This window comes from Pan troglodytes, chromosome 4 (assembly GCF_028858775.2).
Source record: "Pan troglodytes isolate AG18354 chromosome 4, NHGRI_mPanTro3-v2.0_pri, whole genome shotgun sequence".
Lineage (NCBI taxonomy): Eukaryota > Metazoa > Chordata > Mammalia > Primates > Hominidae > Pan > Pan troglodytes.
The window spans coordinates 144,120,648-144,243,298 of record NC_072402.2 but is presented as its reverse complement, the minus strand read 5'-3'; the positions used below and the strand labels follow the sequence as shown (position 1 = coordinate 144,243,298).

At 38.6% G+C, this 122,651-nt stretch overlaps 1 protein-coding gene across 11 annotated transcripts; it reads right to left on the bottom strand.

The window, feature by feature from the left end:
* Positions 1–970: 970 nt before the first annotated feature.
* On the bottom strand, positions 971–65,159 carry TCERG1 (transcription elongation regulator 1). 11 transcript variants are annotated; one of them, XR_680390.5, is made up of 24 exons: positions 65,039–65,151; positions 57,157–57,382; positions 55,105–55,257; positions 53,082–53,553; positions 48,642–48,884; positions 44,038–44,100; positions 42,701–42,901; positions 41,694–41,806; positions 40,865–40,953; positions 33,806–33,966; positions 32,548–32,604; positions 32,365–32,431; positions 31,262–31,312; positions 29,734–29,869; positions 28,838–28,927; positions 19,421–19,539; positions 13,810–13,960; positions 8,958–9,122; positions 8,491–8,673; positions 5,276–5,455; positions 4,527–4,610; positions 3,237–3,337; positions 2,315–2,408; positions 971–2,034 (listed from the first exon to the last, which is right to left on the bottom strand). XR_680390.5 is itself a non-coding variant. In XM_009449888.5 (23 exons), the coding sequence occupies exons 1-23, from the start codon at positions 65,095–65,097 to the stop codon at positions 1,833–1,835; spliced, it is 3,366 nt and encodes a 1,121-aa protein (XP_009448163.3). In that variant the 5' UTR covers positions 65,098–65,151; the 3' UTR covers positions 971–1,832. The 11 variants fall into 11 exon arrangements, 7 of the variants coding, with proteins under 7 accessions (XP_009448163.3, XP_518017.4, XP_009448164.3 ...); XR_010157356.1 differs by lacking the exon at positions 31,262–31,312; XR_008548096.2 differs by lacking the exon at positions 44,038–44,100.
* Positions 65,160–122,651: the final 57,492 nt, after the last annotated feature.

Sequence of the window (122,651 nt, the reverse complement as noted above, 5' to 3'; positions counted from 1 at the left end):
GGCCGAGGTGGGAGAATGGCTTGAGGCTAGGAGTTTGAGGCCAGCCTGGGCAACAGAGTGAAACCATTTCTAAAAAAATTTAAAAAAGAAAAAAAAAAAAAAGCCAGACATGGTAATGCATGCCTGCAGTCTCAGCTACTCAGAAGGATCACTGAAACCAGGAGTTCAAAGTTACAGTGAGCTATGATGGCACCACTGCACCCCAGCCTAGGAGACAGAGTAAGATCCTTTGTACGCATAAAAAGAAAAAAACATATCCTGTTTATCAACTTTACAGCTGAAGACCTTAGTCTGATCAATGCCAGGTTCCTACATACAGAGTTCACAAAATTTCCATGGCACTTAATAGATTTAAGCTATGAACTATATAACATGGATGTGAATGTGTGTGTCTGTGACTGTATACACACAACATACAAATACAGATCTGCTGGTATTCCTTCTTTCTAGGATTTGTTACAACCATAGTCGGTATGAGATAATGGAAAATAAATTATTCTGTTAACATATATATTTTCTTAAACATTTTATTTATGTGGCACTCTGAAACGAGCAACCTATGAAGGCATAAAATAAAAAGATTTTTTTTTTAACTCGGGAGGTAAAGCTAGATATATCAATTAGGAACTGATTCATGGTGTGATGTACACGACATGTTGAAAGAATGCCAAAAAGGCGCAAACCATCATACATTCATACAAAGGACAAAAACAAAAAAAAACCCCAGCATCTTCTTGCTATGAGGCAATAAGGCACTGCTAAGAGACTTGAGCACCAAAATGATTCTCTACAAATTCCTTCCTTTTTATACTGCAAATACTGCATTATTATATTCAAACCTTTAAAAACTAGGTAATACTTAAGATTTAGAGTCAACTTACTTTGTGTGAAATTCTATTTGCTGCTTCTTTTAAAACAGGTTAAAATAAGCTCTTAAAAATTAAGTAACAATAATCATATACAATACAGATATATAAAAAGGGTTGGTTTATTGTAGTTCAAATACATAAACTGAACATTCAAACATCTTAAAATTAAACTTTAGCAACAAAGTTTAACATTCAAACAGGAGTATAGTTTACAAGAAACACCCAGAAAGGTAATTTGTTGTCTAATCCAGAATATTGATAAAGATCACTTAATGGTGAATAAAATATGTTTAACCAGTGGTTCTATTCTGGCCAACATGTTAGTTATGACCGTGGTTCCATACCTGAGAAGAAATTACTACACAAATCTTCTCTTAGGCTAAACAACAAGACTTGGTCTATAATTCAGAGGGGATAATCAAAGCACGTAAGTGAACAAATAAAACTAATCTGATCTTTAGAGACAAAGGTAAAAGTATTGTCCATTATAATAATCGTAGCCTCTGGAAGATAAGAATTCAATTTTCAGTGTTTTCTCTTTTACCCGCTTTAAAAAAAAAAACAACAAAACAAACCCCAATTCGGGTTTTCTTGGAGTCTGTGGTATTTGCATCTGGCAAGTTCAAGCCACAAATGCTCTTACTTCTTGCATGTATTAACACTGCTAGGAAGAACGTCACCAAGTCACTGACTTCCACACCTCATAAAAGGATGAATTTTAGCTTCAAGATTTTAAGATTTACTAGAGACAGCCTATATTTGAGTATGTATGTCAGTCATGCCACACAAAGAAAAGCATAAATATTTCCAAAGTGTTCTGTTCAGAAACTGTTCACAAATGCTTCTCCTTCTGTTTGTCAGATGGTTTCGCAATAGGTTGACTAATGCACATATATGTAAAAACCTGAAAATTGGCTCATGCAAGCATTTTGAATAGATGCCCCTATGGAAGAGTATTTAGAATTATTTTGTTGATCGTCTCGTGGGCTCCGATGCTGTGGGAGGTGGGGGTGGACCCCGGCGATCCAGGTCATCAACATATGCCACAATCAGTTTACGCCTCTCCTCTGGCACACAGTCCAGTACTAGATACCGTTTGTCATTCTGTAAAATTTTTTCTACATCTTTCAGGTGCTGATCCGATTCTTGGATTAATTTTTTGGATCTGAAATAAGAAAAAGAAGTCCAAGAATTACTGACTGCTGTTCATAGGTCTTTCAGAAATGAGCTGGAAATGTCCACCTAGTTCCTAATTGTGTTTCCATTTTTTTTTTTTTTTTTTTTTTTAAGAAAAATTTCACGGCAGTGGTCACCTTTGTAAGTCGCCTCAGCAAAGACTCCAAGGAGTGAAAGGGCCTCAGAAGCTGAATTACCCTCCCACCCCTAGTGGTGGTCCCTCCAGATCAGGGCTGAGGGTGGGTGGGTAAATCTTGCCCGTGCTGTACCTGTTCTGTGGATGAACAGAGGACTTCAGTCTGCGGGGCTGCCAATCCCAGCATCTTTCACAAGCTTTCACTTTCACATCTTTCACTAAATTAACTATAAAAATGTAGAAAGAAGTCTTACTTCACATCTAATTTAAAAGCCCAAGCTGATGCAAAACATTAAGGATCCTGACCAAAAAATCCAAATGACAAAATATCTAAAAACCACACCCTCAGCACTATCTAGCCTCCCGTGCACATACCCTTTATTAAGATGTTTCAAATTTCTCTCTTAAAGAAGAAAAGCTGGAGCATGAAGCAAAAATGGTTTCCTGCATACTGACTGGTAAGCAATGCGAAATTGTTTTCCTGATGATAAATTGTTAGGGGCGAAGAACTGTTGGGTTTGCTACAGAGAAATCTTGTTTAGAGGCTCTGATTTCATAATTTACAATTTTTATTTAAATGTACCCAGCAAAATGCTTTCCTCTGAGGGAAAAAAAAAAAATGTTTATGCTGAGCTTAAATAGATGATTTCATGCTTTAGAATGATCTAACCACACTGAATAGTCTTCAGAGGAGGCAAAGATAACTGATAGTGAAAGATTATTTTAAAAGTCTCTTCACGAAATACAATTCTTATATAGTTGAGGGTATTCCTAAAAAAAGCGGTGAAGTAAAAAAAAAAAAAAAAGGTATGTATTCAAAACTGGATGGGTGGGTAACACAAAATAAGAATTGACATCTGGGCCCTTTCTTTAAAAAAAAAAAAAAAAGTATGGTAGATATGGGCTGTATTTGACTTTGGACAGAAGTTGGTATCTTCTTATCCCTAAAAATTAATAATGTCAACATGTGTGTGAATGCAAAGAATGCTCTGACCATTAGAGTAAAGACTAGTAAAGAGAATGACTGCCAATATGAAACATTTCATTGCACACACCTATATGTTATAAATTTGGTCTCTTTCAAAAGCGTCCTGAAGTCAGCTTTGGCTGTGATATATTTGTCTCTGATATATTCTTCAAATTCTCTTTGTTTTTTCTGTTAATAAAAAAAAAAAAAGTTAAGATTATGGAAATAAAACCCACTAATTCCAAAATAAACATCAATTATTTATTAAACAGTAATGTGTAAGTCACATAATAAAATTAAAAATTCAAAAGAAAAAGGCAACAGGGTACATTTTGTTCATATATAAAATTCATTAAATCACAATCTGCAAGGCTCATTTTTGCGGCAAATAGAAAGAATGAGGAATCATAAATTAGTAGTGGCTAAAACTTGAGAACTTGCTATGTGCTACACTGCTGAGCATTTTATGAGGATCATCTACTTCAATCTTTACAACAACCTCATGAGGTGGACACTTAAAAATAAGGATATTAAGGATTAAGTGTTCACTTCCTGCACACTGTATTTTTAACTTCAAGAACAAAAACAGTAATTTGTGGATACAGCAACTGTAGGTTAACACTCAATACTTAACTTACACAGTAATGAGCATTTAGCTTTCTGGCAAGCCAAAAGTAGTAAGATGAATAAACTCTTTGGACTTAAAAAAGACTTTATTATCAATTCTAAACAGTCAGAAAAGTTAGAAACTGAGACTGGGTCTACCCCTCTTTCCCAGTCATGCATATTTTATGGTCCAAACATCTACAATCCAATAGACTTTGAGGGGGAAGAATATTAGATTTATGAGTTTTTATAAAAGATGCCCAGACCTACAGAAACCAACCAGGAAAGCGGAATGATGTAAAAGAAAACAAATAAAAGGCCTAGGGATAAAACGGACTGTAGTAAACAACACTTTTCTTGACATCATTCACTGTTTCAGACCTTGAAGCATAAGAGAACTAGCGATCTCATTACAGGGCTCTGTTTGGCTTAAGAGTCAAGTGCTTTGATAGTTTGGTACCAATTGCCAGCCTAAATATGTCTGTCTAGTGGTACCTGACTAAAATAAAACTGCAGCTTCATTAAATTTCTAAGATCCTAAAATACAAGCTTCACCCCAAGTACTAAAATTTTAAACTTTCTATTGTGCTGTCTTGCTAATTTATCATGCAAGAAACAATACATAAACTTAAAATTCAGATTTACTTCTCATACACTTAAAAGTAATTCACTTAAAACAATCAACTTCATTTTGGTTAAGATAGTAGTTCTGTTAGGCCCCGATTTAAGTATTTATAGACCGACAGTAAATCTCGACACAAAATCCTCTTACCCTGTCACTGGAGGAGAACTTAATACACCGAGGATCTTCCTTAATGATTTTTTTTACTTCTTTCCACGTGGATGTTAAGGTAATCTTTGAAAAGACATGAATAAAAAACATAAATACAACTCACTTTTACTTAGGGAGTCAAACTGCAGCACATAGGTACATAATATTACACACTGACCTGCGATCTCTTGTAATGCCCAAGCGTAACTGGACTAGTTAGGGACAGGGAAGCAGCGTTAATGCAATTTCTTTTTGTTGGCTTGCCACAAGAGTTATTTTCATGGCCATACTTTCAAGGTGGCCTAAGACAATCACCTGCAAACCCTGTATTTACATGGGCAAACATCATAACTTCTGAAGAAACCATCACCAAAAAGAAAGCAGATAAAAAGGAACAAAACCTGGATAACAAAGCGTACAAACTGCCGAACAAGAGGCCATAGTACCAAATTGAAAATGGATCAAAAGAAGAAATTTGCTAAATCTATTATTAGGAGGGATCACTGACCACATGGCTAAGGACATTTTGAATTACTATGGGAGCAGTTATGAATGTGAAAACTGCAAAGAACAGGCATTTCTAAATAATTAAGAATACCATAATTTTTTAAAATCAGAGAATTGTCATAAGATGCATTCCAGTAATGAATCTAAAGACCATGACACTAAAAATCATATCAATGCTTTGCTTTAAGAAATTACTAACAAGATTCATCCAGATTAAAATGAGAAAAATAAGAGATTCTTACTGCAGAAGTTTCATCCAGAAGTTGCCTAAAGTGCTCTCTCTTTTTTTTGGTAAGTGCTTCAATGTGTTCATTAAAAAGCTTCTCTTTCTCCTCTCTTTCCAATAAGGATCCAGATTCCCAGCGGTGATCTTTTCGGAGGGTCCTACGAGTATCAGACCATGACACATCTGAAGAACGTACCTGAAGAGAAAAAATTATATATATATCACCAAAGAGACTTATCTGAATGTCTATTTGCACTTCCATGTCCACTGCAGCATTATTCACAATAGCCAAGACATGGAATCAACCTAAGCGTCTAGCAACAGATAAATGGATAAAGAAAATGTAATAAATATACACAGTGGAGTACCACTCAGCCTTAAAAAAAGAGGAAAATTCTATTCATTTATGGCATGGATAAACCTAGAGGACAATATAAGTGAAATAAGTCAAGCACAGAAACACAAATACTGCATAGTCTCACATTTGTGGAATCCAAAAAAGTTGAACTCATAGAAATAGAGAGTAGATGGTCACCAAAGTCTAGGGGGTAGGAGACAGGACAAGGGAGAGAATGAGGAGTTACTTGTCAAAGATAATGAAGTTTCAGAGACAGCAGAAATAAGTTTTGAGATCTACTGCACACCAGGGTTAACTAAAGTCAATAATGTATTCTATATTCAAAATAACTGAGAGTAAATTCCAAATGTCTCACCACAAAAAATTATAAGCAAACAAAGTGATGAATATGTTAAACAGCTTTGGTTTAATCATTCCATATTATCTACCTATATCAAAACAGCAACTGTACCCCGTAAGTATATACAATTATGGCTTCTCAAAACAATTTTTAAGAAGAAGACAGTATAACAGAAGGCATAACAGGTCTGGCTGGCTCACCAACCAGCAAAAAGATATGCTTCATTGGTGATAATGGCATTAAAAGTTAAGCCACACTACTGCCAACGTGAAGAAACATAGACTAAAATAACAGAAAGGTAAGAAAAGAAAAATACAAAAACATTTATTTAACCAACACTTACCAAGCATCTAAATACAAGTCAGATAAATACCGTGCTTTGCAATAAGATTACAAAATAAGACGCTATCCCTTCCTTCAAAGAGCTCACTTAAAAAAGAAGAAAAAAAAAGGATAAAAAGGCCAGGTGCGGTGGCTCATGTCTGTAATCCCAGCCCTTTGGGAGGTGGGTGGATCACCTGAGGTCAGGAGTTTGAGACCAGCCTGGCCAACATGGCGAAACCCCATTTCTACTAAAAATACAAAAATGAGCTGTGTGTGGTGGCGCATGCCTGTAGTCCCAGCTACTCAGGAGACTGAGGCAGGAGAATCACTTGAACCCAGGAGGCAAAGGTTGCAGTGAGCCAAGATCATGCCACTGCACTCCAGCTGGGTGACAGAGTGAGACTCCATCTCAAAAAAATAAAAAATAAAAAAACGAAAAGGATAAACATGTAAGCAAATAACTGCAAATACAGGTAATAAGTGCTGCAGAGTCGTATGCTGAGCACAAGGGTGGTCTAAGGAACAGTGAGATCGAATCTGCCTAGATAGGTCAGGAGTAGCCTCACAGAAGAGATACTTGAGCGTACCCCTGAAGAACGAGAAAGTCTGTCACTGCAACAGGAACACTTCCAAATCATATCAGGTAGAGAGACTGCCGTGAGCAATGGAAGGATGGTATGGTTCATTAAGCATGTTCAGCAAGGCTACAGTTCAAGGAGCAAATGAAGAAAGCAAAGGTGTTAAGGAAATATGAAGGTGGGAGGTAAGAAATGAACAATCTTTTATATTATGCTAAGGAGGCTAAATGTGACCTGTAGGAAACTGCTGGGAGTAAAGAGAACCTTCATCCCCTGCAAGTAACCAGGAGAGTGACAAAATTAGATTAGCTTTTTAGGAAGACTTCTGTGACTGCAATAGAACAGATAAATTTGAGGGAATGTTAGAGGTAGGGAGAGAAATTAGGAAACTACTGTAATTGTCCAGGGTGTAGGACAAGGTTTTCCAACCTGTGGCTCACAGGCCACATGCAACTCAGGATGGCTCTGAATGTACCCCAACACAAATTCATAAACTTTCTTAAAACATTATGAGATGTTTTTGTCCTTTTTTTTTTTTTTTTTTTTTTTTAGCTCATTGGCTATCAGTAGTGTTAATGTACATTTTTCTTTTTGAGACGGAGTCTCACTCTGTCGCCAGGCTGGAGTGCAGTGGCGCGATCTCAGCTCACTGCAGCCTCCACCTCCCAGGTACAAGTGATGCTCCTGCCTCAGCCTCCCAAGTAGCTGGGACTACAGGCACGCGCCACCACACCCGGCTAATTTTGTATTTTTATTAGAGACGGGGTTTCGCCATGTTGGCCAGCCTAGTCTTTAACTCCTGACCCCAAGTGATCTGCCCGCCTTGGCCTCCCAAAGTGCTGGGATTACAGGCATGAGCCACCGTGCCCAGCCATGTTAGTGAACTTTATGTGTGGCCCAAGACAATTCTCCTTCCAATGTGGCCCAGGGAAGCCAAAAGATTGGATACTGCTGGGTAGAGTAAGAAACAGATGCAAGGGCAGAAATCAGAAGTGACAAGAGTAGCAAGCTCCACTGAAAAAGAGAAAAGAAATAGCATAGGAGAGATATGACAAAGAGAAGCCACCCCCAACTCCAAAATATATTAGCAAGTAGGACAGTAGTCTAGGGTCATTCACTGTAGGGACAAAAAACCCTAGATACCTCAACAACTCTGAGGGGTAAGGGAGAAAGATTTTCAACAAAGTTTCAGGGTATCTCCTGCGGTCAGTTACACTTCCAGTCCTACAATCTCATACCATCTGCAAGTATAACTGATCATCACAATGATGGCCCTAAATCATCAACGAAAAGGTTAAATTGTGTTCAGCATGTTTTGTTTATCACTATGGCAGGTAAGTGTGTAATAGTTTACAATGACTTTCATCAAGAACAATAAATAATAAAGTTGTGAGACTAAATGATTATGACTTTCCATATATGCAAAATGCCTAACTTCTGAATTTGTTAAATAACTTGGGTTTTTTCCTATACTAACAGTACTAATACCAAGTATTCAATTTTTAAATGCTTTCTAATTTAGCAAATTATCTCCCTCAGAATTAAAGAACATTAAAATATTCATAACAGTAATATAATAAATTTCCAATATCCAGTACTTTAGAGAAAAAAAGTAAAAGATTAACGTATACCATGTCAGACAGAAGAGCTTTGAAATTCTGGATAGCTTCTTCTCGTTTGTGCTGCTCTCTCTCTCGATCTATTTCTTTCGTTTGTTCTGAACGGGCCTTTTGAACCTCCCTTTCTCGTTCTCGAAGGCTTGCCTCAATGCGGGCTTGCCTTTCAAGCTCCTTTTCTTTTTCTGAGTCTAAATTCTGTAAAAGCAAAAACTACATTATCCTTCTCACCAACTCCATCAAAATATGTTTTTGCAGAATAACTAGCTTGCCAAATAAAAAATTCCAAATCTAGTTTTTGCCCAGAATATACCTAAACACTGTGTACCTCTCATCTCCAAATCAACTAGACTCTCATGTTAAGAATACTAACAAGAAAAAATCCAAACCCCCAATAGAAAAATCCCCAACAACAACATATACCCTTAAACACAAGAATTGTATTATTCAATGAAAGCAATACAAGTAAACACAACAGTTACCTTGGCTATTTTTTCAATGTACTGTTTGAAAAGGTCTTCTCTCATTGATGAACTATCTACTGCTTTGTAACGTGGATCACTTTCTACTTTGTCTTTTACTTTGCTCCATCGAGACTGACTGTCCAAGTGATGATTAGATAATAGTTCAAAGAAATCCGATTTAATCTGTATTTTAAAACAGGTAGTGGGATGGGAGGGAAAATAATGTACCATGAGAAATTCATCATATCTTAAATATTTACAACTAGAAAAAAAGTTCACCTACCTTAAATATGAGAATAATAACTTTTAAAATATAGGCATTTAGAGTAGAATTACAGTAAAAGATCAGAAGTGTTCTTTTACTAGAAATGTAAACATCAACAAGCATATAGGCTTTCATCTAAATTTGCCAAATTCAAGATAAATAATATTTTATAAAGAAATTATTAAAATATAGAAAAAGGCTTTTTCAGATTGTTGATAACTTTAGATCTCAGAACTGCCATGTATTCATAGGGAATATAAATTTACATCGAGCTGCATTTCTTTTTAGCTAAGAGTCAGGCTTATGAAGCTGACAATACTTTAATATCAACAAGGTAAAAATGATTTATTTAAAAAACTAGATGGATAAAAATTTTGGCCATTGAAATTAATAGGATATTTAAAAATCACTGCAAGTCATTACAAACTTATACTGTCAAATGTCTAAAATCAAAATAGGGTAAAAATTTATATTTTGGTGAAAAAAAGGCAGCTGTACACCTTGATATGTGAGAAAGTTACAGAATTTCTATGTTCATAATTAATCATTACTAAAAAATTGCATTCAGATCTTCTACACTTTTTAGCATTAAACATGTATGTAATGTTTATACCATTATAAACTCAGAATGTTAAGTGTTTATCCAGTATTATACTCAACAACTGAAATACCAAGTTAAAAACATTCAAAGGTATTAAACATTAATCCTTCAGTATCAACATATACAACTACTTAAAACCCCTCTCCAAAACTGTATTTCTTATTTATTTAAATAGGTGAGGAAAGGAGTAAATGAGATAGTTATTTTTATGTATGTCTGAGGGCCTAATTGTTTTAAAATTTAATCCCATGTATACTACTTTGTACTCCTACCACAGAAGATATCCAAGGTAACCAAGGTCATTTCAACAAAGGATTCTGACCATATTAAGAACCCCTCCCTTCCAGTAGGAATTGAAAATGGTACCTTCCCACCTGATCAGGGGAATCAGGATTTAAAATGTGTATGCACAAAAATATATGAATCATTCCTTCTGCCTAGTCTAACACTATCATTTCCCCTTACAACTTCATTTCTCCTACTGGAGGATTAAAAGTGAGATTGAGGCCAGGGACGGTGGCTCATGCCTGTAATCCCAGCAGTTTGGGAGGCTGAGGTGGGTGGATCACCTGAGGTCACGATTTCGAGACCAGCCTGACCAACATGGTGAAACCCCGTTTCTACTAAAAATACAAAAAGTTAGCTGGGTGTGGTGGCAGGTGCCTGTAATCCCAGCTACTTGGGAGGCTGAAGCAGGAGAATCGCCTGAACCCAGGAGGCAGAGGTTGCAGTGAGCTGAGACTGCACCACTGCGCTCCAGCATGGGCAACAAGCAAAACTCCATCTCAAAAAAAAAAAAAAAAGTGAAGTTGATGTTCTTTCTGGAAAATACTTTTAAGGTTATAAGAAACAGAATATCTGCATCAGAAATGTTTCTAAAGACAACAGCTAATTGGCTGTGGATTTCTCCACTACTAAACTTGGCCTTTCACTTTGAACTAATAAGAAATACTCATAAACCCAGTATTTCCAGACAGTGATTAAGAAACCACCTGATGTAGTGATGTAACTTAAATTTTTCTGTTCATCTTGTCTACTTTGTATCTGACATGATGAACACCAAATTCCTAGACGCATTTGACAACTGGAAGGCAAAATTTACAAAATTTATGTTAAATAAAACATGCAAGTTATATCAAATAGGAATCTTTCTAAGCCACAGGAATTTGTATTAGCTTAAAACAATTTTCATATATTAGACACGAAACCTATAAAGTAAGGATTATCATATAGGTTTTTAAATGTGTGATGTATAAACAAGTGAACTTTAAATAAAATTAAACTTTAACTTCCTTTCATTGTGGATATTACCATGACAGGTTATAAATGGCTTACTAAGGCTATCAGTATGAGAACAATTGCCTGACAGGGGCATAAATGTCAAAAAAATGTCATTTACCATTAGCTGCAATTCAAGGCCTTATTATTCTCCCCATTCCTTACTATAACAAAAATAATTTATTCACAGGAAATTTAAAAGAGAGGGAAGAGAAAAATATGTCAATTTTGTAACAGTGTATTAACTCCAATTACATACAACCTCAAATGTGCTATTTCAAAAGGTAAAGTATTTGAACCACAATTTTATAAAAATTGGTTATAATAATATATTACAATAAAATAGCTTAAGAATAGTTACTTTGGCAAACAAAATAAGTAGACTTTTTTTTCTTTTTTTTTTTTTTTTTGAAAGAAGCCCGTCTGTTGTCCAGGCTGGAGTGCAGTGGAACCATCAAAACTCACTGCAGCCTTGACCGTTTGGGCTCAAGCGATCCTCCCACTTCAGATTCCAGAGTAACTGGAACTACAGAAGCACATCACTACAACCAGCTATTTTTTTGTTTTGTTGTAGAGATGGGGGTCTTGCTATATTGCCTAGGCTGGTCTCGAGCAATCTTCGTGCCTCAGCCTCCCAAAGTGCTGGGATTACAGGCATGAGCCACCACGCCTGGTCAATAAGTAGACTTTTACAGGCACTTTTTAATAAAATGGAAAACTAGTGGTAAAAACTACATGAAAATGATGCTCTTACTGTGAGAATGACTTTACCGTCAAAATGCTACTTAAGAAAAACAAGAATTTCACCAGAAGTCAATGTTCTTCACAGGTTTTCAAAATTAGTTTTAAAATTAGTTTTAAACCTTTAGTGTTCAGCTATTGATTCAACTATCACAATGCTACAACAACCAGCTGGAGAATTACAAGAACAAGGAAATAAACTCTAGTATCATGCTACTGGTACTGCTCTTGCTATCTAATTACACAGTTACAATGTGATTTTTTTTTTAAGTATACACAATATACTTAAGAACAGTATAAACAATACAGTGGAAGTCATGAAAGAAAAATGATAAAGCCCCTTAACCAAATGTGCTCAAAATGTGAATATAAAATCCACTATATTTAAACCCTTACTTTAAAGATTTCTGCTTTGATGGCCTAGTCACTCACTGATTTTGCATTCTTTAAATTGGCTGAGAAAGCTTCACTTTAGCAATTTCCTGCCTTTTTTTTTTTAATCTAGTAATGGTATAAAGCCAACCCTGTAATTTAAAGAATTACGATTTTTATAGCCAAAATAAAATAAAGCTGAATATATTAAATATTAGATTTATTTAATTTAGATGTCATATCTATTTATTTCTTTTTTAAAATTAACACATTCTGGGCACAATTCTCATCACTTCATAAGGAAAAAGACTAAAAAAATGTAAAGTACCGGAACTCGGGAGGCTAAAGTCACCACACAGAGATACCAATTCTTTCCTCACTAGGGAATCCCATAACACTTTGCGTGTCAGTGATTGACAGCTGTCACTGAACTGATTGACAGGCCGCACAGCACAAAACTGTAAAGTCTATCCACTTGTTATAAAACAGAATACATAAAATAGTTATAAAAAAAAGTGTTTAGAAAAAGAAAATCAGTCACAAATGCAAAGATAAATACATTTAATTTGTATAAAAGCAATCATACAAAATCAAACAATCACTTATTTACTTGGTTTTCTTAAATAGGTTATTCTAAAATCAAAAGTAGCAAATAATTCATTAACATGATTCTAATTCAACATATAAAATTATGTAGTAGAATTTGATTTTACACATTTCCTCTGAGAAGCATAATCATTTTTTAAGTAAACAGTGAAACAATTCTGGAAAACTCACTTGGAAGCCCAATAAATCGGATAATTAGGAGGTTTCAGATATTTCTGATAAAAGCTGTTTTAGCTAATACTGTTACTATTTTGAATGAAAGAGACTTCTTCCCAAGAGTAGCATTACTTTCAACAACATTTCTTAATAGAACTTATAATATTATAACTTCCTAGAATAAGAGGCAATTTTAAATGTCAAGAATGATTAGGCTCCAGAGGTTATTTTTCTACATTCACAAAGCATACCAGGACACTAAGGAGAGTGGCTGCATGTTTTGATGGTTCACACACCACTGGGGTCATCTCCCTACTAGTTTTCCTCCCCAGTGGTAAGCTCCTCTCCACTCCTGACACTGCTATCAAATGACATTTGGAATTCATTAATCTTTAATAGCTGACCTTTAATTCTGATAAGCAATAATTTATATGTAAGATATGTTTACTGAAAGAATAGAAAGTCACTAAAATGCTATCTTTTAGAGGGCAAAAAAGATAAAGAAGCTTTTTGAAATTCAAATATTACAACCTATAAAGAATCTTGAAATCTTAGAAGGTACAACTGAGCAGGCAGTCCTAACAACCTGTTCTGAGTTTACCAGGCATCTTAATATTAACACAATTTAAAGCAAAAGTATATAGTTTAGTGAAGCTACTAAAATAAGCATTATGTAAGTAAAGTGATAGAATACACACATACATAAATAATTATAAAAGTTAACTTAAAAGAACAGTCCATGTACGTCTTATTATTTATGCCAATGGATAAGGTTAGAAACATAACACCAGCATAGACCTTTCCCATTCACACTCCCATCAATCACACCACTGGAACTAAAACCATCTTACCTTCTCACCTCTGGTCTTCGAATCTTCTTTCTCTTTCTTCCTAGCAGCGGCCACAAACTCATTAAACAAGGCTTCTCGGTCTTTCATCTTTTCAATTGCTTTGAATCTTGAATCTTTAGCATGCTTGGCTGCAAATTCACTAAAAGTTGCTCTGTAACAAAATTACAAGTGTGCTAACTTTGGCAGTTACTTCTGCTTGTATAAAGGCATAGCAGAAGATACCATTTTTCCAACAAGAGTATATGACAAAGAGACACTGGGACTCAACATCTACCTAACAGTGAACAGTAAGTTTCAGAAAGGAGTAAAAAGAGGTAATGCGCAAAAATGTGGTTAAGGGATTTGTATGCTATCAGCATAGAATTAGGAGAATAAATATTATTATTAAAAAAAAAAGAAAGAGATCACAGAGTAAAGAATTTGCATGCCTCAAGAGACAAGAGCTCATCAATTTCCACTCTGCGATGAAGCTAAGTCCTTCCTCCGGCCATAATAGAAAAATTCTTATTGGATTAGCTCTCCATACACAACTATAAAACTGGACAAAAGTATATGAGGCAACCGATTTCAAGGAGTAGACAACAGAAAGAGTAAGACTGAAATGCCTGAAAGAAGGGAAATTTATGAGGTGCAGAGAGAGCTCAAGTCCAACTAGAGTACCATAGTCTTAATGAACTGGAGGAAGCAAAGATTAGAGCTTGAGGGAAGAGGAATCTACAAAGAGAGGGTACCCAAGAAAAATCTGACTTAGCGATTACCCATGAGTCCACAGCTAAGGCCAAGCTGTGTAACAGCAGGGAAAGATCACTCTATATATCAAGCTACTACAGGGTTAAGAGCATAGAAGAGATAACAGAGAGTCAGTAGTATTAAAGGGAGAATAGGATCAGGCCAACAAAGTCCACAAAAGATCCACAAGGAAAACAGAGCTGGAAGGCTAAAAGAAACATATTACACTTTCAGAGATTCACATTAACAAAACATAAAGTCAAGCCTAAAATTAAGGTGGCAACCAGTAAATGAACTGCCTACTAAAACAAAAATATCCACTTTTCATTGAAAGGTAACAGACACCAGAGTCTCTACATATTAGCCACAAAGTCCAATATTCAATCAAAAATCACTAAATATACAAAGAAACGTGATCCATAGAAAAAATTTTTTGAAGTCAATAGAAACCAAACCCAAGATGTCCAGATGTCGTTCTAAGTAGACAATAACTTTAAAACAACTATTACTAGCCAGGTGCAGTGGCTCATGCATGCAATCCCAGCACGTCAGGAGGGCAAGGTAGGAGGATCATTTGAGGCCAGGAGTTCGAGACAAGCCTAGGCAACACAGTGAGACTCCAGCCAGGCACGGTAGCTGACGCCTGTAATCCCAGCTACTTGAGAAGCTGAGGCAAAATAATCTTTTGAACCTGGGAGGCAAAGGCTGTAGAGCCGAGATCATGCCACTGCACTCCAGCCTGGACAACAGAGCAAGGCCTTGAATCAAAAAAACAAAAACAAAAAAACATAGTGTGGTGGCTCATGGCTGTAATCTCACCACTTTGGGAGGCCAAGGCAGGTGGATCAGTTGAGGTCAGGAGTTCCAAGACCAGCATGGCCAACAAAGTGAAACCCTGTCTCTATTAAAAACACAAAAAAAATTAGCTGGGAGTAGTGGCAGGCACCTGTAATCCCAGCTACTCAGGAGGCTGAGGCAGGAGAAAAAACCCAGGAGGCAGAGGTTCCAGTGAGCTGAGATCACGCCACTGCACTCCAGCCTGGGTGACAGAGCAAGATTCTGTCTCAAAAAAAAAAAAAAAAAAAAAAACAAAAACCATAGTGAGGCTCTGTCCCTACAAAAAATTTAAAAATTGGTTGGGCATGGTGGCACACACATATATTCTCAGCTACTCAGGATGACTGCTTAAGCCCAGGAGTCTGAGGCTGCAGTGAGCTGTGACTGAGCCACTGCACTCCAGCCTTAACAACTGAGCAAGACTCTGCCTCTTAAAAAAATAACTAAATAAACAAAACTGTTATTATTACACTGAAAGAATCAAAGAAAAACAGGTTCAAAGAATTGAAAACATGGTCTAAAAATGAATGAACAAATAAGGAGTTTTGGCAGAGATGCAGAAAATATTAAAAAGAACCTAAAACTAATGAAAAAAAATTAACTGGATAGGATTAACATGAGAGTTGACAATTGAATAAAGAGTCAATTATATGAAGTTAGATCACTAACAATTATCTAATCCAAAGAGGAGATAGAAAAAAGACTGAGGTAGGGGAAACAGTCTCAGGGACATGTAAGATAATATCAAACACTAATATATGTGTGATTAGAATCCCAAAAGAGAAAAGAATGAATTAGGGCAGAAAAATTACTAGCCAAAAACTTCCCAAATTTGATGGAAAACATCAATTTATAAATTCAAAAAGCTCAGCAAACTCCGAACAGGTTAAATAAAAGGATGAGGCTTATGAGGGCTAATGAGCCTAAGTTTTAAAAAAGAAGTTTCTCCATAAATAAAAGGCATTATAAAGCTTTCATATATTTGGTATATAGTTTAAATATTTGAAGCTTTAACCAGTGGCGCGATCTTGGCTCACTGCAACCTCCACCTCCAGGTTCAAGCAATTCTTCTGCCTCAGCCTCCCAAGTAGCTGGGACTACAGGCACCCACCACCACGCCTGGCTAATTTTTGTATTTTTAGTAGAGATGGAGTTTCACCATACTGGCCAGGCTGGTCTCAAACTCCTGACCTCGTGATCCACCTGCCTCGGCCCCCCAAAGTGCTGGGATTACAGGCGCGAGCCACTGCGCCCGGCCAAGAATTTACTCTTATAATTAACTATCCTATATTTAGCATGGTTTTAGAAGAAAAAAAATAAAGATTAGCCCATTTAAAAGCTATTTAGTTATTTAAATGCAAAAATAAAACATTCTCTTCTGTTAAAACAAAGATTATGTTATAGTTTTAATTATAAACAAAAAACTGGCCAGTTAATCTCAATTTAGAACTTAAAACATCAACTGAAGGTTAAGAGTATCACTCACAGCTAACATTTATTATTTTTAAGCTTTGCTGGCCAAGGCTAGATTCTAATAATCTTTTGTATGCAACCAATACTAATCAATATCCAACATTAATTCAACATTTTTAACAACGAATATATTGCAAACCTGGTTTGAACAACAGATACATAACAATAATAAAATGGCATGGTAAAATAAAAATGTATATTCCAGAAAAGGGATCATATGTAGTCCATTAAATGTTTTATTTTCATGATAAATTAAGCCCTTCAGTTTATAATTTTAAGATAGAAAAAGCAACTACAGGTTGGGCATCCCAAATTTGAAATCCAAATGCTCCAAAACCCAAAACTTACTTAGTGCCAACAAGACATTCAATTCAGATTTTTGAATTTGGGATGCTCAGGTAGTAAGTATAATACAAATATTCCAAAATTTTTTTTAAAAAATCTGAAATCCAAAAGACTTCTGGTCTCAAGCATTTGGGATAAGGGATAATAAACTTGCATTGTTATGATTAAAGCATAAACTATGATTAAAGAAAAAACCTTTTAAAAAGTGGAAAATCAACGTGTAAAGTGATAACTGATTTATTTTAGACTTATTTCTATTACTTATAGGTAAAATATCTGACACTTTTTATGAGAAAAGACAGAAGTGAACTTTTAGCATTAGATTCCCATGGAGATGTTTTCATATGACTTATTTCTTAACTGTGAAAAAACTACTTTAAAACAAACAGGATAAGAAATATTTTGGAAGGAAGTGGGTAATGGCTGGTGGTGGGTGACAGGGAGATAGTAGTGACCAGAAACTGACTGTGGGAGGTATGACTTAAATTTTCATTAAAAAGATAAACGACATACAAGAGACAGGCACAGTTCAGTAATTTCCCCCTTTCTTTCCCGTTGGAACAAACTCTGGTGCTCTATATTTACTAGCTCTACTAAAAGGTTCTGCAATATTTTTTCCCACTTTAAAAAAAAATTAGGCCAACAGACAACATTTTCTCATTTTAAAGTTTTTCCTCCTTGCATTCTTCTAGGACTAAAAATGGTCTTAATTTCTATGCCAGAGTTGGATGTATCAATATAACAATACAGGACAATGCCCTTAGTGCCTGATCGTTTCATTTTATGAAGTAACCTGCATAATACAGATCACTTCAACAATTCTACCTGCCTGAAAAGAACACCAGTAGAGTACTACGATATGGTAAGACTTAGTCATATCTACCAAGGGAAATCTCTTTGTAGTTTCAATTATTCACAGACCCATATGGAGTTTTAATAAATATATTCTGCTGAATGCTTTGGAAATAAGCTGCAGACATCTTAAGACTTCACTTAGAAATATTTCAACATGCAACTCCTGAGAGTAAAGCCTTTTTCCTCCATAACCACAATACCCAAGAAAATTACTAATTCTCTAACATCTAATATACAATTCTTACCAAGTGACCTCAACTGCCCCCCAAAATGTCTTTTATAACGCAGACTCAACTATTTTGACTCACGATCTCACTCTTTTGACTCAGAAAAAACTCAGGACTCCGTGGAAAGTCTGAACCTCTATTACCCCTGAAGAATATTAAATTCTTCATATCACAAATACTCTATTAGCTTTATTTTCTAAAACTTTTAATACCATATTTCAAATATAAAACTATATTAAACATTCTTCTTAAACAGCATCACTCTTTCCTACCTCCACAGACAAAATTAACTATTTATATAAGATGAACGTTTATAATAAGTGCCATTTAACCCAGAGACTCCATGATGCTACCCGACAGTTTTAGAATACTGAGGTATTCCTAGTAACCTAATACCACTACTCTTACATCTAAGTCATAAACAAGAGTAATTCCCCCTGCCTATACAATTCTGTGCAACACTGAAATCTAATTGAAATCCCTGCTTCACTGGGGCAAGCTACCTAATTTGCTTATCTCATATAAAACAGGTATCACGTAAGTACCTAAATCAAACTACCTGTTCTGAAGACTGAATATCTGTATGCATATATATAAAATTATATGCTTTCAGTCATGTTTACATGTAAATGTATAAATGCATACATATATGTTTTAAAGTGCAAATAAGCACATAAAATACCCAGTAACTGTTATTACTATAAAACTAGGCAAATAAATTTAAAATGTCTCATTTTCTTCAGCCCATTACATGTATTTAATACATATTATCAATCAATTGAAAATGTCAGACACGACCATTAACTAGACACTCAGAAAATTTTGAAATTGAAGTGGTAAAAGGTCCTTCACCACTTCAATTTAATCAAAATAATGTTCCTCCTCTGCAACTCATTATGTATAAAACTTTACAAAGATGGGGCACAGATTTTCTATCATATACTAGTTTCTAAAGAACTTATTCCCACAGGGAAGCACTTAAATCAAAGGTACCCTTCTCAGAGCACTTAGGATTCCTCTAAAGGAAACACAGTAAAAAATAAAGATTAGAAATTTTGGCAAAAACCGATAATCAAATAAGGAGCTTTTAGTGCCCAAATAGCCAAAAAATACACTTTGATATTTAAGAGAAACAAACCACATACCTTGGATTAAATTTTGCTTCTTCCATCATTTTTTTGAAATCTTCCTTGGCTTGCATTATTTTATTTTTCTTTTCCCTGCGTTCTTCCTCTGCCCTGGTCTTTACATACTGATCAAACACCTATTATAAAAATCAACAAATTTGACAAGTCAACCTTTCATATGGGTAATTTAACTACCAAATTATTGGACAATGTCTTTGTCCAAACTATACCAGGAAAAATATATTAACTGTAGATAATTATACACAGATAATCTATACCAAGTTTCACTTTAAAGCTTCACTGAAATATTACACAAGCACACAGCTCTCTACTTAGGCTTCAAGAACAAAAGAAAACAGCAAAAAGCCTCTTTAATTTTTTTCCCAATTATAAATACATGATTATTATAAACATTTCAAGAAATTTAGAAATGCGGAAGAGAAATCAGTCTTCCCAAATCCCTTTTAGAAAGAAATATCAATGGTATGGAATCTGTAGTATATTTTATTTCCGTGCTTCTCTTAAGACATAAGTATTTTCACTAAAATGTAATCATGCTTTACATCTATTCTGTATTTCCCCCACTTAATAATACAGTCAAGATAATGAACTGATCATCTATTTACCGCCTACTTCACACCCTATAAAATGACAGAAGAACTTCTTTTTTAAGTCATAACCCAACAATAAGGATTGAGAAAAAAAGAACCAGCAACTTGCAAAGCTGATGGGACAAGTGGAAAAGGATGTGACAGATATGAGAGCACTCAACATAACCTAGCAGTCAAGAAAAACAAAGAGGCAACTCAAGTTTTTTTTTCTGAAACCAGAATCTCCTCAAACAACTCAAGAACAGACAGCATCAGATACCTATGGAGGTGAGGATGGGGCATAGCTAAAATAAGTAGTATTTTAAGGATGAAAAGCTATTTAATAAGTTGTTAAATTGCCAGATGCCCCCACCAACTTAATGTTTCTGGGCACTGCCGCTTCTGAACGTAAAAGGCAAGTGACTATTCCAAAGCAAATAATTGGCAAACTATGGCCTACGGTTTGTTTTTATACAGCTCAAGGATAGTTTCTACATTTTTTAAAGGGTTGAGGGGAAAAACAGAAAGTTTCATGACACATGAAAACTAAATAAAATTCAAATGACAGTATTTCCATAAATAAAGCTTTAACTGAACAGCCATGCTTATACCCTTACGTATGTCTACAGGTACTTGACACTTAAAACAGCAGTTGCAAAGTTACAATAGAGACCATATGGCCCACAAAGCCTAAAATACAAATTATCTGACTCTTAAAAATTTGCTGACTGCCTGCTCTAGAAAGTAAAAGAGAGTGTCTTTGAACTAAGGGAATCTGAATTGGGAATAAGGCAAACCAAACTAAAAACATGGAGATTAACCAAACACATACCAAATACTAAGACACAGTTAGTTCTCTCAGATCCGAAGCAGAGAGATCTGTGCCCTCCAGCCAGGAGATTAGAAGTCTTTATTGGGAATCTGACCAGCCTAAAACAATGGCTCCAGGGGTTCTCAACAAACCAGCCTAACTCACCCTACAGCATGTTTCTCAACCTTGGCACAGTGATGTTTTGAGCAAGATGTATACCAGCATCCCTGGCCTCTATCCACTAGATCCCAGCAGCACTCACTTCAATGGTGACAAAAATGTCTCCTGGGGGCAAAACTACTCGTGGTTGAGAACCACCACTCTGCAGTATAGCCCCAAAGCACGAGGGCCCACCTAAATGCTAAGAATACCCAAACAGGACAGGCAGTGGCTCACACCTGTAATCCCAGCACTCTGGGAGGGCAAGGCAGGAGGATCATTTGAGCTCAGGAGTTCAAGACCAGCCTGGGCAACGTGGCAAAATCCCATCTCTACATGCAAGAAAAAAAAAAAAGCGTACCCAAACAGCATTTTAGTGCTTCACTTAAGTAGTCAGGGTCTACAAGACATCTAAGGAAAGTCTCCAACATGAAAAATAGAGCCCTAAAGAGAACAAACTTAGTGGAATCAGAAACTATACATAAAAATAAAAATATAAAAGAAAAAACTGTTCCTAAACAACCTCACAGAGCTAAGATAATGCACCCATAAGGCAAGAAAAACCTCAAAAAACATAAAAGAACTCTTAGAAATTAAAAGACACAATAAATTTTAAAAATTTAAATAGTTGGTTAATAAAGGCAAGGAAATTATCCAAAAAGTTAAATAAAAAGACAAAGGTAATTAACAGGAAAGAAAAAAAACTTGAAGGACCAATCCATGAAGGCAAATTCAAATTCTGTCCCAGAATGAAAAAACAGAGAAAACTGGAAACAACATTTTTAAAGTAACATAAGAGAATTTCCCGTAACTAAAAGAGCTGAGTTTCCACACTGAAAAGGTGAGCCAAGTGCCCAGCACAATAGACTCTTCCTCTAGGAAAAATACCACTATGGCATTTCAGAATACTAGGGACTAAGAGAGCTACATACTTATAGAGAAAGAAAAACAGATTCACATATAAAGGAATAGGAATGGCTTCAAAAACAACGAACACTAGAAGCAGAGCAATGCCTTTAGCTAGCCAAACAATTCCAAATAAGGGTACAATAAGGGTTTTTCCAAGTATGTTAGGCCTCAAATAAATTTTCCCTGCTCATTCTCTCAAGAAGCTACAAAAAGGAGAAGACTTACTATGTAGGGAACAGGTCTACGAACATCTTTATAACAAGTACAACAAAAGGTTCCAAAATACCTTCGACATCTTCCCAAGTCAATCCACATATGTCTACCAATCTTCATCCACTGGGGGTCTTGGAACATATCCTCCACAGATAAGGAGGGACTACCGTATCTATGATTACCTGACCAGTCCCCTGCTAGACATGTAAGTCATCTTCAATTTCCTCTAAGTATAGCATTGCAGAAAACCTTTTGAAAGTACTTGCATGCTGAGGAGAGGGAGAAAGTTGTTTCCAACTCCCTTCTCAGTATATACTTACTTATAAATAAAAGTATTAAATGATACCTAAAATTCAAGGGAATTTGTATTAACTTTCCTTTGAGAATCTAGAAAGAACGTCCTATTCCCTCTGCTGGGCTACCCCAGACCAAGGTTAGGAATCACTCTCTAAGATTAATATCTCATAGAAAATTAGGGGTTGTGTTATGCTTCCAAGTTGCTCCTAATTTGTGTCATGCTTCCCAATACGCTTGGCTTTATGTTCCCTATGTTAAGTGGTTATTTTCTGATAACTTCAACTCATGAACAAAATTTCATAATACAATGAAAATGAGTAAATTTTAAAAATAATTCTGTTAAGTTCACTTTTATAGGCATGAACAAAAATGTATATTAAGGGGCTATACCCTTTAAGCCTTCAAGGCAGCTCTGGAGTGCTTGGAATGTTCCCTTTTTTGGATCATGATATATTCATTTTGTGAAATTTCACTTACGATTTTATCTTTTCTATGTTTCAAAATACATTTACTAAGTCTCCATTATTTGATTCTCATATTTTTAATTTCACACTGATTCAATGACAAATTATTCAGTAACAGTGGCCTAGATGGTTGACAATTCCAAGTAATCATGTTGGTAACATATTACCATACTGTAATACTCTCAATATTAAAAAGCTCTGAATAACAAATGAGATATTAAAAAGTTTATTTTGGTGTTTTCTCTTAGAGTTCAAGGGCAGGGATTTTTTATAATTGACAAATAATAATTGTACATATTCATGGGGTTACTGTGTTTCAATACATGTGCAATCGAAATGTGTTTAAATACAAATCATGTAGTGATGAGATCAAGGTAATTAGCATATCAATCTCAAACATGTATCATTTGTGTTGAAAACGTTTAATATCCTCCTTCTGGCTATTCGAAACTACTTACTATTGTTAACCAGTCATCCTACAGGTCTGCACAACCCCAGGACTTAATCTTCCTATCCAGTTTTAATTATGTATCCTTTAACAAATCTCTTCCTATCCTCCCGAGTTCTCCCTACCCCTCTCAGCCTTCAGTAGCCTCTGTTCTACTTTTGACTTCTATGACATCAACTTTCTTTTGCTTCCACATGTGTGAAAACATAAGATGTTTATCTTTCTGTTCTTGGCTTATTTCACTTAAAATGACTTCCAGTTCCATGGATGTTGCTGCAAACGACAGGATTTCATTCTTTTTTATGGCTAACCACATTTTCTTTATCCAGTCATCTGTTGTTGGACACCTAGGTTGATTCTGTACCTTGGTTACTGTGAACAGTGCTACAGTAAACATTAGGGTACAGATATCTCTTCAATACAATCATGTCTTTTCCTTTCAATACATACCTGATAGGGGGATTGCTGGATCATATCGTTGTTCTGTTTTTAGTTTTTCGAGGAACCTCCATACTGTTTTCCATAGTGGATATACTAGTTTAAATTCTAACCAACAGTATATAAAGAGTTCCCTTTTCTGAGTATCCTTGCCAGTATTCGTTATTTCTTCCTCTTTTATGTAAGTCATCCTAACTGGAGTGAGACACCTCACTGCTGTTTTGATTTGCATTTCCCCAATGATTAGTGATGTTGAGCATTTTTTCATATATTTATTGGCCATTTGTATGTTTTGAGAAATGTCTGTTCAGATCATCTGCCCATTTGTTAGTAAGATTTGTTTTTTTCTGTTGAGATGACTGAGTTCCTTGTCCATTTTGGACATTTAATTCCCTGTCAAATAAGTAGTTAGCAAATATTTTCTCCCATTCTGTAGGATGTCTTCACTGTTGTTTCCCTTGCTATGGAGAATTGTTTTAATTTGATATAACCCCATTTGTTTATTCTTGCTTGTGCTTTTGAGGTCTTATTTGTAAAATCTTTTCCCAGTCAATGTCTGGAATTATTTCCTCTATGGTTTTTTTCTAGTAGTTTTATCATTTCAGGTCATACATTTAGGTCTTTGGTCTATTTTGAGCTGATTTTCAGATAGGCTAAAGGTGGGGTTCTAATTTCACTTCTTCTGCATATAGATTTCCAGTTTTCCCAGCATCATTTATTGAAGAGACTGTTCTTTCCACAGTGAGTGTTCTTGGCACCTTTGTCAAAATAAGTTGCCTATAGATACATGGATTAATTTCTGAGTTCCCTATTCTGTTCCTTTGGTCTATGTGTCTGTTTTTATGCCAGTACCATACTGTTTTAGTTACTACAGCTTTCTAGCATGTTTTGAAGTCTGGTACTACGGTACCTCCAGCTTTGTTCTTTTTGCTTAGGATTGCTTTGGCTATTTTAAGTCTTTTTTGGTTTCACAAAAATTTTAGGATTTTTTTTTTTTTTTTGAAACAGGGTCTTGTTCTGTTGCCTGGGCTGGAGTGCAGTAGCGGTCATAGCTCACTGTAACCTCAAACTCCTGGATCAAGTGATCCCCACACCTTAGTCTCCCAAGTAGCTTGGACTATAGGTGCATGACACCACACCTGGCTAGTTCTTGCATTTTTTTGTAGAGAGATCTCGCTATGACAGTCTCAAACTCCTGGCCTCAAGTGATCTCCTGCCTTGGTTTTCTAAAGTGGTGGGATTACAGGCGTGAGCCACCTTGCCTATCCAGATTTTTTTCTTCCAGTGACATTCTGTTTTGAATGTCACTCGTATTTTGATACAGATTGCACTGAATCTGTAGATTGCTTTGGAGAGTACTGCCACTTTAACAATATTAATTATTCTGATCCATGAGCTTGGGATGTCTTTCCCTTTGTATCCTGTTCAGTTTCTTTCATCAGTATCTTATAGTTTTCCTTATGGGGGTCTTTCACTTGTTTGGTTAAATTTAATTCTTAGTTATCTTATTTATTTGGCACTACTGTAAATGGGATTGCTTTCTTGATTTCTTTTTCAGCTAGTTCACTGTGTACAGAAACAATATTGTTTTGGATATTTAATATCCTGTAATTTTCCTGAATCAGTTTAGCAGTTCTTTTTTTTTTTGAGACAGAGTCTTGCTGTCCCAGGGTGGAGTGCGATGGCACAATCTCGGTTCACTGCAACCTCCACTTCCTGGATTCAAGCAATTCTTGTGCCTCAGCCACCTAAGTAGCTGGGATGAAAGGCATGCACCACCACGCCTGGCTAATTTTTGTATTTTTAGTAGAGATATTTTTAGTAGAGATGAGGTTTCGCCATGTTGGCCAGGCTGGTCTCGAACTCCTGACCTCATGTGATCCGCCTGCCTTGGCCTCATAAAGTGCTGGATTACAGGCATGAGCCACCACGCCCACCCTGAATTTATCAGTTCTAAGAGATTTTTAGTAGCGTCTTTAGGTTTTTCCATATGTAAGATCCTGTCATCTGCAAAAAGAAACAAGTTGACTTCTTCCTTTCCAGTCTGGATACCCTCTATTTCTTTCTCTTGCCTAATTGCTCTGGCTAAGACTTCCAGCACTATGTTGAGTAAGAGTGGTGAAAGTGGGTATCCTTGTCTTCTTCCAGTTCTTAGAGGAAAAGCTTTTAAAATGTTTATTTTGAAATAAGATAAGAGAGAACTTATTTTAAAGTGTTAATAGCATAACTACTGTCTGTGTCAGAACCTAGTAGCATCCTTTATGCAAACGGTCTAGTTTTTGTGGAAAATGTTATTCAATTAAAATTTGTCATAACAAATAAAACAAAAACATTTCAGACCCCTTAAGTAATCTTTATCAAAAGAAAATTCTAAGTTAAAATTTATGGTTACAATTATATAAAATACACCTTTTATAATGATACAGAATGTACATGAATCTACAAATAACCAGAAAAGGACAACTGAAATATAATTTTGTATTACAAGGCATTTCCAATGAAGTTATTAGTGTTTTCTAAATCAAAGCACAAACTGCAAATATGAAATTACAAAGTGCAAATGTGTAATGTGCAACCTAGCACCTTTCTGGTTGTTCATTTTATATTCCTATGCAAATAATAAAACCAAGTATTCAAAAAACGTGTTTATTTTTAAATGCCAAATGTTAACTACTACTTCTTCTCAGTTCTTACATTCTGATTGTTGAGAGAAGAATTCTATTTAAAAGCCATGAAAGGCCAGGCGTGGTGGCTCACGCCTGTAATCCCAGCACTTTGTGAGGCCAACGCAGGCGGATTACTTGAGGTCCGGTGTTCAAGACCAGCCTGGCCAACATGGTGAAACTCTGTCTCTACTAAAGACAGAAAAATTAGCCGGGCATGGTGGTGCATGCTTGTAATCCCAGCTACTTGGGAGGCTAAGGTGGGAGCATCACTTGAACTCTGAGAGGCAGAGGTTGCAGTAAGATGAGATGGCACCACTGCACTCTAGCCTGGGCAACAGAGCAAGACTCCATCTCTAAATAAATAAATGCATAAAATAAATAAATAAATAAATGGCATGAGAACTTTTAACTAGAGATTTTATTGAAAACAGAACACTAGAATAATATTTTCTCTTTTCAAACGTAATTCTATTAAGGAGATACCACCATCAGCTTATAGAATGCTTCAAAAATTGGGAAAGAACTATAGTTCTCAATATGTTACTTATAATTTCACTATAACACTCAGTACCAGGAGGAATACGTCATAAAAGTTTTAAAGCCTTCAGAGATATTTAGATTAGGCAATGTTCCAGGCACTACAAATAAAGCAATGAAGACAAAGTTTCTAGCCTCATACAATTTATATTTTGCAGGAGGAGGAGACAAATAATAAAAACATAATTTTATATAATTAGAGCCATGAGCACCATAAAGAAATTAGAAAAGGCAAAGAGACAATACTTAGATTGATTAGAAGGCACTGGGACAAGTACCTTAATGAAATGAAGTTGGCTGTACTAACACCTGGAGGAAAAACAGTCCAGGCAGAAGGAATAGCAAACACCAGAATGACTGGCTTGTTCAAGTAATATCAGGGCCAGTGTGGCTGTAATCAACAGACATTAAAAAAGATCATCAAGAGGTATACAGGGATAAGTCTATGTAGAATATTAGAGACCATGAAAAGAGCTTCAATTTTATCCTCAATGAAATGGAAAGCACTAAACAGTTTTAAGCAAGGGAACAGTGACTTAATTTAGTATCACTTAAACTTTAAAATTAGTCTGGCTGCTGTGTGGAAAAAGAACTTGACTAAAGAGGAACAAGAACAGATGGAATGAAGGAGATCAACAATAGGCTACACAGATGATAAGGGTTGTTTATGGTGGCTTGGATTAGGGTGTTAATGGGGGAAATGATTAATAAAAGGTGAGATTTTGAAAATTTTTTGAAGGTAGATTATAGATTTGCTGATAAGACTGTAAAGGGGCAGTGGGAAAAGTAAGGAATCAAGGCTAATTTATAAATTTTGATAGAGCCATAAACTGAAATGAGAATAAAAAACTCACACAGAGTTTTTTTGTTTTTTAGAAAAGATACAAAGCTTAAAATGAAGATGCAAATACATTAAGGAAGTTATGTCTTTCTATTCCAAGTACTAAGATACATATCTGGCACATTGTAAATTTTCTCTCTTCATTCAAGTCCATGATTAGACCTACATGCATAATGGTACACACCATGTGAAGAATTATTTCAATTGTTACATTAAAAATATCAAAGATGGGCACTACTGTTACCAAATGAAATCTTACAGCTTAACAGCACTATAGCAAGTGGTTCCACATACTCACCATTTTATGGAGATCAGTGTCAGGATAGTTCAGGTAATTCAGAAATTAAGTAAGTTGGAAGTGTGCAATGCTTTAGAAGAGGCAATCACGAAATGATATGTGTCACTGAATCATCATGGGAATAAAAAGCAACACTAATTCAACAGGGACCCTTAAGTATCCACTGTTTTTCTGAGTTTATGATGGAAACAGATATTTTAACAGATGCTACTTAGATGTGAACTTTGTATATGTAGTTGTGTATAAAGACACAAACCTATGTTCAAGTACTATCTACAGGACACACACACACATATATATGTACATACTGACACATAATGGTCAAGAAGGCTGTTCAGTATTCAATAATAAATCAGTGTTCAACGGTAGTCATATCTATTGGTTGGGATTACAGTGGCTTTTTTATCCTTTTTACTCATCTGTATTTTGCTATTTTTCTACTCTAAATTTGCATCATTGGCCCAAACAAGCAAATTAGTAAATGCATTTGAAATCAATTTTAAAACCATACTACACATAACCTAGGTATATGAGGCATAAGGACAAAATGTTTACAAGACAACAGCCATGCTCATAAGGGCAAAAATATCCAAGAATTTTGAAGTAGAAATGTCCACACAGACACATAGTATGTTCTAAGATGCAAGACTGTATTTTTGAAATGCTGTATCAGAAAAAAAAAGGGATGGTATTTTATTCCTTATAATTTAAAAACTATGTTGGCAAGAGATATACATTCTTAGTTAATGCCATTTTCCTTTTACCTGTTTTCTCTCTTTAGGATTGAGAAGTAAGTACCGGGGATCAAAAACTATCTTGTGCAACTCCTTCTCCCATGTTGAAAAAGCAGACACCTTTAAAATAAAAACGTATTGCCTCATAATTAAGTCTGCTCTAAAAATATAAAGGTCATAATTTTGCTTGAAATCTACAGGATATCTGTTTATAAAGGAGACATAAAACCATACTGAAGTTTCCATCACTAATAAATGACAAGCAGTGGGAGGCTAGCAATAGCAAATTTCCACACTAATTGGCTCTGAACATTCCTATATTATATAGAAATAACACACACTTAATTACTCATTAAAATAACTACTACTGTGTGACATTTTAAAAATCAGTACATCAGAAAAAGCCTTGAAGATTTATATTTTGATTTCTCATGCTTGCTGCAATCTTGTGAACAATGTTGTGATTTAAAATTGAACAATTTTACTTATTCAAATGAATCTGTGAATATAACCAAATAGTTGAAATCCCTTCTCAATTAAATTGCAAATAATATCACAAAGTATCAGTTCTCCTTTAACAAAAGCCATTCTCAAGATATTAAAGGAATAATCATATATACCTTACCTATCCCAAGCAGTCCGCCATTCTGTAATGTTAATACTCGTCTTATATTACTCACCACAATTTAATGACCCAATAAATGTTAAGTGTTATTTGTACTTAAAAGGACAGTAAAATGGCATTTAGTTAAATATGATAAGATTAGCCAAGAAAAAGGCTGTTGCAAAAAATGTACAGTAATTTTAAAAATCCCCTTATCCCCCCCCATAACATGAGCACTAACCTTAGATTTGACCTTTTAGCAAGACATATTTATATTACTTATACAAAACAGAAATATCTCCCCCAAAGATTGTTTTCTGACCCCTCTCTCTAGCAGCATGTCCTTGAACTGCTTCATTCGAGCCTCCAGAGGGACAATGGCCCTTTCTCGGGCAGCTTTAATTTCAGCTTCCATGGCAGCTTCTTTCTCTGAGTCAATGTCTTTATTATCGTCTCTCCTATAAAAAATAAAATATAAGACATCAACTGACAAAATATTAATTCTCAGATCTTATTAGAAATCTTAAAATCAAAGGAATTTTCAAGACTCACTACTGAGCAGCATATTTTTGGCAAAAACAAATTATATTGAGGGCTTCAAATGAACTCTAAGGGATAAATAACTTTCATAATAACAAAATTAAAATGGGCTTCTAATGATTTACAATGGCTACACTATTAGGAAAAAAATACACCTTTAATGTGCTGTCTCTCCCTGACACTGGTTAATAACATAAAAAGGGAGCAACCTTACTTAAAAAAAAAAAGTTTAACACTGCAGTAAACCCCTATGTGTCAGAATCAAACAGCACAGAATATAATTTTTTTAGTTCTTGAAATATAGAAAAAACAGTATTTTCCAAAATGTTTTACATTATAAACACATAAAATATTTTGTAAAATCTAATAAAAATTGGTATTAAGTGGTATAATGTTTTAGTAATCTCAAACATTCATTTTAAAAATAAAACTAAAATATCTGCAATCTTGGCCAAGTGAATATGTAAGATATATACCTTACCTACCTGACTTTTTATTACTCACTTTCTGGGTGATAAGTTGAGATTTAAGTTGAAGGACAGGTCCCAGAGAGCAACATGGGCCCAGGAGTAGTTAGGTGGAATTAGAACTGTTCATCAATGACTAAACTACTTCTTGTTCCTCCAAAAATGCACCTCAGGGGTAAGGGCAACCCTGTTTCTGTGTGGTACTCAAGTGAAATTGTAAACATGGAATCACGGCACCTCTCAAGTATATGCACTATGAAAAAGGCCCATTCACGTAAATAATCCAAAAAAGTATGTAATTCAATAATATCTGGGTGTATTTTAGCAGATCTTCCTTCTTAAATATGATCTGCTAAGTATATTTTAAAAATTGGTTCTTATTCCCTATACAAACTTAAGGGAATTAGGAAAACAAAACATGTGGAAATTCAAAAGCATGCTATACAGGAAACTGTAGGTAGCCCCAGAGATTTAAATGGAACTAAGGCTAACCCACAAACACAAGTGAGAGGTACTTAGCAACTTAGGCAATGAATCAAAAGAAATAGAAGACATAGTCCGTGACCTGCAGGAACTTAGCGAGATAGTCTGTGACCTAAGATATGCACAAAACAAACAGGTAAAAGCAATTTCCCAAACAATATACCCTCTTATAATAATAATTTTAAAACTATTTAAATAGTTAAAGAGTTAAAAGACATCCAAGAAATAACTAATAAAAACAAATAACCTTTATAGAACTATACTAAATGAAAATGTCACAATACAAACTATCACTATCTATCTCAATAAAGGAAATAAAAGAAAAACTAAGCCAGGAAAAACAGGCTTTTAGCTTTGTACCTAAATAGAGAAGCTCGGGCAATCCACATAAAGGACTTCTTTGACATTCTCCTGATAAAAGCAGTTAAAAACCTTACAGAGTTGTCTATAAGAACAAACAATTAAAAACAACCTAAAAGTTTAACATCGTAGGAACATCCAAAATTATGGTACATAAACAGAATGAATACAGTCATTTATAATAATTAACAAAACAAATGTCTTATTCTAGGTTTTTTTTTTTTAAAAAAAAGCACAAAATCAGTTAATCACAACTAATAAAAATTACATTTTGTCAAGAACTAAAAAGTCAATTGCAAAAATGAGAATAGCTATGTTACGCTGATAAATTATGAGTGATTCTTTCATATCTTTTATGTTGTTGCCAATAAAGAAATTTTTTTAAAAAGAACTACCCTTTATAGGGGTTGTCCTACTGATTTCTTTGCCATAATTTGGCTGCATTCAATCTGTCCTTTTCAGATAAGGACTACGATTAAACAGTTCCTGTTAATGTCTTCAAACTTTCCTTTTTGCTGCTAAATAATGGTCCCATTCCCCATACATGCATACCCTCTACCCCATCCTTCCCCCCACCATAACATTTACATTTTACCCAACTCTAGAGCACTGGCCAAGCTAATGCCTCTACTTCTTAGCAGTCTCTTTCTCGCAGAGCACTTCCTAAGCTTATGGGTTCTCTCCTCACCAAGGAGTAATGACCAGACTCAAGGACTAGGTAAGTCGTAAGATAACCATATAAAGAGGGAGAAGTCTGTGTCTGTTTTTATGAGATCTCTGGAATGGTATCCATTGGGGTCTAAATGAGGGAGGAAACTAACTTTTCATAAAATTGAGACCTAATAAATTTCCAAAAAGAATTAATTCCAAAAGTATCATTTGGCTTCATAATACATATATGAATACCCAAATATTCTACAAATCTAGCAAAAGAAGGGACACATTTTCCACAATGAAAAACAAAGCTATTACTATCAGGCCTAAGAGAGCAATCATGTCTCCTAACAACATTCACATTACCTGTCCCTTCCAATCACAAATTATTACCAAATCGACTTTTAAAAGATATAATCTACCTCAATCAAATTGTATGTATTACTTACTTCCGTTTTTTTGCTTTAACAGGCTCATCTTCATTAATTTCTTCCATTAATTCTTGTTCCTCTTTAACTATAAGACAAAATTTAATTAAAATATTTAGGCATGAATCCTTCTGCTAATCACTACCAGAACACTTGCTTTAATAGTATTAAAAAGAAGCTGCAATTTATGGTTAGTTCACTCACTTGCACTCATAGAGAATTGCCACTTTTGGATCGACAGCATTGTCGGAGTTGGGTGCCCTGGCAAAAACATTTCAAATATTGTTACAAAGTCATTTGCATATATTTCACAAACTTTTCTTTTTAAAAATTACTGTTTACATAATATATTCACCTCTTAATATTCATCCCTTTATAAAACATTAAACAAAGCATAATTCTACACTTCCTCTATTTATCCTCCCTTTACATTAAATTTAATTCATTTTGAAATGTTTCTTGCCCAAACCTTAAATTTACAAATATATAAAATAAAGCTTTCTTGATTCAGGATTTACAGTACCTTTTAACAATGCACGTTAATGTATTTATCAAATGAATGAATCAAATATTTTAAAACAAATTCACGAAAAACAAAAGAAAATCACATATTGTTTCAACATCATTCAATACCATAGTTATAAAGTATTATTATCATACCTATAAAACAAGTATTGCTGAAGGTGAGCCTAGTACCTTCAGCACTAGATAGGCAAAGCTGCACTGACTCAGAAATTACTTATAATTCAGCATATATATAATGCATGAAAATGTCTCAATGACTATAAATGATACACACTAGGATTTATTTCATTAGAAGCATTAAATAATTCATTTATCTTGCTTCTATACCACTTGCGGGCCACAGTTCTATAAAAACACAATCATATCAATACAAGGGCAAATTACCAATAAGAAATACACAACAAAAATTACGTACAAATATCTGTACTCAATATATTAGTATGCCCTCTGAATATGAGGTAGATTAAAAGATAATCTCTTAGTAAGGTTTAGGTGTCTAGTCTCAGGAATATAAGGAGCTTACCATCTAATTCGAAAGATTGAGACTTTGTATTTTTAAAAAATTTGTACTGTATTATTTCAAGAAATATATTACTAGTCACAAAACGTGCTAAAAGGCCCACTGAGGAGCATTTTAGTAGTACTGATAAGCACTAAGCAAGCAGCAACACTACCAACCATATCTTGGACTAACCGAAAATCTTGAGTAGGACAATAAATTAAAGACACACATATTTTACAAAGCACAATCTTATCCAAATTCTCTCCATATTTTTCATCTCTATTATTTCATTCAAACTAGGATAGCAGTCTATTTTTTTCGAATGCTTCTCATGTTCTTTGAAAAATAAAGGGTTTCTAAATGCCCTCCACATTTTCTATCAAAATATGAAAAGAATGTTAAAATCAGTGGATAAATTCCTAATTTAAAACTTACTTAGTTTCTTCAATTCCTCCATTCCTTTTTTATGAGGGGGCTCCTGAATAATTTTGTCAACATCTGCCCTGCCAATCAGATCATCAGGTCGGTCCCACATAGAAAGACGAGTGGTGGGATTATAAAAGAAGACCCGCTCATCACCAGTCCAAACGACACACCTAAGAATTGATGCAAAATATCATTCTCTTATGTTACAGAACATATTTTACAGCTAGGACTTCTTTCAGCCTGTTACAAATAGGGAGATGAGGGTACCGAAGAACGACATGTTCTTATTACCAAAGTTATTTACAGAGAACCAAACATGGTTTTTACAAGATAACTGAATGACTCAAGCAAAAATAACAGATCAACATATTAACTGAGAAAACCAAGAAATGCAAAGCAATTTGTGATCAGAGATTAAAATGCTTAGGCATTTGGTTTGGCACACTCAATTTGAGAGTACTAAATTTTAAACTATCAGAAAGAATGAGTTTAATGGCAACAATAATACTATTAAGCAGTTCTAAAGCTAAAGAACAGACACAGCATCCTAGCTACTATAGTTCTTAATATTTCTTAACAAACCAAAACTACATACTGAAATGCAACCTTCTATGAAGACTTTAAGATCTAATTATATCTAAAATATAAAGTAAAGGGAAGGCCCAGCACGGTGGCTCAGGCCTGTAATTCTAACACTTTGGGAGGCCAAAGCAGGAGGATCACTTGAGCTCAGGAGTTTGAGACCAGCCTGGGCAACATGGTGAAACGCCATCTCTACAAAAAATTTTAATTAAAAAAATTAGCTGGATGTGGTTGCATGAGCTTGTAGACCCAGCTACTCAGGGCTGAGGTGGGAGGATCACCTGAGCCCGGGAGGTCAAGCCTGCAGTAAGCTGTGATCGCACCACTGCATTCCAGCCTGAGCAATAAAGTGAGACCCAGTCTCAAAAAAAAAAAAAAAAGTAAAGTACCAATTGCACTAGGGCATCATACACTGCAGCCCACTACAACCCATTGGTCCTGTTAATTACAGTTAGAAAACTCAAAGGAAAAAAAAACCACAACTACATTCAGACTCTGTATAGTATAGTCTTAATGAATAAACAGAAAGCAATACGGAGGACAGCCAAAATTTAGAGAAACAACTGCAAGGGAGTAAATCTCCCATTTCACCCACCTCATAGCTCTGCCCTGAGGGTGATCCCTGGTTGCAGAGTGGCATGGTTGCAGTAGCATGGTAGCTAAAACCCCAACAGAAACTAAGTCTATATGACCTGATCATCAAATTAATCAACAGTTGTCAAGTCCAAGGTAACTTACAAGTTGAAATGATCAGACTAAGCCTCCTATGTTAAGATAGTAAAAAACTTTAAAGCAACAATAACTATACCTCCCTGAGATAAAGAAAAACACACTTAAAATAAATGAAAAGAGTTCAGTAATGAAATATAAACTACAAAAAAAAAAAACCAAAAGGAAAATTTAGAAATTAAAAATAACTGAAATTAAATTTCACTGGATTGGCTCAAGACAGAATGGAGACGCCAGGAAACAATCAGTGAATTAGAAGATGGATCAGCTGGGCATGGTGGCTCACGCCCATACTTCTCACGCCTGCACTTTGAGATGCTGAGGTGCGAGGATCACTTGAAGCCAGCAGTTTGAAACCTGCCTGGGCAACAAAGTGAGACCCTCCATCTCTACAAAAAATAAAAAATTTTAAATTATCCAGGCGTGATGGCATGCACCTGTAGTCCCACCTACCCAGGAGGCAGGAGGCTGGGGCAGTGAGCTATGATCATGCCACTGTACTCCAGCCTGGGTGACAGAGCAAGACCCTGTCACTTAAAAAATAAAAATAAAAAATCAATAATTAACTATCTCATCTGAAGAACAGAGGAGGTGGGGATGGACCCCCAAGTCCGAAAATTAATGAGGACCACGAAGCTCCAAACTGAGGGGGTTTGGAGTTGGTTACTAGCTTTTCATGTACAATACTCAAACAGAGAAACCACAACCCAGGAATATATTCTTGGAATACAGACTGTTTTTATAACTTTGAAACCAAGTTAAATATTTTCCATAATTATTTTTTTTAAATGAGCCTGTGTAACAGTCAGTGGAATAATTATATAGAAATTATACAGAAAACAACTATTCCAAGTGCCTTTAAAACACAGTAATTTGATTATACATTCCTAGAGCAACAACAAAAACTATCTTCAGTAATTATATTGTTAGTGATAGTTTTGGTATTGTTACTCAGTGACATGTCTGAGAAAAGCAAATGAGTAATTAGGTCACTATCATTGAGAAACAGTATTTTCAGCAAGAAATGAGATACTGAAGATAGATGATGAGGTTCAATAAAAATCTTCAGGTAGATCTAAATGGCAAGTAATGGTATCAACTCATGCTGTATCTTTGAATGTGTATATCTTCCAGCTGGGTCTGCCAAAGAAGTCTAAAAATAATGACTAATTCAGTTGCAAACTATCCACTTCCCACAAAAATGCCAAGGGCCCCCTGCAGAAATGGCTCAGTCTAGGTCTGAGACAGGAAATATACAAGATAAGCCTAGAACATCTTGTCGCAGCAGAAAGCAGGGAAGCTACAGAGGATTGTAACAAAAAAAAAAACCTAAAAAGTTAGCGCAAGAGGCTTCTCCTGACCAAAGATGAGACAATTTTAAACATCAATAAGGATAACAACTGCAATAGATTAAAAACATAGAAAATATATTTAAACCTATGAATAATACTCAAACCAACTCACTATTCTGAAAACTGCTAAGCCCTTCCCTTCCTATACAATTTGTACCTCTAAGTGACCAATGGTGATAAGGGGAAGTATCTCTCTATAAGCATCCCAGTTAATGAAAAGGGAATAAAAGAAATACATTACCACTACTTTCAACCCTTAATGCAGTTATGCCTAGTGTTCCATTATTGGAACGCTAAGCTTGTGGGATTTATATCCTACTGCTCAAGGTCATTGCCAAGGTCTGATTTTTCACAAAAAAAATTTGCAACCTTCGGCATAAATGGGTTAATGATTTAATCAATCTTGGCCAGAGTTTTTCAATCTTATACTGCTGACATATTGGGCTAGATAAGTAATTCTTGTTGGGAGCAGTCCCGTGCATAACAGGATGTTTAGAGCATCCCTGGCATCTATCTGCTAGACGCCACTAACACCCTCCAAGTTTTGACAACCAAAAATGTCTCCAGGCATTGCCAAACGTCCACTAGGGGCAAAATTACTCCTAGTTGAAAACATCTGATCTACGCAATAATCATCATCTCTTATGAACTAGGCTTGCCAAAAAGATTAAATCCGAATCTGATCACACTTCTAGACCTGCTTGCCTGTCTGTAGGAAATTCAGGAATGGAGGATCCTATTAGACAGTACCATGGGGACAAATTCAGACTTGGGAACACTATAGGAAAAACATTTATTTCTTCAATAACAAAAACAAGGAAAAGAAGTTAGAAGGGAACCTATAGATTACAAGACTTCAGAAACAAGCCAAATCATTGCAATGTGTGGATTGTATATAGATTAAATAAGTTGGAGCAGGAACAGGAAATGAAGCACAGATGTGGCAAAAGGAAGAAAAGGGAAAAACAAGATAAGAGAAAAAAAGAAGTAGACAGGCGTACCTCGGATATTGTGGGTTCAGCTCCAGACCAACGAAATACAGCAAATATTGCAATAAAGTAAATCTCAAAATTTTTGTATCCCACCATATACAAAAGTTATATTTACATCATGCTGTAGTCTATTTAGTGTGCAACATTATGTCCAAAAGAACCAATGTACATACTATAATTTAAAAATACTTTATTGCTAAAAAAATGCTATCATCTGAGCTTTCAGGGCATCATAATGTTTTTGCTGGTGGAGGGTCTTGCCTCAATCTCTTGATGGCTGAAGACTCATGAGGCTGGTGGTTGCTGATGACTGGGGTAGCTCTGGCAATTTCTTAAAATAAGACAAATATGAAGTTTTCTACATCAATTGACTCCCCCTTTCACAAAAGATTTCTCTGTAGCATGCAATGCTGTTTGATAGCATTTTACCTACAGTAGAGCTTCCTTAAAGTTTGGCATCAATCAAAATGGAAGCCCTGCTGCTGCTTTATCCACCAAGTTTATGTAATATTCTAAATCCCTTATTATTTCAACAATGTTCATGGCATCTTCACCAGTAGATTCTATCTCAAGAATTCACTTTCTTTGCTCATACATAAGACGCAACTCCTGACCCATTACAGTTTTCTCATAAAATTGCAGCAATTCTGGCTCATCTTCAGGCTCATTTCTAATACTAGTTCTCTTGCTATTTCCATCACATCTGCAGTGACTTCCTTCACTGAAGTCTTCAATTCCTCAAAATCATCCATGAGAGTTGGTATCAACTTCCTCCAAACTCCTGTTAATGTTAATATCTGGACCTCCTCCCATGAATCACCAGTGTTCTTAATGGCATCTACAATGGTGAATTGTTTACAGGTGACTTTGCCCAGATCCACCAGAGGAATCACAATCTACGGCAGCTATAGCCTGATGAAATCACAATCTATGGCAGCTATAGCCAGATCCACCAGAGGAATCACAATCTATGGCAGCTATAGCCTTATTACTTTCAGTAATAAGACCTGAAAGTCAAAATGACTCCTTGATCCATGGGCTGCAGATTGGATGTTGTTAGCGGCATGAAAACACCATTCATCTCCTTGTACATTTCCATCGCAGCTCTTGGGTGAAGAGGTGTTTTGTCAATGAACAGTAATATTTTGAGAAAAAAAAACAAACTTCTTTCTGAGCAGTAAGTCTCAACAGTGGGCTTAACTCAGTAAACCATGCTATCAACAGATATGCTGTTATCCAGGCTCTGCTGTTCCATTTATAAAGCACAAGCAGAGTAGATTTAACATCATTCTCAAGGGCCCTAGGATTTTCAAAATGGTAAATGAGCAGTGGCTTCAACTTAAAGTCACCAGAGAGATGGTGAGAGTCAGCCCATCCTTTGAAGCCAAGCAGTGACTTCTCTCTAGCTATCAAAGTCCTGGGATGGCATGTTCTCCCAATAGAAGGCTGTTTCGTCTACACTGAAAATCTCTTGTTTAGTGTAATTGCCCTCATCAATAACCTTAACTTGATCTTCTGGATAACTTGCTACAGCTTCTACATCAGCACGTGCTGCTTCCTCTTGCACTTATGTTATGGAGATGGCTTCTTACTTAAATCTCATGAACCAACCTCTGCTAGCTTCCAACTCTTTTCTGCAGCTTTCTCACCACTCTCAGCCTTCACAGAACTGAGGGCAAGTAGGGCATCTCTTGTGGATTAGGTTTTGGCTTAATGAAATGTTGTAGCTGGTTTGATCATCTATCCAGACCACTCAAACTTTCTCCATTATCAGGAATAAGGTTCTTATCATTCTTATGTTCACATGAATAGCACTTTTCATTTCCTTCTTTTGCATTCACAACTTGGCTATTTAGCCCAAAAGGCCTAGCTTTCAGCCTATCTCGGCTTTTGACATGCCTTCCTTACTAAGCTTAATCATGTTTAGTTTTTGACTTAAAGTGAGAGGTATGTAGCTGGGCATGGTGGCTCATGCCTGTAATCCCAGCACTTTGGGAGGCCAAGGTGGGCGGATCACGAGGTCAGGAGATCGAGACCATCCTGGCTAATACGGTGAAACCCCATCTCTACTAAAAATGCAAAAAATTAGCCAGGCGTGGTGGCGTGTAACTATAATCCCAGCTATTTGGGAAGCTGAGACAGGAGAATCGCTTGAACCCAGGAGGCGGAAGTTGCAGTGAACCAAGATCGCACCACTGCACTCCAGCCTGGGTGACAGAGCAAGACTCCGTCTCAAAACACACACACACATACACACACACACACACACACACACACACAAAGTGAGAGGTATGTGACTCTTCCTTTCACTTGAACACTTTGAGGGCATTATAGGGCTACTAATTGGCCTAATTTCAATATTGTTGTGTCTCAGGGAAAATGGACACCTGAGGAGAGGAAGAGAGATGGGGAACAGCCGGTCGGTGGAACAGTTAGATCACATACATTTATCAATTAGGTTCACCATCTTACATGGGTGTGGTTTGTGGCACCCCAAAACAATTACAACAGTAACATAAAAGATCACTGATCGCAGATCACTGTAACAGATATAAAAATAATGAAAAAGTTTGAAATATCCCAAGAATTACCAAAACGTAATACCGAGACACAAAATGAGCACATGCTGCTGAAGAAATGAAACCAAAAGGCATGTTAGATACAGGGTTGCCACAAAACTTTCAATTTTTAAAAACACAGCATCTATGAAGCACAAGATAGTGGAGCACTATAAAATGAGGTATGCCATACTTAGATTGAAAGACATAATTTTACACAATTCTATAAATTTAATCACATAGTGAGTAAACATGCAAAAACAAATTTAAAATATTTTAAACAAAAAGTAGATTCAGGATCTCACAGTGGTCATGTCTATAATTATGAAGAATACACATTAATGGAGAGTAGTACTAGGAAGACACTTGTAGTAATTGAACTTCAGTTTTGAATAACTCAAATACAACAAACAAAGGCCAAAATATTCAGTAGATAAAAACATATTTGACATACACTTTTTAAAGTACTTTTTCTTTCTACAAAATAAACCATGTAACAATCAAGTATGATTTTTAAAAATTACTACTTGAGGCCGGGCGTGGTGGCTCACACCTGTAATCCCAGCACTTTGGGAGGCCGAGGCGGGCGGATCACGAGGTCAAGAGATCGAGACCATCCTGGCCAACATGGTGAAACCCCGTCTCTACTAAAAATACAAAAATCAGCTGGGCATGGTGGCGTGTGCCTGTAGTCCCAGCTATTCGGGAAGCTAAGGCAGGAGAATCGCTTGAACTAGGGAGGTGGAGGTTGCAGTGAGCCCGGATCGTGCCACTGCACTGCAGCCCTGGTGACAGAGTGAGACTCCGTCTCAAAAAAAAAAAAAAAAAAAATTACTACTTGAGCCAAATACATACCATGGAGTACCAGGAATAGGAGCAGTAGCAACTGGCTTTGCCTTCTGGGCAGCCTTTTCTTCTTCAGTCATCTCCTCTTCTTTGGGCTCCTACAAGAAATGATATTACTCTAATTAGTATCACATTAACAATACCTGAATGTTCCATAAAAACATGAAGGTAAACAGCTCAAAGTGCAATCAACACAAAAATCTGCTGCTAGAATGAGAGGAGATTCTGAGTAGGAAGAAAGTTCTAAATCCTCATCCAACAGAAAGAGCTGAATTTCACAATAGCAGAACCCAGCAGCAGCAGCTTGTCCTGTCTTATAGACTCACTAACCATGTGCTTAGGAGCAGATATGGAGAACTACAGTACATACCTCTTCATTTAAGGTTGTTTCTTATTTCTGCTAGCTTTCCCACTACTGAAACACGACTACCACTGATCCTTCACTGAATAAAAAACTCTTTTAGTGCTATACATGGATCATGCTATGCAAGAACACAACAGCAGAAAGGACAGATAAAATATATCTAACATTCCCCAAGTAAGAAGTTACACTTATAATTTTAACAAATACCACTCAGTTTATAAGTCAGAAGGTTAGAGATCAGGTCCAAGCTCTGGTCCAAGGCCCTGTCTTTCTATGGATCTCAGTTTAGTACAAGAAGTAATTTAATGACACTTTCAAAGAAAAAACTGAATTAAGAACTTGCAAGAATCCTAAAATTTCAGAGATCAAATTTATAACAATTATTTTTAAATCTATCCAATAGATACTCAGATACAAGTAAGCTGTAGGAAACAATTAATGTGGCTCCCAGGTTAACGGGTCATGGCCCTTTACCTCCTTTATCTCCTTTATAGGCTCTTCTTTAGGATCCTCCTCCTCCGTCTCCATTGGCAGAGGCTCTTCAGAGGGTTCTTTAATTGGCTCTTTAATCTTCTCTTCTAACTTTTCTATGAAAAAAATTAAGATAATGTCACTCAAAGGTTTTGATGTAATTTTCTAAGAACTTTCAGAGAATAAGCAATTAAGATATTCCATTCCCAAGTATTAACCATGAAGATAAAATGTCCTTCCTTATAATATCTTTGATTTGAATCTTATGTAATGCACAACTTCAAATACCTTGCTATACCAATCAGGTAACTATCTGATTTGAAGATGACCTACTGACTTCGAAGGGACATTAAATCTTTCAGGTCATTCATATATCATTTGTAGCAATCATTCATTTTGCTAAAAGGGATAAGATACTAAGATACTTAGGAATAGAAAAGGGGGTTTGGTGAGCTGGGCACAATGACACATACCTATAATCCTCAGCTACCTGGGAAGCTGAGGCAGAAGGATTGCTTAAGCCCAGGAGTTCAAGACCAGCCTGGGCAACATAGTGAGGCTCTGTCTCAAATTTTAAAAACAACAATAATAATAGCAGCTTGTGATATAGAAAATTATGAATCTTCTACATCTAAGACCCTAAGGGCCTAAATTTTTTTCTTCAGAACACATATAAAAAACACATTCCTTCCTGATCTGTATTATCAATCTCAATGACGATTACAATAATTATGCAATATAATTAGAAAATTCCTAACAGTAAAAATATGTACATACATATGTACATATGTATAACCATTTCTCCAGATGGAAAAAAATGATGACAAACATGTAAGTAGAACTAGTTTTTAAAATAAATATTTATCAATTCAGTAAAAATAAACAATCCAACGACTGTGTAATTAGAAAATCCCTCAAATATGTTAAAAAGAAATTAACTCAGAATTTCAAATACCATTCTACTTATTACAGTTTATACTACTTTCCAAGTCATTAAAACCATTATATACCTTTTTCCTTTAGTTCTTGGGGTTTTTCCCAGGTTGATTCTAATGTTCTATTATTATAATAATATGTCTTCCCATCTGCTGTTTTATATTCAGTCCATTCAGAAACTGCTGTTGCTCCAGCTAAGGTAGCAGGTGAAGCTGCAATAGCAACCTGGGGATGTATCATGGGTACGATAGGAGGGGCCATTCCTGGCAATACACCTAAAAAAAGAATAATAAAAAATTAGATCCACAATCAAACCGCAATACAAAATAAAACTCTAAAATATGAGCTAAATCTTTCTATTAAATATTAATAAATGAATGGACCAGTTGGAACAAAACAAAAATCATATAAAAAGGTGACATAAAAATACCACTTAATTCTATTTCCCTGGATTTTTAGTTCTAATGCCTAAACTCAATTAGACACAGAAATTCAACCCTTAAAAACAGTCAGAAATTTGGATCTCACCTATGACAAAGTCTTAACATAATAAATATTTAAAAACATGGTATATTCTCTACTTATGAATAGAAATATATTTTTATAAAGATAATTTATCAAATTCTAATGAAGACAACAAACATATTTACTACAGATATTTCCTTAGGCAAAATTATTTTTAATTTTAAGGTAACTAAAAGGGTATGAATATTCTCAGTTTTATAGCAAATGACTGAGTTTATCGACTCTAAATGATTAACTCAAATATCCTTATACCCTTTGTTTACTCTTTTCCTAAGAGAAAGCAAAGCTCGTCTACTTTTTAGAAGACAAACCAAGATTTATATTTTTTACAAGACAGCTAAATAAGCTGGTAATATATAAATAAAATACTATTAAAATAAGGATATGTGAATCAAAACTGGAAAAAAAAAAGTCCTCAAATCCTATACTGAATTTTAAGTTTCAGGTAGTCATCTTACTTCAATAACTTTAAAATGTAAATGTATACTATACACATGTATTCACACACATATACTCACTAGCATGCAAGCATAATCACATCACTTTACACATGGAAATGTTTTTTTATTTAACTTAAAAACACACATCAAAAATAAAATTAAATGTTATGAATATGAGAATGAAGTTGTTTACACTTATTACATAAATTAAGATATAAAGTGATCTGACCTTATTTGTTTTTGTGAACCAAAGAAGCTAATACTACAGGCAATTGGGAAAATTAAGTGTTGGCCAAATATGACAACTGCATTTATACTGCTCATTAAAAAGAAAAATATAAAAATATCCACTCACTTGGGCAAAAAATAAATAAAAGGATAAACAACAACATTCACTACCATGCCAACTTACAGACAAAACAAACTAAGATGGTTTTAAAAATTACCGGTCTTGGTGGTAGCGACTGTCTTTACATACGGGCAGCTGACTATTTGCATCATTGCTACACCTGTAAAATGGATAAGCAAGCATACGTTGGAAAGCTGCCATTGTATGTCGGCTACCACTGGGATTCAGGGAAATAATTTACCACTACAATTTAGAATGCTATTTCCAATGAAAAAGACCAAGAATGGAGTAAAATTTCTTTCTGTTTGACATTTTGTGGGAAGTGCTGCCAAATCCAATGACACTAATTCTAAATGATACCATCAATTACCTTTTTATCAAACCAGCTCTGAACATATTGAAGGAGTCTTAAGAGTTTAAATTGAACAAAAGAAAGCCCCTTCATTACACATACATAACAAATTCTCATGTGGGACATTTTCCCACAGGACATCAAACCCATGCTGCTGTTGCTTAGATACCAGTAAAAGGCAGATGCAGCATGACACTGACAAGACACTTTCTCTATGCTGCCGCTAAGTTGAAACTACATGCAGGAGCTGAGGCATGGAGTACAACCATGCAGAAGTAAAAAAGGAATAAGCTAGGGGTGGTGAGGAGAGGAAGAAAGTAAGGTATGAGATGGATCCAAATATTCCACTGCAAATAATACTTTAAATAAAAGAAAGGCAAAGATGAAGAGGAAGGTAGCATTTCACTAATGCCAAAATATCCATGTTTAGTGCCTGCTCTATGGAACCCCATGGCCTTAGAACACTGTGGAAGCAGGCTAAAACATTAAGAAACATACAGCCCCTTTAATACCACTAATAAGTATTTGGGCTGATGGCTGCAGAAACTTCTATCATTTAAGCTGACTAAAGAAGTAGTACTTGTATTAAAGAATGAAAATTATGTACAGTTCTTAGAAGAATGAAGACTCATCATGATGCATTACAATGGTGATTTTTAAAAAGGGAATGAAAAGAAAAGCTGGAAAACTAAGACTGATTAACTGAGAAAATTAAAAACTTTTAGAGGAAAAGGGCAAAGTCTGAAGAAAAGTATGGGGGCAATAATTTTTACTTTTTTATTTTTTTCAGCTGAAAAAACTAAGCTTAGTTGGTACCCTATAAAAATTAAAAATAGTAACAATAAACTATTTTCCCCACTAAAGGACAGGAAAAAAATTTCTCCTACCTCTGAGACTAAAAGTAAAATTAAACTCCTGGGTTTGTATACAATTGAACTATGTTCACACACGCAAACGAAAATAGTGTCAATTATTGAAAAGTACCTTTATTTCTTAATTACTATTTTATATAAAGAATAAAGTAAACTTTCTATTAACTTTTAAAACTAAAATAAAAACACTGGATCATGAAAGCATGTTGAATAAAGTTATATGTATAATTTTATTTTCCCTAATGTTGAAAGAAAGCAATGGAAAAATTCATTTGGTTAAGGAAGTTACAGCATGGATTAAGTTTAATTAGTATAAATACTGCCATCTGCAGGAGCACTGAACCTACTAAACTCAGCACAGGAAATTCAATTCTTATGAACATATGAACTTTACTCTCAAAGACTGTTCTCCAAAACCATCTTCCAATAAATAATTTTAACTATACAACTTATGCAGAAGAAAATCAAATCTATTCATACATAGGCTTAACCACCATTATTAAAAATCAGTTGGGCTCGCAGAACTCTTCTATTTGACTATCAACATACAGACCATATAGAAAGGTCCTGTGTTTCTTCTCATGCTAAAAAGATACACTGAAGTTTCTCTCAAAGTGATTACATGCAGATTGTGAATACTCGCAAAATAAAAATCTAAATTTTTAACCTTTTTTTTTAGAGGGAGCTTTTGTTCCATTTTCCTACAACTCTGTCCTCAAATTATTATCTAAGAAATAAGAAAATTCCACTCAGCATTTTGGATGATTCCAATGTCACAGACAGTTAAGTTTCTTAAAATTCCAGATAAGATTTTATAGTTTTAGAAGTAGAACTCCTATAATCCTAGACCCATTTATCCAAACTCCACCGCCTACTCTTGTATTTTACCTAATTCTTCCACTCCTTCCCTTTATCTTGTTTGACCATCCGTTCCTCAATCATCCTCATGAGACCCATACAATACTATTTCAAAGAGAAATTAAGCCTCCAAGACAAATTACATACAAATCCTTCCCATTCACCTTATTGCTGAATTGAATTAAAAGGCAAAAACCAGGAGACACAAATCTCATTGTTTGTAAAACCAAAGATTTGGGGAAGAAAAAAACAAGTCTTCTTTGTCCTTGTTTTTTACTAAACACCTTGTAGGACTGAGTTAAAAGGGAAAATGAGAAAAGTGAACAAATATCAATACCAAAAAGTCTTAATAAACAAACTAATATTTGATGCTAATACATCTTTTTTTTTTTTGAGACAGAGTTTCGCTCTTGTTGTCCAGGCTGCAGTGCAATGGCGCGATCTCGGCTCACCGCAACCTCCACCTCCCAGGTTCAAGAAATTCTCCTGCCTCAGCCTCCCGAGTAGCTGGGCATGCACCACCACACCCGGCTAATTTTGTATTTTTAGTAGAGATGGGGTTTCTCCATGTTGAGGCTAGTCTCAAACTCCTGACCTCAGCTGATCCACCCACCTCGGCCTCCCAAAGTGCTGGGATTACAGGCGTAAGCCACCGTGCCCAGCCTAATATATCACTTTGTATGACACTCACTCTCTCCAAAGAAATCTTAGACTATCCAATTCAAGTTCTCTTCCAACTGACCCCCAAAATGTCACTAATGGCTGCTGTTTATTGAATGCCTTCTACTGCCAAACTTCACAGGTACTGCTTCATTTGGTGACTCAAATGGTCACCACCACCTGTCCAAATCTTTTTAATGATGGAGCAAGGATATGCTTGCTCCATATGACATCAAAATATGTCATCATATTTTGGGGAAAATATGACATCAAAATGAAGCTAGAGCCAGAGGGATTTTATTGTGAGAAACTTCTACTTTCTATAGAAATAAATTTTGCTATTGTGTACCTTTCATCCATTAGTCCTAATAAGAACCTCTAAAGAAAAGCAAAAGTTGTTCAAATGACAGCCTTTCAAAATACTTCAACAACATTATCATGCTACCTCTCAATCTTCCCTCTACAAAATGAGCAACCCCAACTCCTTCAGATCACTCAGAATCCACGATCTGGTCTTAATACTGTCCTTAACCCTAAAGCAGACCAAAATTACAAAAAGAGGTTGTGACAAATATCAGGCTATTCTCCATCTATGATTTAGTTTTCCCAGAAAAATTACACATAGAGAAAAGTATCCAGCTGCTTGTCTTAAATTTAATCTAGAAAAGGGATAATCCCTAATAGCAGGGAAAACATCTTTTGTTTTCTTTTTAAATGATTTGAATTTCTTAAACACCACATAATGGGCATTTAATTATCTAACACTACATCAACAATGTATACAAGGTTTTCCAAATTAAAAAAAAACCTGAAATTTTTGGTTTCTTTCTTGACAAGGTATATCTGAAGGTGCCCTTTTCAGAGCGGTCACAAAGAAAAAGACAACCAGTGCAATAGTGATAATTAAGATGTGTGCAAATCTAAGAAATAGCTGTATCACAACTGTATTCTTACACAGAAACGAGTATAAGAAAGTAGCAATAAGTGGATGGAATGTGAACTTGAGAGACAAGAGGCCTAAGTTCTATTCATCTTTGCTACAAACCAGCCCTGTGAACCTGACCTCTCTAAGGTACCAATACTTTCAACTATAACACAAGGAGAATGAACCATGGATCAAGGATTAAATGTGTTTGACAAAAACTAATGCATTCAAATTTGGAATGCCCAACCCTATCATTTTTAAACCCTATGGTAAGAATTCCACTCCACAATATTTCTTAATTCTTTCTCTAGTTTTAATGACTTCTCTTAAGACAATATAACACATTAATTCACCATAACAATTTAAACTTTTAAATGATGCACATTATGCTTTACTTCATAATTGTTATGAGGGAACCTTCTAGTTCCTGTTTTATATGAATTGTTTTATAGTTAAATCACTCACATTTTCTTCCCAGTATTAACATAGTTATTAAAAGCTTACTATCTGGATGTGGAGGGCACAGGCTCAAATCTCAACATCATCACTTATTAGCTATGTGACCTTGGGCAAGTAATTTAACCTGTCTGTGTACCTATCTCGTAACATGGGTTGTAAAAATTAAAGGAGTTAATGCATGTAACATGCTTACAACAGTGCACTGTATATAAATCATCCAACTTGTGTTAGCTATTGTGACGTGATTTCTCAACTTCATAAACTCAACCCTTCAAAAATATTGCATTTAGAACATTATTTACATGAAAAGATAATCATTTTTAACTCATTGAGGGCATTATCCAAAATAAGTGTAGCTTTAAATGTGGCTCTAATTTTAGGACATGTAAACAACAACAAAAAAAGGACATTTACCAAAACTTAAGAGAAAATATTGCAGTTAGCCATGAATCTTTCAAAAACGTTTCAAACAGGTGAGATTCAAGGCAAATTTCAAACGCAACAGACACATGAGAACAAACTAACTGACAATATGAAAACATAGCTGGAAAGACCATTATAATCTGTTGGTTTACCTGGAAGTGGAATTGGCATGCCAGGAAGGGGAACACGAAACGGAGGTACCATTACTGGTGGAAAAGCAGGTATTGCTGTTGTTGGCTGAGGTACTGAATGAGGAACAGCAGGAGGTAACGTCTGAGGGTGCGGCTGGGGAACGGTTTGCACAGGTGTGGCTGTAGGAGCAGGAGTTGAAACACTAACTGTAGGCGTGGCAACTGAAACAGCAGAACTTGGGGTCTGATCTTGTGTTGTGGGTGCTGATAAAAGATAAAACAAGAACATGTATCACTCCTTCATAAATCATTTTACTATATTCATTCATCATTCACACATTCAGTAATTTAAGTATTTAAGGGACCATTCTATGCACTGCAAGAAATTTGTCAAAAGGTCTCATCTTCAAGAAGCTTGAAAATAGTTAAATGAAATACAAAAATGAATACAAAGTAAAATGGGATAAACATATAGGAGTAAAAATCAAGACCCAAAGAACATTTCTAACTGTGAGAGGGTATAGAAAAGTTTATATTGGGATGCTGCGCCTTGAAAAATTAAGATTTCAACAAGAAAAAGAGCAGGAAGGGGGTAGAAGAAAAAAAAAACCAGTGAGAAAAGTATGAATAAGGCAAAGAGTAAAGAACCAAAAGGAATTGTTTAGAAAATTGAAGGCAAGCAATTAATGAGTGAAACAGTAGGCATACCAACAAAACTAGTGAGTTGTGTGGCTGGAAAGGTAGGCCAGAAGCAGAAATTAGAAACCCTTGAACAAAAGGCTAAGGAGTATGCCCTTAAATGGATAGGAAAAGGGCAGAACTTAGGTAAATATAGAGAAAATGATCTAGTAGAATACAAGACAAAATACATTAATGGTAGTTACCCTCTGTGTATGCCTCTTTCACATTTTACTATTAATATAATGTTTTGTTAGACTTTGAACTTTTTATAAGAATGCATTCACATTATTTATGTGATTTCATGAAGGTAAATGGGTATATAGCAAACTAAAGGTTCCTGTATGGAAGAGTAATAAACAGGTTTCATTTGATGAATTAACCTCACAGATGCATAGGAAGAAAATAACAGAAAAAGATAAGCAAATAACTAATGACTAACTGGATATGAATGAATGGAATCAAAAACAACTCAGGTTTATCTCATTATTTTAAAAAAATGAAATTTTTTTAAACTGAGGTTTCCATCGTGAGAGACCAGGAAAATGTGAAATTCAGGATCATTTGGGTTCTGCTAACACATTATTTTTAAATATCGAAAATAAAACATCCCATTCCTAGTAATTGCATTTAAAATCAAACTAAAAACTAAAATCCTTATTTCACACTTTTCAGTTTCAATTCTCACATGTTACAAAACAATTTTGTTATTTATTCATAACCCATCTAGTTCCAAAATAAAATTCATTTTGGTAATTCTTTGGTAACAAATACTTCATCTTTTTTTGATGTAAAGAAAAAAATGTCTACCTGTATTGGACTAAGAATGAATTTGTCAAATGAAATAAAATGAAAACAGTGCTTTCCCAATCTTTATGCCAACTTTGTTCTAAACAAAAGCACACTATTTAATACAAATCACGCAATAATCCAACTGACAACAAAATCTGTCAGTATCTTTTTCTAGCTTCTAATAATGAAAAACTCACTTAGGCTGGGAAGATGTGAGCAATTTCATACTTGTTAATGAGGGACTCACCTTGGCTAAATAGACAGCAGGGCCAAACAAGTATCTTCAGGGGCCCAGGAATGAATTGTTGGTCTAGCATAGACCTAGCCTTAGGGTACAGTATCATATTAATATAATTTTATAACAGTGTGAAAAATACAAAGTACATGCAACATTTGCCCAGTCCCATACATATACCATTTAGCATTTGTAATCTACTATAATGGCTGAAAATGTATCTGGTCATTGTTCTCAACTTCCCTGAGAAGTAGGATTTCTTCATCATTTTTCACAAACTTGCACAAAATGAGTTTATGCTCAACTGGGATTAAAATATATTCTTAATTTTTAGTCCCATTTACCCCACAGATCTATACTGTAGCTCAGAAAATTAAAATTTAAATATTATTATAGTATTCAGATAATTGCTAAAATTGTGATCCAAAGTACTATAGTACTTATAATAAATAAGGGCATCAAATTTCAAGTGGAAAAGAACACCAATGGAGATGACAAAAAATATTTACAACCCATTCCTCTTACTTTCCAGCACAGCATTTTCTGAATTTGATTAGCAGCCATGAGTCACGACAGGAAAAGAACAAAAGCAATAAAATAATGGGAAACTGGGAGAATGGTATCTAAGACTCCAGTGGGTAAATTCCTACTAACTTCATTTGCTAAAGTAGCTAGTGAAGCACTAGGCCTCAAAATATACTAACCCAGCCTCAGATCTTAACTAAAAAAGACAAGTGACTATATATAATAGATGGAGAAATATTAAGATTGCAGTAAGACAACACTTTATGATACTAAATCAAGTAAAATAAAAACACACACTGGAATACGTAGACAACATCAAAATTGATGTTTAAAAGCAGTAAAAAGAATATGATTTTGCTATTTTATAGTTCTGGGAATAAAGTCCTCCCAATCACTGAAGAGTAAAGCAAAACTGACAAACAGGACACAAGACAGCTATGAGCTTACTGACACACTACTCTGAAGACAGACATGGACTATATATAGTATGGTTAAATTATCTAGCTCATCACCTTTCCTAAAACAAAATGAAGCACTACTATTTCTCCTTTCTAAGAACGCAGGAAAGAAAATGTAAGCAACACAGAGCCTCCACATAAAACTACATTGCTTTTATTAATCCCCTTCTCCCATTACTGCCACAGGTCTCCCATAAAAACTGGTAGTCTCCTGCCTTGCCACAGAGGTTTGGGAAGCACTAAACCTATAAAAGGTAACAACCCTTAACAAACTAGCTAGTATGACTGTTATACTTTCATATCAAATTTCACCTTCGCTACAAAAGCAAACAGATTTGTAAAACACCATTCACATTTTCCTGTTCAGTACATTCCCCCGCTACAAAATGTCTAAAAACCATTAAGAGGATCTTTAAAGGCTATCCCCATATTATATGTACCTTACTTGACTGCTTCAGTTGCTTTTTATCAATAAAATAAATTCAAATTTGAAGCCAATGTGAATTAATTTCTCTCTTATACGTATTTCTTACACACTAATAATTCCCAAGTCCCTGAAGTAATCACAAAAAACCCCCACATTTTTTCTTTATTCTTATCAATTATCCTGGTAGTAAAATAATACAAATTATAATCACACTGTAGGGACAGCTGTGTATCTTCAGACAAGTGCCATTAACAAATAATCAAATAAAAAAATCATTATTTAAGTACTTTCGGGCTTAGTCTCAACCTGCAGAGTAAGGAGCAATATCCATATATTAATACAAAAAAAAAAAGAAAGAAACCCCCCAAAAAGAAAGCAATATTGTCACATTAATAACAATCTTTTAAGCAAATTAACAGCTGTCTCCCTCTCTTAATCTCTGAAATCTGCTATTAATCGACTCTCACCTTTTCAGAAAAGATCTACTCTTTGGGCCTCTGTGAGTTTACACCTGAAAATTCTCCTGCCTTTCTGACTGCTCCCTTCTATGGCAACTCCTCAATTCACCTACTCGCATCCCAGTCTAGAAACTATTCTAAAAGAGATTACTGAGAAGCTCCTAATAAACCTCCCTTATTTCATCACCACCCAAAAAACCAACACCAAAAAAAATCCTCCAAAATACTGCATTTATACAGGCCCCCAGTGCCTGTCTCACCTATTTGCCTAGTTCTTAAGACCCTTCAAAAAAAACACCCTCTCACCTCAGAAGTTTCCTAAAAACCCATAAACTACATTTATCATTTTCCTGACCTTTATTCATGTTGCTTCTCCTACCTGAAAATCCTTTCCTTACCTGTGAACCTGCTTAAACCCTACTCCGTTTCCTTCATGATAAATACCCATGTAGTCCACCCACTCATTTATCCACTTCTCAAATTCTTACATCTTTCTCACTGTATAGTTTTGCACACCAATATCTAATTGTTTAACACGTGTTATTCTCGCCTCCTCGATTAGGAATACTGGAAACTGTAAGGCAGGGACCAAGACTTACACTTATTTTGCAAACCCACAATGCCCGGCATTACTGTTGGCCAAGTGGAACAGCTAACTTTGCACTTTCTCAATTTAGCTTCATAAACCGCAACTGGGCAAATAATTTCTCCTGTTAATATAAATTCCTGTTTTCCTCTAACCCAAAAGTTTTAGTGTCAAAAATGTATTTTAAATAATTCTGGTATTAAAGGATAATACCAGAAACACTGGGATCAATATGAAATGTAGTCCCCTACTTGTTCATGTCTCTAGCCCCTATATAAAAACACATGCTGAGTGGTACTCACTTGATACTGTCTGCGCAACTGAAGTAGCAGTTGTTGTGGTAGAAGTGGTAGAGGAAGGGGTGGATGATGATGTTGAAGTGGATACTGCAGGTGCTGGGCTACTGGTCGTAGGGGTGGAAGCTCCAACTGCTTGTGCTTGCACTTGTGCCTGGACCTGGGCCTGGACCTGAGCCTGGGCCTGGGCCTGGGCCTGAGCTTGTGCCTGAGCCTGAGCCTGGGCCTGGGCCTGGGCCTGGGCCTGCGCCTGGGCCTGGGCCTGGGCCTGAGCCTGAGCCTGGGCCTGAGCTTGTGCCTGGGCCTGAGCCTGCGCCTGGGCCTGAGCCTGCGCCTGGGCCTGAGCCTGCGCCTGGGCCTGAGCCTGAACCTGTGCCTGGGCTGCAAGCATAGGTGTCAGTTCTGATTGCTGAATAACCTTAACTCCATCTGGCTTGGTCCATGCAGATTCACGTGTCCGAGCATTATAATAATAAACCTGCAGCGGAAGCAAAAATCAATGGTATCATAAAATCTGTCAATTATTATTAAAAACAAGAATGGAACCATATTTTATCTTTAAAGCTATTTAAAAATAACGTGGGGCCAGGCGTGGTGGCTCATGCCTGTAATCCCAGCACTTTGGGAGGCAGAGGCAGGTGGATCACTTGAGGTCAGGAGTTCGAGACCAGCCTGGCCAAAATGGTGAAACCCCATCTCTACTAAAAATATTTAAAAATTAGCCAGGTGTGGTGGCGGGCACCTGTAATCCCAGCTACTCGGGAGGCTGAGGCAAAAGAATCACTTGAACCCAGGAAGTGGAGGCTGCAGTGTGCCGAGATCGTACCACTGCACTCCAGCCTGGGCGACAGAGGGAGACTCCATCTCAAAAATAAAAAATAGCTGGGCACGGTGGCTCACACCTGTAATCCCAGCACTTTGGGAGGCTGAAGTGAGCAGATCACCTGAGGTCAGGAGTTTGAGACCAACCTGGCCAACATGGTAAAACCCCGTCTCTACTAAAAATACAAAAATTTAGCTAGACGTGATGGCAGGCGCCTGTAATCCCAGCTACTTGGGAGGCTGAGGAAGGAGAATCACTTGAACCCGGGAGGCGGAGGTTGCAGTGAACCAAAGATCACACCACTGCACTCCAGGCTGGGTGACAGCGCGAGACTCCATCTCAAAAACAAAAAAAAATAAAATAAAATAAAATAAAATAAAATAACTTAGGGCCAGGCACAGTGGCTCACGCCTGTAATCCCAGCACTATGGGAGGCCAAGGCGGGTGGGATTACCTGAGGTCAAGAGTTCGAGACCAGCCTGGCCAACATGGTGAAACCCTGTCTCTATTAAAAATACAAAAATTAGCTGGGCATGATGGCAGGTGCCTGTAACTCCAGCTACTCAGGAGGGTGAGGCAGGAGAACTGCTTGAACCCAGGAGGCAGAGGTTGCAGTGAACCAACATTGCACTACTGCTCTCCAGCCTGGGCGACAGGGTGAAACTTCCGTCTCAAAAAACAAAAACAAAACAACAAAAATAGGTAATTCCACCCCACAGCCCAATTTTCTATAATGAGCACAAAGGAAAACCCATGTTATGTTTTATGCAGAAATTCAACATAACAGACCTGAGACAGCTATCTGTAGAAAGCCCTGCTGACCCTTATCTGGAGTCCGAGAACTTGGATTTCAGGAGGGTTGACATTCCCTTACTGATAAGAATGGCTCGATGTGCCTAAACCAGCTATGCTGAACACCTGCTTTCCTTCTAGGAGCCTGGAATTTGGTATGTGCTAGGCAGATGGTACCAATGTGACCAGAAGCTTCCAGAATCACAGGTAAATGTGTGTTAGCACTCCAGGCAACCTTATATATCTGCTGCACAAAAACTGAATCCAGTCAGCTTCTCCTGAAGTCTTACCCCATTCCCTGCTCACCCAGGGCTCATTCTTAAATGACAGTATCACTGATCTCAATCTGCCAGAACTCTTTAAGTTTTACTCCTCTGTCAACAAATGACAACTTAAATATATTTTATTATTTACCTTCCCATCTGGAGTTTTATTTTCAACCCATATCTCCTCCGTAGGAGGTAGTGCTGGAGTACCAGGAGCAGTCACAGGAGGCATTCCTGGTGGAAACATCATACCCGGAGGAGGAGGCATGGAACTCATGGGAGGAGGCATGAAAGGTGGTCTCTGTTAATTCACAAAAACAGTAATGGTCACTTTAATTACTTTTCCTCCAAATTATTACTGAATTCTATTCAAAAGTCAAACACTGTAAGAGAAACTAGTTTTATAGTCTATTCAAACACATTCACCTGTCATAGAAGCAAAATGTCTGCAACAAAAATTACCAAACAAACTAGAAAGAAACACATCAAACTACTAATAGTGGTCAACTCTGGGTTATAACACTGTCAGTGAATTCTGCTTTCTTCTTTCTACATGATCTGATTTTCACACACAGGGCGCTGGATTACTTTTTTTAAAAAATTGATTTTTATATCCTGTTTTAATACCAGGCACATCACTGTCTCCACAGCTTCCTGAAGAATCCTTCAAGAAAAAGTTTTCACTGTGCATAAAAATGAGTTTCAAAATTAAAAATTTGACATTATGACATTATAAAAACATTCTGAGCAGGGATTTAAAAGATTTCCTCTATAAGCTGTAAGTAACATTAAAATTCAATTATCAAAAGCAGCTTAATCTGGATAATGGAACTCAAACTATGCTAATAGTGTGAAGCTGTACTTTATTTTCCTAAAAATGTCTTTCCCATACTCCAATCTTTGCTGGATTCAGTTGAGTATCTTTCAAGCGTCAGCACACCAGATCTAGGTTATATAAAATATCTATCCCAAACATGTTTCATGAGCCCTTGGCTGAAAATCACTTGGACTTAATATAAAGCCACACAATTATCCAAGACCAAGAAAGGCATGACATTAGAAAGTATCTCAGCACAACATTTGATGTATTTCAATGAGAGGGTTACATTAGTCCGTTACATTTTATAATACTCCAAAGTAGGTTTAACTCTTAAAGTCACAAATTAGAACAAATTCACGTTAAAGATTATACCAGAATAAGTTAAAAAAACTATTTCTTATTCTAACCTTGAAGCAAATATAAAACCATTTAACAGTGTGTTTAAAGGAAGGAGAGGCTATATGTTATTAGGAAGGCCATAAAATTATTAAGCCAAGTATTAAAACCTGCCTCTTCCATAACCACAACCCTATCTAAACAGAATTAACATCACTTAAATGGCACATCATTGTCTTCTTCCATTTTTAGTATAATTCATTCTTCACTGTCTAAGCTAATGGAAGGCAGATGATACCGCTATATTTATTTGGTTTCAGAATTATACAGACTAAACTAAGAAAACATAGATACATACTCAAAAAGAATACAATCCCAAAATGAGACATTTGAGAGTTGATACCTTCATGACCTCACTTCAGACAGTAAGTCTGGATCCACTGGAGAAGGATCTATGCCCCAAGTTAAAATACCATAAATGTTTTTATTTAAAGAAATCCCATAATAAATCGTTTTCAAAAAGAGTAAGATAACCCTATTTTCCCCCCCAGGGGAGAAAAAAAATTCAACTACGTGCTTATAAAATGTGTTTGCTGTCACTTTCCAGATTCTATCCTAGGCAACATTTCCAGGAAGAAGACTTACTCAGGAATATATACACATATATTTTTAGACTTGCTGGCAACATATATCATTGAAAATAAATTTTCTCCACTCAAAAATATCTTAAAATTTCAAACTTCATTTCCCATAAAGAAGATGCATTACTAAAGCCAATTCACAGAGCTAAAGGTAGGTAAAAACTATTGAATCCTGGTTTTATACACATACTTCTCTATCACCATCTAAAGTCCTATTCTGAATTTCCATAGTAATTACTGCTACCACTAATTCAGAAGAAACATATTAATATATGGATCTTCTCTTTAGCTCCCATTTTCCTATAAACTGAAACTATTTAAGGATGTAAGTTTTTAACTCAAAACCCATATATAATATTGATAATGATGCCAACAAAGAAATGGCAACCTCTACATTCTTTACCTGGAGGTGTGGAGGGCCCATAGGTGGAGGTATCCCTCCTGGAGGAGGCATTGGTGGCATATTAGGATCAAAAGGAGGACGTCCAAAGGGCGGCCGTGGTGGTGGAGGAGGGCCTCGCATCATACCAAAAGGTGGAGGAGGTCGCATCAGAGGTGGTGGGCCTCGCATCACTGCATTTGGTGGGGGAGCCGGACCTCGGAACCTCAAGGCCTGCTGTTGGGCCATCCTGCATGGGAAAGCAAGGAATAAATTTTTCTTTCTTAAAATTACAAAAATGTAGCTACTGATCTCTAATTACATCCATCAAATTTAAAAGGTTCTTAAGTCTAAGTGGAGTTGGAAAGTCATCATTTTGCAACCGTCATGATAAAAACTACATCAATGGGCCGGGTGCAGTGGCTCACACCTGTAATCCCAGCACTTTGGGAGGTGAAGGCAGGTGGATCACCTGAGGTCAGGAGTTTGAGACCAACCTCGCCAACATGGTGAAACCCCATCTCTACTAAAAATACAAAAATTAGCCAGGTATGGAGGCACACGCCTGTAATTCCTGCTATTGGGGAGGCTGAGGCAGGAGAATCACTTGAACCTGCAAGGCAGAGGTTGCAATGAGCCAAGATCAAGCCACTGCACTCCTGCCTGGGCGACACAGCAAGGCTCCATCTCAAAAAACAAACAAACAAAAAAAAAACTTACATCAATGGATGATCTAGTTTTGGATGAATGATCAATGGATGCCGAGTCTAGGCAAAAATTTAGACAAGAGGGTTATCTGATGGTCTTAAAGTATTTACCCACATGCTGCTTAAAGTTGCAAGAAAGGATGAAAAAAAAAAACACTCTACGTAATCTACGTAATAAGGAAATTAGGCAATACCTTGACCTGGTGATCAAAACTAATTATCATCTAAGAAGGACAGATAGATAATGTGTGACTGAGAGGGACAAGACATCACCTATTACGACCAAAAATGTATAACCTCAATCTAACAATGAGGAAAGTATCAGACAAACTCAGAATAAGGAAGTAATGTTCTTTCTCTTCTTTTTTTTTTTTTTTTTTTTTTTTTTGAGACCAAGTCTCACTCTGTTGCCAGGCTGGAGTACAGTGGCATGATCTCGGCTCACTGCAACCTCCGCCTCCTGGGTTCAACCAATTCTTCTCCCAGGTAGCTGGGACTACAGGCATGCACCACCATGCCCGGCTAATTTTTTTTTTTTTTTTTTTTTTTGTATTTGAGTAGAGATGGGGTTTCACCATGCTGGCAATGGTCTTGATCTCCTGACCTCACGATCTGCCCTCCTCGGCCTCCCAAAGTGCTAGGATTATAGGCATGAGCCACAGCGCCTGGCCGGAAGGAATGTTCTATTAAAAGGGGGATGTGTATTCTTCAGAAACGTCAATGTTATCCATAAAAGACAAAGAAATGTTGTGGAAATGCTCCAGATTAAAAAAGGTTAAGGAGTCATAACAACACAATTTTTTTTTTTTTTTTTTTTTTTTTAGAAACAGGGTTTCACCATGTTGGCAAGGCTGGTCTCGAACTCCTGACCTCAGGCGATCTGCACACCTCAGCTTCCCAAAGTACTGGGATTACATGCGTGAGCCACCACGCTCGGCCAATAACAACACAATTTTAACTCTAGATTGGATTCTGTACTAACAGGAGGAAATGCCATACAGGGCATTGCCAGATCAACTGACAACACTGGAATATGCACAACAGATTAAAGTATTATATCATTACAAATTTATGAAGTTGATAATTAGGCTGTAGTTAAGTAAAATAATATCTCTACTCTTAGAAAATACTGAAGTATTGAAGGGTAAAAAGCCATAGGTATACCTTACCCTCACAGTTCAGAATAACAAAGAGGATGCATGTGTGCACGCAAATAGTAAAGCAGAAGAGGTAAAATATTAACATTGAATAACACCCTAGCTTTATTTTTGCGACATTTTTTAAATTTGAAATTACTTCCAAAGTTTTTAAAGGGGGCAGGGGGGTCACTTAGCAGATCATTAGTAGTCTCTACCTAAAGGGAAAGCCTTTCCCTGTAGGGCACACTGCCCCACCACCCCTCACTCTCAACACCCTAATGTATTTTCTCCATAGCATTTAAGCAAATAAGTAATATCACATGAGATAGTATTACCTATCTCTTCCCCCAAGTGCTTTTGTAAAGAGAATTATTAACTCTTAAAAGTGCTTACTATGAGCCAGGCAGTGCTTGCTCTAAGCTCTTTTCAAAAATTAAGTCTTTCAATCATCAAAACAACCCAATGAGATGGATACTATTAATCTCAGTTTATAGATAAAGAACTAAAGCAAAGAAGTCACTTGTCCAAGGCCACACAACTGGTTCAGTACTAAAGCCAGGATTCAGGTGGCCCACGGTGGCTCGCGCCTGTAATCCCAGCACTTTGGTGGCCAAGGCAGGCAGATCATTTGAAGCCAGGAGTTCAGCATCAACCTGGCCAACATGGTGAAACCCCATCTCTACTAAAAATACAAAAAAATTAGCCAGGCATGGTGGTGCACGCCTGTAATCTCAGCTACTTGGGAGGCGGAGGCAGAAGAATTGCTTGAGCCTGGGAAGTGGAGGTTGCAGTGAGCCGAGATTGTGCCACTGCACTCCAGCCTGGGCAACAGAGCAAGACTCTGTCTCAATAATAAATAAATAAAGAAAATAAAGAGAGGATTCAAACACAGGCAAATGCTCCTTCAGAGTAGGAATTGTGTTCACTCTTGTATCCCTAGCACATAGATCTGTACATAGTAGGGCTCAATAAATATTAGTATTAGTATTTGTTGCAGGAACCACTGAATACCTAGGTGATACAGTACCCAAACTACCTTACAAGTAGGGTATGCAGGATCTTAAAAAAATTATTTTTACAATTCCACCCATTTACCGAGTACCTATCATGGTATTCCCAGTAGCTACTATACATCTACATTATACATAAAAAACCTACATTTCTGTCCTCGAGAGGAATTAACAATTATATTCTTTATATATTTGAAAATAATCATTCTTATAGTCTCTCGTTACCAGGCTCTTTCAACTTTCTGACATTTTTCAACCCTCTGCTTATAGATTACCCTTTGAACTTTCTCTAAATTTACCACATCATAGTTCAATTCTGACACACACCAAAAAAATCCTAATAAAGAATCAATTTAGGCCAGGAGCAGTGGCTCATGCCTGTAATCTCAGCACTTTGGGAGGCAGAGGTGGGCAGATCACTTGAAGCCAGGAGTTCGAGACCAGCCTGGCCAACATAGCAAAACCCTGTGTCTATTAAAAATACAAAAATTAGCCAAGCATGGTGGTGCACGCCTGTAGCCTCAGCTACTTGAGAGGTTGAGGCATGACAATCACTCAAACCCAGGAGGCAGAGGTTGCAGTGAGCCGATATTGCACCATCGCATTCCAGCCTGGGCAAGACAGCGAGACTCAAGTCTCAAAAAAATTAAAAAATTAAAAAAAAAAAAAACAATTTGCCTTCTGGACTTGTTTACAGTCCTGGTGTAATCCTTGTTATACCAGGACTGTAAACAAGTCCAGAACTACTACACCAAGTATATTTAATCAAATTTGCAAATGATCCTACAATCCAAAGGTTAGAAAATACGAGTTAAAAAGGAATATGGGCCGGACGCCCCCCGGTGGCTCATGCCTGTAATCCTAGCACTTTGGGAGGCCAAGGTGGTGGATCACCTGAGGTCAGAAATTCGAGACCATCCTGGCCAACATAGTGAAACCCCCACTCTACTAAAAATACAGAAATTAGCCGGGTGTGGTGGTGCTTGCCTGTAATCCCAGCTACTCAAGAGGCTGAGGCAGGAGAACAGCAGGAACCTGAGAGGTGGAGGCTGCAGTAAGCCAAGATCACACCACTGCACTTCAGCCTGGGAGACAGAGCAAGACATTGTCTTAAAAGAAAAAAAAAAAAAAAGGAATATGGATTGCATCAAAATAATCAGAAGGTCTTTTTCAAATTATATGCATCCCCAAAAGACAGAGGCCACTGTTACTGAAGGAATGTCCAACCTTTTAGGGCAAAAAAAAGTTAACCACCAAGGAAAGACACTCTTTCAGGCTTGAGTTAATAATGTACCCTACTCTTAGATTTTCTTTCCATCTGCCTCTCCTTTTTTCAAAAAGTCTACAGTATTCATTTCTGTACAATTTCATACTTCCTGGTTACAGCTTGAAGTTAAGCATTTAAGATCCAGAACCATAAAAAAGCCCTGTTAGGACTCCGTCTTCTGTTGTCAGGCTAGTTACATAATTTCTGAGCCTTGAGTTTCCTCAGATGTGAATGAGTAAGGAACAGAAAAGGTATCTGATATCTCTGTTCAATGAGATAATCTCGGTGAAACATTTAGGGTGGTAGCTGGTACACAGTAAACTACTTCAACTATCATTACTTTCATTCCCCCACAAAACCTAGCAGTGTTTATCTGTAAAAGGCATTTCATTATTAATTTGTTATGGTTTTCAAAAGTCTGCCACTAAAATGGTGACAAAATTCACATAATTTCCTTTTTTGAATAGCCTAAAGTTGCCATTTTCTGATGTTAATTATGCACAGAACATGGGCTGGGCTCTTTATATTATACTGCTTCATCACAACAACCTCACCAGAACCTGCAATGAGGATTAAACGAGCTAATAAAGTACTTGGAATAGTGCTTAGTATGTAAGTGCCATCTAAGTTATTAGCTATCATTACTGTTTCTGTAACATTAGGACAGTAATAGTACTGGTAAGTGTTAAATAATATTAATATTAGTAATGTTAGCTACTATTACTATAATTATTATATCAGGCCCTGTATAACCTGGCCCACATTAACCTTTCCACAAATTCTAGTCTTTTCCTTTAAATATTTCAAGTTTATTACTTTGAAGCCTCTGCACCTGTTCTCTTTGCCGAGCATGTTCTTCCCCAGATTTTCACATAACTAGCTCCTTCTCATTACTCAGCCTCTAGTTCAAATGTCACCTCAAACTGCTTTCCCACTTCTGGCCTCTACAGGCCCTCTCAGGATCATTATTCCTAATTTGAGTTTTCGATTATGATAAATGCTATGAAGAAATCTCCCATTTACTTCTGTATTATCTTTAGCCACTAGTATATAGTTCCCTTTAGTATACTGTTGCAACACATTAAAACACATTATTGTTTTAATAATGATAGTAAAGTTCCTATATACCAGCATGGTTATACAGACATTATCCATATTAACTCTTAATCCTCACTACAGCCCAATAAGGTAAGTTTGACACCATTTTTACAGAGGAAATGATAGCACAGAAAAATAATTTTCTTAAGGCAGCTAGTCAGTGATAACACCAGAATATTCTTATCCTCATTTTATAGATAAGGAAATTTAGATTGCAAGTATCTTAAGTATTGATAGGTAAACAAAGGCTCTAGGGAAAGGATCTATACAAATGACTCTGGAAGTTACTTTAATGGTATTTGGAACGTCTATAAATTTTCCATCTATTGTGATTTGCATTCCTACCACTTACAACCTTTCTGAAAAACAAAAGCCTACTTGCACGAATAGAAGGAACAAAAATATTTCACAAGAACATCATGGAAATACAAACATAAGGTATTTTTCTATAATAGAAGTTGTCTATCCAGATACGCAATCTCCTCAATGCTAAAGACAATACTTTAACTGGAGGGGCAAGAAATAAAAAGATGCTACCGATATATGGGGGCAAATTGTATAAACTATGATTGAGGGAACCTGAGGTTTAGTCCAGACCCTGCCAACTACCCAGTGACCTTGTGTAAGTCACTTCACACTTACAGGCAGATTTAATCATTTGATGTGGTTGATTTCATTTACAATTTAGATGGCTCTTACTTAAGCTGGAAGCTCCTGCAGGACAAACCTCTTTTTTCGGTCTGGTTCAGGGCACTATTGCCAGCACCTAGGTCAGCAACTGTCATGTAGCACACAATAAATGTCGGCCCAATAAGTGAAGTATCTTTAAATCTCCTATCTTCATTTATTTACAACATAACTACAGAACATCTCATTTGCCAGGCGGTTATGACAGACACACCATGAAGTACATTCAGGTTACAAATATAATGCAAAAATTAAGCCCCAACTTCTGCCATCAAAGAGGCCACATACACACCTAATTTCATGAGAAATGCTAAAATAAAGATCTGTACAGTATGCTCTGCAAGCAACTTCCAATCCAAGAGGCTACGTTATAAAATATTTGCAACAGGGCAAATTCATTTGCAAATTAAAGCCCTATTCAAATCAGTTGTGCAACAGTGTCTAGACTATTAATAAAGCCTAAACGGCTTTATTAATAAGGATTTTTTTTAAAGCTTTAGAAAGATACTTTCTAAAATGCAAAAGAATGTTCCCTAATAAATCCATCTGAAACTAGCTAAGTAACCTCCCTTTAAGATCGAAATCAGGAATAAACTTGGCATCGCTAATATTTAAAGATGCTGACAATTCACCTTGATCACTCCTTAATACTGTATACATATGGAGTTTAAAGGATTTCAGATTCATCTCTGAAATAAAACAAAATTTCATTTCTGCCAAAGTGGAGATTTGTGTGTGCGACCATACAGAATCTGAAAGGCATTTTCCTCTTCTAAAACCTTGAATAACAATACCCATTTCCTTACACAATTTCATCTTAAGTTCTAGACAGTATCAACCGAGTCTTCATAATCTACACTGCTCTTTTTCATTTTCAAACGTTGACAATAGCACAATTCAGAATGGGAGCTGAACATCTGAAATGCCATTTCTCCCATACAGAAAAAAAACAAAGTACCAAATACACATAAAGCATAATACCTCTTTTCCTCAAAAACCACTGACCAAAAGATTTCTCCAGGTCACTCTCATTTTACCAAATTTTAATTACAAACTCATAGGCACTGAGGTTCCAGGGGAAAAAAGGTCACTGCACTGTTCAAGGAAATGGCATGAGTAGTAGAAGAATAGAACGCCAATCGGGATTGCAGGCTCTGAAACCTGACTGCCTGAGTTCAAGCCACTTCCTGGAGCCACAAATCCGCCTATGCAATCTTATTCTACTGACTCAACCTCCACGAGGCTGTTATCTCACCTGTAAGATGGGCGAGTAACAACTGAAGACGCCTCTGGTCTGTGGCCTGCAAAATGTTAATAGCAACTACTCCAAAGGGTGGTTGTGAGGATTAAATGAGACAAACCAAAGTAAAGGGTTTACTGGCACAAGGTAAGTGCCTAATAAGGGGTTGCTACTGTTGTTGCTACTCACAACTACAGGATAATAAGGAATAAAGGGATGAAAAAAGGAAGAAAAGCCACAGAAGTTAAGAAAGGCAAGCAATGAGGGGGATGAAATGAAAGGGCAAACGTGGGGAGCCCAAAGAGCCGCGGAGGGCGTGGAGAAGGCTTAGCCAGAAGTGGCGAGGGGTACAGGGGAAGTAACTGCGGAGTGCAGAAACGTCGATGAGGAAAATCAGGCCCGCAGCGGAGCGCGGCCTGGAGACAGACTCAGGTCGGCCGAGACGGAGGCGACACGCGGCTGAGGCGGGGCCCAAAGGCGGGAGCACCGCGCCCGGCCAGAGGGCTGCAGGCCGCGAGAGGCGGCGAGACCCCAAGAAAGCACTAGGAAGCAGCCAGTGAACGCGCAGGAGGCCCTGGCCCAGCCCGGGCCCGGCTCTCATTCAAGCCACCTTCCCCTTCCCCCTTCTTAAACCCCATGCGGTCCCGGCCCGGGCCGCCCGGCTCCGCTACCCACCGTCCGCCCCGGATCTCCACATGGCAGGTCTAGCCTCTGGGGCTCTCGTGAGCAGAGATGTGAAGGAGGGCAGCGTCTCTTACCTGAGCTCCCCCGGGTTGAATCGTTCACTCTCGCCCCCGTCCCCGCCACGCTCCGCCATTACAGAGGGCCGTGTTCATCCACCCGCCGACCCGGCGTCTCCTATTGGCTAGAAAAATCGTCAATCCCCAATGAGAGAGGCGGAGACAGCAGAAGTCTGAGATGCGGTTGGTCAAACTTTCCATCAATCTTCGAAATGGGGGCGGTATGTTCTTTGCTATTGGGCAAGGCGCCCGCCGACTTTGAAAGCGGTATGAAGACAGCCAGTTGATTGGTGACTCGGGGGCTTTATGGGAAATGAGATTTTAGCAGTGAGGAGCCGCCGGCGCCCTCTCGCGGTAAGCAGAACTAAGTCCTCCCAAGTTCGGCTCAGCCTGCGGTAGCCACGTGTCTGTCGGCTTCCAGGAGAGCCAATTGTGGAGCCATATTGGCCAGTAGTAGCTGAGGCGGAGAGCATTTCCACTGGGCAAGCCAATCAAAATCGACCTGGGCCGCGCCTAAACCGATTGCACAGTTGGTGTGGAAAGCCGCTATTTCCTAGCTTTACAGTAGCAGGAGTCTTAAGTCACCACTCAGCTCTATATCCATGTTATTAAATAATATATTATTAATTACAAGAATACCTCCCAAATTATACTAAACCGTTGCAAGCCAATAGGTGTTATAAGTTGCTGCATTAAGAAAGGTAAATTGGCGAAGGCAAGCCTCTTTGCAATTTACAGCTTAACCACGTCTCCCTCGATCTCAAAATGTGCTTGTCTGAAATTAGCACACCCAGAATACCAGACAATTCTGAATATTTATTTAGTTTTTCTAATTAACAAAAAAAAAAAGTTTTGGATTTGGGGTTTCAAAGGCACAATGAAGATGAGCCCTTTTATTAAAGTCGTAAAAATATTAAAATAATACTAATAGATAAATTTTACTTGGACATAACCATGTAGCAAACCCGGATCTAAGTATGTCAGGTACGTTAACTCTTTTAAGATTCAAAAATTACTAGGAGGTGGGTAACATAGTCACTGTTTGTAGATGAGCTTGAGGCACAGAGAAGTTAAGTAACTTGCCCAAGGTCACACATTTACTAAATAGCAGAGCCTGGTCTTAACCCCAGTCAGCGTAGTAGCAAAGCAGCACTCTTAAATACTGTAAGCCTAAATAATTGGATCCACATAAAAACATGTGCACAAATGTTCACAGCAGCAATATTCATAATAGCCAAAAAGTATTGTAACAACCCAATGACCATCAGCTGATGAATGGTTAAGAAACATGGTATAGGCCGGGCGCGGTAGCTCAAGCCTGTAATCCCAGCACTTTGGGAGGCCGAGACGGGTGGATCACGAGGTCAGGAGATCAAGACCATCCTGGCTAACACGGTGAAACCCTGTCTCTACTAAAAAAAAATAGCCCGGCGTGGTGGCGGGCGCCTGTAGTCCCAGCTACTCAGGAGGCTGTGGCAGGAAAATGGCGTGAACCCCGGAAGCAGAGCTTGCAGTGAGCAGAGATCGCGCCACTGCACTCCAGCCTGGGCGACAGCGAGACTCCGTCTCAAAAAAAAAAAAAAGAAAAAGAAAAAAAGAAACATGGTATAACTGTGCAATGAAATATTGTTCAGACATAAAAAGCCACATACAAAACGGCCGCCTGTTGTATGATTCCATTTACATGAAATATGATGAAATTGCATTGCATTTCAGGCAAATACATACAGACAGAAAGTAGAACAGTGGTTTCCAGGAGGTAGAGGGGAATGAGGAATTGGAAGTGACTGCTGATGGATATGGAATGTCTTTTCGGATGATAAAAATGTTCTGGAATTGGCGCTGATGGTTGCACAACTTTGTGAATATACTAAAACCCATTGAATTCTATACTATTTATTTATTTATTTACTTATTTTGAGAGGGAGTGTCACTCTGTCACCCAGGCTGGAGTGCAGTGGCATGATATCAGCTCACTGCAACCTCCGCCTCCCAGGCTCAAGCGATCCTCACACTTCAGCCTCCCAAGTAGCTCCCACAGGCCTCCGCCACCACGTCCAGCTAATTTTTTATATTTTTGGTAAAGACGGGGTTTTGCCATGTTGGCCAGGCTGGTCTTGAACTCCTAAGCTGAAGTGATTTGCCCACCTTGGCCTCCCAAAGTGCTGGGATTACAGGTGTGAGCCACTGCATACAGCCAACTTGTATACTTTAAAAGGTGAATTTTACTGTATGTGAATTATATTTTAATTCAAAAACACCATTCTACACTGAATTCCAGTTAAATATTCAAAATCAATTAAATATGATAAATTGTGATAAAGGCTTCACACAGTTCTGAGCATGAATAATTGGAGGAGAGCATGGTGAAAATTTTGTTAAAGATGTGATATTTGAGGCTGGGTGTGGTGCCACAGGCCTGTAATCCCAGCACTTTGGGAGGCCAAGGCGGGAGGACTGCTTGAGTTCAGGAGTTTGAAACCAGCCTGAGCAAAATGGTGAGACCTCACCACTACAAAAAATCAAAAATATTAGCCAGGCATTGTGATGCATGACTGTGGTCCCAGCTACTTGACAGGCAGAGGTCGGAGGACCGCTTGAGCCCACTTGAGTCGAGGCTACTGTGAGCTGTAATTGCAGCACCGCACTCCAGCGTGGGATACAGAGTTAGACACTGTCTTAAAAAAGAAAAAAAAAAAGGTGTGGCATTTGAACAAACTATAGTTTGACTAAAAGTTGGGAGTTAGATCCCTTTTTCAACATCAGTGTGTATCCCCAAGTTCTGGTCAACTATTCTGAAAATAATACTGGTATAGATGGCTCATTACAAACTAATTCCTACTAAAAAAAGATTCAAAATGGAAAGCTTATAGAAAATAAGTCACTAGCATATATAAAAGATGAAAACAGGCCGGGCGCCGTGGCTCACGCCTGTAATTCCAGCACTTTGGGAGGCCGAGGCAGGTGGATCACCTGAGGATTTTGAGACCAGCATGGCCAACATGGCAAAACCCCGTCTCTACTAAAAAAATACAAAAATTAGCTAGGCATGGTGGCACGTGCCTGTAGTCCCAGCTACTTGGAAAGCTGAAGCAGGAGAATCGCTTAAACCTGGGAGGCAGAGGTTGCAGTGAGCCGAGATCTCGCCATTGCACTCCAGCCTGTGTGACAGAGTGAGACTTCATCTCAAATAAAAAATGAAAACAAATTGTCAGTCGAAGAAACTCCTTGCAGGTATTAAAAATTTTATTATCTGATAGTTTTTATTATGTTATTTATATCTAAATACACTTTAAGATATTTATATTATAGTATAATCTTTTAAATAGATTAAGTATATACATATGTATATCTATCACATGTAATGATAATCATGTGTATATATGTATATATTTCATTATTTCATTGCTATAGTGTATCCCCATAAAAATGTCCTTGAAATTCAGGTAGTTTGAGCTCAATAGTTATTTACAACATATTGCAAATTTCTGACTTGAACTATGTCTACACAGTTTTTCTAGAGTGAACCATTTTATTGAATCAAAATGAAAAAGGAATTGAAGAGATTCAGTGCATCTTTTAAGAGACCAAATGGACTTTCTGACAGTCAAAGCTTGATAACTATTAGGATACTGATAATGTACACAACTATATAGAACAGAATAGCAAATACCATCCTTGCTTAATTGGTAACCATTGAATTATTACCCCCCAAAATTAGCATATCAAGATGAAATGAAGAGACAATGTTGGTTTCAGACAAATTAATTCATCAGGGCTTAGGTCCTGCTGTGAAGACACTCATCAGAATTGGCTCTTGAGAACTGGTTCCAATGCAGAATCAGGCTTTAAAAAAATAACTGCCATTTTTGAGCACCTATCTTAAATCCGTAGGAGGTACATTACATACACTATTTCCAATCCTTTCAACAGCCCTGCAAGGTGGATGTATTGCCCCCAATTTACAAATGAGGAAACTGAGGCTCAGATAGATGATAGGACTGATGCAAGGCGACATTCAGATAGCTGAAAAGAGGGGAAGCCAGAATTCAAACACGTGTGTGTCTAACACCAAAGCCAGTTAGAGACCACTCAATCCTGTGTCTCACCCAAATCACCATGTATCATTTCTTCCTCTTCCCTCTAGACTGTAAATGCTTTAAAAAGACTGTTTTCCTGGCTGAAGCCCCCAGCTCCTAATAACACACTTATTAACCCATAAACTGTGCAGCTATGTTATTCCTAACTGGAAATACTGGTCTTTGAAATATTTAAAGAGATCTCAGAAATAGAGAATCCCAGGCTGGATGCACCTGCTAGCTCCCTCACAGGCAGTATGGATAGAGGTTGCTAATGAGCTTTGGGGTAAATTAGGTCAGGATTCTAGTCCTGGCTCTATCAACTACTGGCTGTACAATCTTGAGCAAGTCACTTCTCACAGCTTCAACCTTTTTATTTGGAAAACAAAGAGTTGCCCTGAGATTTCATAAGTGAACTATTTACCATGGCATAGGCAGCAACTAAAAATCATCAGTAAGTAATATTTGTTTACAGAGTTTCTCTAGGGCTGCTATCGTCTGGATTACTATGTTGAAATTCTTACCCACAAGGTGATTGTATTAGGATGCGAGGCCTTTGGGAGGTGACTAGGTCATGGGGGCAGAACCCTATGAATGTTACTAGAGCGCTTGTAAAAGAGGCCCAGGAGCAACCTCTCGCCCTTTTCTGCCACATGAGGTTAGAGTGAGAAGGTCGTCTGAGGAAGCTAGTTCTCACCTGACACCAAATCTGCTGGCACCTTGACCTTGGACTCTCCAGTCTCTAGAATGTGAGAAATAAATCTCTATTGTTTATGAACCACCCAGTCTATGGTATTTTGTTACAGCAGCCAGAATGGACTGAAAAACGGCATTTTGCTAGCCCGTGCTTTACCGACAAGGTCAAAATCAAGATAGGGTCCACCTTTTTGCATATATATGAGGACAGTGAGATAGCCAAGAAACTAGAACTAAATAAACAATATTACTCCATGAATAGGAAGTGTCATACTAAATCAACATACAGGATTATAGCAGAAAATAATAATAGTAGCTTACATTTCCTAAGCTTGTAGCATACTGAGCATTTTACATAAGCATCTCATTTAATAAGTAATATTTATCAGTCATTTCCTACATGCAAGGCACTGTTTTAAGCACTTTAAATGTATTAACACATTTGAAACTTTACAAAAACCCTATGAGGTAAGCATTGCTATTATTTCTATTTTACAGATAACAAAGGCACAGAGAGATTAAATAATGCATCCTGAGTCACACAGCTAAATGACACAATTGGAATTCAAGTCTAGGCCTCCAGGCTACAGAGTCCACATTCATAACCAATCTGCTCTACTGCCAATCGGCAATTAGACCATAAAGTGTCCCTGGGCTTCTTCCATTCTGTATGGATGTCTGAGGGCAGCAGGTAAAACTTCTCCAGATGACATCTCCATTGCATCTACCTTCAAACTGTCACTTCATCAGTTTGTAACTTACTTATGGAATTTAGAACAAGTTCTAACCTCTCATCCCCTAATCTCCTTTGGATCTAGGATGTAAGAAAACTCAGAAATCGTTGTTATATATTCAGCTATTAAATAGTATCAGCATATAGGCTGCTTGGATGGGGCTCAGAATTCCTGAACTGAAGTAAATAATTGCATCTTTGTGAATATATTGAGTCAGTAATATGCAAGTGTTAAGAATATCATTCTATTCACCCTCCCAATTCATACCTTTTTTTTTAATCTATAGAAGTCAAATGATCTATTCAATCATGGTGCAGAAATTTATTCTAGTCAAGAAAATGTTTGGGTTGCAAGGAAAAGAAGCCAAATTAGCATGAGTGAAATTAGTATTGGTGAGAAAACAGAACTAATCAATTCTGTGGACAAGAGGTTTAGTTGCCCTGACCTTTATAGGGGCTGGAAAGCTTTGAGGAGCTATAGAGTTTCCCACTCTCTTCCTTTCCTTCTCAGGGGCCACATGGCTCCTCCTCTCTGGTTATCTTGGCCTGTTTGCTCTAGTCTCCTCTTTCTGTAAACTCACTTTCTCCTCTCACTCATCCTATTCAATGCAGATGTAAAGGCAGCACCTGACTCACCTCACAGTCTAGTGTCCACACATCACTGCCAAATCTCTGGATATCTGTAGGTAAGAAGTCTTCCAAGAAGAAATCTAACTGGTCATTGGGTAGCCAGCGTATTAACTGGTGTTGATTTGTATGGCCATCCTTGTGCCAATTTTGTGTAATCAGAGTAAGGCCCAGAACAGTGTTGACCTTTTCAGAGTCTGAGTTGAGAAAGGCAATGCCATCTGTTTTCCATACCCAGCCCCAGATGATTCAGCGCTTCTCCCAGATTAGCTTCCACCCTTGCTCCCTCTATTCTCTTCTCTGCAAAACATCCAGTTAAGCTTCTAAAACAGCCTCTGCTTAAATCCTTTCCATGGCTTCTTATTTCCCAATAGGAAAAAGAACAGACTTTTGACATGGTCTTTGTAGCCCTATATCATGCCCATTGCTACAGCTTCATCTTTCCTCATTGCTTGTAAGTTCTAATCAAACTTGGTTTCTTTCCATTTTTCAAAGACACTCATGCTTCTTACCTTAAATACTTATCTCATGGGTTTTTCTCTCTGCCTATGATGTTCTTCTTGCCCTCTTTCACCCAAATAACTCTTTTCCTATCTGTATTAGTTACCTATTGCTGCATAACAAATTATCTCAAAACTTAGCAGTTTAAAGCAACAAAACATTACTTCACAGCTTCCACGGGTCAGGAATCCAGGCACAGTCTAAGTGCCTCTGGCTCAAGACCTCTCATGAGGTTGCTGTCAGATTGCCAGCCAAGATTGAAGACTCACCTGATGTTGAAGGATCTTCTTCCAAGTTCACTCACCTGGTTTTTAATGCATGTCAGTTCCTCATAGGTTGCTAGACAGAAGACATGCCACACATGGGCCTGTCCACAGAGCTGATCATAACATGACAGTGTCCTTCTCCCAGCACAAGCAATCTCAGGATGGAAGCCACAGACTTGTAACCTTTTGTAACCTCCAATATTTCAATAATATTGGGAGTGAAATTCCATCACTTCTGCCCATATCCATTCATTAGAAGCAAGGTGAGGCTGCGTGCGGTGGCTCACGCCTGTAATCCCAGCACTTTGGGAGGCCAAGGCGGGTGGATCACCTGAAGTAGGAGCAAGACCAGCCTGCCCAACACAGTGAAAACCGATCTCTACTAAAAATACAAAAATTAGCCAGGCGTGGTGGTGCACGCCTGTAGTCCCAGCAATGAGCCGGGATTGCACCACTGCACTCCAGAGTGAGACTCTGTCTCAATTAAAAAAAAAAAAGGGGAAGAAGAAACAAGTTGAAAAGTGTAGACCACACTCAAGGAGGGGCTGAATATCAGAAGGTGGGATCATTGGGGGCTGCCTTACCTATGACACTGTCTTTCAGGTGTAAGTTTATGAAACGTTTTATATATTTTATCTTATTTCTTTTCCTGCCAACTCCATTTATTGTAGTTAATGCTGAAGGGTTTTTTTGCTTTTTGTGTTTTTTGGGTTTTTTTTAGTTTAGTTTCATGTTTTTGTTTTTCTTTTTGTTTTTGTTTTTAGAGCCAGTGTTTCACATTGTTGCCCAGGCTGGTCTCAAACTCCTGGGCTCAAGAGATCCTCCCACCTTAGCCTCACAAAATGTTGGGATTACAAGCATGATCCTCCACGCCCAGCCCTGAAGTATTTTAAAGTAAATTATAGACATCATAATATTCCACCCCTAATGTTTGGAATGCATCTATTTTTTTTAACGCCCAGTTTTCTACATAGCAAAAATTATATTTTCACACCTAACATAATTAACAGTAATAGCAAATCCATATTCAAATTTCCTCACCTGTCCCCAAGATGTCCTTCCAGCTGGTTTGGCCAGATAAGTATCGAATTCAGAACCAAGCAGTACATCTGGTTGCTATGCCTCAAGCTTTTAATCTAGAACAGTTCCTTTTATCATGATATGGACTTGCTGAAGACCAGGCCTGTTTCCCCTCTGGATCTGTCTGATTGCTTCCTCTAACCCTTGTGTTTCCTATAAGCAGGAAGATAGATCTGAATATTTGACCAGATTTAAATTGAACATTTTTGTCAAGGGAACTTCATAGGTAATGCTGTATATTCCAATTTCAGTCACAACAGGAGACACGTCTGGTTGTCCCATCCTAAGTGATGCTAAGATTAACACTGAGTTAAAGGTGATGACAGCTCAGTCTTATTATAATCAGAATATTATCTGCATGATATTACTTTGGTTTCATACAAATGTTGGTACCCTGTCAGGAGGGTGACCCTATCACTTATAATCCAAACTGCCACATTTGAGACTAAAAGGGGCACTACTAATAATTACACTTGGACAATAGTCATAAACTAGGACCATCTCTGGCAAAATGGGATGAATGGTCAACGTACCTGTCAACCATTAACCTAACGATTTAATGATTTTATCCTTTCCTGAATCAATACTTTCCTTACGGGTGGCAAACTGATGATTTTCCAATTATATGTTACCTTCCGCATTTGCTCACTGACAGTCTTCCTTAAATTAGAGATTTCCTTTGACAACAGAGGCGATTTAGTTACCTGAAAATAGTTTCTGTTTCAAAAGTGAGTAAATGCTTAATTCTTTTTCTTTACTTACCAACTTTCAAAATAAAAAGATTGAGGCCAAGGCAGGCAGATCACCTGAGGCTGGGAATTCAAGACCAGCCTGACACACATGGTGAAACCCTGTCTCTACTAAAATTAAGATTAAAAAAGAAATTAATATCATCAGTGATAGTGTACATCCCTGACATGATGTGGTGAGAAGGCCGCTTCGCCTCTATGGTATTCTTCTCCAAGATCCACAACCTCAGTCTAAAGTTGTGGAAATATTAAACAAATCTGAATTGAGGGACGTTCTACACAATACCTGATCAATACTCTTCAAAAGTGTCAAGATCATGAAAGACAAAGAGTGAGAAACAGTCACAGTTTGAGGCAACAAAGGAGGCATGATGACTAAAATGTACAGTGGTGTCCTGGATCACATCCTGGCACAGAAAAGGGGCACTGGTGGGGAAAACTGAGGAAATCCAAATAAAGTTCATTGTTTAATTAATATTGTAAGGGCCAGGCACAGTGGCTTACACTGGTAATCACAGCACTTTGGGAGTCTGAGGTGGGAGGATTGCCTGAGCCCAGGAGTTCAAGACCAGCCTGGGCAACACAGTGAGACCCTATCTCTATTAAAATATATATTTATATATATAACCTTTGTGGTTTGATCAATGGACCATGATTATATAATATGTTAATGTTGCATGGTGGCTCATGCCTGTAATCCCAGCACTTTGGGAAGCCAAGACAGGGGGATCACTTGAGGTCGGGAGTTCAAGCCTGACCAACATGGTGAAACCCCATCTCTACTAAAAAAGTATAAAATTAGCCAGGCGTGGTGGTGCATGCCTCTAATCCCAGCTACTTGGGAGGCTGAGGCAGGAGAATCACTTCAACCCCGGAGACGGAGGTTGCAGTGAGCCAAGACTGTGCCATTGCACTCCAGCCTGGGCAACAAGAGTGAAACTCTGTTTCAAAAAATAAAAATGAAAATAAATGTTAACGTTAAGGGAAGCCGAATGTGGACTATGTCTGTACTAACTTTGCAACTCTTCTGTAAATCCAAAATTATTTCAAAATAAAAGGTTTATTTTATTTTTTTATTTTTGTTTTTTTGAGACAGGGTCATGCTGTGTTGCCCAGGCTGAAGTGCAGTGGTGCAATCACGGCTCATGGCAGCCTCAACCTCCTGGGCTCAAGCAAACCTTCCTCCTCAGCCTCCTGAGTAGCTGGGACCACAGGTGTGCACCACCACACCTAGCTAATTTTTGTATTTCTTGTACAGACAGGGTCTCACTATGTTGCCTAGGCTGGTCTTCAACTCCTGGGCTCAAACGATCTTCTCTCCTTGTCCTCCCAAAGTGCTGGGATTACAGGCATGAACCACTGTGCCCAGCCCAAAAGAAAAAGTTTTCTAAAATCCATTTTAAGTGTTCAGATAGCTAGTTCTCAAAGGTGCTAAGTACCTTTGAGAAAGGTGAAAACCATAGGTATACTATGATGCCTCAATTTGTCCATCTACAAAATAAGAGGATCAGACAAGATGCTCATCTAATGGTAAGTGCAAGCAGTACCCAGTGAGGCGTCCCCAGAAAAGACTCAGCTAGCTGTATGAGTGCCAAGAGAGCTCGCGAGGTACGCTTGACCTCGAGAAACACATGCAGTTAAGGATTGCACTCCTAGCCTTCCAATCCCCCCAAATAGTTTTTTTTTTGGGGGGCAAAATGAGCCTGGAGACAAAGTCAATAACACACACATTAAACTGAACACACAGCAGGGCATGGTGGCTCACACCTGTAATCCTAGCACTTTGGGAGGCCGAGGCAGGAGGATCCCTTGAGCCCAGGAGTTCGAGACAAGCCTGGACAACATAAGGAGACCTGGTCTCAAAAAAAAAATTATAAACTGAACACTTAAAAAAATTATCTTCATAAACCAGAATACCAACGTATTAATTTATGAAAAAAATTACAACTGTCAGGTGGACCAGCTGCTCCTGTCCTCCCTGTGGGCAAACATACATAGCAAGCAAAATAATCAGAAGGCAGTTCAATGAGATTAGAAGCAGAACAAGGGCAGAATGTTATTTAATTTTAATTTTTAATAGCTTTGGGCCATGAAGCCTGATAATTCATATTCCAAATAAAGATACACCTTCTACTTGGACCAACTGTGCCTGCCCTTGCATTGGGGAACTCTCTGTCCTATCCAAGAACCTCTTCCTTACACAGATAGCTTAGCCTACTTCTCCAGTGAGGAGGATTAAAAAAAAAAAAAAGGAGGTGTGTTCTTTTCTATTGTGGTTTATAGGAAACAAAGAGAGGGAATCGTTTTGATTATTAACACCATTGGCTGGTTCAGCCAACAGACAGCGAATGGTTAGTAAACTCATAAATTTGCAGATCCTTAAAGCAATTTCAGGGACCACCTGGAATCTGAGAGCCATAGATTAGAGTACCCTGCTTTAGGTTGACCATCTATGTTTGTTTCCACAATTTTTTCCCTATAAAATACCATATGATTACTTAGGTTTCCACTTATTAAACAATGATCATATTCTCTAAGATTACCCTAGTTTGTGTTTTTCCTAGAATAATTAACCACACATTTGCAATGTCTTCATTTACTAACATAGATGACTATATCTAAGTACATTGTGTATGCATTTTACTAGTTTAACTCTCAGAAACTTTGAATTTGTCCCATAATTATTAATGATACATATATAGTCTCCTTGCTCATTAACATAAAGAGTTAATCATATCCACTGTATAAAGCCAATCCTAGTTCTTTTACTGAACATGGCCAGGTCGGGGGCAGTGAGTGGGGATTCTCTCTTATCCTCTTGTATCAACAACAATTATCTCTTTTATGGTTCATTCCAATTATAAATTCTTACCATTAAAATTTTTCTGTTTCTCAAAGTTAAAAACAACAACAATAACAACAAAATCTCAGGAACATTAAATAGCAGCAGTAGTTAAGACTATTATGATGCAATTATTTCATATACTTTCATATACAATTTCCCCAAATTGAAAGTGTAACTTATCACCTTGAGAAGTTACAAAAGCAGTTGATTGCCAAAGTGAAAGGATCTTCGAGACAATCTTGTGCATCGTTTGTCTACAGATGAGGAAATAAAGACTGAGAGTTTAATTTTTAACTTTTTCATGGTCACACATCCCGTTAGTGGCAGAGACAGGACCAGAACCCAGGTCTTTACAATATTATGCTTCCCCAGTTAAATTTGACTGAAAGTGTTGTTTGTCTCTTATAATTTTCTAAACTCAACACCTGCAGTGTGTCATTAACCACACCAATCTCAGGACATGCGGTAGGGTAATAATTTTTTCATCGCTATAGCAATAACTCACTATTTTAGAAGTTATTTAAACTCTTCTTCATTACTCAAACATGTGAGATCAAGTGTTCCAATTTGGGGTGTAGAAGATAATCATCCATTCATTTGTCCATTTGGCAAACATTTAAGGAACACTTATTTTGTGCCCGTTACTATCATAGTTGCTAAAGACACAAGAGTCTTTATCCTTGAAGCACACAGTCTAGCAGAAGTAAACAAACAAACTAAATATTAGCCAAGACAAATGGCTAGTAATTACTAAGTGATTAGCACATGCAAGCACTTTACCTGGAATTTCTCATTTAATTCCCCATGACAATCTACATGTCACAGCTACTAACTAGCCCCACTTCACAGATGAGGTAATTGAGGCTTAGAAAGCTTATGCGAGTTGCCTAAACTCATACAACTTAGGTGGGGTAGTCTGGCAACCCCATACTACTGCATTTGCTCTGAATCTTTATGTCATACTCTTTGTAATTAGGCAGAAACACAGAAGCAGGGACTGTGTTTGGAGGGAGACTCCATTGTGAAGGTGGAAACTGAGGAAGTAAACAAGAACCAAGAAAGGATGCATCAGGGACAGCATTTTGGAAGTAATTTTAGGAACTTCCAAGGACGTCATCAAGACTAATGCACTAGTGTACAGGGGAGCAGCAGGAAATGGACCTAGAAAGGAGGATGGGAGTTATATTTTATTCTGCAGATGATATGAAGTTATTATTTAAGGGTTTCAAGTATGGGAGTGACGATTAGATTTGCTTCTTAGAGAGAACACTCTGACTATAGTGAGAATAATGAATTGGAGCAAGCTTGCAGCTGGGGAGACAGTAGAACATTGCTGCGATTAACCATGATGAGACGTTGACCGAAGGCAATGATAACAAAGATGGAGAAAAGGAGACAGATTCAGGAACTATTTAAAAGGTAGAACCAACAAAACTGGTTGATGGATTGGATTTGAGTAGGGAAGGCAGGGAGCTTTAGACAATCTTAAGATTTCTGACTTCAGCAGCCTGGGTTAATACATTAGGATAACTTAGCTACTTCATAGATCAAGTCTGTAGTTATTAATGGTGAAAACCATAATTACTTTTGCACCAATCAGGACATATTCTACATAGACTTATTCTGATTTTAGATTTTGGCTTATGCTGTATCATATCCAAACTCCCTTGCTGGTGAACTCTGTTATCACCAGATACTATGGGATTGTTAGAACAAAATAGAAAGTGGACGAATGTAGAAATTAAATGTTTATCCATAACCCAGTCACTTGCATCAGAACATCAAAACTTCATGAGCTTTGAATAAGTTCCCAGAACTGTCATGAAAGATCTCAAGTTCTTTAATGCAGAAGAACATGTTAAGCCAAAACAATCATACTTGACAGTAAATAATAAAGCAAGTAACTATTAGTAGAATACCTTATTAGTGAAATTGCACATTTGTTTATGCAAAATTATTATTCAATAATTTTCACTTGATCTTAGCCAAAAGGCCAAGAAGCATTTATTCAATAATTTTCATAACCTTTTTAATTTGTACCAGTCCTATAGTAGGAAATGGAAACACTGGCAATAAGAGCCAACTCCTGTTCTTAAGAATCTTAGGCTTGTAAAAAGTAAAGTAGAGGTTCCTCTTCAAAGACTTTCCTCCCTGTCTAATTAGAAATAAATAGTAACTTCTCTTAAAAAGCAAAATTTATCCTTCGCCCACTTTTTGATGGGGTTGTTTGTTTTTTTCTTGTAAATTTATTTGAGTTCATTGTAGATTCTGGATATTAGCCCTTTGTCAGATGAGTAGGTTGCAAAAATTTTCTCCCATTCTGTAGGTTGCCTGTTCACTCTGATGGTGGTTTCTTTTGCTGTGCAGAAGCTCTTTAGTTTGTTGTGGGGTGGGGGGAGGGGGGAGGGATAGCATTAGGAGATATACCTGATGCTAAATGACGAGTTAATGGGTGCAGCACACCAACATGGCACATGTATACATATGTAACAAACCTGCACGTTGCGCACATGTACCCTAAAACTCAAAGTATAATAATAATAATAAATTTATTCAAAAACCTGTGCTAACATTCTTAAGTATCTGCTAGCCATAATAAAAAAATCAATGTACTTTATGTTCTTAGTTCCCACAATTTAGCCTAAATATTTGCCGTGGCATGCTTATACTGGTCCAAGCGAGCGTTAGGTCATTGCCTGTTCCTCTTCCCTATTTAAAGGTATTTTTACCTTTCTCAGCATTCCACAAGTTACTTCCTCCTTCCTTTGTTCTCCTCTGCCTTTGCCTCTTTTAAAAAGTTCTAAGTTGCTAGCCACTCGGGACAAATATAGAATGTGAGGTCCCGTTCCAGCCAGTGGAAACCGGACACAGCAGTAGGGTAGACACGTCAGGTTGTAAATGACCCCGTCTCCTTTGCTCAGTGTACTCTCATGGCAAAACTGCTGGCGAGTGTACCCTTTCTGAAGAAAGTATAAAAATGGCCTTACTAAAAAAATTAAATTTATGTTTAAGTGCTATTTCTTTATGGTACCGGAAAACAAGCATTTCAAGCAAGCTCTAATGAGAGAGACTAAGAAGCAAAGGGAATTGCGGCACAGATGATAAGCATTCAAACAGCAGTTAGCTCAGATGCTGGGAGTCCCAGTAGAGGGTCAGGAGACCCAGCTTTGTGGGCAATGGTCCCCTCCTTCTCAAGGTCAGTCTGACTCCCCTAAGGAAGCATATAATGGTGTTAGGCACAGAAGGTGTAGGAGGGTATTTCAGGTGGCAGAAAAGCATAGAATGAAAGAACGTTTTGACTCACTCCAACGTTTTGTTCCAGGGGACATTTCGATGCTGCAGTACCAAGAAGTAAGTAATCAATATACAAGCACAGCTGCATTTTCTCAGTCACAGGCTGCCTGGGTGTGAATCCCCGATCTGCCTCTTACTAGCTGTATAATTTGAGACAATTTATTTCCAGTCTTTGTGCCTCGGTTTCCCCATCTTAAAATAGAAATGATAATTACATCTCTGCAAAGAGTTGTTGTGCAAATTTACAAAAACAACAGCAAAAACAAAAAACATAAAAAGTGGGCAAAGATCATGAACAGACACTTTTTTTTTTTTTTTTTTTTTTGGAGACAGAGTTTTGCTCTTGTTGCCCAGGCTGGAGTGCAATGGTGTGATCTCTGCTCACTGCAACCTCCACCTCCTGAGTTCAAGCGATTCTCCTGCCTCAGCCTCCTGAGTAGCTGGGATTACAAGCATGCACCACCATGCCTGGCTAATTTTGTTTTTTTTTTTTAGTAGAAACGGGGTTTCTCCATGTTGGTCAGGCTGGTCTCGAATTCCCAACCTCAGGTGATCTGCCTGCCTCGGCCTCCCAAAACGCTGGGATTACAGGCGTGAGCCACCATGCCCGGCCTATGAACAGACACTTTTTGAAAGAAGACATACATGCGGCCAACAATCATATGAAGAAAAGCTCAACATCACTGATCATTAAAGAAATGCAAATCAAAACCATAATGAGATACCATCTCACACCAGTCAGAATGGCTATTACTAAAAGGTGAAAACAAAACAAAACAAAACAAAACAAAAACAGATGCTGGCAAGGTTGTAGAGAAAAAGAAATGCTTACACACTGTTGATGAGGGTGTAAATTAGTTCAGCCATTGTGGAAGACAGTGTGGCGACTCCTCAAAGACCTAGAGACAGAAATATTATTCAACCAAGCAATCTCATTATTGGGTATACACCCAAAGGAATATAAAGCATTCTATTATAAAGATACATGCACACGTATGTTCACTGAAATACCATTCACAATAGCAAAGACATGGAATCCACCTAAATGCCCATTGATGATAGACTGGATAAAGAAAATGTGGTACATATATGCCATGGAATACTATGCAGCCATAAGAAAAGAAGGAGATGATGTCCTTTGTAGGGACATGGACAGAGCTGGAGGCCCTTATCCTTAGCAAACTAACACAGGAACAGAAAACCAAATACTGCATGTTCTCACAAGTGGGAGCTAAATGATGAGAACACATGGACACATAGAGGGGAACAACACACACTGGGGCTGTTCAGAAGGTAGAGAGTGGGAATAGGGAAAGGATCAGGAAAAATAATTAATGGGTACTAGGCTTAATACCTGGGTGATGAAATAATCTGAACAACAAACCCCCATGACACAAGTTTACCTATGTAACAAATCTGCACATGTATCCTGGACTTAAAATCGACGTTAAAAAAAAAGAGTTGTTGTGAAGATGAAATGAATATAAGCCCATTTAAGGTGTTTAGAACAGGGCTCATAAGAAGTACACAATAAATATTAGCTATTACCATTACCATAAATATAATTTTTACTCTTAAAATTTGATTTCCTCTTGCTATCTTTATCTGAGTCTTTGTCTCTGTTTTGCCTAGCTCTCTCTGTTGCCTAATGTTGTTCAGTGTTCTCATCCCATTGAATAAGAAATGAGTAAATAAACCATTAATCTGCTGTTCAATTTATAATGGATATTTCTGGCAAAAATAACCAACACAAATTAAAACTGAAAATGGCTATGACTGATTGTATGTGGTAAAAATGTGATATTGACTAAAAATGGTGCAAATCTTGAAATGCAGATCTGCAAAATTTGACCCAGGAAAATTGGATCTGGTAGAAATAAGTCACTGAAGAAACCTCACACAAATAATACCTAAAATTGGTACAATTTGATGCAGACAGAACTCTTGATGATTAAATTTTCACTCTAAAATTTACATAAAGAACTGCCAGACATAACTTTAGGGCAAGCACAGTGGTTCATGCCTGTAATCCCAGCACTTTGGGAGGCCGAGGTGGGTGAATCACTTGAGCCCAGGAGTTTCAGACCAGCCGGGACAACATGGTGAAACCCCATCGCTACAAAAAATACAAAAATTAGCCTGGCATGTGGCATGCGCCTGGGGTCCCAGCTATTTCTTGGGAGGCTGAGTTGGGAGGATCAATTAAGCCTAAGAGGTTGAGGCTGCAGTGAGTCGTGATCATGCCACTGTACTCCAGCATGGGCGACAGAGTGAGACCCTGTTTCAAAAAAAAAGAAAAGAAATCACTTTAAGAAACCAAAAAGAATTAATCCCCAAAATTAAAACAACGTTATGTAATATAAAAATTGATTCAAAAATATATTGGTGTTTATTATTTATTAAGACTGATTATTATGTTGAGTTTATTGGAATTTATTGGGGTTATTGGTGTTTGTTCCTGAAATTGCTCTCTCAATGAGCAGCAATAATTTTGCATAATTTTTATTCAATGTCAAAATGTCATTAGGATCCAAAGGATAGGGGTCAGGCTGGGATTATGGATCAAGATGTGTGTGTGTGCACATGTATGTGTGGTGTGTGTGGAAGAAAAGTTAAGAGCGAGCAAAAGGCAGAGTGGCCCCAGAAGCGGAGCAGCATGCAGGATATGCCCATACTATTAGGGGCCTCAGTTTATCCTGGTTGATGTGCCAGAGCCGAGCGGCATACAGGCTTCAGGATCATGCCAACCTGCATTTAAAAAGGTCACAGGCTATGTCACCCTGCAAAGGTCCCCACCTCCCTAGCCTCAGCCTCTTGATCTCAACATGAGAATCATAGTAGTACTCACCTCAACAGGTTATCAGGAGGACCACAAGAGCTGATGCCCTTGGCAGGTACCTGGCAGGCAATCAGCCTTCAGTATTGATATTGGCCACAATTATTTACTATTGTTTTACTTTTTAAGTGTGGATGTGCTCCCAGAAGAAGTTACTCACCTAGCTGCCTGTCAGCTAGATGTGTAACTTCTTCTGGATGGGGTCTTCATATCATGTTTCTTTGCCCGCAACCTGGTTTCCAGAATCCCAGCACAATGTCATCTTTATTATAGGATACCAGCGATTTTTAGCTGAATGTTGACTGGACATGAAAGAGAGAGAAAAAAAATAAAGGGAGAGAAAGAAAGAGGTTGGGGGGTCAGGGCTGTGAGACATATGGGGTGCATCAAAGGATTGCTAGACAGATGGTAAGCAGGGGAGCAGCTCAAGGCAGAGAGAACACCTGGGCTATGTACTAATTAGCTGACAGGTGGGTCAAGGATTGGAAAAAGTAGGAAACAGTATGTTGTTTATTCCCCAGAATCAGAGGCTGCCTGAGGCCAGGTTCACTAATGCCCCTACTCCTCCTCGCTAAGTTCTACAAGTTCAGAATACATTCCACTTCACCTTGAAGAAGCCCTGGCCACGGGACGGAAGCTTTGCTGACAGGTTTCATAACTGGGCCTTTCACTTAAGGTTCTGAGCCACTTTGGCCTCAGCCAGCACTGCACTTCCTCCAGTCATATCTTCCCCGAAACTAAAATACAGCTTGGAAAGACAGTCTGGTGCCCTCACCGTCGCTGTGGCTTCCTCAAGCCATGACACGCTCTTTTATGAGCCTGCAGGGCTGTAATTCTCATCACCTGACATTTATGGGAGGCTTCGTATTAGCAAACGGCTTTATGGCCATTTTTATGAGGGATGCCTCTCTGAACCCTGTCAGGTGTAATCACCCAGACTAAGCAGGAGGAGAGAGCATGGTGGACAGGCAAATGGCCCTGGCCCACTGGCCAGCAAAGAGCCAGGGATGGAGCCTGCAGGTGCCACTGCTCTTCAAACGTGTGTCATAGCTGATTTTCTTGTCCTCACAGCCTTGGCAGCTCTCTCCGTGTCACTGTCCTCCACATCCAACCCACCAGAGGGTCCTGAAGGTGAGACCACCAAAGCCACCTCATATCCATTCATTTCTGTCCATCTTCCCAGCTTGACTCCCACACAGCACCACCTGGCTCTGTCTCCTCCTCTTGCCCCGCTGCCCTACTGTCCATCATCCACACAGAAGACAAAATAATCCTCTAGATGATTTTTGTTTTGTTTTGAGATGGAGTCTCGCTCTGTCAGTCAGCTTGGAGTGCAGTGGTGCGATCTTGGCTCACTGCAACCTCCGCCTCCGAGGTGCAAGCAATCTTCGTGTTTCAGCCTCTGGATCAACTGAGACTACAGGTGCGTGGCACCATGCTCAGCTAGTTTTTGTATTTTTAGTAAAGACAGGGTTTCACCATGTTGTCCGGGCTGGTCTTGAACTCCTGACCCTAAGTGATCCACGCACCTCGGCCTCCCAAAATGCTGGGATTACAGGCGTTAGCCACTGCGCCCGGCTTCTCTAGATGTTAATATAGTTATTTAATGTATGCACTTTTTAAACTTTCTGATATTTCTGGGGAAAAAAAATCTTTATTGATACCCTGTAGCGAGTATGTACTATTAAAAAAAATGGTCCTTGAAAGACAAAAATAGCAAATGCTCAATAGCTTCCTCTTCTGAATAAAATGTATCCCAAACAAAATCCCAGCTCCTGGGCAAAATACTGGGACCCTCTGTGAACTGGTCCCTGCCCACTTCTCTGGCCTCTCCACACAGCCCTTTGCTCCTGCACTGAGTTCAAGGACCCAGGGAGCACTTTTCTGTCTCTGGAGTTTACACCCACTTCTCTCTCTGCATGAAAAGCTCTTGGCCTCTCCTGGCACAGCTGGCTTTGTCACAACCTTCCATTCTTAAATTGCCTGCCACCCCCCTGTACCCCGTCTCCCCCACCCACACATCTCCACATTAGCCTGTTAACGTTCAGAGCACTTTCAACAACCTTAAAATGTTTCCTGTTTGTTGACATACAAAATTGGTTTCCTTTGGCAGATTGTAAGTTTCATGAGCACAAACACCTGCTCTGTATTTTCTGCTACTGTACTCAATGCTTTGCACATCACCTGCACCAAGTATAAGCTGAGTAAATAGGTGTTGAAAAAGTAAATGAAAAAATGGAATGGTAATTGAAAAACCTCTCTCCTCTCAAACCACACGTTAGTCTTCATTTTCATCAGTAGAGGGCAGAAAAGACTTTGCATTATCTAACTTTTCTGGCGTTTCTGCCAGAAAACTTATTCTCCTTTGCCCAGTAGTAGACTCTGGTTGTCAGGAGTTTTAGGAAAATACTCAGCCTTACAAACTCTTCCCTCTCCTTATTTCTGGAGTTGTCTTCACTCTGAATTATTTACAGGTGTTTTTGTTTTTCTAAGATTTCAGGCTGACAATGTTCCTTAAGAAATGAAAGCACATGTATCTATTAAACCAAAAAAGAAACCCCAGTGGCCTGGAGCCTGTACCTGCCTGCCCGACGAATTACTGGGGGGAAAGATGCTTATATCATATCCTACAGCTGTTTAGGACTTAAGGCTCGGCAGCTCTCCCTTATGGTGTGTAGGAGGGGCAGGTACCAGAGAAGCAGCTGCTACTTGTGTTGTGAGCACTTGCAAGAGCAAGTTGTGCGTGGGTTTATGGTTCTGTCTTCTATTTGCATCTGTTTCTGCTTATTCCATCTTCTATTCTACACACTCCTACCTTCCACTCCCCAAGGCAAGAATTTCACCATTCCCTGCCTTTGTGCGCTCCCATGGTGGCTTCACCCAGAGTACACCCTGAACCTGGGTAATCAGAAGTAGAATCAGTGTCCACCCTGTTTTAGAATGGTATTTTCACTCACCTTCTGTCCAGCAAATATTTAAGAGTCCTCCTACATATTAGGCATGGGTTTGTGCTCTGTGAATACTGATGCTCCATTTGGTGGAAAGGCCCATTACAGGATCAAAAGGGGAGCATGATTTCTCAACCTCAGTACTATTGAGATTTTGGACAAAGTAATTTTCTGTCATAGAAGCATTCTAGGATGTTTAGCAACACCCCGGCCTCTACCCATTAGATGCAAGTAGCATCCACCCCCCAAGTTGTAATAACCAAAAATGCCTCCAGACATTGCCAAAAGTGGGGGTGGGGAGGAATTCCTACCCCCAACCTTGAGAACCAGTACTTTAAGGGGATCATAGTGGATGCCGTTGGGATATCTTTGTGGCCTTACATCAATGACCCCTTTCTCCTAATACGCCTCCTCCTTACCCACTATTTATCTGTTGTGACCTGAAGCCCATGGACTTGACAGATTGGACATCTGACCCAACTTAGGCTTCTCAGCTTCTCTCCTCTGGGAATTTGAAAGTAGGACCGAGGGACTGTCTACCACATGGGCTCTCAGCAGCGTCAAAACTTTAATGAGAATTCAGGAGATGTGGGTGGATGTATGATAATAACATTGGAGACCAGATGCAAAGATATTCGCTTATCTACTGCAGAGATAAGAATAAAATGCTCAGTAGAGAAACACAGAGACAAGAGTCAAAGAGAAGCCACCTGGTGCTAGCACTTTCTAAGGCCTGGCTACACTTCCTACAATTCTTGCCTTAGATAGTAAGACATTCCTGAACATTTTAAACTAATCCCTCTTTGATGCCAGGGCAGTATTTTGTTCTGTTACTGGCCAATAAGGAGTTCTGACTAGTCCATTCTATGTGGCCTGGAACTGAAATCTTAACCAGAAAACATCAGGGATCCAGACAGCTGGGGGAGCCGTTTCTAACCCTAAGGGCAGCTTCACTGACTCAGACCATGTGCTCTATTTCACTTTCCCTACCAAATGGCTTTCTCACCCTCTATCACTACAGGGATAGAGATGGTGTTTTCTCTTGTCTTAACCTTGGCTTGTACATGGCTCATGTCCTCAACTTCTTGTCCATTCACCATCAGCTGGACTGCTAACAGCACACACAAGTTGCGTTTCTAGGCTTAGTTTCCTGAGCGGGGGGAGTCTGGTTGGCTCCTGTGGCCAACACCGCTGGCTGCCCACTCAGCAACCACCCTTCTCATCAGGTTTGTTCAGGTGAACAACCTCAGGTGGTGAATACATCATTGGTTTGTAAGAGCGCTGAGACGTAAGGGAACTTTTGCGGGGCTGGGGGGGCGGATTATGGGAAAGAGTGTTATCCCTGATACAAGAGGGGGAGGCCTGAGAGGGAGCTGGCCCACCCACTTCCTGCCTGCTTTGGATGTCACATGAGGACATGATGCATGACGCGGTTGTACCTATCGTGCACCCATGAGGCAAAGCCAAGAGAACGACAGAGAAACTGACAGAAGAGGGCGTCAACATCCTTGAGCTGACAAACTGACCAGCCCTCGAGCCACTTACCTTCAGACTTCTTGTTACATGAGGTATCCTTAAGGTTTAAGCTACTTTGACTTGGTTGTCCTGTTACTTGAAGCCAAGAGGATCCTGACCGATATAGAATAGCTCGTCTTTTCAGGCCATGTGGCTTAGGTCCTAGGTCTCTAGTTGTGAATCTGTAGGTTGACTGCCTTGGGGCCAGGCATCCACCGGCAGTCCACATGTTTATGCTTCCCTAACTCCCAACCTTTTATTTTGAAAATGTTTAAACCTACAGAAAAGTTTAAAAAGAAAATACAATGAACTCTCAAATATCCTTCACCTGCAATCACCCATTGTTAACATTTCACTACTCTTGTTTATTGTACATAACTCCATATACATATATGGGTGTTTTTCATAGACAGATAGATGATAGTGGGGTTTGGGGGCTGAAAATTGGAAAGTACATTAAAAACTTTATGAAGCTTCACTCCAAAGTACTTTGGCATTTACCTCCAAAGAAACAAGGACATTCTCCTGTATAACCAAATTGTCAATCTAATAGATTCAACATTGAGGTATTATCTAATATTTTAAGTCTTATTAAATATATGTAGGTTTTCCCCCAGTACCACCCTTTGGAGCTTTACTTGTTTTGTTTTGTCTTAGTTTTGCCTTTGTTTTTGTTTTTATCCGGGATTCATCAAGAATCACATGCTGTTTTAGCTGTCACGTCCTATAGTCTATTTTAAAACAGTTCTCTTGAATTTGCGGGGGAATGGGGAGAGGGCCTTCAGGTCAGTTCTTTATCGAATGTCCCACAATTTGGATTATCTGGATATTTCTTCAGAATTAGATTTAGTTAAAGACTTTTAGCAAAAACTTCTACAGAAGTGATGTTGGGTCCTTCTCAGTGTTCATAACAAGAGGCATATGATATCACTGTGCCCTGTTATAGGTGATGCTAAATTTAATCCTCTGATTAAGGTGTTGCCTGCTAGAATTATTCACTGTAAAGGTATATTTCCCCACTTTATAATTAATAAGTAATCTCTGGGATGGTACATGGAGGATATGAAAATATCTTGTTCCTCCACAACTTTTACCATGTTCTAGCATTCATTAATAAACTTTGACTGAATCAATTATAATGTTGGTGATTGCAAAAATCACAATTTTTCTAATCCTATCATTTCTTCCACATTTACAAGCTGGCATTCTGCTGTTTAAGAAAATGCTCTCCTCTCATACTCACCTTTTAATGTTCTTGAGTATCACTGTCAACTAGGAACAATCATTACCATTGGTTTTCTTTTCAATTCTCAATTTGTCCCAAATTAGGCCAACGGGAGCCCCTTCCAGTTGGTCTCTGTGTCCTTCTGACATATGCCTGTTGGTTTTGAGTACTTCTTTACTTATTTCACGATTCTGTAGCAGAGGAGGTCCCAGGCTCATCTTGCACTTTCTTTGCTCCAGACATTGAATCAGCCATTTCTCCAAGGAGATTCAGTTTCTTTTAGTGGAAACCTTCAGTTCTTAGAAAAAAAAATGAGTAGGAAGAGTGCTTTTGCTATTGGAGTCTCATTGCCTCTAGGCCCTTTCAGTAGACAGAGCCAGAAAGTATATTTTATTTAAAATCATTAATTTATCTGAATCCCCCAACTCCAGTCCAATGCCAGCAGTTCTTCCTCTTGTCCTCCCAGTCCATATTTTTATCTTTTTCATTTTTTTGAGACAAGGTCTTGCTCTGTTGCCTGGGTTGGAGTCCCATGGCAATATCATAACTCACTGCAGTCTCAACCTCCCAGACTCCAGCAATCCTCCTGCCTCAGCCTCCCAAGTAGCTGGGACTACAGGTACATACCACCTTAACCAGCTAATTTTTTTTTTTTATAGATGGGGTCTTGCTTTGTTGCCCAGGCTGGTCTCGAACTCCTGGACTCAAGTGATCCCACCTTGACCTCCCAAAGGGCTGGGGTTACAGGTGTGAGCCACTGCGCCCAGCCCATATTTTTATCTCTGTTTTCTCAAAGGAAGAATGCTGGTTTTCATGAACATCACTATATTTACTCTTTTGCTCTCTTCTATAATACTCAATAATATTAGACTTACTACATCAACACCACTACCAACAACAAACCTAACAAAGTTCAAGATTACAGTTTTTAAAAAAGTCCTTAGAATGTAGCCCACTTAAAAGTAGAAGTCTGTTTAAAAGCCTTTAAACCTTGAAATAAGTTCGTTTGTTTCTTTTTAAATTCAACATTAGGGTTTTCCTATCCTTATTGATTTTATATATATATATATATCTTTTTGAGACAGAGTTTCACTCTTTCATCCAGGCTAGAGTGCAATGGTGTGATCTCTGCTCACTGCAACCTCCGCCCCCCGGGTTCAAGTGATTCTCCTGCCTCAGCCTCCCGAGTAGCTGGGATTACAGTCCAAGTCTGAAGATCTAAGAACTAGGGGAGCCAATTGTGAAAATCCCAGTCCGAGGGCAGAAGACAGATGTTCCAGCTCAAGCAGGCAGGCAGGAAGCAAAAAAGGGCCAAATTCCTTCTTTTAGACAGTCTTGGTCTGTCACTCAGGCTGGGGTGCAATGGCGCGATCTTGGCTCACTGCTACCTCCACCTCCTGGATTCAAGCGATTCTCCTGCCTCAGCCTCCTGAGTAGTTGGGGTTAGAGGCACCTGCTACCATGCCCAGCTAATTTTTTTTTTTTTTTTTTTTTTTTGCTTTTAGTAGAAATGGGGTTTCACCATGTTGGCCAGGTTGGTCTCATACTCCCGACCTTAGGTGATCTGCCAGCCTTGGCCTCCCACAGTGATGGGATTAGAGGCGTGAGCCATGGCGCTTAGCCTCCCTGTCTTTTTGTTCTAGTCAGGCCCTCAATGAATTGGATGATGCCTACCCACATTGGGGAGGGCCATCTATTTAACTGAGTCCATTGATTCAAATGTTAGTCTCACCCCAAAACACCCTTACAGAGACATTCACAGAAATGGTGTTTAATCTGGGTACCCCATGGCACGGTCAAGTTGACATAAAATTAACCATCACATACACACACATATATTGTTATTTAGCCTTTTTAAAAGCAAATATCTATGTATATTTCTTTGCACGTTACTTTTTTCACTTCATATTGTTTTATGTTATAAATATGCAAGCCTTTTATCGCACTAGTTTTTCATTATGTGATTTAGATTTCATTATGTCATTATGTGATATATTGTTCTCTCAATATATTTGGTATTTGGAAGGGTTTTGTTTTTAATGGTTACTTTTACATTTACGCTAAAATAACTTTAGTTCCCCCATCTTATTTTTATTACTATCTGTTGGTTCTCCAGCAATATAGAAATTAGTTAATTTCTTTTTTATTCTCTCATCCCTATCCATCAATATCTCATTTGAATAAACATCCTTTCATTATTATCTATTGGTTCTCCAGCCATATGAAAATTAGTTCATTTCTTGTTTACTCTCTCATCCCTACCCATCAATATCTCATTTGAATAAATACCCTTTTACCACATCAGTAACTATAAAACAATCAACAAGAATATTTTATTTTTTATCTCTCTCACCATTCTCTCCTTTTAATTATTGTACAGTATCTACTTTGCCTGGATGTTTGCTGTTTTTATAACCATCATAGTTTTATGGGTAAAAGTACATCTAACATTCACCCTTTGTTCTTATGCCAATATCTTTCCATTTTGGTTGTCTAAAAAAATCTTTCTTTAGTACATTCCTCAGGTAAGGTACATGGGAGCAGTATTCTCTGGTTCTTTTATGTACATAAAAACTTGCTGCATTTAGCTACCTATTAAATCTCTGGCTCATGTTTACTTTCCTTGAGTATGTTCAAGGAATGTTACTTCATTTCTTCTGGAATGATGTCTAATGACAATCTTATTTCCTTTCCTATGTCAGTGACTTGAGATTTTGACTAGTTGCCCAAATATTTTTTCCTTTTTCTATAAAGCCCAGAAGTTGTTTTAGGATATATCTTGACCTTGGTCATTCTAGATTGATTTTGCTAGGTACTCATGTCAGTCTCACTCTCTTTTTTTTTTTTTTTTTTTTTTTTGAGATGGGGTCTCTCTCTGTCACCCAGGTTGGAGTGCAGCAGCTCAATCTCAGCTCACTGCAGCCTCAACCTCCTCAGCTCAAGCGATCCTCCCACCTCAACCTCCCAAGTAGCTGGGACTACAGGCGTGTGCCATCAGGCTCAGATTTTTGTTTTTTGGGGTTTTTTTTGTATTTTTTGTAGAGATGGCATTTTGCCATGTTACCCAGGCTGGTCTCAAATTCCTGGGCTCAAGCAGTCCTCCCACCTCGGCCTCCCAAAGTGCTGGGATTATAGGTATGAGCCACAGCACCCAGCCTCCGTCTCTTTTTTATTTTAGGAAAGTTTTCTTGAGTGTTAGCTTTTTGAATTTAAATTACTTTTAAATTTCCATTTTTATTTTTTCTTTGTGACTTTTCTATCATACATATGTTGAATATTCTTTGCTTACTTTCTATATCGACCACTTCCTTTGGAATCCTTCATTTCTCTTTAATGTATTGAAACTTTTATTTTTACCTTCTATGTAAGGCATTATCTGTTGAATTTATTCACTGTTTTGTACCTTCTATTTTAGTTTCTATTTCTGAAATAATTCTAATTCTGAATTCTCCTACATCATTTCTAAGATTTTCTAATTCTGACTTGTATAGTTCTTTTCTACCTAATGTTATTTCGTTAGCCTTTTAGCACATTTTGAAATAGTAAGTTATACTTTTCAACAGTTTTAAAAGCATGTCTTTCTGATATGCTTTGTTATTCTGCCGTTTTTTCTTAGAACTTAGTGTTGATTTTGAACACAATCTTACATATATATAAGAATATATATATAATATATATGTTAAAAAATATATATAATTTTTTTTTTTTTTTTTGAGACAGGGACTCACTCTGTTGCCCAGGCGGAAATACAGTGGTGCAGTCATGGCTCACTGCAGCCTCAACCTCCCAGGCTCAAGTGATCCTCCCCTCTTGGCCTAAGTAGATGGGACTACAGTTGCATGCCACCACGCCCAGTTAATTTTTCTATTTTTTTGTACAGATGGGGTTTTGTCTTGTTGGCCAGGCTGGTCTCAAACTCCTGGCCTCAAGTGATCTGCCCGCCTCTGCCTCCCAAAGTGCTGGAATTACAGCCATGAGCCACTACACCCAGCCAAAAAATGTATTTTTATGGCCTTATGTATTTTGACATATGGTTCCTCTGCTCTTTTATCTAGGCCTTCTTTTCTCTTTATCTCTGTCACCCCATGCTTCCCCATTTGGATTCTGCTCTCAGAAGTCTACTCTGGGTGTGAGGCTTTCTTCTCTAATAGAGTTTTGTAATTATAAAGGTCCACAAAGCCAAGCTTCAGCACCTTTAGACCTTACCTTGGGCCCTATACACCCACATCTTCATTGGAGTGTGCAAAAACCCTTCCCAATTTCGGTAACTGTTCCCAAATTAGTCTAACTCTGCTTTTTAGTCAGTACCTACTACCAGTTTTAGAATTCTGGTCTCAGGTCTGTCAGAGGCCTCATTCCTCTCTCCTGCATAGACAATATGGATCTTTAGTTATTACTGGTGGTTTTTCTCCACCTGCTCATATTTTGGGGTTCATGAGAATATCTTGTTCATCTAGATTTTATTAAGATGTTGACATTGGGCCTTGGATTTTGCTATTAGAGTTGATCTGTTCTTTTTTATGGGGACAGGGGGTTGGGGATGATTTTAAAACCTTGCTGCCACTGCTCTCATCTTTTCATAATTTCCTCCATTGATTCATTTGCTCATTCATCTATTTAACAAATACTTTTGAGCCCTGAATTGGAACATCATATGCCTCTTCAGATTCTCTTGTCGCCATTAACTTTGAGAACCTAGTTGATTATTCTGCCTCAACTGCCACTGTAATTAACTGATTCCATTTATACCTGTATGATTCTACCATCTAGAGCTGATCATTCAATGTTTGCGGGGGTGGGTTTGAAGAATCCTCCTCTCAGCTATCTCCGTGCAGCCATACCAAATAGCTACATGCCCTGCATTTAACCTATAATTATGTAATATAATAACAGTGTACATATATAATAAAATTAGGTAGAAAAAACTATATAATATATAGTTATATAATAGTAATAATACAAGCTATAATTTATGACGAGCTATAATTAATCCCTTTTAGATATAGAGTTTAATGAGTTTTAACAAATATCTACAGTTGGCCTGGTGCAGTGGCTCATGCCTGTAATCTCAGCACTTTGGGAGGCTGAGGTGGGTGAATCACCTGAGGTCAGGAGTTCGAAACCAGCCTGGCCAACATGACAAAACCCCGTCTCTACTAAAAATACAAAAATTAGCTGGGTGTGGTGGCAGCTGCCTGTAATCCCAGCTACTCAGGAGGCTGAGGCACGAGAATCACTTGAACCCAGGAGGTGGAGGTTGCTGTGAGCCGAGATTGTGCCACTGTACTCCAGCCTGGGTGACAAAGTAAGACTCCATCTCAAAAAAAAAAAAAAAGTTGTCTACAGTTGTGTAACTACAATAAAGATGTAGAATATTTCTATCACTCCAAAAAGATCTCTAGTGCCATTTTATAGTCAATGGTCTCTTCCAACCCCAGCAATCACTGATCTGATTTCTGTCCCTTTAGCTTTCCCTTTTAGTGAATATCATATACATAGAATCATACGTGTAATCTTTTGTGTTAGACTTAGCATAATGCTGTTTTGATTCAGCCATGTTGTTGCACATATCAGCAGTTCGTTACATTTTATTGCTGAGTTACACTCCATTGTACAGATGTACCCCCGACTTCTTTATCAAATCATCTATTGATGGTCACATGGATTGTTCCCAGTTTTTAGTGATTATGAATAAAACTGTTTTAAATATTTGTGTACACATCTTTTTGCAGGCTATGCTTTCATTTTTCTTGGGTAAATAGCTAAGAATTTCATTGCTGGGTCATATGGTAACTTATGCTGGGTCATATGGGTTCTTTAACTTTATAAAGAACTTCCAAACTGTTTTCAAACGTGTCTGAATCATTTGCCGTTGACACCAACTATGTACAAGATTATTTTTCATTAATTATTAAAATTTGACAATACAACGCAAACTGATTCTCATTATTTTAAAAAGTCAAGCGATACACAAATGCAAAATTGTCTTTTCTCTTCTCCTCAACCCCTCTCCACTCCTTAAATGTGACTACTGTGATAAGTTTGGTGTTTATAAACATTCTTGCTTATATTGAAAAAAACTAGATGCTCTTTGAATTCACCCCCACCCTCCACCACCAAGTTCTAATACCTACTACAAAGCATAATATGGTGGCAAGACTACTGGCGTGGTATGTTGGCAAGACCTACCAGCCACACCCACATTTGAATCCTGGATCTGCTGCTTTCTAGCTCCAAACAAAGCTTGTATACACACACACACACACACACACACACACACGGATACAAAGATATGTATGTATCTATCTTAATTGTACGTGTAGATCATATATATGACAATAGGAGGGATTGACATCTCATAATACATTAAAATAAATATAAAAGAAGGTATTTTATATTTATTTTAAATGAAAAATAATTAAATATATAAATATATATACTTAAGTTTCCATTTGCCATTCCTAATTAACATAGATTTCTAATTTTTCTGTCATTTCTGAGCAGGAAAGCTTAACACACTAATGTATCAAACTGCCTTGGATCGCAGACAAGACACATTAGTATAAAATTTTCATCTAGAACTTTTTCTAGATTGTCCAGAAAAATGTTTAAGAAAGCTTTCAGAATATGAAAAATAGGAGCAGGGACTAAGTGATCCTATAGAAGATGTGTGTAGTTAATTTCTAACACTTATAAATTAGCTATATTAAATAAATAAATAAATAAATTAGCTGTATTGACCAAATGCAGTCATGAATTTAGACATAGTGAAAACCAAGTAACCTATCCAAGGATATTTGCTGTAGGATTTTTATGACAAAAATTTAAAGAAAAAAATAACCAAATGCCAATCAGAAAGGAATTGGCTTAAAAAATAGTGTAATCAGACCTGGCGCAATGGCTTATGCCTGTAACCCTGGCACTTTGGGAGGCCCAGGTGGGCAGATCACCTGAGGTCAGGAGTTCAAGGCCAGTCTTGCCAACATGGCAAAACCCCATCTCTACTAAAAATACAAAAATTAACCAGGCATGATGGCGCACACCTATAATCCCAGCTACTCGGGAGGCTGAGGCGGGAAAATCACTTGAACCCTGGAGACAGAGGTTGCAGTGAACTGAGATCACACCATTGCACTCCAGCCTGGGCAACAGAGTGAGACTCCATCTCAGAAAAAAAAAAAAAGTGTAATCTATAGTTATGAATAAGATAAAGTTAATAAATTGTGTGTAACAACACAGGAAACAGTGCGTAATATACCATTAAATGGATAAAGAAGCTTCCCAAAGTTTTCATATTATGATCTCATTTATATATAAATTTTATATAAAATATGTGTGTGTCCAGCCTGGCCAATATGGTGAATCCCTGTGTCTACTAAAATTAGCCAGGTGTGGTGACACACACCTGTAATCCCAGCTACTCGGGAGGCTGAGCCACAAGAATCAATTGAACCTGGGATGGGGAGGTTGCAGTGAGCCAAGATTGCACCACTGCACTCCAGCCTGGGTGATAGAGTGAGACTCTGTCTCAAAAAAAAAAAAATGTGTGTGTGTGTGTGTGTGTGTGTGTGTGTGTGTGTATGTGTGTTAGTATTTTTTAAAGCCTAGAAAAATAAACAACAAACTGGTTACATGGTAATTTACTCAAGTACTTGTAGGGAGAACCTATTTCTATTTTATACGTGTGGGTTGTATATATAAGTAGTGTTGGATTATTTTTACTGTACTCAGGACAGCCCTAGATCTGGTAAGGAGGAACCCCTACCTCAGACCTCATGTTTAGAAAAGACACATAAAAAGACAAATGTATTAAAGAATATATGAAATCAGGTGACCATTGCAGATACCCTAAACAATCACTTTGGTAACTAACACCATTCAGGCCATGGAAAATGCTCCTCGGTCCTGGAAACACAAGCTGACCACCCAAATGTTGTGAAGAATCACAGGTTGTGCTGCTGCCAGCATCACAAAAGGACACTGCTGAGGAATGTGTGTGCAAGGAGAATTTAAGCTGTGGAAGCATTTAGGTAAAAGACAAATTAATATACTTGTCAAATCTTTCTTCTCAGGTGTCATGAATACTATAGATTCTTAGAAAATAACACAGCATATCCCGGGGTAACAAGCATCCATTTTCTTGCTTTCTTCAAGTTCCAGTTTGTGGGTGTGTAAGTACTCACAAATTACTGCAGTGTTTGCAGCAGTTACACATAGCAGCTAAAGAATCTTTTGCAGTTTAAAAAATACTTTTAATTTTTTATACATTGTCTAGACATAGCATGCTTGAAGCATGAATCATTGAATATAAAAATTGCGGATAACAATGTTTATGAAAATATGTAATGAGTAAACTAAATTTAAAACTAAGTAAAAAGTAAGCTTCATTTGAAATTTTTATTTAAATGTTAGTATTCGCCGGGCGCGGTGGCGCGTACCTGTAGTCCCAGCTACTCGGGAGGCTGAGGCTGGAGGATCGCTTGAGTCCAGGAGTTCTGGGCTGTAGTGCGCTATGCCGATCGGGTGTCCGCACTAAGTTCGGCATCAATATGGTGACCTCCCGGGAGCGGGGGACCACCAGGTTGCCTAAGGAGGGGTGAACCGGCCCAGGTCGGAAACGGAGCAGGTCAAAACTCCCGTGCTGATCAGTAGTGGGATCGCGCCTGTGAATAGCCACTGCACTCCAGCCTGGGCAACATAGCGAGACCCCGTCTCTTTTGAACATTAAATGTTAGTATTCATTAATTACCATTTGTATTTTACCCTTAAACTTCAATCAATAATTTTGGATATTTTAGCAGAAAAAAAATAACTTTTTTGACAAAATAGGAAATGTTTTTAATTTTTTAGTATTTTAGCATTTACTTTAATTACATTTTTGATGAAATATATTCGAATTTGGAACCCTTTGAATATGATTACATTTTATCTTAATTCTTTTTTTTTAAATTATACTTTAAGTTTTAGGGCACATGTGCATAACGTGCAGGTTTGTTACCTATGTATGCATGTGCCATGTTGGTGTGCTGCACCCATTAACTCATCATTTAACATTAGGTATATCTCCTAATGCTATCCCTCCCCCCTCCCCCCACCCCACAACAGACCCCGGTGTGTGATGTTCCCCTTCCTGTGTCCATGTGTTCTCATTGTTCAATTCCCACCTACGAGTGAGAACATGCGGTGTTTGGTTTTTTGTCCTTGTGATAGTTTGCTGAGAATGATGGTTTCCAGCTTCATCCATGTCCCTACAAAGGACATGAACTCATCATTTTTTATGGCTGCTTATCTTAATTCTTTAGCTCACCAAGAATGAGAACAAGTTAAGATTGTGCTAGACCTACAAAATATGAAAGTGAAGCTCAGAAAAATAAGGATGGAAAAGAAAAACAAACATATTCACCAAGGTGGTCAGCTGTAATTTGTTTAAATTGCGAACTCCTGAGCATGGCCCACATACAATTCATAAACAAACATTACAAATTCCCTGTTCAGTGAAGATTTAGTTACTGAGCAAAACAATGAAAGTAAGAAAAGTATTCTAAGTAAGTCCACAACTTGAATAGATCAGATCAAACACCTGTAACTTCATGTTCTTTACATGAAGTTTCTTTCATGATTAAAATAAGACAATGAAAAAGATATTTTTATATCAAATTCACAACTCAAAAGAAACGAGTGCAAGTGGGTCTGCCCATTAGATGATAAAGAAATTATGGGGAAATTGGCAAATTTGACAAGAAAGATTAAAAACTTTTTGCTTCTTTACTGTTTATTGGAAGGTGATCCTAGAAAAGTTTGTCACAGCTTTCTGAAATCTGAGAACATTTCCAGAAAAATGTAAGTTGATTTAAATTATTGGTTATAAATTTTTCCTTGAATAAACTTGGCAGAAAAGTTAATATTTTGTATTATTGTAATTTTTTTTCCCAATGGAGAAACTGTAGAAACTTTTTTAATATTCTAAGTCAAAAGACAAAATATTTTGTTACTATTATTACATATTTCAGTCTGTCTTCACAGTCAGCTTTGTCCAGTGAAAGAATCTGTGACTGGAAATACTTAGGTTCTCAATTAAAAGAATACAAAATGTTATTTGACCCCGACCCCAAAAAATGCACACGCAAATACTAGAATGGAAAAAAAAAAGCCTGAAACAACACAAATGATTAACAGTATTCAACAAATAAACAAGCAAATACAAATATACAATATCACTGTGATATTCTTAAGAAAACAGTATTAGATGTGCCATACTTAGGCAAGCTTGTGTGGAACAGCAACAGTGCGATATTCATAGAAAACAATGGAAATGTTCTAGTCTAGTAGAAAAAATAACTTTCAAATGTGATGCCAAAATAGCCAAGCATATAACATAGATAAAAATGAATTTTAGGCCCGGCGAGGTGGCTCAGGCCTGTAATCCCAGCACTTTGGGAGGCCATGGCGAGTGGAAAACCTGAGGTCAGGAGTTCGAGACCAGCCTGGCCAACATGGCAAAACCCCGTCTCCACTAAAAATACAAAAAAATTAGCTGGGCGTGGTGGCATGCACCTGTAGTCCCAGCTACTAGGGAGGCTGAGGCAGGAGGATTGCTTGAACCTGGGAGGCAGAGGTTGCAGTGAGCCGAGACTGAGCCACTGCACTCCAACCTGGGCAACAGAGCGAGACCCTGTCTCAAAAAAAAAAAATTGAATTTTAAAAGATCATATTTCTTTAAATGGAGAATTCAAAATACTATTAAATGTGATAAAAGCTATTAGAGATACAATTTTTAAATTAATAGTAACTAAGTAAATTATGTTAGGACAAAATCATATTGAGCAACTAATATTTATCTTCTGATGTACCATCATCTGATGATGGTGGGCAGGCCACACTTGCATCTGATAGTTCATCAGATGATAAAAATTGAAGTCAAAATTGTGTATGTTATTGATTTTATACCTATTGTAAAAAGTAGAATTGAAAATACAATTTTGAATTTTAGACATTGATTTAAAAGAATAATGATGGCAAGCTAATGATAATGGCAGTTGGTAAGGAACAAGTATTTATTATGAGGCATGTGTGATACATAGTTTGAATTTCTTATTAAGGGACATGTTCTCAGCTGTGTCAAATGGGTGATTGCATCTTCGGAACAATTAAACAATTACATAGGATATTTTCTGTATCTGTCCAAAGATGAAACAACTTGAAAAAGCTGTTATATGTTTGTCACTAAAACACTTTTGGACACACAAAGGGAATGCTGACTAAAAGCTATTAAAACAACAAAATTTTATTTACACCAGATAACAAGATGCACTGGAAGAGTATGAGAAATAAAAGATAATCCTTAAATAAAAAGAATCATGGCCGGGTACAGTGGCTCACACCTGTAATCCCAGCACTTTGGGAGGCCGAGGCGGGCGGATCACGAGGTCAGGAGTTTGAGACCAGCCTGGCCAGTATGGTGACACCCCGTAGCTACTAAAAATACAAAAATTAGCCGAGTGTGGTGGTGGGCGCCTGTAGTTCCAGCTACTCGGAAGCCTGAAGCAGGCGACTCGCTTGAACCTGGGAGGCAGAGGTTGCAGTGAGCCGAGATCGTGCCACTGCACTCCAGCCTGGGTGACACGGCAAGACTCCATCTCAAAAAAAAAAAAAAAAAAAAAATCATGATCTTTTTTTAGAATTTTAATTTTAGGTTTGAGCATACATGTGAGGTTTGTTACATAGATAAACGTGTCACAGGGGATTGGTTGTACATATTACTACATCACCCAGATATTAAGCTCAGTACCCAACAGTTATCTTTTCTGCCCCTTCCCCTCCCCACACCCCCCACCCTCAAGTAGACCCCAGTGCCTGTTGTTTCCTTCTTTGTGTTCATGAGTTCTCATCATTTAGTTCCCACTTATAAGTGAGAACATGTGGTATTTGGTTTTCTGTTCCTGCATTACTTTGCTAAGGAAGGAATCATGATCTTCGGCAGAATATTATTTATCTGCACTATCTATGGTTATTTGGTAGAAACTGTTGTTTTTAATGATGTTAGCAAAAGCTTGCAGAAATTCTAAAAACTGGAACCAAATAATGAGTTTGGCTGTTTTGCCTTTTTACGATTAAATTTTTTTATATAGAGAAAATAGTTACTCTAAATTGAAATAAACTGCATGTAAAATATGTAACAAATGTGACATTTTTATAAAATATGAGAAAATCAGAACAAGTAAACAAAAATGTTTGCATCACTATAAAAGAGAATATGCACATACAAATAATCCCCAAACTAATATCTGTTGAGATCACTTTAGGTTTATTAAAAATAAAAAAAAACTTACCACAATATTTTGTGGATCTGGATATTGTTTTTAGAGAAGGTAAAAATTGCAATGTAAGTGATAGATTTATATTACGAAATTAAAATTTTTTGTAGTATTTTCTATCGTAACAATAATTTAAGACCCCATGATAGTATTTGAACTTTATATGTAAAATCCATTGCCAATTTCTGAATGTAAATGTTACAATAACTTTGACAATTTCAGTTGCTATTGACTTAACAGCAAGTTTTCTCCATGATGAAATTAATTTAAAAATAAGAATACAATGGCTAAGAAAGGGTGTCGAATTTGGCATTACTATCTTTGAACATAAATTATGTAAAAATCCTGATTGGAAGAACGTAACTGTAATTTTGCTAAAATGAAGACAAGAAAAAATAATTTTTATATAGCAAATATATAGTCATGTATGAATTATGTATGCCTTTGTTATTACGCATCCAAACATCAGCCAAACAACAGAACTGCCAGTTATGTGCAGAAAATTAAAGATCAGTCAACTTTAAAATTTGCTGATATTCAGTCATATGAAAAATAGTTCTCAACTTTGTTTCAAAAGTAGAAGGATACACCACATTTTTTTTAACAGTCTGTTGGCTTGTTTGTTAACAAAAAGGTTAACAAACTCTAAGCCCACAAATTTAGGGGTAGGTCTGATTGAGCATATGTTAATTTTATAATTAGTGCTAGTAAGAACTGCTGTTTAGTTAATGTTTATTATATGTTGGGCACTGAGCAAAGTACTTTTTATACAGTAGCTCACAGCACCTGTATGAGTTAATTTCTCATACCGAGCTAAGGAAACTGAGGCATAGAAGGGTTAAGTTACTTGCACAAACATTGTCAAAGCAGAATCAAGTGGACATTTACTATACCTACTCGGAAATGGGACTGCCTGTTAAAGGCTGACAGATCACTAGGAAATGTTCTTTATAAATGCAATGCCTCTGCTGGATAATATCTGTCCCTCTACCCCAATTCATGCAGCCTGAAACTCCACCACTATGCATTGATTCCTCTTGACTTTAAAGCCTTTTCAGTCTCCAAAAGAAACCAGTGGAAATGCAAATGCCCCCAGGGGATATAAGACGGCAGCATATTAAGCCAGTATTACTTCTCCTGTATTTTCCACCAAAGTAACCCATCAAACCAAGAGTGAATTCTTAACCCCCAGGAGTCTGAGGACTCAGCCCAAAAGATTTTGATCAATTTCTTTTAAGTCTTGTGCTGTCTATTTAAAATCATGCCTATATGCTTTTCCATACTACATATATTTTTAACATAAAAATGTTAGCTCTTCAAATAAAAATGATGCTTCACAATAGACTCCATGTTCATCTTGGAGTTCAAGGACTCCATGGCGTACACACTCCTGGTTTGTGAAGCAGAGCCTTAAACTACTGTCAGTGGCTACCACTGTGGAGTTTCCTTAACCCCCAGCTGAGAGCAAGGCCCAGCAGAAAATGGGGAAGAAAATAAAGGCCTCAAGAAGTGGCAATAATGACGAGAGGGGAGGAACTAGAAGTGACAAGGCGCCTGGGTTACCTGCTTCCCAATTTGGTAGAGGACCTGTCCTGTTGGTCTTTTATTTTACTCAACTTTCTTAGTCATTTCAAAGTCTACCTTTGACTGTTTTAAAGGGAGGTAAACTGTCTGTCATTAGAAATGTGCAAGCAGACTAGACAGCTGCTTGCTTTGACGGCTATGGGTCGGGAACAGGGACAGTGGGCTTCAATCAATGAAAAGAGGAAACTTTCAAATTTGATGCCCTATAGTCCTGAAATTTTGTTACTCTTCTGAAGCATGAGTTTCAAGAAAAATGTACTCAATTCAATAAATATTTATTCAGCACTTTTATAAGTGCCAGATGCCGGGCAGTGGTGGAGAGGACAGTCTTCCCAAAACTCATAGTTTGCTGGGGAGAGACATAAACAAGCAGGTAGTTCGAGTACAGCTTACAGGCTCTCACAGAAGTACAGAAGTTATGGAAGCTCAGTGGAGGGGCACCAGGCTTGGATCTTGGTAGCCTTCTAGGAAGAGGTGATATTTAAATCAAGATTTGAAAAATGAGTAGGAGTTTACTCAGGTCCTCCTGAAAACCACTGTAGCTAGCTTCAGGATTAATTTCAGCTGGTTTCACCAGAGCCCTTCTCTGCCCTGCTACATGTTGTTCATTCATTCTACTTGTCAATTCAGGATATTTAGGGACAAAAGGCTGACTTTTAATTATCAATTGTAGTCTTTGAAGATGCAGAGAGGACAAGTGGCCCATCCCCATTGTACAAAACTACACAACCTACGGGGACCAGACTCCAGGTTTTTGGCATTAAAGTTACCAGGCAGATCCTAAACTCACTTAAGACATTCACAGCTGTTTAACCAAAGGGAAGACAGGAGGGTGATTCATGGTGCGTTTGCCTCCTGGGCTGTGAACACAAAGGAAAGAAAATGTTGTTAAGGGAAGAAGCAGGCTCCTCCTTGCAGTAGTATGTTTTTTGGTCGTCATGCGGTAGACAGCGGGGCCAATAATACAGCCTGCAAAATTTCCAGCTGAAAAAAAACAAACCCTTTGAAGTGGCTAATGAATACACTCTTTTTAACTTACTCTGATCTCATTGCTGAGAGCTGTGCAGTTGCTCCTGGGCAGAAGTTTCACTAATGTAGGGATGTTGACTGGCCACTGCATCAAATATTTATCAAGTCACAGATGGGAATCTACAAAGAGTTTGCAGAGAGGTTTCGTGTCTCCCTTCGGTTCTAGGGGAAGCACGTCAGCACTGCAAAATGCAAGTCCACAAATACACACTTTTAAGCTTATGCATAGGGTTGCTGACCCATTTTAAACAGGTTAAATGGGGCCAATTTAAAGGGAATCTCTTTTTTTCTTAAAGTAAAAGTAGCATGTTTTCATTGCAGACATAAAAAAAGCCTTACACAAAAAAAGGGAAATGGAACTCACTTATAATTTTACCACCCAGACCTATTGTGTATTATGCCTCTTTTATTTTATTTTTTATTTTTTGCTGTTTATAAAAGACTCACTTTTTTAACCTTTTATTTTAAGTTCAGGGGTACAAGTGAAGGTTTATTACATAGGTAAACTTGTGTCATAGAGGTTTGTTGTACAGATTATTCCATCACCCAGGTAATAAACCTAGTATCCATTAGTTATTTTTCCTGATCATCTCCCTCCTCCCATCCTCCATCCAACATCTTTTAAATAAAAATTAAATCATACTGTATCCAATATTCTGTATGTATTTTATTCTTTTGCTTTTTTATACTTGTCTCATTTAACAATACGTTCTTACCATTTTGCATAATATTGAGTATTTTTCTACAATATATTTTCATATATTTACACAGTATTCCAGTGTATCAATGTGCTATGATTTACCCGGCCAACCCCTTGCCATTCGATATTTGTGTCTAGCTTTTCTATGCAGTAAATGATTATTTTAATGGAGATCCTTATAACCAAATAATTATTTGTGCCTAACTATGATATTTTCTCTGACAAATTAGTGAAAAATGAATTGCTAGGTCAAAGAGTTAGCCTGATATACCAGTTTACATTTCCATCATCAGAGAATAAGAGGAGTGGGGCTGGCATTCTTAATGGGCTGTCAGTTTGCCCATCTCAACTAAGATGGTCCAAGGTCACTGAGAGATAGATATTGGTCTAGGAGTTTGGGGGTTGGTTGGTTTATATGCTTGTTTGTTTTTGTAACAGCCTCCTTGAAACTTGAACGTTTTTCCTCTTTAATTTAACAGCTATCTTATTTCTCTGGTCTCCCATCTTTATTTAGTTACACTGGAGAGAAAAGAAGGATCTCTTCAATGGTAAACAGCAGTGCCTGAGTTCAATAAGGATTTATGGCTTGCTGTTTTGCATTGCTAGTAACCACAGTTATAAGGCTGGGCCTATCAATATCTTTTTCCTCTAGCAATAGAAGGCAAGCTGTTTCCTGCAATTGAAGTCTCCTAGAACAGAAGTTCACTGATAGAAAAAAATAGGGAGGAGGGGGGTTTGGTAGGATAAGGTCACTAGCTATTTGTTTTTCCAAGTAAAGCTATTGGAACAATCACAATCAGCAATGGCCATCTATTATCATAAACCAATTACTAAAGAATGGGCATTATAACACACTTGCACTCATACAAAAATAAATGAATAATAAGAAAGTTTCAGAATAAAATAGCTTCTTACCTAAGAAAGAATAGTTGGCCTTCTTACACTGACATATACACGGTCCTTATTTTTTCTTCTCACAAATGATTTGAAAATATCACTTTGGATTTGCATCAGTCTCTGGGCCTTGGCCTGAAAACCACCATCTTAGAGGATTGTGACCATGTCTTTTATTTGGAGCAGGGCCTAAACCAGTCCTTTTTCCTCCCTAGACAGGAAAGGAGAGGAATCTGCATTTTCCCTTCCAGGAGCCTCTTCCTACTTGCTTGGTCTATGAGGAGTTCCCAGATTGCAGTAATTTGGGTACCGTTTTCATGACTTGCACATACCCACAAGCTACTTATTATTTATTTAGTATTTGTTTTCAATCAACACTGTTTTAACTTCAAAAATACATTTATTTCAAAGGGAAACTTAATATCTCTACCATAAATCGAAAACCAATATTGCTTGTCATAAATAAAGCAAAACAATGATATTAGATTCTAGCTTCTCAGTTGTGCCTGCCAACAGTTCTGAGCCAGAGTCCTGTGCTTTCTTGATTTCTAAGGAGAGAAAGAGAAACAGGTTAGCAAGTGAAAAGTGTTAAAGATATATTAGCACAAATATGAGACTTTGCCCTTGACAGAGCTGAAATGATTGAGGGAGATATGAAATAGAGATACATTTCTCACTAATTGAGGTCACTATTTTGATGCTCTGTGAGCCACTGGCAAGGGTCCCATAATTGAAAATACTAATAAAGTGGAAAAAGAACTGGACTTGGTTTTGAGCCCTGCTTGGCCACTGCTGATAGTGAATCTTTGGGCAAGTCACTTCACTTCTTAAAGCCTCAGCTTCTCCAGAGGTAAAATGAGATGATAATAATCTATATCTAACAAGAATTGTGAAGAATAAATGAGAATACTTAAAGCATCTTGTAATCTCTAAAATGCCATACAAGTCATGAAAAAATCATCCTCATTTGCGGAGCATTTTTATTTATGAGCATCAGATCTTTTCTCCAAAGGCCCAGAATATACTGACAGGCCCAAAAATCACTATAGCCTAAAACAAGTAGACGAACTAAAGCCTTTAAAAATGAATTACTGGATCCTGTATCATTTGGAATCGGTCCTTGAGAATTATAGTTATTAGGCCAGGTGCAGTGGCTTACTCCTGTAATCCCAATACTTTGGGAGGCCAAGGTGGGAGGACAGCTTGAGTCCAGGAGTTGGAGACCAGCCTGGGCAACAAAGCAAGACCCAGTCTCCACAAAAAATTTAAAAATCAGTTAGATGTGGTGGTGTGCGCCTGTGGTCCCAGCTATTCAGAAGGCTGAGGCAGGAGGATCACTTCAACCTTGGAGGTTGAGGCTGCAGTGAGCTATGTTCATGCCACTGCACTCTAGCTGGGGCAACAGAAAAAAAATATAGATAGATAGATAGGTAGGTAGATAGATAGAGATATATATATGTATAATTATTTGATCGATGGCTCTAATTAGCAGGAACCAGGTCTGGCTTGTTCACTTCTATGTTCCTTGCGCCTACTTCAGTGTCTAGCACATGGGAGATTTTTAATAAATGGTGAATGATGCACTCCTAAAAAAATGTTGAATGAAAAAAATGAATGAGTGAATGAACTAGTGAATGGCTAAATGAATGAGATTGCTTCTTTATACTAATATTAGACCTTGGTCTTTGTAATAGATATCTGTTGTTTTTTGCCACCCAGCACTGTATTAATCATATTTTTTATTTTCTGTGTTTTATGATGCTTCAACATCTTGGGGTCTGGTGGACCTGGAGAGGGACTGCCCATGCCGGGGGTAGCTAATTCCTAGAGACAGCAAACTTGCCTTGGAGCACCCCTGTGATACGCAAACCAACCAATCCCCACCCACCTCCTTTTATTAGGCTCTTGCAGTCCAGGACAGTATTCCTGTGCCCTAAATCACCCAAGGGCCAGGTACTAGGCAACAAGGGACTATCCTTTCACCCAGAGGCCACCCAAATGATTCAAACCATACAATCCTAATTCTGCCCAACTGCTTACACTATCTTGCCCATTCTTTCTCTTAAAAACCAAGGCTAAAGGTTTCACATGAGCTTTCCCCTCACTCCCACCTCCTGCCCAACCCTGGTGCTTCCCCATGTGGTCCTGCATGACATGGCATGCAACATGGTCCCTCCTCTTGGGAACTATGAATAACAAAACTCTTGACAATGGCAATTGCCCCCTGATCTGCTGGCCCCACACCATAACAGGGTAAAAACAAAATCCCTAGTACATTTTAGAATAAGTACTAACCTTGAGGGCTCACCCCAATCTAATCTCAATTTATTATTAAAGGGGAGTGGCTCTCACCTCCATTCAATGGAAAAGTATACAACTCAATCAACACATGACATCGTGATTGTCTCAGAAATTGACACATGACCACACTAAAGTTGCAGTGAGTCTTTTTCTGGGACAAAATCTCATGTGTTTTTTTTTTCCCTGTTAGATTGGAAATTGGGAAGATGTTAGGTCTACAGCTATGCAGTAATTTTGCTAGCTAGAGGCAAAAAGCCTGTTTGAAATGGAGCCAACCAGTAAAAGCAATGCCAAGAGACAGAGGGAGAGAAATCAAGTTCTGATGGCATCATTTGAGTCAACACTACTCCTGGACTTTTCAGTTATCTGTGTTGAAGCCTATTTATATTGCGTTTATTGTACTTACAAGTAAAAGAATCCTGGCCAGGCACGGTGACTCACACCTGTAATCCCAGAACTTTTGGAGGCCTAGGTGGGTGGATCACAAGGTCAGGAGTTCAAGACCAGCCTGGCCAACATGGTGAAACCCTGTCTCTTCTAAAAAATACAAAAATTAGCCGGGTGCGGTGGCGGGCACCTGTAATCCCAGCTACTTGGGAGGCTGAGGCAGGAGAATCGCTTGAACCCAGAAGGCGGAGGTTGCAGTGAGCTGAGATCATGCCACTGCACTCTAGCCTGGGTGACAGTGCAAGACTCTGTGGCAAAATAAAAAAAGAAAAAAGAAAGAAAGAAAAAAAAAAGAATCCTAACTTATGGGGTCTTCTTTTTCTCTTTTCATGATGCCCAAAGCCACACCTGGAGATATTTAAAACTGTGCTTTGAACTAAGTCAGTTCCATACTTAGTGTATGCCAGGCACTGGGCAGGATCCTAGGGATACAGCATCTAATAAGACCCTTAGGGACCTGCAGTTTGTATGGGAAAATAGCCATGCAAACAAGGGGAGAGTGCAATAAGAGCATAGAGACTCAAGCAAAGGCAGTGGAGTTAGCAAAGGAGTAGTCAGATCTGCCTGGAGGACCCCTCCTCTTCAATCCTATCTTTGTCCCAGCCTTGTCTGAGGAGGTTCCAATGAGTGTGTCTCCCAGTTCAAGGAGGATCAACCAAAACATTTAGTGAGTGCTGCCTGTGCCACTAGGCCCATGCTCATTTCATTCTTTCAACTCCTTTACAGGGAGCTAGAAGAATTATCCCCACATTCCTCTATTCAGAGGCTTAGCAGGGACAAACAACCCTACCCAGCTCAGTGGTAGAACCTGAACTCAAATGAAGGCTGTATGACTCCAGAGCCCATGCACTGCACTGCTATGCCACTCCCCAGTGTTTGCTGAGTGCTCACCATGTGCCAGACTCCAATTCCAGATCCCACTCCAAAATTATAAAAGAGAAAGTAGAATTCCAGAACTATGTATGTATGTATGTATGTATGTATGTATGTATGTATGTATTTAGAGACGGAGTTTCGCTCTTCTTGCCCAGACTGGAGTGCAATGGCTTGATCTCGGCTCAGTGCAACCTCCGCCTCCCAGGTTCAAGCGATTCTCTTGTCTCAGACTCCCAAGTAGCTGGGATTACAGGTGCCTGCCAACATGCCCAGCTAATTTTTGTATTTTTAGTAGAAACAGAGTTTTGCCATGTTGGCCAGGCTGGTCTTGAAGTCCTGACTTCAGGTGATCCACCCGCCTCGGCCTCCGAAAGTGCTGGGATTGCAGACACGAGCCACCGTGCCCAGCAGCGTTCCTTTAAAAAAAAAAAGGTTTTTTTCAGATGGTTCTTACTCTGCCGCCCAGCAAGAGTGCAGTGGCACAATCATGGCTTGCTGCAGCTTGAACTACTGGGCTCAAATAATCCTTCCCAGTAACTGGAACTACAGGTGTGCACCACCGTGGCCCAGCTAATTTTTTAAATTTTGTATAGAGACAGGGTCTATCATTGTTGCCCAGGATGGCCAAAATCATTCCTTATTGTACAACAGAATTTGCTATTGGATTCTCTCACACTATCTTCCCCTGTGTGTGGAAAACAATAGGCAACTTAGAAGAATCTTCTTTGACACACAAATTATTTTGAAGACCACACCTAGTAAGCACAAGGTAGGGCACCTGTGTATGGGCACGCCCTTGCTCAGGACCCCAAACTATTATCTGAGACGTCTTCCCCTGGCGATCCTCTGAGAGATGGAGCAGCCAGATGCAGCATTAAGTGGAGAAGAACCTGCTGAGCCCCAAGATCAGGATTGCCTGCGGTTGAATGGGGCTAGGCAAGATCTCTGACTGACACCAGTCAGCGAATTGTGCCTTTGCTTCCAGCAGAGCATGTGGGGCTTCTGAGGATTTCAATGTGCCTGATGGGGGCACCAGAGGCAGCCTGAGCCCCAGGCATACTGGCCACCTTGGCAGATTTCCTTTTTAGCTTCATGTTGGCTTGTCAACCTCATCATCCCAAACCCATTAAACAAACAATTTATTAGACTGGCAGCCCCTCTGGATGCTGCAACTTTTATTTAAGGGACTGTTGGCTTTTCCATTTTCAACTATACTGTAATTATTTTCTTTCCAGAGGAAAAAGGGTGCATCTTTCAGCTTGGGTAAGAAGTGTATTACTATATGTATGTGGACATGTAGTTCATATGCTGGCTATGAATATTCATAGACTCTCTTAGACATATCACATCAAATCTGTGTGAGGGAATAAGTATTTCACTTCAAAATCAAAGCTGAGTAGGATGCTTTTAAATCAGCATTAGGTTTTTATTATAAATGAATATACTTATATTAAATTTGGATTTGAATTAGATGTAATTCACACAATACATAATTACATAACTTGCTTTCTTCCCTTAATGGTATTTCTTGAAGACCTTTTTATGATCATTTAATTTTCATCTTTTGAAATAGATGTGAATAGACACAGTGGATTTTGTAACACATTACTGCTTCCTTTATTTCGAAATTGCTACTTTAGGTTTCTTGACAACTGAGAATGGTCTTTTTTTGGGGGGAGGGGGGCACTTTTTCAATGATTGGTCAGGAAAATTGGGATTTCACTGCTCTGTTTTAGTTCCTGGAACTCAGTTTTTATTCCTGTAGAATTCTGTTTTTAGTGTTCATTTGTCATAAGAAATATACAAGGCTTAACCATAAGAGCAACTGCCATTTGGCAGTGCTTACTCTGTGCTATGGACATCAGAGCTTGTTCAAGACTCACCACAAACCTAGAAGGCAGATACTATTTTTCCCCTCACTTTATAGATGAGGAAACTGAAACTCAGAAAGATCAAGAAATCTTTGAAAGGCCGAGGCAGGCAGATCACCTGAGGTCAGGGGTTCGAGACCAGCCTGGCCAATATGGTGAAACCCCCATCTCTACTAAAAATACAAAAATTAGCTGGGCATGGTGGCACACACCTGTAATCCCAGCTACTTGGGAGGGTGAGGCATAAGAATTGCTTGAACCCAGGAGGCGGAGGTTGCAGTGAGCTGAGATGATCATGCCATTACACTCCAGCCTGGGTGACAGAGTGAGACTCTGTCCCCCCACCTCCAAAAAAAAAAAAACTTACCCAAGAAACTTTGCTAGTGAGAAAAGGAATTGGGTTATAAATTTGAGTCCAAAGTCATGCATTTAATCTTGGCTGAAATATTCCTTAATTCCACCGACATGTACTGAGCCCCTCGAGGTGCTGCCAGGTGCTGCTCCCCACAGTGGGAGTACCATGGGGAACGAGACAGACCAAGCTCCCAGCTCTCACGGAGCTTATCACTTACCCTGCATCCCTATCAAACCTGAACTGCAAACCTGGACTTTCACCCACAGATGTGGTGGGAGGGCCACATCTTGGATATAACTGGATTCCCCGACTGGTTTAAAACCAGTGCTGAGCATTTCTGAGTTGAGGGCTGGGATTTATTTCAATGCCTAGTGTGATGACTGAATCACTGTAAGTCCGTTAAAGGTATTTGGAGTTGTTGTTTGACAGTTAAGCCTTCAAAAAAGAAAGGGAGAAAAGTTGCTTCTGATGAAAACACTTTCTTTAAATAGCCCTTTAATGGCATTTCAGCTTTGGTTTTCCTCTTGATCTGCATTTGCTCTTCTTCTCCCTGCACTTGCAAGTGCCTGACATAATACAGGATGGTTCAGAAGGGACTGCCATCTCACAGACTGCCTCGTACACATTTCCATCCTTCCCTGCGGTAGTCAAGGACCAGGGCCAGACTCCCTCAGCCCTGGCCTCTCCCATTCTGGAGGCTGTCACCTTCTAGACTGGCTTCCCACTCCTCCGCGTCCCCAAAATAAAACAAAAGGGGAGATAAGAGGGTTGCTACCATCTCAGGCCTTGCCGTCATTTTACAGCACTGCCTCTTGATCAGCAAAGGGGGGAGATGAAAAAGACCCATCAGCCCCGCCCGCGCTTTCCTGTCTTTGTCAGAGCCGCTTCTTCAGCCTCCAAAGCATTTGGAGCTTTCTCACAGCAGGAAACTAAAATGCTTTTTTCCCAGACATGATAGCTTAGGTCCTCCCCAAGCGGTGGGACCTGTCTGTCTTCCATTGGAATCTTTCATCTTCACTTACATTCCTTTCTTTTGGAGCTTCTTCAATAATTGATGGCATTCTAAGTGGCACATCCATGGCATCTGCACAGTAGAATCAGGGTGGGAAGGATGGGGCAAAGTAAGGCGACACGGTTGTGGTCCCTGTCCTAGCTTCAGCCCTGTTCTCTTCTTTTCTGGATGCCCTCCTCCATCTCCCATGCCCAGCACACTGTCCATGAAAGGGGTTTGTCTTAGGTTCTCTAGACTCAGAGGCTGAGATGGAATTCTTGTGCAAATGATTAATTGAGGGAAAGCCCTGAGAAGAAACCTATAGTGAGGGGGTGGGGATGAGGAGAGAAGCAGTATGGGGCAGAAGGGGCTGGGCAAAGATGGGGTTTAGGAAGAGTCTAGCCTAGACCCGGTCCCACTGGGAGGTCTGCAGCATCCGCTGCATCTCAGAGGTTGTCCTGCCCAGCTAAAGGGGCTGAGCTGTTACACTCTCCCATCTGTCAACCAAATGCCATGCACTGCCCCAGGGTAGGGTAAAATGTCCCAGGCACCATCCACCAAGAGGCTCTTTGTAACCAAGGATAGTGCTTTCAATAAATGAACAAGCATGTGAGCCGCTAGCAGCCAACATCTGGGGCATGGGTGCTCTGTGCTGGAATGATTAAGCAGTTCCATTCATGCTAGTGACATCCCTTAATGAGCCCCCCTACCTCCCTCCCTCTCTTCCCCTCTTCTTTCCTTCAACAGATATTTATTTGTAAACCAATCCTCTTGGAGTTTAGAGTCTAAGTAAGGGGATAGGCAGTGAACACGTAAATGAATGAGCACAAAATAATTCCAAATTGTGACCATTGTGAAGGAAATACAGTACCACAGGGGAGGATAACAGATGATGGGGAAAGAGATTTATTTTAGGTCATCAAGGAAGGCTTCTCTGAGCAGGTGACTTTCAAGCTAGGACCTGAAGTGAAGAGAGTGGAAAATTCAGTGGTGAGAATCTAGGGTGAAGAGGATTCCAGGGAGGACAGGCAGCAAAGGAAAGAGGTTTGTATGTTCTGAGGACTGATACAAGATCAGAGATGAGTTGAGGGCATTTGGCTGGGCCCAGATAATGCTAAGCCTTATAGGCTGTGGGAAGATGCTTAGATTTAATTCATCTGTCACTGGAAACCTTAGAAGACTTTTAAGCAGGGCAGTGATGTCAGCTGGATGTTATACAGTTGGATTGAAATTTTACTCAACCACATTCATATGTGCAAAAAAAAAATGTGGTTTCTTGACTTCCTCACATGGATCCAGTCTTAGGCATTTCCTAATTTAAACAGAAACTTGACTTTTCAAGATTCATATCTCAGTCTCTTCTGGTCTAAACAGTCACCTTTCCAGAACATGCCAGGATTTCATCTATTTCCTCCCCAAGATGGCCCCTGGGATATGTGGAGCTTACACACAAGCGCTCGTGGTGGCCAGGGGAGGGCCTTAGACCTATGTGTAGGTCCTTGTGGGGGTCTCAGAGTCCCGTCTAGCCTCTGCTCTTGCCCTCCTGAAGCAGGATATTTCCCTGACCCCTTCACAGATGGGAACTAGAGTGTGGGCACTGGAACTAGCCAGCTGCTTCGGCACCGACAGGGGTGAACTCCATACTTGAACTGCTGTGTTCAACCCCTCATGGGAGGGCACACACAGGTGAGCAGGTGCAGGAGCCTGGGTGAGCACTTATGGGGGCTGGCCAGAGTGAACTTTGTGTGGGGCCCTGCAGCAGTGTCTAGGGGGCTGCCTGTGAACCCTGAAGACCCAGAGGGAGTGTTACAGTCAGCGGTCTTTTAGCTTTGCTGTCTGCAGATGGCTTAAGTGTTAACAGCTCAGTGGAGGATCAGTGTGACAGCCTTTTGCACTGTACTCATGGCACTCAAGTTCTTGTCCGGTGTCCAGGAGGAATGAGATCACACAAATGAACTGAAGATGGTAAATGCAGGGGATTTTATTGCCCATGAAAGTGGCTCTCAGTGGGATGCGGAGTTGAAAAGGGGACGGAGCAAGAAAGTCATCTTCCCCTGAAGTCAGGCCGGACTCCTCTCCAAAGCTAAACCATCAAGCTATCCATCTGAAATCAGACCACTTCTCTCCAACATCCAACCATAGTCTCTGCTTCTCTTCCTTCTGCTTCTGGCTGCTTCTCCTCCCTCTGCTGCTTCTCCTCCCTCTGCTTCTGGCTGATCCTGGGGTTTTTATGGGCAAAGGATTGGAGGTGGGGTGAGCCATCAGTGGTTTTGGGAAAGGCAACATTCAAGCAGGAAAACAGGGATGCTTCTCCTCCCTCTGCTTCTCCTCCTCTGCTTCTGGCTGATCCTGGGGTTTTTATGGGCACAGGATTGGAGGTAGGGTGAGCCATTGTTGATTTTGGGAAAGGCAACATTCTACCAGGAAAACAAGGATGCAAGTTCTCCCTTGGGCTGCAATTCCAAGCTTGGGATGGCGCCATTTCCAGGAACTCACCCTTTTCTGCCCCAAATTTCCCTGCCTCCTGTCCCTATCACTCTTTCATTGCTTCTCTACTGCACAAAGCTGTAGCTATTGAGCCTGCCTGTTTTAGCCCTGGTAGTGTTCCACAACCTCCAGCACCCCAGCCCCATGAACTTGCCCCAACCTTGCTCTTGCCAGTACTGCAAAGCTCTCTGCAGTCTGCCCTTGGCTGTCATTCAACCCTTGACTTGAGGGTCAGCCTTGCAACCCACAGCTTTCCATGATCAGTAAGTTTTCCAAATAGCTCCACTACATCCCTCTGAGCACATGGGAACTTCTGGACACTTTCCGTGCTGTAAGGGAGCCAAGGGTAGACGTTCTGTGATTTAACTCTACCTACTCTTGCCATGCCACCACTTTTATGCTGATGTGGCTGTTCCACATTTATCTGGATGGCACACTGCAAGGCAATCTCCTTTCAGAGTCCAAATCAGAAGATTGACTAATCTACCTAACAGGGGAGATGGGGCACATATGCTTTACCATCTATGTCCCCTAATTCTAACCCCAGTCCCCTGGAGTGAAACAAGTTGATTTCCCTATTCTTCAGCCTTTGGTATGGACTCCCTGCATCACTTTTTCCCTCCTCCAGAAGTAACATCGCCGTTCACTCTTAACAGAGGCTACAAGGGCAGATTGGCTGTTTGAGACCCTCCTTTATGGGGTAAAGAATGATACACTGGTTTAATATTTTAAAATTATTATTACTGTTATAAATAATATAAAAATATCACTCCTATTGCAATGCAAAAATGGAAGGGGATAGAAGCAAAGATACCAGTTGGAAGCTGGTTTGCAGTTCTCCAGGGAAAAGGTGTTAGCAGTTTGCACTGGAGCTGCAGTGGAGCTAGAGAGAAGTGACCAGACTCGATACATATTTTGGGAGTAGATCTGACCAACAGTGTATTTAACAGGGCTTCATTGAGTGCACACTCTGAGCAAGGCCCTGGAAAGACACAAAGATGACGGCATGTTCCCTGTACTAAAAATGCTTACAAAATGATAGGTAAGAAAAGACATATAAACAGTTAACATCATGCTAAGTTAGCTCTAGCTAGAATTATGTATAAAGGAGATAAGAAGTGGGAATCACCAAGGGTAGACTTCCTAGGCCCAGTAATAGTTAGTGGATTTCAATACCACCATCCTTGTAACACTTGTGTGACCATGGGTAAGTTACTTAACCTCTCTAAGCCTCAATTTCCTCAAGCAAAAAAAAAAAAGATGCAATAATAAAGTCCACTTTATAGGGTAGCATGACGACTCAATGAGATGATATATAAACCACTTAAAATATGCACTGGCTCATAACATATTTTTTATCTATCATCAAACAACTTAATTAAGCACTGATATTAGCCATGTGCCCTTACTTTACTTCCCTATAATGTACTTCCCCCTGACTGTATACTTTTTTACATCCACAGGAGAGACTTCAGACCGTGCAGTCTTCCATGACAAAGATAAGGTCAATCAGTGGCTAGTATCCATCCAGCACTGCCTGGCTAATGCTTGTACACAGGCTAAGAGCTGACCCATGTCATTATGAAGCCCCGGATCTGATTGGAAATGAGGCTTTATGTGTATGAATAAGAAACAACATAAAAGATAATTCAACTTAGTGATGCATTCAACAAATAATTCTTGAAGGTATACAGGGTGATAGTGGGCTTATTCAGTCCACCCAGCTGCCATCCTGGGAAGACGTTATCAACCCATATTTCACAGACGAAGAAACAGACTGAAAGGGTAAAGTAATGTGCTCAAGACCACACAGCTAATAAGTAGTGGATATTGGTGTGACTCCAAAGCTCACATTTTTATGTAAGTGTTATCAGCCAGTCAATAGCTACTTATTGACTGTCACCTGTGTACCAAGGTAGTGTACTGAGCTCAGGGTACTCAATTAGAGCTGATCAGACTTTGTGAGATAGACATGAAGAGGAGAGAAAAATCACATATGAGTTGTGACTGGAAGGAGCACTGGGCATTAAAGGGGGCACAGACCAGATTGTGTGATTCTGAAACAGCAGACACAGCATGGCTTAGAAGCAAGGCTTTGGAGGTGGGAAAACCTGAGTTTAATTCTAGCTTTACTTACTAGTTGTGTCCTACTGGCAATTTATTTTCCTCTCTCTGCCTCAGTTTCTTCATCTAGAAAATTGGAGAAAATAGCTACTTCTTAGGGTAACTGAGAGCATTAAACGAGATGGTGTATGTGAAGTGCTTTGTCAGTGCCCAACATAGTCATTGCTCAAAAACTATAGCTGAGCAGGGCACAGTGGCTCATGCCTGTAATCCCAACACTTTGGGAAGCTGAGGCAGAATCATCACTTGAGCCCTGGGGTTTGAGACCAGCCTGGGCAACATATGGAGACCCCCATCTTTAGAAAACATTTTAAAAATTAGCTGGCTGTGGTGCACACACCTGTAGACCCAGATACTGAGGAGGCTGAGGTGGGAGAATCGCTTGAGCCTGAGAGGTCGAGGCTGCAGTGAGCTGTGATTGCGCCACTGCACTCCAGCCTGGGTGACAGAGTGAGACCCTGTCTCAAAAAAACAAAACAAAAAAAACACCAAAAAACGTAGCTGCTATTGTGACAGCAGATAAAATTGGGTATAAAAGACAGTGAGCAACACAGGTTTACATTTCAGTGTGTTTTGGCACAACCCAGCCCCCTGAAAACTTGTATAAGTTGAATGAACATGTCTCATAAATGTACAGTTTAATTCTTGCCTCCTCTATCCATTTAAATTTGCCCTGTGGAGAGAGTTTGGCTTCTGGATGACAATTTAGACAGGCCTTATGTTCACCTCCCTGCCCCTACTTAGGCCTGGATTTGGGGAATGGGTTGTGCTAGGCTTCTTTAAGTACTTCTAATTCCCCACCCGCATCCCTGACTCCTCAGGGTAAAGGAGCAGTAGAGTTCTCCCAGTAGTAGTGCTAAGTGCTCCCTAGAGAGGGCAGAAGCATGAAGCTGACTGTTTCTCTTCAGGGGCTTTCATGGGTTCTTGGGAGGCCCCCATCAATGCAGATTGCTCGCTTCAGTTTCCTTGACACGAATGAATGCATTCCTATTCTGGCTGATTGCTCGTGGCTCCACCCATAGCCCCCGGGCATCTTGGATTCCACTTCCAGCTTCTGTCTATCAAGGTCCCGTTGCCTCTTCAGGTGGTCCTCTTGGGTAGCATCTAAGATGGCTCCATACTGGCTTTCTTTTGCGCTTGGTCCATATTTGGTCATGGGAAACACTCATGCATTCTTTGCTCCATCAAACTCCAGGAGAGGAATTATTTTCCAAGTCGCGGCCAGCTGGTCAGGGGCCAGAGGCCACTCTAGCCAACCTCATTTCCCATCCTTAAATTTCTCAGACACAACTCACACCTGTCCACCGTATACTACAAACAGCAAAGGACTCATTTTAAGCTCTTTGAGAGATCTGCTTAAAGTCATTTTCCTTAGGCTTGAGATAAAGTGCAGCTGCCACCCCTCTCCTTGGGGTGAAGAAATCTTCTTCAAAGACTCTCTGAGTGCCAACCCTGGCTCTTTTACACCCTTGAGATAGGTGGGGGATTTCTCAGTACCTACTTTGAAAATGTTTGTATTTTGTTCCAGCACCTCCGTTTAGAAGGTACCTCTGCCAAATTTTCTCTTTTAATGTCTTATTACACTTAGAAATCAGAGAATGAGCTAATGACTCATCCTCCCTGGTGGTGGATGGGAAGGCGCCCTTAAACAGCCATTACGAGACCTTGATTCTTGTCCTAACCTCAGCCCAGTTTCTCCAGGTGACCTTGGGGCAGCCCTTTCATTGCTGTGGGTCTCTGCTTCTCCTCTCAGTGAAATGGAAATCAAATCTCTGTTCTCGCCCTCTCTCCAGGGAGGTATTGTGAGGAATAATAAGGCAATGCCTATAAAGTGCTTTAAGTACTTCGGGGAAAGACGTTGGCTAAATACCAAATGATAATAATAACACCGTCATCATCATTCACATTATTATTCATGGGTTGAGAGGAGAAAGCGGTTGCTGATGGTGTCTTTGCTCTGTGGGAAGGAGGACTTCAGGCCCCAGGATGTTCTATCAATAAGTCAAAGCCAATAAATACCAAGCACTGGAAGTGGAAGTTATCTAGCCATAAAGGCTGAATGTACATGCCCATTTGTATTTGAAATGACAACAACCGATCCTATTTCTCATTTTTTATTTTTATAGCTAGTGCTCAGAGCAGCTAGAAATGAGGGGAAATTGCGTTTCTTTTCAGGAGGATGGGGGAGCAAAGGGCTCTTTTATATATATATAAGATTTTACTACCCACCACTCTCTTCTTAGAATGCTTTTTTTTCTCTACTCCTCCCAAATCCTCACCTCTATTATCCATTCCACTTATTTCTGAGTCAAAGTTCTAATCAGCAGACAGGTTGTCAGTGGTAGAAGATGAGCAGAGAGGATCAAAAGTGAGCCATAGGGAGAACCAGACTCAGAGCTTAGAGAAGAGAAGGAAGATGCTCCCTCTCCTAAACCTCTGATCCAAACTCATTTGTTCATCAAAAAAGAGAGTCACAATGCTTCAAGCACTGTGCTAGGCACCAGAGCTAGGTTGGTGAACAAGAAACAGACCCTGCCAGAATTTCAGCCCCTTAAAATCCTGCAAAATCAACTTTGGTGGCCAGGTAAGATAGCACCATTCAGTGAACAGCAAGGCCTTTATCTGGCAATGTCACTCTCAGGGGTGATAATGTAGTATTACCTTGAGATGCATCAGCCCTGAATGAGTCCCAAGTTTACATTTCTGGTTCTAGAGAAAAGTTTTTTCATCACCGCCCGAATGAGCAGTGTATGGTCAGGAATCCACAAGATCGTTCCCCAATGCATACACATCTTAAAGCATGTGGCAGTAAACGCTGTAGACTTCAAGAAGACAAGGTTTCCATTCAAATGCACTGCTTTCCTCTTAAATTTATCTGACACCCAGTTTCTTTATCTGCAAGTTCAGACTAAAAAGAGTGGCTCCATATACTTTCCAGACGTGCTGTGGGTGTGAAAGGAAATGATGAAAGCAAGGGTAGCTGTGAAGTTCTACTCAGATGGAAGTTGGGAGCTGTGGCAGAACTGCTGCTCACGTTGTGCCAGGTACCTTTTTGGATGAACAAGCCCCTGGAACTGTATCTGGAGATTTAAGCACTCAGCCAAGCTGCCTGGGCAATGGTGGACTTGCTATGTTCTGTTCCAGGAGCCTGTGGGTACTGAGGGAACAGGAACTCAGCTTTGTTATCTTTTTTATTTTCAAATTTTATACAAACCGTATTTTTTTCTCATTCTAAAAGTAATATATAGGATCTTTGTAAACAAAAAGTTCAGACAATAAAGATATAAGAAGAGATTTTAAATATTACAGAGTATTGCCTTCCAAACTTCTTGGTGTGCATTCACACACATATTTTTTCCCCAAAAAGATGGGACCTTTATTGTTTTACAATCTGCCTTTTTGACTTAAGAATGTGTCCTGGCCAGCTTGCCACCTGCCTTATTTAAAAGGCTCTCTGACCAGGTCTGGAGCTCTCTTCTTGAGACATAGCATCCCCTTTGAGCTCTTCCAGCATCCTTTAGGGTCTCTTTGATGGGGTTCAGTCACTCCCAGTGGCTACAAAAAATGAGAAACTTCCCCCAGCTCAAAGAAATCCGAATTGGGTATATTTACAAGCCCCACTTGCTAGGTTCTGAGACATTGACATCTTGTCATTTTTCCCCCACTTTTTCAAATTTCAAGTTGCAGTTTGATGTTGAATTAAAAATGTTGCCAGGGGCTGCCTGCAGGGCCCTCAGGCTAAAACAGTGGCAGCATCTGCCAGGGGAGACCCACAGGTCCTTCTTCGGACCATGGCAACGTACAGCTGGCATCTGAGCCCAGCAAAGGAGGGGAGAAACGTGCATGTGAAAGGAAATTCAACGATCACTACCTTTTTTTTTTTTTAAGCCGACATCGTCAAGTCTTACCCATTTTATTTGGATTTTATGACTTAATGCCCATGGGGCATTTTGTGATCAGATTTTTGCAAAAGGGTGAAGAGAGTGCAGCAACTTGCAAGAGAAAGGTCAGACCTTGTTAAACAATGCAATTGAGAATGAAAATAGGGGCTCCACATACTTTCCAGAGGTTAAATGCCAGTCCTCATCTTAGGACCCTGGATGAATCACATGAAGGGGACAAGCATGGAGTTTATCAACAAATTTCTTTCATGCATTTGGGGTGTTTGCTGAGAAGTTCAGATGAGAAAATGCATGTGGACATGCTCTGGAAATAGGGAAGCTTTCTACAGATGAAGCCCTGAAGTCCTCTATATGCTTGTTTAAGCACTGGCCTGCGAGGACTCATGTGGAACTGGAGACAAGAATTGCCTCTAGAAAGAGGAGCTGGGTTGCTGGGAGGCAGCAGAGGAGGGGACACTTATTCTTCACTCTAGATCATTTCCTTTCTTCTGCATTTTGTACCATGTATCTGATGTACCTTTCAGCATAAAAAACAATGAATCAACAAATAAGTACTTTGGCTTAAAGGACTCTTGGGCCCTGGAAACATTCTTTAGGAAAAATACTCTTTGGCAGTGACAGCCTTTCCTTATGTGTGAAATCATGCTAAAGTCCACTAAGTCTTTTCACTGAACAGCACTAATGGCTTCATTCTTTCCTATAGAGTACTTTTTGTTTAAAAATAAAAAAGAGCATTCAAATCAAAGAACCAGCAAAAGTCTTCCATTATTATTGTCTTTATAATAATGTGCTATGTATTTTCTGACCGTGGAAAAGAAGTGATAGCCTCAGATGGCATACATGGCTATTAATTAATGAGACTGGCTTCTGCACAAGTCTTGTGATTGCCACTATATTACTTATGCTATACCTGTTATATATGAGTAATATTATATATATTATATACTCATTACTATGTCATTCTAGCTCATTCTCAATCCTAGCTGTGCTGCCTTGGACATTTACTAGCTGTGCTCCCTTGAACAAATTACTTAACCTTTCTGAGCCTTCGTTTCTTCATATGTAGAATGGGTGCTAACAGTAGGAACTGCCCCAAAAGGTTGTTATGAGTTAAATGATACTGCCTAGGGCCTGACACAGTAAGTGTTCAACAAACACCATTCTTATTATTAATGTTATTTTTATTACAACTATCCTTGGAGATAACCAAATGTTGAAACCTCAAACTGATCCATAGGTGTGTTGGGGAAGAACAATGGCTGTAAAACAGAAAGGAAGCAGTGTGAAAGAAAGCTTATTGTCTCAAGGTCTACAAATCTTATTGAGCAAATCCACACAATTCTCATAAGCAATACCTTGCTAGGTGGCATGCCTCTCAGAGCGTCTTTATCCTGATTTTATTTTACTACCCTTCCCATCATATCTTTCTCCCCTACATGTTGTCTTTCACAAAACAATAACAGAGAGAGCCATTGTATCCTACGAATGCCTGAGATTTAGCCTTTCACTGCTTTAGGTTGAGAGCTGCTCCTGGTGATGACTGCGGTAAGTGATGAATGCTGGGGGAATACATGAAGAATAAAGGTACCTAAAAATTGCTCATTCTTTTTTCATTCCTTCAACAAATAATTATTGAATGTCTGCTAGTGGCAGACACTCTTTTAGAAAAGTTGTTCTCAACTGGGGACTATTTGCGCCCCCCAGGGGACATGGGGCAATGTCTGGAGACAGTTTTGGTTGTCACAACTAGGAGGCGGTGTGCTACTGGCAGCTAGTGGTTAGAGGTCATGGATGCTGCTAAACATCCTACAATGCACAGAACAGCCTCCTATGTCAAAGAGTTATGCAGCCCAGAGGTCAGTAGTGTCAAAGATGAGAAATCCTATTCATTCTAGAGGCTTGGGAAAATTATATCTGAAAGCAAAATTCCCTGTTTTTGTAGAATATAAATCCACAAACAGTCAGAAAATAGACTGTAAAAAGGATAAGTAAATTAGAAAGTGATAAGTTTTGTTTTTTAAAAAACACAAAGGTAAGCAGGGTAAAAAGTATGAGTGCTGGGCCTGGGGAATGTTATAGAGGATGTTCAGAAGGGGAGGGGTTGAGATTTGAGCACAGATTTAAGGGAAGTGACAGAGATAGGCAAATAGATGCCTGTGGGAAGAGCATTCCAGGCAGAAGGAAGAGCCACAGCAAAGATCCTAAGGCAGAGTGGCCTGGCATGTTCACATAACATCAGGGAAGCCAGTGTCTTGAATGCCATGAGCAGGGAAGAGGAGTAGAAGATGAAGTCAGAGAGTGGGCAAGAATCCAGTCCACGTAGGGCCTTGTGGGCCACTGCAAAGACTTCAGTGTTTACCCT

Bases quoted from the DNA above. Each gene is read 5' to 3' on its own strand.
- TCERG1 (XM_009449888.5), bottom strand. From the start codon at position 65,097: ATGGCGGAGCGTGGCGGGGACGGGGGCGAGAGTGAACGATTCAACCCG. The intron at 41,807-42,700 runs GTATATAATGGT...TTTTTTTCATAG, and splicing joins CCAAGAACTAAAGGAAAAAG to AAAAGTTAGAAGAGAAGATT. The intron at 2,035-3,236 runs GTGTGTGCAATG...TTCTTATTTCAG, and splicing joins ACCAAATTTATAACATATAG to ATCCAAAAAATTAATCCAAG.